The sequence below is a fragment of the Saimiri boliviensis genome, chromosome 6, assembly GCF_048565385.1.
Source record: "Saimiri boliviensis isolate mSaiBol1 chromosome 6, mSaiBol1.pri, whole genome shotgun sequence".
Taxonomy (NCBI): Eukaryota; Metazoa; Chordata; class Mammalia; order Primates; family Cebidae; genus Saimiri; species Saimiri boliviensis.
Window position 1 is genome coordinate 101,163,443 of NC_133454.1, and position 144,179 is coordinate 101,307,621.

Here is a 144,179-nt window from a genome sequence, read left to right on the forward strand (position 1 = left end):
CTATATTGTGTGTCTCCTCCAACTTTTTTTATTTTTTAAAAAATGTTTCTCTAACACCTCAACAGTTTAAGGTAATTCAGTACACATATGTCAGTATTTTCATTATCTGAAAACAGCAACCAATTTTAAAAATTCATCTTTTTCCTAAAACTTTATTATTTTTTATTTTAAGGGGTTTCCTGTCATATATACTTTTTACACATGAAAATAAACTTTATACCAAGCGAATATTTATTGTTTCATTTAAGAATTCTTCCTCATATACTGGCATATAATAAATTATGATATATTAATTAAATCTGAACAACACATTGTGCGTTTTTTAATATTTATAGCATGATATTGATGTGTATCTTTCACCCAATGGGGCTAGCATTCTATTTAAACAATTTAGTTGCAATATTTAATATATTGTTTGAGGCAAATATATTACTCCTTAAGACTAACGTTATTTTTGTGAGCTATATCTATACATAATTGAAAAAATCAGTAGCAATGTTACTAAATTATAAGAATAATATAGCAAGACTCCCAGCTTAAAAGAAGTAATTATAAATATAAGTGAACATTTATTATTATTCAGTATTACTTAATGTTAAACATTTAGACCACCTTAAAATTTTTTGGATCCAAATGAATTAGATGTAAATCTTAATATTTATACTCCCAGGCCGGGCGCGGTGGCTCAAGCCTGTAATCCCAGCACTTTGGGAGGCCGAGGCAGGTGGATCACGAGGTCGAGAGATCAAGACCATCCTGGTGAACATGGTGAAACCCCGCCTCTACTAAAAAAAAATATACAAAAAATTAGCTGGGCATGGTGGCACATGCCTGTAATCCCAGCTACTCAGGAGGCTGAGGCAGGAGAATTGCTTGAACCCAGGAGGCGGAGGTTGCGGTGAGCCGAGATCGCGCCATTGCACTCCAGCCTGGGTAACAAGAGCGAAACTCCGTCTCAAAAAAAAAAAAAAAAAAAAAAAAAAATTTATACTCCCTAAAATTACTTTTATCAAGAGAATAAAAAGACAAGTGACAGGCTGGGAGAAGATATTTGCAAAAGACATGTCGGATAAAATGTGTCCAAAAATAAACAAAGAACTCTCTTTTTTTTTTTTTTTTTTTTTGAGACGGAGTTTCGCTCTTAATACCCAGGCTGGAGTGCAATGGCGCGATCTCGGCTTGCCACAACCTCCGCCTCCTGGGTTCAGGCAATTCTCCTGTCTCAGCCTCCTGAGCAGCTTGGATTACAGGCACACACCACCATGCCCAGCTAATTTTTTGTATTTTTAGTAGAAACGGGGTTTCACGATGTTGACCAGGATGCTCAATCTCTTGACCTCGTGATCCACCCGCCTCAGCCTCCCAAAGTGCTGGGATTACAGGCATGAGCCACCTCACCCAGCTATAAACAAAGAACTCTTAAAACTCAACAACAAGAAAACAAGCCAAATTTAAAATGAGTAAAAGACTATGCACTTCACCAAAGAAGATATGCAGATGGCAAAAAAGCATATGAACTGATGTTTGACATCATGGGTTATTAGGGGATTACAAATGAAAGCAACAGTGAGATGTCACTACACACCTATTAGTATTCCCCAAATCTAAGACACTAACACCACAAAACATCCTGCTGGTGAGGATGTGGAACAACAGGAACAACTCTTGTCCATTGCTGGTGGGAATGCAAAATGGTATAGCCACTTTGGAAGACAGTGGTAGTTTCCTACAAAATTAAACATATTCTTACCAAATCATCCAGCAATCATGAGCCTTACTATTTACCCAATAGAGCTGAAAACTCATGTCCACACAAAAACACACAGGTGTTTGTAAGCAGTTTTGATCATAATTGCCAAAACTCGGAAGCAACCAAGATGTTCTTCAGTAGGTGAATGGATAAACTGTGGCACATCCAGACAATGGAACAAAAAAGACTTTTTAATTGTTTTTTAGAGAGAAGGTCTTGCTCTGTTGCCCAGGCTGGGGTGCAGTGGTGCAATTATAGCTCACTGCAGCTCACTGCAGCCTCAAACTCCTGGACTCAAGTGATCTGCCCACCTCAGCCTCTGGAGTCTCTGGGATTACAAGTTTTAGGAGTATGACTTTTAGATTCCACATGTAAGTAAGATCATATGGGATTTGTCTTTCTGGGCAATGCAAGTTAACATGTGTTCAACACTAGACTAGTTTTCTATTGCTTCATAACAAAATACCACCAATTAGCAGCTTCAAACAACACACATACTACAGTTTCTATTAATCGGAGTCCAGGTACACCTTAGCAGAGTCCTCTACTTAAGCTTTGACAGGGTTGGAATAAAGGTGTTGGCCAAGGCTGGAGTCAAGATGTTTTCATCTGCAGGCTTTACTATAGAAAACTCCACTGTGAAAGCTCTCTCAGGTTATTGGCAGAATTCCTTCTGATGCATCTGCAAGACTCAAATCCTTTATGAGCAGGAGACAATAAGCCAACCGCAGCTCCAGAGCCCGCCTGCAGTTCCTAGAAGCTACCTGTAGTTCCTTGCCACATCGACTTCCTCATCATGCTCCTCACCCTGTCAAGCCAGCGAAGAGATCTCCAGATCTTATTTATTTATCTTTATTATATCCAGAGTATGCCTGCTGCAAAATGGAGCCTTATATAATATGACATCTTCACAAGAATGACATCTCATCACCTTCTATTGATTAGAAACAAGTCATGGGTTTTGTTAACTTATCAGAAGATTCTACAAAGGAGTAAATAGCAGAAGTGAGCGAGCCTTGAGAATTACTTTAGGTTCTGTCCACCAGAGGCCCTATGATGTGCTAGGCCTTCATGTGCCTTCCATGTGATGGAAGATTGGCCGGTGCCGTAGCTCATGCCTGTAATCCCTAGCACTTTGAGAGGCCAAGGCAGGTAGATTGCATGAGGTCAGGAGTTCAAGACCAGCCTACCCAACACAGTAAAACCCCATCTCAACTAAAAATACAAAATATTAGCCAGGCATGGTGGCAGGTGCCTGTAATCCCAACTATTTGGGAGGCTGAGGCAGGAGAATCACTTGAACCTAGGAGGCAGAGGTTGCAGTGAGCCAAGACTATACATACCATTGAACTCTGGCGTGGGCAACAGGAGTGAAACTCCATCTCAAAAAAAAAAAAAAATGAACTAAGATCAAATAAATACCTTAAGAAAATCTTGTTTTAATATAAGGGACCAATATTAGAAGGACTATTATGAATAATTCTTTTTAAATTGTAGCCAACTTAATCACATACAAAATTCCTTTTGTAAATGCCCCTTCACGAACCTTATCACAACTTATACACAACATCTATGATTTGCTTGGACATTCTGATTGTCCTACATTTTTTTTCTTTTCTGAATAATCAGTCATATTACTTTATTTATTTGTTTATTTTTGAGATGGAGTTTCACTCTTATTGCCCAGCCTGGAGTGCAATGGTGCAATCTCGGCTCACTGCAACCTCCCACTCCTGGGTTCAAGCGATTCTCCTGCCTCAGCCTCCTGAGTAGCTGGGATTACGGGCATGAGCCACTGTGCCAGGCTAATTCTGTATTTTTAGTAGAGATGGGGTTTCTCCATGTTGGTCAGGCTGGTCTCGAACTCCCAACCTCAGGTGATCTGCCCACCTTGACCTCCCAAAGTGCTGGGATTACAGAAGTAAGCCACCACGCCCAGCCCAGACATATTACTTTAAGATAAAAATTTACCATACAGGATCCTTTTTTGGTATACAGTTATTTTTTTCTTTATAACCTTTTCTATTAAAAAGAAACTTTTTCTTTTTTTTATGGGCCGGGCACAGTGGCCCACGCCTGTAATCCCAACACTTTGGAAGGCAGAGGTGGGCAGACCACGAGGTCAGGAGATTGAGCAATACCATCCTGGCCAACATGGTGAAACCTCGTCCCTACTAAAAATACAAAAATACTCTCGCGCTGTCACCAAGCGGGAGTACAGTGGTGTGATCTCAGCTTACTGCAAACTCTGCCTCCCAGGTTCAAGTGATTCTCATGCCCCATCCTCCCGAGTAGCTGGGACTGTAGTACCACTACACCCAGCTAATTTTTGTATTTTTAGTAGAGACACGGTTTCACTATTTTGGCCAGGCTTGTCTGGAACTTCTGGCCTCAAGTGATCTGCCTGCCTTGGTCTCCCAAAGTGCTGAGCCAACATATCCAGCCAAAAACAAATTTTAAAAAAAAATCATAACTTTTCTTATACCTTTTGCTCTTACTGTTTTCTTTCTACCTTAACTCATAAATAACTTTTAAATAAGCTTTAAATTACATAGAATTTTTTCTCTATTAGAACATAACTTACAAAATTATACATTAACTAGAATTTTTATTTTTAGTAATCTTAAATTTTAGTGAAAATCTAGGAAGCAAGAAATCCTGAATTGTTTATCAGAGAATAATATTTTATAAATGAAACTATGCTACAATTTTTGGAAACATGTTGCCCTATACCACAAAACTTTCTTAGTTGCTGGTGGACCAGACACCCAGTGAGCATTTGTTATTTAATTTAAAATAATTTTTTTTTTTTTTTGAGATGGAGTTTCGCTCTTGTTACCCAGGCTGAAGTGCAATGGCGCGATCTCGGCTCACTGCAACCTCCGCCTCCCGGGTTCAGGCAATTCTCCTGCCTCAGCCTCCTGAGTAGCTGGGACTACAGGCACGTGCCACCATGCCCAGCTAATTTTTTGCATTTTTAGTAGAGACGGAGTTTCACCATGTTGACCAGGATGGTCTCGATCTCTTGATCTCGTAATCCACCCGCCTCAGCCTCCCAAAGTGCTGGGATTACAGGCTTGAGCCACCGCGCCCAGCTAATTTAAAATAATTTTAAGACTTTAAATTACATAAAAAGTTCACCTACAAGCACTTATTACATTCACATGTACTCAGTTTTTTCATTTTTAACAGTTTATCTAGATTATTTCTAAAAACTGAGAAATCACAAAAACCTAGTCATTATTTAAGGTTATTTTCCTATTAACCATTTTTAAAGTCTGTGAACATCAAGTGTTCAGCTAAGTAAAAACCTTAAAGTGAAACACATGAGCATGTTGCTAATAACTCAGAAGACTCAGCTGTTTTCACTGAACCAACAATCCTAAATTAGTCTTACTTGTCAAAACACACACACACATGCACATACACACAAAGATTATTCTCATTTGGGCTTGGTTTATAATCTTATAATCTTTGTGTCAAACTCTGACACCTTAATATATCTAGAAGAGACAAATATAAAACTGGTCAATAAACCCAGACAAAAATGTATATTGATAATTCTGAAGACATTTTTATTTTTATCTTACCAATAATTTTAAAACCAGCTTATTAAAGATTTACTTAAGTCACATGAACTTGAAAAATACTTGGACTTATTTACTTAATTTATCAGTGCTCTTTTATTTATAATCCATTTTGGTACCATGTAGACACAACATATATCATAATATGTGTACAAGATACAAACACACCTAAACACATATATAAAGGTCCTATCCTTTTACCTTGGAAATCTGGCCATGAGATACAAAGAAAAACTAACCAGTTTACAAAAGATGGCTAGATCCAAATTATTTCTGACAAAATTGGGACCTGTTCACATGGTTAGAGTTTGTTTGCCTCAACTGGTAATTCAAGGAAGGCTGTAGGCCAAAATTTTGGGTAAAGCCATTTTTATGGCAGTTTATTTATTAACTTTTTTTGTATTTTGTATTCATCCTTTAATTTATCTTTTTTTTGTATTTTTTATTTATTCTTTCTGGCAGTTTATTTTTAAAACCCCCTTTACCCTTTTTTCCTTCAACTTCAAATGAGTTTCCAATGTTTACATTTTAGTTAGAACTGGCTGAACTGCATAAGAAAAACAAAATTTCCAGGTATCCTTGAATTAGTGAGTTTTATCTCAACACCAGTAGCTTAATAACAGCAGATTCAAAGTAGCCAGGAAAATAGCCAGGCACAGTGGCTTACACATATGATCCTAGCACTTTGGGAAGCTAAGGCAGGTAGATCACTGATCAAATTCCTGAGCTCAGGTATTTGAGACCCGCCTGGGCAACAGGGCAAAACCTCTACAAAAAAAGCAAAAATTAGCTGGTGTGGTGGCACAAACCTGTAGTCCTGGCTACTCAGGAGGCTGAGGTAGGAAGATTGCTTAAGCCCAGGAAGTTAAGGCTGTAGTGAGCTGAGATTGTTGCACTGCACTACAGCCTAGGCACCAGAGCAAGACCCCACCTCAAAAAAAAAAAAACCACAAACTCAAAGAAACTCCCAAAAGCTCAAAGAAGACAGAAAAGAAAAGAGAGAAATAGAGAACTCTAAAAGACTCTACCTAACTTTGTAGTTGCAGGTTAACCGTTTGAGCTCTGAATTTTTTGGCTGCAATTTGCCTATCAGTTTAAAATGTACACAAAAATAAGCCATAGTGTATAACAAGCTGGAGTCTCAGAAAAATCTAGCATGCCTTTGAACTTTTCTGTTTTTAATTTTTTATTATTATTATTTTTTTTTTTTGAGATACAGTCTTGCTCTGTCGCCAGGCTGGAGTGCAGTGGCCGACCTCAACCTCCGCCTCCCAGGTTCAAGTGATTCTCCTGCCTTAGCCTCCCCAGTAGCTGGGACTACAGGCATGAGCCACCACATCCAGCTAATTTTTGTATATTTTAATAGAGATGGGGTTTCACCATGTTGGCCAGGATGGTCTCAATCTCTTGACCTTGTGATCTGCCCTCCTCAGCCTCCCAAAGTGCTGGGATTATAGGCGTGAGCTGCTGCGCCCGGCCTTAAATAATTTTTAAAAAGAAGAAATGAAGGATGGGTGCAGTGGCTTATGCCTGTAAACCCAGCACTTTGGGAGGCCAAGATGGGCAGATTGCCTGAGCTCAAGAGTTTCTGACCAGCCTGGGCAACATGGTGAAACCCCATCTCTACTAAAAAAAAAATACAAAAAATTAGCCGGACATGGTGGCATGTGCCTGTAGTCCCAGCTACTTGGGAGGCTGAGGCAAGAGAATTGCTTGAACCCAGGAGGCAGAGGTTGCAGTGAGCTGACTGCACTCTAGCCTGGACTCCATCTCAAAAAAAAGAAGAAGGAGAAAAGAGAAGATCCAAATAAACACAATTAAAATGATGAAGGGAATGTTACCATTGACCCCAGAGAAATAAAAATAATCATCAGAAACTACTATGGACACATATACACACAAACTAGAAAACCTAAAATCTCCTAGAAGGGATGGATAAGTTCCTGGACATATACACCCTCCCAAGACTGAACCAGGAAGAAACTGATCCCCTGAACAGACCAATAATGAGCTCCTACATTGAATCAGGAATAAATTGCCTATCAACCAAAAAAAGTCCAGGAGTAGATGGATTCACAGCCTAATTCTATCAGATGTATAAAGAAGAGCTGGTACCATTCCTACTAAAACTATTCCAAAAACTTGAAAAGGAGGGACTCTTCCCCAATTCATTCTATGTGGCCAGCTTGATCCTGATATGAAAACCTGGCAGAGAAACACGTAAAAAAGAAAACTTCAGGCCAATATCCTTGATGAACATTGATTCAAAAATCCTCAACAAAATTCTTGCAAACCAAATTCAGCAGCACATCAAAAAGTTAATCCATTATGATCAAGTAGGCTTCATCCTCAGGAGGCAAATTTGGTTCAATATACACAAATCAATAAATGTGATTTAGCACGTAAACAGAACTAAAGACAAAAACCACACAATTATCTCAATAGATATAGAAAAGGCTTTTGATAACATTCAACATTGATTCACATTAAAAACTCTTGAGGAACTAGATATTGAAGGAACATACCTCAAAATAATAACAGCCATCTATGACAAACTCACAGCTGACATTATACTGAATGGGCAAAAGCTGGAAGTATTCCCCTTGAAAACTGGCACTCTCTCTTACCACTTCTATTCAACTTAGTATTGAAAGTCCTGGCCAGAGTAATCAGGCAAGAGAAAGAAATAAAGGGCATCCAAATAGGAAAACAGGAAGTTAAACTATCCCTGTTTGCAGATGACATGATTCTATATGCAGAAAGCCCCACAATGTTGCCTCAGAAGCTCCTTCAGCTGATAAACAACTTGAGCAAAGTTTCAGGATACAAAATCAATGTATAAAAATTATGGCCAGGTGAGTTGGCTCATGCCTGTAATCCCAGCACTTTGGGAGGCCTAGGCAGGTGGATTACGAAGTCAGGAGATTGAGACCATCCTGGCCAACATGGTAAAACACTGTCTTTACTAAAATACAAAAAATTAGCCAGGCATGTTGGCATGCGCCTGTAGTCCCAGCTAGTTGGGAGGCTAAGGCAAGGGAATCGCTTGAACCCAGGAGGTGGAGATTGCAGTGAGCCCAGATCACACCACTGTACTCCAGCCTGGCGACGGTGAGATTTATCTCATTAAAAAAAAAAAAAAAAAAATCACTGGCATTCCTATACACCAACAACAGCCAAGCTGAGAGCTAAATGAGGAAGGCAATCCTATTCCCAATTGCCACAAAAGGAATAAAATACCTAGGAATACAGCTAGCCAGGGAAGTGAAAGATGTGTACAATGAGAATTATAAAACACTGCTCAAAAAATCAAAGAATACACAAACAAATGGAAAACATTCCATGCTCACGGATAGAATCAATATCATTAAAATGGCCATACTGCCCAAAGCAATTTACAGATTGAGTGTTGTTCCTATCAAACTACCAACCACATTATTCACAGAACTAGAAAAAACTATTTTAAAATTCGTTCAGAATCAAAAAAGAGCCAAAGTAGCCAAGGCAATCCTAAGCAAAAAGAATGTTACCCAACTTCAACCTATACCATGGGGCTAGAGTAAGTAAAACAGCATGATACTGGTATAAAAGCAGGCACATAGACCCAGGGAACAGAATAGAGACCTCAGAAACAAGGCTGCACACTTATAACCATAAAAGATCTTTGACAACACTGACAAAAACGAGCAATGGGAAAAAAGTGTCCCTATTCAATAAATGATGCTAGAATAACTGGTTAGCCATATGCTGAAGTTTGAAGCTGGACTCCTTCCTTACACCATGTACAAAAATCAACTCAAGATGGATTAAAGACTTAAATGTAAAACCCAAAACTATACAAACCCTGGAAGGCAACCTAGGTGATACCATCCTGGACATAGGAATGGGAAAAGATTTCATGACAAAGACACCAAAAGCAACCACAACAAAAGCAAAAATTAACAAATGGGATATAATTAAACTTAAGAGCTTCTGCACAGCAAAGAAACTATCAGCAGAGTAAACAGACAACCTACGGAATGGGAGAATATATTTGCAAACTATGCATCTGACAAAGGTCTAATATCCAGCATCTATAAGGAATTTACATTTATAAGAGAAAAACAATCCCAGTAAAAAGTGGGCAAATGACATGAAGAGACACTTTTCAAAAAAAAGACATACATGTGCCCAACAAGCATGTTAAAAAAAAAAAATGACTGATCGTTAGAGAAATGTAAATGAAACCACAATGAGATACCATCTCACACCAGTCAGAATGGCTATTATTAAAAAGTCAAAATATAACAGATGCTGGCAAGCTTGCAAAGAAAAGGGAACACTTATATACTGTTGGTGAAAATGTAAATTAGAACAACCACGTGAAAAGCAGTACAGCAATTCCTCAAAGAACTAAGAACAAAACTACCATTCGACCCAGCAATCTCATTACTGGGCATATATACACCCAGAGGAATACAAATCATTCTACCACAAAGACATATGCATGTGAATGTTCATTGTAGCACTATTCACAACAGCAAAGACATGGAATCAACCTAAATGCCCATCAATGGTAGAACGGATAAAGAAAATGTGGTACTTACACACCGTGGAATACTATGCAGCCACAAAAAGGAACAAGATCATGTCTTTTGCAGGAACAAAAGACACTGGAGGTTACTGTCCTTAGCACACTAATGTAGGAACTGAAAACCAAATATCCCACGTTCTCACTTATAAGTGGAAGCTAAATGATAACTCATGAACACAAAGAAGGGAACAGCAGACACTGGGGTCTACTTGAGTGTGGCGGTTGGGAGGAAAGAGAAGAGCAGAAAAAATAACTATTGGGTACTAGGCTTAATACTTGAGTGATGAAATAATCTATACAACAAACCCCCATGACACAAGTGTACCTATATAACAAGACTTCACATGTACCCATGAATCTGAAAGTAAAAAAATAAAACAATGTAATGTGAGTAGAAATAAAGAGCTACTTGTGATAAAATAGTCCATCAATTTATGACTCAAAATTAAAGTTTGTTTTAAATATAATTTTAATGTAAACTATGTCTCAAGATAAACTGACCGAAATTCTTTTTAAAAATAATAATTAAAAACTAAGAAACACATAGAAAGTGAAACAAATGTAGCATTCCCAAACCAATTCCTGAAAAGGAACACAGGAAAAATGTCTTCAAGAGCCACACGGTGGCTCATGCCTATAATCCTAGCACTTTGGGAGGCTGAGATGGGTGGATCACCTGAGGTCAGGAGTTCAAGACCAGCCTGGCCATTATGGTGAAACCCCATCTTTAAAAAAAAAAAAAAAGAATTTTTATCTTACACCAAATGGGACACAAGCAACCATGCTAGGTCCAAATGACACAAAAGCTCAAATAGCATAGACAGAGGATTCTCAGTGTGTGCACTGGCTTGACTTAACCAGTCTTGGGGGCCATCAACTCCCTTGGATACCACTTTTTCTTGCACCACCAAAGTGTTACAGGCTGCTGATGCTATGAAGGAGACAGAGGGAGGGTCCCCAAGACAAAGAATTTCTCAGTTGCTGCTAGGACACCCCTGGAATCCCAGCCATGGGGGCAGCTAGCCATGAGCAACAACTGGCACTCACAAGCAGTTGTTGCTCTGCCCAATAACATGAATGGGTAAGCCCTGGTGCACTGCTACAGCCAATCGCTCCATCCATGGAAATGGGGCAGGCTAGACCACCAGAGGGCACACAGCCCTCAGCTGTACCTGGCTATGTTTTGCTGCTTGCGCCTCAAAAACCAGACACGAGAAATGACGGTTGGTGGGAGGAAAAGCAGATTTATTTGGAAAGAGCAAAACCAAAAAGATGGTGAACTTACGAGGCGGGTGGATCACGAGGTCAAGAGATCGAGACCATCCTGGTCAACATGGTGAAACCCCGTCTCTACTAAAAATACAAAAAATTAGCTGGGCATGGTGGCGCATGCCTGTAATCCCAGCTACTCAGGAGGCTGAGGCAGGAGAATTGCCTGAACCCAGGAAGCAGAGGTTGCGGTGAGCTGAGATCGCGCCATTGCACTCCAGCCTGGGTAACAAGGGCGAAATTCCGTCTCAAAAAAAAATAAAATTAAATTAAAATTAAAATTAAAACGTAATTTTCCAACTATTTCCAAGAGAATTCCAATTATCTTTCAAGAGAATTGAAAAACATACATTCACATAAAAACTTGTACACAAATGTTTATAGCATTATGCATAATAACCAAAAAGTGGAAGCACCCAAATGTTCATCAACCTATGAATGAATAAACAAAATGTAGTATATACATACAAGGGAATATTATTCAGTTATAAAAAGGAATAAAAGAATAAAAAGGAACCTTGAAAGCATTTCAATAAATGAAAAAAGCCTGACACAAAAGCCTACATATATTGGGTAATTCCATTTATATATGAAATGTCAGAATAAGCAAATCCAAAAACTGGAAAGTAGATTAGTCATTGACAGGAACTGTGGGGAGGGGGAAGTGATGAGCAAGTGCCAGTAGATAAGAGGCTTCTTTTCAGGGTGATGTAAATGCTCTAGAATTAGATGCTGGTGATGGTTACACAATTTTATGTACATATTAAAACCACTGTATTATATACTTTTAAATGGTGAGGATGAAGAATTTGGAGGAGAAGCCTAGAAAAAAAAAAAAAAAACCTGTACAGAGCATTAAGGGCAATTCTGGTGAAGGCTCAGATGAAGAGAATAGCTGTTAGGAAAGTCTGAAACTTCTTAAGAGATTACTCAAATGGTTGTGACCAGAATGTTGGTGGAAATATGGACAGTGAAGACTATTCTGATGAGTCTCAAATGAAAATGAGGAACAAGGTATTAGAAACTGGAAAAGGGGCTGGGCGCGGTGGCTCACGCCTGTAATCCCAGCACTTCGGGATTACCGAGGCGGGTGGATCACGAGGTCAAGAGATCGAGACCATCCTGGTCAACATGGTGAAACCCCGTCTCTACTAAAAATACAAAAATTTAGCTGGGCATGGTGGCACGTCCCTGTAATCCCAGCTACTCAGGAGGTTGAGGCAGGAGAATTGCCTGAACCCAGGAGGCGGAGCTTGCGGTGAGCCGAGATCGTGCCATTGCACACTCCAGCCTGGGTAACGAGTGAAACTCTACCCTTGTTATAAAGTGGCAAATAAGTTAGCTGAATTATATCCACGCCCAAGGGCTTTATGGAAGACAGAACTTAGAACCATGAACTAGAATACCTGGCTGAAGAAAAATCTAAGAAGCAAAGCATTATGAAGCTGTGTGGCTTCTCTTGACTATATGTGGCAAATTTAGAGAGGACACACTTGATTTAAAGATGGAATTTATAATTAAAAAGGAAGCAGAACAGAAAGACTTAAAAAATTTTCATCCTGGCTATGTAAAGAGTGAAAAGGCAAGTTTAGGAGAGCAAACCAAGGGTGTGGCAAAGCAACTGTTTACTAAAGAGCTTAGTAGGGATGGAGGGGAGTCAGATTTATCGACAATGGGAGCATGAAGCTGCCCCTCCCATCACTGGCGAGAGCAGGGTATTGAGGGTGATCTTTCCAGAGGAACACCAGCAAATATCATCTGCTCCCTGCTTTCCAACACAGCACTTCTTGGCCACCCCAGCCCTGCTCCAGTGTGGCCAGGTACAACATGTGCTGCTCCAGAGGGCACAAGCTCTAAATCTTCCCAGCATTCACATGGTGCCAACTCAGCCTGTCCAATACGGTGAAACCCTGTTGTACTAAAATGACAAAAATTAGCTGGGCGTGGTAGCACACGCCTGTAGTCCCAAGTACTCGGGAGGCTGAGGCAGGAGAATCGCTTGAACTCGGGAGGCAGAGGTTGCAGTGAGTCGAGATCGTGCTACTGCACGCCAGCCTGGGTAACAGAGTGAGACTCCGTCTCAAAAAATAAATAAATAGGCTGGGTGTGGTGGCTCACACCTGTAATCCAAGCACTTTGGAGGCCAAGGCGGGGGGATCACCTGAGGTTGGGAGTTCAAGACCAAGCTGACCAACATGGTGAAACCCCATCTTTTAAAAAATAATAATAAATAAATAAATAAATAAAAATAGGCTGGGCGTGGTGGCTCACTCCTGTAATCCTAGCACTTTAGGGGCCAAGGCACGTGGATCACGAGGGCAGGAGATCAAGACCATCTTGGTCAACATGATGAAACCCTGTCTCTGCTAAAATACAAAAAATTAGCCAGGTGTGGTGGTGCACACCTGTAGTCTCAGCTACTTGGGAGGCTAAGGCAGGGGAATTGCTGGAACCTGGGAGGCAGAGGTTGCAGTGAGCTAACATTGCACCACTGCACTCCAGCCTGGTGACAGAGTGAGACTCCATCTCAAAAAAAAAAAAAAAATATAAAAGTAAAAATTAAATAAATAAATAAATAAAAGCCAGGTACAGTGGCTCAGGCCTGTAATCTCAGCACTTTGGGAAGCTGAGGATAGCAAATCATTTAAGGCCAGGAGTTCCTGACTAGCCTGGGCAACTAAACCAGACCCCGTTTCTACCAAAAATAATAATATTAAAACAAATTAGCCAGGTATGGTGGTGCACACTTGTAGTCCCAGCTACTCCAGATGCTGAGACAAGAGGATCACTTAAGCCCAGGAATTCGAGGCTGCAGTGAGCTATGGTCACTGCACTCCAGCCTGGGGGACAAAGTGCAACCTTGTCTCTTAGAAGAAAAAAAAAAGGCTGGACATCATGGCTCATGCTTGTAATCCCAGCACTTTAGGAAGCAAAGGCAGGAGGATCTCTTGAGCCCAGGAGTTGGAGAGCAACCTGGACAACATAGGGAGATCCCTGTTTTGATGAAAAAAAAAATTAGCCAGACATGACAGCATGTGCCTTTAGTCCCAGCTACTTGGGAGGCTGAGGCAGGAGGATCCCTAAAGCTCAGGAGGGCAGGGCTACAGTAAGCTTTTTTTTGTTTTTTGAGACAGAGTCTTGCACTGTCACCAGGCTGTCCAGTGGCGCAATCTTGGCTCACTGCAATCTCCACCTTCCAGGTTCAAGCTATTCTCCTGCCTCAGCCTCCCAAGTACCTGGGACTACAGGTGTGTGACACCATGCCCAGCTAACTTTTTGTATTTTTATTAGAGACAAGGTTTCACCATGTTGGCCAGGATGGTATCAATTTCCTGATCCACCTGCCTCAGCCTCCCAAAGTGCTGGGATTACATGCGTGAGCAGTGAGCTTTGATTGAGCTGCTGCACTCTAGCGTGGGCAACAGAGTGATACACTATCTCAAAAAAAAAAAAAAAAGGAAAAAATTTTAAAAAAAAAAGAAGAATGTAGAAGGACACATGGCAGGGCCTTGAGGAAACATGCTGTGAGTGTAAAGTAGGTTTAGAACTGTCTCAGAATTGAGTCAGGGGATGTGATGTGGGCATTTGAAGGATCTGTTGCCACATGCCATGAGCAAAGCTCCTCTAAGTTTTTGAAGTTATGAGCAAGCAACCATATTCTATGAGCTGGAGCAAAATGAGTATACATAAATAGACTGATGGTATAATAAAATTAAACAGGTATAATGAATAGCCCAGTGTTTACTTTGTTACTTTCATAAATGTTCTATGTGAGTGTATTTTGGTGGTGGGGGAACTCTATGAAGAAGCTGAATTTCAATTTTTGAAATTCAGAACAGAGAAAGCACTCATGGAAGCAGAAAGTTGAAGACATATTGAACAAGAGACTGTAAGCCTCTCCAGAATTTGTAGATATTTGGGAGAGGGTTTTGGACTTCCACAAGAGCTTAAGCCCATTTTTCTGGATCTTAAGGAACAGAAAAATCCCTGTGACAAAATTTAATCTGATATAGAGTAATGACATGTTTAGTTAATTAGTATGTTTCAGACTGCTATAAAGGACTACATGAGAGTGAGTAATTTATCAAGAAGAGAGGTTTAATTGACTCACAGTTCTGCATGGCCGGTGAGGCTTCAGGAAAGTTACAATCATGGAATAAGGGGAAGGGGAAGCAAGGCACGTCTTACATGGCAGTAGGGGAGAGAGAGAGAGAGAGAGAGAGAGAGAGAGAGAGCAAGAGGGGAAGAGCAACACTTTTAAACCATTGGATCTCGTGAGAACTCACTATCATGAGAACAGCATGGGAGAAATCTACCCCCAGGATCCAATCATCTCCCACCAGGTCCCTCCTCTGACATATGGGAAATAAAATTCCACATGAGATTTGGGTGGGGACATAGAGCCAAACTATATCAGTTAGTATACATATACTAAAATTACCATACAGCCTGACCAACATGGTGAAACCTTGTCTCTACTAAAAATACAAAAATTAGCCAGGTGTGGTAGTGCATGCCTGTAATCCCAGCTACTTGGGAGGCTGAGGCATGAAAACCGCTTGAACCCAGGAGGTGGAGGTTGCAGCGAGCCAAGCTCATGCCACTAAACCAGCCTGGCCAAAAAAGAAAAAAAAAAAATTAACATGCAGAATAATTAAGTGAAGTCTGGATCTCTCCCAACCAGCTGCCTTTATCACCACTATATCTGGGGCTTTGTGATAAAGGGAACAGAGTAGTTATTAAGGAAAGGGGGAAGATATAAACCAGCTGTGCAGAGGGCAGAGTGTGCTTTGGTACCTTAGGCCAGGCTGTAGCAAAGAAAAGCTGAGGCTTGAGAATACATGCTCTACCACCCTTAGTTTGGGGCTTATTCCTCTGGAAGTAAACCTTCTGAAAAATATTTGCCTCAAGCTGTGTTTTCAAACAACTGAGACAACAGGTATACAGTGAGACTGTCCTAGGTAATGAAATGTTTTTCTATTAGCTGGATGTGGTGGCAAGCGCCTGTGGTCCCAGCTACTCAGGAGGCTGAGGCAGGAGAATTGCTTGAACCCAGGAAGCAGAGATTGCAGTGAGCCGAGATCACACCACTGCACTCCTGCCTGGGTGACAGAGTGATACTCCATCTCCAAAAAATAAAAAAAAAATGTTTTTCTTTTCTTGGTGTGTATGTGTGTTGTATGCGTGTATATATCTATGAAGGGTATGCAGTTCTTTTGTTGGCATACCAGTTCCATCCAGGCTGAAGATGTAGACTAGAGTAGGACATTAGGAAGGGCAAGAGAATGTTTTCCATAGCTTTGATCAAATTATCCTCCTGTTTAAAATGGTTTCATGGCTCCCATATGCCTGGATGATGGTCAAAATCTGAGACTATTTGAACATCAAAATAAACAAATGTGGTAATGGATTATAATCCTATGATTGGGGACCCCAAAGACCACCCTCAATTTCTGTGATTTGCTGCAAGAACTCAAAAAACTCAGAAACATTGTTATACTTGTGGTTATGATGCATTACGGTAAAAGGATGCAAATTAAAATCAACCACAGAAAAAGGCACATAGTGCAGCGTCCGAGAGAGACCAGATGCAGGCTTCCAGTGTTCTCTTTCAGTGGAGCTATATGAACATTAACACTGTGTGACAACACATGTGAAGTATGTCTATCAGAAGCTCACCTAAGCCTTGGTGTCCAAGGGTTTTTATTGGGGATCAGTCACATAGTTGTAGGAATTGCTCCTGTGGCTGACCTGAATTCTCCAGCCTCTCTGGAGGACAAGCTGATATTATGTGGCCCAAAGAGCCCACTATAAATCACACTGTTAGCATGAATGATCTGGTGTGGGCCAAGGTCTTAACTAAACAAAGATACTCTTTATTAACAGCCTTGAAACTAGGCAAGGGCCAAACCTTTCTTTGCAATATACAGGGTTTGAACAACCCACACCTGCTGAGTTAATCCTTTACAAATCTGTTGAATAAAGTAAAAATCCATGAGTACAATTGATGTAAAGAAGGAATGTTAAATTAAGTTTAGCCTAAAGCTGCCTCCTCACATATTTTAAGGTCAGCTTAAAAGTTTATCCGTACATGGTGAACTGTAACTTAACTGGATACATAAATAGACTGTACCTAGGCCGGGCGCGGTGGCTCAAGCCTGTAATCCCAGCACTTTGGGAGGCTGAGGCGGGTGGATCACGAGGTCGAGAGATCAAGACCATCCTGGTCAACATGGTGAAACCCAGTCTCTACTAAAAATACAAAAAATTAGCTGGGCATGGTGGTGTGTGCCTGTAATCCCAGCTACTCAGGAGGCTGAGGCAGGAGAATTGCCTGAACCCAGGAGGCGGAGGTTGCGGTGAGCCGAGATCACGCCATTGTACTCCAGCCTGGGTAACAAGAGCGAAACTCTGTCTCAAAAAAAAAAAAAAAAAAAATAGACTGTACCTATTCTTGTGTCAATCACTGAATTTTAGCCAATCAAGGGTGGCCAACTGTTCAAACCATGCTCAAATAAGGCAAACACTGAGCTGTAACCAATCAGCAGTTTGTATACCTGTATTAGTCCCATTCTCACACTGCTATAAAGAACTACCTGAGATTGGGTAATTTATAAAGAAAAGAGTTTAATTGACTCAGTTCCGCAGGCTGTATGGGAGGGATAGCTAGAGAGGCCTTAGGAAACTTAACAATCGTGGGAGAAGGCAAAGAAAAAGCAAGTAATTCTTCACATGGCAGCATGAGAGAGAGCACAAAGGGTGAAGTGCTACCCATTTTTAAACAACCAGATCTTGTCAAAACTCACTCACTATCACAAGAACAAGGGGAAAACCCACCCCCATGATCCAATCACCTACCACTAGATTCCTCCCCCAAAGCTAGGAATTACAATGCAACATGAGATTTGCATGGGGACACAGAGCCAAATGATATCAATACTCACTTCCATTTTCTGTATATCACCTTCCTTTTTCTGTCTGTAAATCTTCCACGACACGGGTATGCTAGAGCCTCTCTGAACCTATCCTGGTCCAAGGGCTGCCCAATCGGAGTCATTTTTGCTCAGTTAAACTCTATTAAATTTAATTTTGTCTAAGGCTTTTCTTTTAACAGGGATAAGGAACAATCCTTCTTGAAGAATGATGACTAATGATTGCAGAAGGAATGATGAAGTTCGAAAAATCACTACAGTTGGTCCTCTGTACGTGTATAGCAGAGCCTCTAGAGGGAGCATGGCCCTGCCAATCCTTGATTTCAGACTTACATGCTTCAAAACTGTGACACAATGATTTTCTATTGTTAGCTAGTTTGGGATCACTTGCTGCAGCAGCCACAGGAAACTAATTATATGAACAGGAGACAGGGAGACAGAGAAATACTGGATAGAAGAGGGTGGTTCCCTGGCAAAGGTCCCACCCTCAAGCCTAGAGACTCATGGCCCTTAACAGAGACAGGCATTCCTGTTTTCACCCCCAAAACATTGCCTATTGTTACCCCCTAACTTTTATCCACATAAACTTGGAACCTCAGGCTCCAGAAGCAGAGGAGCAGACAAGCAGATGAGGAGACGAGGAGACATGCAGATGAACGATGGCACAGCACAGCAGAGAAACAGAGAAGAGGAAGAACATCTAAACGCCAAGAGCTCGGCTGAGAGCAGTTGGAAAGGAGTTCAGTCGCTGGACAGCCAAACTCTAGAGGAAGATCATCTTCCCACTCCATCCTCCCTTCCAGCTTCCCATCCATTCTATTGACAGCCACCTCCAACACTCAATAAAAACCCTGCATTCATCCTTTAAGCCTGTGTGTGACCTGATTCTTCTGGGATGCTGGACAAGAGCTCAGAATACAGAAAGTTGTCACACTGGCTCTTTGCTCTTGCAGAAAGGCAGAGGGTCCATTGAGCTGGCTAACACTCAAGCTGTCTGCAGATGGCAAGGCTAAAAGGGCACACAGTAACACACACCCACTTGGACTCCTGTACCGGCCTGTCTGCATGCTCTCCCTCCCATCAGGGGTTTGAGCAGTGGTGACAACCAGATAGGCAAGCCACACCCCTGTTGCACACCCATCCTGCGAGGGGGGTCAGTGAACGCTTGTGTTTCACTAATACATATACTAAAACCAGAGGCGAAAGAACAATGCTTTAGGATTTTTTTTTTTTTTTTTTTTTTTTTTTTTTTTGAGGCAGAGGCTCACTCTTACTGCCCAGGCTTGAGTGCAATGGTGCAGTCATGGCTCACTGCAACCTCTGCCTCCTGGGTTCAAGCAATTCTCCTGTTCCAGCCTCCTGAGTAGCTGGGATTACAGGTGCCCGCCACCATGCCTGGCTAATTTTTGTATTTTTAGTAGAGATGGGGTTTCACCATGTTGGCCAGGCTGGTCTCGAACTCCTGACCTCAGGTGATCTGCCCGCCTCGACCTCCCAAAGTGAGGCTGCGCTGGCCTCAGGAATTTACACAGTAACCAAGTATCCGCAAAATACTTGATTACAAAGTAAAATGTAGTAACTCTTTAGAGGAAAAAATTTGGCTCCTTAACCAAGCTTACTTGGTTTGGAGTAAAACAGCTGATTTGAAGCTCCACCCACATCACTGATCACTGTCTTTGTTTTTTTTTTTGAGAGCATGTCACTCTTGTTGAGGCTGGAGTGCAATGGCAAGATCACAGTTCACTGTACCCTCTGCCTTCTCGGCTCAGGTAATCCTTCTGCCACAGCCTCCCAAGCAGCTGATACTACACGCAGGTGCCACCACACCACACCCGGCTATTTTTGTCTAGTTTTTGTAGAGACAGGATTTTTGTAGAGACAGGATTTTGCCTTGGCTGGTCTCAAACTCATGGGCTCAATCAATCCACCTGCCTGCGTCTCCCAAAGGGAGGGACTACAAGCGTGATCCACCAGGCCCTGCCTACATCATTGTCTTATAATAGCTTGTACAACGTTGGGAAAGTTACTTAATTTCACTAAGCTTCAATTTCCTGTAAAACAAGATTAACAATAATCAATACCTACATCTTAAGGATCTTATGAGGATTGTGACAATTCCATATAAAGCCCTTAGCACAGGTCAATTTGCATTGGTTATTCTTATGAGAATCACTCCATTTACAGAATAGATTTAAATCTCCTGTAATCTATTCAGGAAGATAAAATATCCTCTCAGTGAAAGACTTCATAAGGCCACAGCCCTGTCTTTCCAGCTCATACTTAAATAGTACTCCTTTCCCAGACCTCCGGGTTTCTAATCATTCAACCTTGCTTAGGGACCCCAAAGTCCCTCCGTATACATAGCTCAGAAAACTACTTCTCCATACAAAATTGATGATCAAGTATGTTTTCTGAAGCTCTTTCAGGGACACCCCCTAGTGAGGCTGCCGCTTCCAGAGAAGCAGGGTTAAACAGCAGCTTTCCTGATTCCATTGTTGTCTCCCTGGAGGGGTATGGCAGACAACAAAGAGAAGAGTCAAAGATGATTGATAGGGTCAAGCCTCAGAGGCAGAGAAAATGATAGTGGGACTTTGTTTCCTTTCAAATTTTTAAATTTTTCTTTAGAGACAGAGTCTCACTCTGTTGCCCAAGCTGGAGCATAGTGGCATGATCATTCCTTATCATAACCTTGAAATCTTGGGTCCAAGTGATCCTCCCTCCCGCCTCAGCCTAACCTGTAGCTAGGACTACAGGTGCGCCACCATGCCTGGCTAATTTTTACTTTGTTTCTGATGTTGACCTAAGAGATGGAAACCAGGGCTGTCCTGGCAGATAGAGCTTATAGTTTCCCTCAATGCCAGAAGAGAAGGGAAAAATTCAAAACCATACCATCTTCCCCTGTTCAACTCACTTCTCACACACATACTCCTTGTATTCTCAGTGAAACTGCAAACTTGACCTTCTTGGATCTTTCTACTGGATGGTTGGTCTATTTGTAACATAGGAATGTGTGGACTGACTGACTACATTTCTAGTTAGGCAACTCCAAATTGCATTTCTCAACAAGCAGTGGAGACAGGGTTTCCTGGCTTTCCCCCAACTGATTCCCTCCATCACCTTAAAGCAAGTCACTAAATGCCAGGCCTCAGTTTCCTCAATTACAAAAGGAAGGTAATGAACTATGTACTCAATAGAACTCCAATCTTCCTACCAGTTGAAATACTTATTGATTTCCTTTTTTTTTTTTTTTGAGACAAAGTTTTGATCTTGTCGCACAGGCTGGAGTGCAGAGTGCAATGGCTCACTGCAACTTCTGCCTCTTGGGTTCAGGTTCAAGCGATTTTCCTGCCTCAGCCTCCTGAGTAGGTGGGAATACGGCACATGCCACCACACCCAGCTAAATTTTTTGTATTTTTAGTAGAGATGGGGTTTCACCATGTTGGTCAGGCTAGTCTCAAACTCCTGAGCTCAGGAACTTCTGAATGGGCATTTTTAAAGTAGCATGTGTATTTATTCATTCAATAAATATGTATTTAGAGCCCAATATAGTGCCAAGAATAACACTAAATGCTGCAAATACAAAGGTAAATTTAATACAACCCCTGTCTTTATGGAACCCATGATTTATGAGGGAAAGAGACAGACACATAACTAATTGTAATGCAATAGGACAGTGTTAAATATAATAGAATTGGAATAAAGCACCAGAGGGCAATTGAAAAGGAAGCAATTGATTTTGCTGAAGGTAGTTGGGATAATGTCATGGTAGATGTGATATTTTATTTGGATCTTGAAGGATGAGTAGCAGTTCCACAGGAAAAGAAGAAAATAGACATATATATATATATATATATATATATTTTTAAGATGGGGTTTCACCATGATGGCCAGGCTGGTCTTGAACTCCTGACCTCAGGTGATCCACCAAAATGCTAGGATTACAGGCATGAGCCACAGCACCTGGCCGAAAATGGACATTTTTATTTAAAGTGAGACCAAGGTCTGGTTCAGTGGCTCACACCTGTAACTGAGGCAGGAGAATTGCTTGAACTCGGGAGGCGGAGGTTGCAGTGAGCTAAGATCACACCAATGCACTCAAGCCTGGGCGACAGAGTGAGGCTCTGTCTCAAAACAAAACAAAATGAGACCAACAATGCTCATTCTTAAGTTTGACACTACCTAGATCAGACTTGAAGCAGCTTGGTAGAGGATCATTTGAGAGACCCTGAAACGTTTACAGAGTTCGAGGTATATTTTCTTTTTTTTTTTTTGAGACGGAGTTTTGCTCTTGTTACCCAGGCTGGAGTGCAGTGGCGCAATCTCGGCTCACTGCAACCTCCGCCTCCTGGTTCAGGCAATTCTCCTGCCTCAGCCTCCTGAGTAGCTGGGATTATAGGCACGCGCCACCATGCCCAGCTAATGTTTTGTATTTTTAGAAGAGACAGAGTTTCACCATATTGACCAGGATGGTCTCGATCTCTTGACCTTGTGATCCACCTGCCTCGGCCTCCCAAAGTGCTGGGATTACAGGTGTGAGCCACCGAGCCCAGCCCAGAAGTATATTTTCAGTAGGGAAGAAGACATTCTTCAGATAGTATCATCAATTGTACAAATTTTTAAAAAGATTTATTTACATATATCAAAGCATCACATTATACCCTATAAATGTATGCAATTATGATTTGTCAATTAAAAATAGTATTAATAAACAATGTAATGATGCTATTTGTAGACCTATAACATTTGGAGATAAATACAATTGTACTGATTTAGGTTGAACTAAGGAAATTTCATTTAAATGGCAAAGGAACATATGGTGACAGAGTAATATTACTAAAAATACTCACTAGAATTTTCCCTTAATATCTCTGATTTATGTGACATAAACAAACTACATAATGGTGTGAGGGGCTATAAAGGTTTTATTGCCACTTGTTTGGTATTGCTTGCATAATTCACTCTGAGTGCCAGTTGTGGGTATCTCAAACTAAGTGCTATAAAAACATTTACAGCATGCCACTCCATTTCCTATACTTTTCATAGACACCAAACTTTAGCACTCACAAAGGTACTTATAATAGCTAGCTGTGAAAACTTTTTAATTTAGATTCCACATTTCCAGTTTGCAGGAAGAAAACTAAATGTAATGAAGATTTATATTACTTCTCTGCAGGATCTCAGATTAGTTGGCAAATTCCTTCTCCAAGAAAAACCACTTTTCAAAGATATCCTCAGTAAATGGATTTCGTAATTAACATAAAATTGGCAAGATTGCCTGTGCCTACACGTTTGAATTCATTTGTAAATAGCGACTACTCACTTCCTTGCCTCCCCACCCGGGGACCAGGCTCCAAGCATCACAGGTGCAGAAAGACTTGCAAAAAGAAATGAATAGGAACAAAAGGATGTAGGCGCCAAGAGGAAAACAGATCTCCCAGAACAAAATTAATCTCGGAAGGAACAGCAGATCCAACACCACGTATTACCAAAGTTTAAACTTTTTCAATGGTCATCAGAGATAGTGTATCAAGTTTATTAGGTCTTTTACTACGCCTGTCTGATTTGCTTAAACCTTTATGTTAGGCTTATCTTGAGGGATAGATTTCTGTGCTAAGCCCCTAATAGGTGTTAAACCAATATTGATTTTTAAAAGAAGGTGATCATTAAATAGCAACTTTACTGTTATTTTAACCTTTAAACTTATGGCTTAAGGGCCAAACGATGATTTGTACAATTCCCTAGTTTCACTCTTTGAGTTATTACAAGAAACACAACTCTGCTATGCAACAGAAGAACCGCAAATAGTCATGAAATTACCGCACACCAAACAGCTTGGAGATCAGATAGGAAATGTCTGGGAGAGAGTCCTGCTGAAGTCCTAAGTCTCAAAACAAAAACCTTCAACATAAGAGTTCATAGTGAGTTTAAATTTATTGTAATTAAAGTCATCCAGATGGCAGTTGGATTAATCAATGATGAGGCGGTTGTCTATCTTGGGATAGAAGATTCTGAAATCCAGAGTGAGAAAAATCCCCAAGGTGGGGGTGGGGACAGTTAATAAGAGCCCCTGGGAAAGGCTCTTTCAGCGAGGACTGTAAAATAATACGTATGAACTTGAATCTCTTTGAATATAAATCTCCCCTAACAGCAGGAAAAGGGTCCGCTAGCCCAGCAAGCTTTGGGGAGGAAGGGAGTAAGCGGAACTGCGAAAGAGTCCGCTCAGCTGCTTCTGGATTGGGACGCAGAAAAAGAAATCGTGATCAGGGAACTGAGTATTGGAGTGCCTCAAAATAAACCGAAGGGTCAAATAGCGAACTCCAAGCAACGCGCTGAACAGGCTCCCCCAGCGCAGCGCCCTACGCTGGGTTCCGCTTCACTTCCCCTCCCCCGCGCGGGGCAAGCGCCAGGCGCGGTCTCTTCCCACGCGGGGCGCGGCAAGTGCGGACAGCTCCCTTCGGGGCTGCGGAGGGCGGGAAGTCAGCGGTTCGCGGGCTCCGGCCGACAGGCGCCCCTCGGGGTCCCTAGAGTCGGCCGGGCCAAGGGGGCCCCGCGCCTCGTCGGCCCCGGCAGTACCTAGCGAAGCGTCCGGCGGCTGCTGAGGCCTCACGGCAGTCCGCCGGCCCTCCCCGCGAGCGGCAAGCGCGGGGCTCTGAGGGGAGGCGGGGCGAGGCCGCGGGGCGGAGGGGGGACGGGAGGTGCATCCTGGGAAATCCACCAACATGGGGCGCCGCGGCCGCCGCCGCCGCCGCCGTCGCCGCGAGTCCCGGCCGCGGGTGCCTCCGCTTCCCTGACGCCCAGCTCGTGCCTCGTTGCCGGCCGCGGCCCGGGTCTCTGTGGCCCAGATTAGCCAACGCGCCCTTCTCCCGCCTGCCCGCTGGGGCCATGTGAGGGGGCAGCTCCCTCCGCCGCCGCCGCCTCCTCTTCCTCCCCCGCCCCCTGTCCCTGCCCGCCCCCCTCACACCGAGCTCTGGAGGAGCCCCCGCTGCTACCCGCCCTCCCTACGCCACCCCCACGATGGACAGGAACTACTCGACCTCGGGCTTCACCGAGCCGCCGCCGCCGCCGCCGCCCGCGCCCCCCGCCGCCCCCGCCCCCGCGCCCGCCAGCGCCGCCGCGCAGCCCCCTGCCCCAGCCTGGGCCTACGAACCCCGATCCACCGCCGCCAGCAGCAGCTGCAGCAGCGGCAGCAGCCCCAGCCTCAAGGCCAGGTAGGGAGGGTGGGCGGCGGGGTCGCAGTGGACCAGGAAAGGCCGGGGATGCGTTTGGGGCCTTTGCTCCGGTGCAGCGCCGCCCAGGGGTCTGGGCCGGGCGGGGAGCCCTCGGTTTGCCCTCGCGCAGCTCGGGGGAGGCGACTGATGACTCCTACGGGGTGGTCTTGGGTGGGTGGGGGCGCCCGGTGCACGATTCGTGCCTGGGGACGGCGGGTGAAGGGAGAGCTGGGCGGGAGTCGTGGGGCTCCGTCACCTCTCAGGTCCTGGGCTCTCACATGGTGAAGTTTGGGCTCGTGGCTGAACTCGGGATCAGGGAGACCCAGGACTGGCGTCGGGGGTCCGAAGGGGACGCCGGAGAGTTTGGGGCAGTGGCGATCCATTGTATTAGAACCTGGGTGGTCGACAATGCGGTGTTGGGGACCGCGGCGTGTGAGGGTTGAGGAGGCGGGAGAGGAAGAGTCGCGGAGCCGAATCCCAGAGACACTGAGGGACCCAGGAGCGCTGGGCTACGGGAGAATCCCCGGGGAGCGGGGCGGGAGAGGGGGCTCGGCAGGGCGCGAACGCGGCACCAGGACCGGGTGACATATGTTTGCTCTGGTGGCCAAGATTTAGGCGATTTCTCTTCCACGCGTTCAAAGTTGTTCTTGGATTTCCTCCCCTTTTAACAACAGCAGGAAGTAAGGAATCTCTCTTTGCCTTCTGTTCCTCGGGGTGACGGAGAGTTGGGAAGAAATGGGGTGGGGGTTGGGTGGAGGTTGGGTTGGGGTAGTGAAGGCCATAAAGGTTGGAGAACCAAAGCATGTTTCTCCATCTCGGCCTCTAAAGCCCGGGTGCATTAGGTAGCGCGGGGTTCAAGAGTTCATCTTTCCTGCAGCATGACCAAGGGAATCTAAAATGTTGACTCCTGCTTGATATTTAAGCTCTCGGGAAATGTGTAGTAGTGCCACACCGTGAAACGGTCCCATTTGAATGATAACTGGAAGGCGTGGTCTTGTTTGGAGGTTTGGTAAGCGGGTTGTTTTAAAGCCACCTCTCCCGAACAATACAGAATCTGGTAGGTGCAGCTTCTGATTACATGGACCAGGGAATCCTGGGTTGCTAATGACTTCATCCTCAGCTACCAACAGGAAGCTTCGTGGCTTTATGATCTCATTATATTTCTTCATTATTTTTCACGACAGAAGTGAACTTTTTTTTCTTAACTTTATACATTACTGTGTTCCAGGTTATATTCTTCGTTTTGATGAAAGTTCTACGTTCATGATTGAGGAAATAAGTGTGAAGAGTAGCTGGTCTTTGTCTTAGATTGTCCATTGGGATGATTGTGAAAGAATGAGAAAAATTTGCTTCAAGAATAGGGATATAAGCTTTCTTAGAAAATTTCAGGCCCTTTGTTTGAAAGATCTGGGAGTTAGCAAAAATAATATGATGTACCAATTTGGAGCTAAGTAATTAAATGCTGAAACCTTTTAGAAATAGCCATTATTTTGTATTACATACAAGTAAGCCATTTTAAGGAGTTTTATGAAAGACGTTTGGCACTTCCACCCATTATTTATTTTTGATGGTAATTTGACTGTCCTTTTTCAAGTAGCTTTTTGCATTGACTAGGATAATTTACAAATTAAAATTACTTTCTCGTCATTGAATAGCATGATAGGTATTTGTGCCGCATTTTTTATCCTTTAAATGAAGAATGTTTTATGAGGTAAATGAAACTGAAATACCACCTAGTTACTTCTTTTAGTAGGATACTTCTGAGGCAAGAAACTAAAATCTACTTGTATTTTCCAAATGTTATTTATCAGAGTAACATGGAATGACTTCCCAAACACATTTGAAAATATTAAGTAGATTCATTTGGCACACATAATCTAAAGGAGATTTATTTTGTTTACTAGAAGTTATTGAATCTTAAATGTTACCCGCCCCCATGTCCTCTCCTGCTTTTTAAAAAAAATGGGGTGGGGTGGGGTGGGAATCAGCTAAATTATAGCATAGAAAATTCAGTTTTACCCACCCCCTGCCAACCCTGCTTTGTTAACATCTTGTGTTGGGATCAGGCCATCTGTACAGAGTTGCACACACTTATGAATTATATCTCATTTTATTCCTCAAATTGTGCAAATATTCCTCTTTGATTTCAGTTATATCAAAAATACCAAATCTGAAATATGCCTGTAAGTCTAAATATTCTACACTTCAGAAGCTTATTTATATTTTTGTAATATTTTAAAAAGCTTTTTTCATAATTCATGTATCAGTTGAATGTTTTTGTTCCCATTTGTGGCAGTTTCTTCTGAAGGTGCAAATGAGTACTAGTTGTGATGATGTAGGGATACTTATCCATAAAGAATTAGCCTGTCTGTCACCTTGTTTCCTGTAACCTATTCAGAAGCTGACAGATGGTAATGACATTCAGTTGTTGCCAACATGGATCCGACATCCTACTTTATGCTTTCTTGGTCTTGAAATACATCATTTTCATAAGTTGACTGGAAGGTACATGATAAACAGTTTTTCATGAGTTTGAAACAGTACATTTTTTAATACAACAGCTCTGTTAGTTATTAGGTAATTTTACTGTATTAAAAGTTGAAAAACAGTGGGAAACTCCAGCATTTTACCTTAAATAGGACATATAGAGATATTTTTGAATATTTCTCAGAGTACTTGCTAGATACATAGTGCATGGATAAGGACTGGCCATATAAATCTTCATTTTTGTGCTTTTTTCAGTTAATTTTAGGAACCAAGTGAACATGTCCTTTGCTCAACACCATGCATTTGGAAATACTTTTTGGGGTGCAGTTTTGGTTGTTGTAAATACCTTTGCTTGGCTTGGGAAATAAGAAGGTCATCAGGAACCTGCAGATCCACTGCCCTGTTCTGTGCTTGATACTTATATCTTGGTCATAGCAGCAAGAGCCAGGCTGTTTTACAGTGATAATTGATATGTTTGTATTTGAATGTACACCAGAAAGTAATAGAATGGAAATATTTTGTATTTAAATAGTTGTACATTTGTTTTTTGCCTTTCTAACTTGAAAGAATTTTTGGCACCAGTTTTTAGAATTCCTAATGCCTACTTTTTTTTTTTTTAGTATGTTGTATAGAGTATGATAAGTACTCTTCTGAAAAACCCAAGTAATGATTAGCTCTTTTAAAATCGGTCAGTTTCTATATGATGGATATTTGTTTGATACATTCCAAATCTAGAGTTTTCCTCAAGGTTTTTGGGAAAAGGCCTTGTAGATCCCAATTTGTAAGGAGTAAGAAAAATCTGAAGTTAATGAAAGGTTATTTCAGACAAACTTCCATTGTTAGAGTTCAGAAAGCTTTTTCCTATGGAAACCATATTGTAAGTAATAGTAGCTGTCATTTACCTCACGAGCAACTAATTTGTGCTAGCTGCTTGAAGTCACAAACGCATACACTCATTTATAAAACTTCATTATAAAAATCCTTTAGCCGGGCGCGGTGGCTCAAGCCTGTAATCCCAGCACTTTGGGAGGCTGAGGCGGGTGGATCACGAGGTCGAGAGATCGAGACCATCCTGGTCAACATGGTGAAACCCCATCTCTACTAAAAATACAAAAAATTAGCTGGGCATGGTGGCACGTGCCTGTAATCCCAGCTACTCAGGAGGCTGAGGCAGGAGAATTGCCTGAACCCAGGAGGCGGAGGTTGCGGTGAGCCGAGATCGCGCCATTGCACTCCAGCCTGGGTAACAAGAGTGAAACTCCGTCTCAAAAAAAAAAAAAAAAATCCTTTGAGGTAGGCATTCTTTTTAGCTTCCTTTTATGGATGAGGAAACTGAGGCATAGAGAAGTGAAGTAATTTATACCTACAGCTACAAAGCTAGTATAGTGGAGCTGGGATTGAAACCTGGGCATTATGGGTCTGGAGCCTAGGTGTTAACCAGTGTACTGCACTGCTTTATGGTAGGACAGTAGAATGCTGTAATCCACCTATATGTGAAATGAGCTTCTGCGAGTGGGCCTGGAAACTTAAGCATCATTATTATCCTTAATTCAGTGTTCTTTGTCACCGATGACCATTTTGTAGTTGAAATATATTCCTTTTCACTTCCGTAGCACTGCACTTGCCTGGCTTTCTCCTACTTTTCTGACCCACTGCTTTTTCCTGTTCTTCAAAATGTAGGTTCTTCTCTCTCATCTCTGCAAGTTACTGTTTCCTCAGGGCTTGGGATTGATAAAATTTCTTGTTCATTCCTTGCTTTTTCTTTAGGACTCACACCATGTCTATGCTTTTAAATACTATCTTGGTGGAGCTGCCCATATTTGAACAGACTCTTCTAAGGACCTGGTCGCATAACCAGCTACCTCTTTGACCTTTTACTTGAGCTTAATGATATGCTTTCCCCACCCATCACACCTCGGCTTCCCTAGTGAGGCCCATCTCAGTAAATCATACTTCTGTCCACCTAGTTGCCCAGGCCAGAAACCGGGGAGTTGTGTGTGCTCAGTAACTAAGCCCTACTGCTTTTGAATCTAATGCAGGTGTCCCCAAACTTTTTACACAGGGGGCCAGTTCACTGTCCCTCAGACCATTGGAGGGCCACCAAATACTGTGCTCCTCTCACTGACCACCAATGAAAGAGGTGCCCCTTCCTGAAATACGGCGGCGGGGAGGGATAAATGGCCTCAGGGAGCCGCATGCAAGGGCCACAGTTTGGAGACGCCTGATCTAATGTCTTAAAACTCTCTGCTTCTTTTGTATCCACTGCTCCAGCTGATCCAAGCCACCATTATTTTTTACTTGGACAACTGCAGTAGCTTCCTAACTTAGTCATCTTGGACCTTTTCTTTACTCCTTTCAATTCATTCTTACACCGTTGAGTGATTTTTAACAGATCTATCAGTTTGCTCCTGGTTGTTTGCCTAAACCCTTTCCATAGTTACTCCTACGTATCAGGGTCAAGTTTTTAAAAATATGTAATGTAGTCAGGCGTGGTGTCTCGCACCTGTAATCCCAGCACTTTAGGAGGCTGAGGTGGGAGGATTGCTTGAGCCCAGGAGTTTGAGAACAGCCTGGGCAATGTGGTTAAAAACCTATCTCTACAAAAAATAAATTTAAAAAATTAGCCGAGTATGGTGGCGTGCACCTGTGGTCCCAGCTACTCTGGAGTCTGAGGGAGGATGGCTTGACCCTGGGAGGTGGAGGTTGCAGTGAGTTGTGATGCTGCCACTGTACTCCAGCGTGAGTAACAGAGTGAGAGCCTGACACACACACACACACACACACACACACTCTCTCTCTCTCTCTCTCTCTCTCTCTCTCTCTCTCTCTCCCCCCGCCCCCCCGCTCTCTGTATGTGCCCTGTATGGCTCTGCATTTACTGACCTATTTTTTTTTCTTTTTCTTTTTTTTTTTTGACACAGTCTTGCTCTGTTGCCAGGCCAGAGCTCAGTGGTGCAATCTCAGCTCACTGCAACCTCTGCCTCCCAAGTTCAAGCAATTCTTCTGCCTCAGCCTCCTGAGTAGCTGGTACTACAGGCATGTGCCACCACGCCTGGCTAATTTTTGTATTTTTAGTAGAGACAGAGTTTCACTATGTTGTCCAGGATGGTCTTGATCTCTTGACCTCCCAAAGTACTGGGATTATAGGCGTGAGCTACTGTACCCGGCCCTGACCTATTTTTTTTTAATTAACTAACTTTTTTTATTTTACTTTAAGTTCTGGGGTACATGTGCAGTTCTTGCAGGATTGTTACATAGGTATACACATGCCACGGTGGTTTACTGCCTCCATCCCCCGGTCATCTACATTAGGTACTTCTCCTAACGTTATCCCTCCCCAGTCTCCCCACCCCCTGCTATCCCTCCCCTAGCCTCCCACCCCCCAACAGACCCCAGTGTGTGATGTTCTCCTCTCTGTGTCCATGTGTTCAACACCCACTTATGAGTGAGAACATGCAGTGTCTGGTTTTCTGTTCTTGTGTTAGTTTGCTGAGAATGATGGTTTCCAGATTCATCCATGTCCCTGCAAAGGACATGAGCTCTTCCTTTTTTATGCCTGCATAATATTCTATGGTGTATATGTGCCACATTTTCTTTATCCAGTCTATCTTTGATGGTCATTTGGGTTGGTTCCAAGTCTTTGCTATTGTAAACAGTGCTGCAGTGAATATATGTGTGCACATGTCTTTATAATAGATCGATTTATAATCCTTTGGGTGTATACCCAGTAATTGGATTGCTGGGTACTGACCTATTTTTTTAATTTATTTTCTTTTTTACTGTTTCTTGTGACAGGGTCTAACTCTGCTGCCCAGGGTGGAGTACAGTGGTGTGAACATAGCTTACTGCAGCCTCAACCTCCTGGACTCAAGTGATCCTCCCAAGTAGCTGGGACTACAGACATGTGCCACCACACCTGACTACTTTTTAAATTTTTTGTAGAGGTGGGGTCTTGCTATGTTGACCAGGCTGGTCCTGAACTCCTGGCATCAAGCAGTCTTCCTGCCTTGGCCTCCCAGGCATGAGCCACCATGCCTAGCACTGGCCCATATTAAATTCTTTGGATTACTCTAAATTCCTTCCTACTTGGTCTTACCTTCATCTAGATAACTCTCACCCTATCCCCACGTCCCAGCCTGACTTGTTAAGGTTATCTCATATAAGAAACCTGCAGTATTTTCAACCCCCACTCCTTGTTGCTTTGTGCAACAGTATATGTTTTCACAGAATATTTTATTTTACTTTCATATTCTTAGAAATAAGTATTTATGGCTGGGCGTGGTAGCTTACGCCTGCAATCCCAGCACTTCGGGAGGCCAAGGCAGGCAGATCATAAGGTCAAGAGATCGAGCCAGGCGCTGTGGCTCAAGCCTGTAAATCCCAGCACTTTGGGAGGCTGAGGTGGGTGGATCACGAGGTCGAGAGATCAAGACCATCCTGGTCAATATGGTGAAACCCCGTCTCTACTAAAAATACAAAAAAGTAGCTGGGCATGGTGGCACATGCCTGTAATCCGAGCTACTCAGGAGGCTGAGGCAGGAGAATTGCCTGAACCCAGGAGGCGGAGGTTGCGGTGAGCCGAGATCGCGCCATTGCACTCCAGCCTGGGTAACAAGAGCGAAACTCCGTCTCAAAAAAAAAAAAAAAAAAAAAAAAGAGATCGAGACCACTCTGGCCAACATGGTGAAACCCTGTCTCTTCTAAAAATACAAAAATTAGCTAGACGTGGTGGCGCACGCCTGTAATCACAGCCACTCGGGAGGCTGAGGCAGGAGAATCGCTTGCATCTAGGAGGTGGAGTTTCCAGTGAGCCAAGATTGCGCCGTTGCACTCCAGCCTGGCGACAGAGCGAGACTCTGTCTCAAAAAAAGGAAAAAAAAAAAAGAAGAAATATATACTTATGTGTTATTTATGTAATACATATCTTCTTCCTCAGAATGGAGGTTATTTGAAGAACCCTATCTTTTTTGCTGTTATATTTATAGTACTTAGTATTTACTTTAATTCATGGCATATAGTTGGTGCTTAATACATACTTATATCATGAAAGCCAGAACTCTGCTTCATTGTGGGAATTGGAAGCCCCTTTCTTCCTGTTGCAGCCTCTAGTGCCATTCCCCTTCTACCCTGTAATTGGGACCAAGATGAAGGGTAAGTTTGTGATTTTCACTGGTTAGCAGTGTGGGGGGATATAGGCTCTACTTGTTTCTTCCTTTCCTTGCTCTCTTCTCTGCAACAATGAGTACTAAAATATGTCTACCAAAACACAGTTTTCTTTCATTCATTAAACAAATGTTTAAGTGGCTACAATTGTGAAGCAGTGTTGCCTGTATCTCCTTGAGTTATTATATTTCTGCAGTGAAAGCTTGAGAAATCAAGTAACAAGCATGCATTCACTCATTAAAATGTACTGGCCATCTCTGAGTTTCTGTTTCTCAGCTAAGTTCTGCAGGGTGCCACAAAAATGAAGAAAACAGTGCCTTGCCTCATAAAGAACTTGTGATCTGGAAGGGTGACAGGGTAATATACTTTCTTCCTCTCTGCTTGGCTTCTAAGTGCTCAGAAACTTGAGGTTCTGTCCTTTTTTCTTCTCTCTCCACTGATCCTAGGTGTGGTTGCCATAAATATGAGATGACTTTCAAATTTGTATCTCTCGATTCATATCTAGCATCTGATATTTCCATTTGAATATTGAATACGTAGTTTCAGAGTGACACATCTGGCCTGGCACAGTGGCTCACGCCTGTAATCACAGCACTTGGGGAGGCCGAGACGGGCCAAGGCAGGCCAAGGCGGGTGGATCATGAGGTCAGGAGTTCAAGACCAGCCTGGCCAACGTGGTGAAACCCCATTTTCTACTAAAGATACAAAAAATTAGCTAGGCATGGCGGCAGCGCCTGTCATCTCAGCTCCTTCGGAGGCTGAGGCAGGAGAATCACTTGAACCCAGGAGGTGGAGGTTGCAGTGAGCCAAGATTGTGCCATCACACTCCAGCCTGGGCAACAGGGCAAGACTCCCTCTCAAAAAAAAAAAAAAAAAAAAAAGACACATCTAATACATGATTGTCACCCTCTCAACCTGGGCCTCCTCTATCTTCCCCACCTCAGTAATTAATATCACCATTTATTGCACTGTATATGTCAAGAAGGTTAGAGCCATCCATGATTCATTTCATTCCTTCCCATATAGAGTCCCTTAGCAAATCCTGTTGGTTCAATCTCCATATCCATAATTTCCTGCATAGACTATTGCAGTTGCCTCCTGTTGTTTTCCTTGCTTCCTTTTAGACCTTCTAGAATTTATTAAGTATGCAACAGCCAGAATTAACTTTTCAAAAACGTAAGTCAGGTCATGTCATTACCTTGCTTAGAACCTTCTGTTGTTAGTAAACTCCAATGACTTGGCTGGGTGCAGTGGCTCATGCCTGTAATCCCAGCACTTTGGGAGGCTGAGGCAGGTGGATCATTTGAGGTCAGGAGTTTGAAACCAGCCTGGCCAACATGGCAAAACTCTGTCTCTACTAAAAATACAAAAATCAGCCTAATGTGGCAGCGGGCACCTGTAGTCCCAGCTACTCAGGAGGCTGAGGCAGGAGAATAGCTTGAACCTAGGAGGCGGAGGTTGCAGTGAGCCAAGATGGCACCCTGCACTCCAGCCTGGGTGACAGAGCAAGACTCTGTCTCAAAAAAAAAAAAAAAAGAAAAGAAATCCAATGACTTAACGTGGCCTACAAAGCCCTGCATTATTGATGTAAGCCTCAGCTAATTTCTCCAACCTCATTTAATTCCCCTCCTACCACCATCTTTCAGCCATACTGGCTTTACTTCTGTTCCTGAAACATGCTAAGATTATTTGTGTCTTAGGACTTCACTGGCTATTCTCTTTACCTGAAGTTCTCTTTCCAGGTCTTTGCTTTGCTCTTCTGCTTTTCCTGATAGTTAGGACTTTTCCCACTTTACCTTCTCAGAAAGGCCTTCTCTGACTGCCCTGTCTAAAGTAACTGCACATCACTAATACATCACAGTTTTACTTCAGAGCATTCTCACTCTCTGGAGTAATTTTGTGGATTTACATGTATCATCTAACCACTCTTTCCCCATACCACTAACCATCACTGATGGAATGCATGTTCCATGAGAACAGGGCTCTTCGTCTTGTTCACATCTGTACAATCAGGTTAGAATAGTAGTTGATAGCATAAACTCTGGAGTCAGAATGTTTGGGTTTGTATTTTGACTCCACCACTTGCAGTATGATCTTTTACAAGTTTTTTAACCTCTCTTTGCCTCAGTTTCCTTATGTAAAATGAGGATACTTTTAGAATTCTTGAAGACTGAGAAAACCTAGAAAAGTATTTAGATTGATGTCTAGCATATAGAATAGCATATAGGTTATTAACTTTATTGTCAGCACTTAGAACAGTGTCTGATGCATTGTGCCATTAAACATTAAATGAATGAATGAAATAAGTATGCTTTTAATACCTGGTAGACTATTACTTTTTGAGAGGTACAAAAATACTTCAGGGACTTAGTGGGAAAAATTATTTTGAGTTCAAGGGGATCATGGTAGCATTTTTCAGGTAGATTTCATGGAAACTGATCTGAATTATTGCTAATGTTGCATAGTGGAATAAGGGATTAGTGCAAAGAAAGAACTTCTAAGAACAAGTGTTCCAAGAGGGAAGAAATGCTAGGCCAGTTAAGGGCTGGGCCTTGAGCTGGCACAGCATCACTTTTGCCATTCCGTTGGTCAGAGCAGTCCCTGGTCCAGTGCAGAATCATCATGGGAGGGAAACTACACAACGTATGGTTCATTGGGGAGCTCACCAGAGTAACACTATACCATAGAGCATTGGTACTAGATTTTAGAGGGCTTCTGATGACAGATCATGGAGTTTAGTCTCTACACTCTATAAAGAATAGGGAACAACCAGGTGTGGTGGCTCGTGCCCATTATCCCAGCACTTTGGGATGCCAAGAGGGGCTGATCACCTGAGCATAGGAGTTTGAGACCAGCCAAAGTAACATGGTGAAACCCTGTCTCCACAAAATAGAAAAATTAGCCTGGCATTGTTGCATGTGCCTGTGGTCCCAGCTATTCAGGAGGATGAGGTGGGAGGATCCCCTGCGCCTGGGAGGTGGAGGCTGCAGTCAGCCGTGATTGCACCACTGCACTCCAGCATGGACAAAGGGAGTGAGACCTGTCTCAAAACAAAAACAACGACAAAAAGATAAAAAATCTCTGTTCTTATGGAGTTTACATTCTTAGGTAAGGGAGTCAGGCAAGCATATAATTAAGAAAATTTTCTCCTAGAGGAAGTGCACGTCCCTGAGATCTGAGGAAGCAGCAAGTGCAAATGTCCTAAGGCAAGAACAAGCCTGGCAGTTCCCTTCCCTGGTAGGATCTTCCTGTAGCTCAGTGGTACTTCAGAACCACCCAGATGGCTTGTTGAAACACAGGTTTCTGGGCGCAACTCCAGAGTTTCTGAATCCATAGGACTTGAGTGGAGCTCAAGATTTTGCATTCCTAACAAGTTCCTAGGCGATTCTTATGCTGCTTGTCCAGCGAGGAGATTTTAAGAACCACTGACCTAGGTCTTGTCAGTGTTGGCTTCTTTTTTTTTTTTTTGAGACGGAGTTTCGCTGTTGTTACCCAGGCTGGAGTGCAATGGCGCGATCTTGGCTCACCGCAACCTCCGCCTCCTGGGTTCAGGCAGTTCTCCTGCCTCGGCCTCCTAAGTAGCTGGGATTACAGGCACGCGCCACCATGCCCAGCTAATTTTTTTGTATTTTTAGTAGAGACGGGGTTTCACCATGTTGACCAGGATGGTCTCGATCTCTCGACCTCGTGATCCACCCGCTTTGGCCTCCCAAAGTGCTGGTATTACAGGCTTGAGCCACCACGCCCGGCCCTAGACCATTTTATAGACAAGGAAACTCAAGCAGAGATAAATTTTACTTGTCCAACATCACTGCTAGTAAGTGGCAGAGGCAGGATTTGAACCCAAGTGGTGTAACTTCAGAGATTGTGCTATTAATCACAAGCTTTCAGGGAAAAATCCTTTTGGGAAGTTGAGGGTGTAGGATTAAATAGAATTGGCAAATGAAGTATGAAAGAGGGTTAGTGATAGAATACTTTGAAGAAGGATGTTAGCCCTTTGGGATTTAACATTTGTGCTTGGAGATTTAAAAAATGATTATCATTTTCCCCAAGCATACTTTTGCTAAAAGTTTTTGGAGAAAACTTGGGGACATAGGCTTATACCAGATTGAATAGTTTGCCATAGGGTATGGGTAGCAGAAATTTTAACTGAAGCACCTCTTACACTCTAGACACTGTTCTGGGGGCTTGGGATACATGAGAACAAAACCAAGATCCTGAGGGAAATGGGGTGAAACAGCTGATTAAAAAATGAATATAACTGTATATTATCTAGTATGTTGGGAGGTGATACCAGAAAAAGAAAAGCAGAATAAGGAAGAATGGGATGTAGATGAGGGAGGTGCTGCAGATTTACAAACAAGGTGGACTGGGCAGGCTCATTGAAATGATATTTGAATGATGACTTGAAAGTGCTAACTTTTGAAATTAGAAGAAAAAATGTTACATTGGGAAACAGTGCTTTAATAAGGTATTTATTTATTTAGAGACAGAGTCGTGCTCTCCCACCCAGGCTGGAGTGCAGTGGTGCGATCTCAGCTCCCTGGGTTCAAACAATTATCCTGGCTCAGCCTCCTGAGTAGCTGGGATTACAGATGGCCACCATCATGACCAGCTAATTTTTGTATTTTTAGTAGAGACGGTGTTTCACTGTGTTGAGCAGATTGGTCTGGAATGCCTGACCTCAAGTGATCCACCCACCTGCCTTGGCCTCCCAAAGTGCTGGGATTACAGGCATGAGCCACCACATCCGCCCCAGTAAGTTTCTTTTGCCGCTAATTCAAATGACACTACAAGTTTTGTAAAAAATAAAAAATTACCTGCTCCTTGGGTTAACTTGCTTACAGGAAATCTTATTTATTTGCTTAATGTTTATCCCTGTTGCTGCTTCTGGTGTTTTAATTTCAGCCACATGCTAGGTCACTTTCTGTTATTAGGCTGCTACTAACACCATTTCCTTACAATGATTCAGGCCGGTCTAGCCAGGGCTCTCCATTCTATGCCTTTCTGCAGTCTATGCCTTTCTGCAGATTACAGGTGTGAGCCACCACAACCAGCCAATAGTAAGCATTTCTTAAGCAGTGTGCTGGCAGTGAATATGAATATGTGTAAAGATGTTGTATAATATGAAGAGGTAAATGATAGGATGTGGGCCTGGTTTCAGCATATCCACTCATTTTGCTTTTTTTGTGTGAGTGTGCAGAATGATATTCTCTTTTTTTAATTATTTATTTATTTATTTATTTATTTTGAGATGGAGTTTCGCTCCTGTTACCCAGGCTGGAGTGCAATGGCACGATCTCGGCTCACCGCAACCTCTGCCTCCTGGGTTCAGGCAATTCTCCTGCCTCAGCCTCCCAAGTAGCTGGGATTACAGGCACGCGCCACCATGCCCAGCTAATTTTTTGTATTTTTAGTAGAGATGGGGTTTCACCATGTTGACCTGGATGGTCTTAATCTCTTGACCTCGTGATCCACCCACCTCGGCCTCCCAAAGTGCTGGGATTACAGGCTTGAGCCACCGCGCCCGGCTTCTCTTTTTTTAGACAGAGCTTTGCTCTTGTTGCCCACGCTGGAGTGCAGTGGCTTGATCTCGGCTCACTGCAACCTCTGCCTCCCAGGTTCAAATGATTCTCCTGCCTCATCCTCTGGAAGTAGCTGGGATTATAGTTACCTGCTACAATGCCCAGCTAATTTTTTTGTATTTTTAGTTGAGACAGGGTTTCACCATGTTGGCCAGGCTGGTCTTGAACTCCTGACCTCAGGTGATCCACCCACCTCAGCCTCCCAAAGTGCTGGGATTACAGGTGTGAGCCACTGCACTCTGCCTTCTCTTTTTTTATCTTTGAATGAAACACATTGTTTTTCACTGCTCCTTGAATGATGTTAAGAATGCTCTTATCTTAGGGTCTTTGGGCTGTTTCCTCTGCCAGGACCACTTTTCCCTGAGATAGTCTGCATGACTTCCTCCCTCATGTTGTTCAGTGGCCTCTCCTTAGTACCCTCAATAGAATTGCATGCACCGCCATCACTATCAAGCCCTGCTTAAAGTTTCTTCATAACATTTATCAAACCTTGATATAAATACTTCTCTGTTGTTGTTTATTGTAGTCTGTCCTTTAACTTGGGTGTTTTCTGACAGTAGAAGTTCAGCTGTTTTCCCCCACTTGCCTGGCATATAATAAGTGTTCAATAAATATTGATTTAATAAAGAATATGTTTAATGAGAGATATTCTGCTTTTACTTGTCTAATATTTCAGAGCTTAAATTTGGCCTCTGTAAGTTAAAGGCTATTTAGCGAACCTGACCATGTAGCTTGTCCTATGTTGCTAGGCATGTAGGGATTTATGGGGTGTAACTAAACATGAAATAATGAAATTTTCATCTGTCCTAATGCCATCATTCTCATTACTGTGTGATCACTGATCCTGTTTAAGTAACTCGAGACCAGATTTGTCTGATCCAGTGAAGCAAACACAAATATGTGGATGAGCTAAAATACTTTTGCTTGTATCTGCTTAAATTAGATGGCTTAACATTTTAAGTCATTTCTCATGTTGAGCAAAACTGCAAGATGAACATTATGCCGGTAAAGCAGCTGGTACTGTCCTCACTTAAATAGACATTAAACTACTTCAAGTCAGAGACTGATTTGGCCAGAGCCACATGGGACTGGTGGAATGATGCCGAAATAAAAGTGTGAACCATTTGGAAGGACTGGAATTAAGTAGAACTGTGCCTATGCCAAAAATCCCAACTCCTCAAGAAACCCAAAACCTAGAGATGGTCTTTTGCTATTTGTTAATAATACCTTTGCATTACTTTTGTTTAAATAGCAAGATTTTGGCTGAAATCTGATCCTCTAATATGGTATTGATTAGAATTGTTTCTAAGACTGATAAGTTGTGTTTTAGTAAGGCATAGGAGTTGAAGATTCCAAACTTGCTTTTAAAAGCTAATCTAGTATACCAGCTAATTAACCTCGATCTACTGTTCTACCTTTTAAGGTCATGTTAGCATCATTCTCATATATACCAAGCATACTTCACAGTATGTCTGCTGTTTGCGCTTAACAGATATGATTAGAGAAAATTTAAAAGATAGTAAACTTGTGTGTTTTGACATTTAATATGTTATAAAATCTTTTTTAGTGTGTAACTTGTTTCAAAATATATACTCCTAAAATTCATTACAATTTCTTTCTTTATATTAACCTTTGTTGTGAATTAATAATAATGCAGAACAAGAATTAGCCACCCTAAAGTTGATTTTCTCTATTATAAAGAAGACTTTTTTAGATTTTTTTTTTTAAGTTAAAAAAATTGGGGCTGGGTGTGGTGCCTCACACCTTATTATCCTAGCACTTTGGGAGGCTGAGGTGGGAGGATCACCTCAGGTCAGGAGTTCAAGACCTAGCCTGACCAACATGGTGAAACCCCATCTCTACTAAAAATACTTAATTAGCCGGGTATGTTCGCACATGCCTGTAGTCCCAGCTACTTGGGAGGCTGAGGCAGGAGAATCACTTGAACCCGGGAGGTGGAGGTTGCAGTGAGCCAAGACTGCACTGTTGCACTCCAGCCAGGGCAACAAGAGCAAAACTCCGTCTCATAGAAAAAGAATTTTTTTTTTAAAGACAGGGTCTTACTCTGTCATCCAGGCTAGAGTGCAGTGGCTCACTGTAACCTCAAACTCCTGGGCTCAAGCAATCCTCCTATCTCAGCCTCCCAAGTAGGTAGGACTACAGGCATGTACTACCATGCCTGCCTAAATTGGAGTTTATTTTTGTTTTTGTTTATTGTAGAGATGGGGTCTTGCTATTTTCCCAGGGTGGTCTCAAACTTCTGGCTTCAAGTGATCCTCCTGCCTGACCCTCCCAAAGTGCTGCGATTTTCTACATGAGCCACCACATCCAGCCAGTAACAACACTTTTACAGAAAATTTCAAACCAAACAAATTTAGAGAAAGGTATAATGAACCCCTGTGTATCCATTACCCAGCTTCAACAATTTTAGTACATGGTCATTCTTCTTTCATGTATATCCCTACATACTTTCTGTCCCTACTCCCATGTATCATTTCAAAGCAAATTTCTGGTTATGTATCCCTTTCAACCATAGTATGAGAGAGAACTCTGAAAGATAAAGACTTACTTTTTTTTTGACATGACTACAATAGGTAGGATATTTTAAGGTAATCTATAAATATTTTACTGGTTTTAGTACCTGAAGTCAGTCTTCTTATAGTACAATTAAAATAAGTAGTATAGTACAGTTACAGCAGGATAAAACACTACTGGTTTTATTAAAAGTCTGGCTAATTTTTTTATTTTTTTATTTTTTTAAAAAATTTGTGGAAATTTCCTTAGGAAAACAGAAGTATTAAACTTTTTAAGCTTCTAGATAATTCTAAAAATTTTTAAGGAAAGAAGAGCACATTGAGTAGAAAATAAATTGTACAACTTTGGATTTTGGTTCACCTGAAAATCTTCTTTTTTTCCCTAAAATGTTATTAAATTCTTGTATTAAACCAAAGATGTATATATGTTTGTCTGTAAATCTAGTTCATATCCACATGTGAATTGTGATAAATGTATTTTTAGACAGATTTCCTTCATCTAATGCCAGAAATCATACTGTGTTAATAATAATACATAAATTTGTGATATGAAAAACTGGCTCTACAAGTTTCTCAAACAAGGGAGAAAATTTAAATGAAAGACTAAGCCACAAACAAAAAGATATGTTGAAAAAGCTGAAAAAAAAAATATTTTGTAGTACCCATACATTTTAATCATGGAAATATGAGCTGTGTTATGTGTTGAAAAGGAAGCAGCTATATATTAGTTTAAGTAATTCCTTTGTAGCCAAAATAAGAGAAACCATCTAGGACCCATATAACCATTTTTGTCTGTCTCTTAAACAAACATGCTGGTCTTTACAGGTGGTTAGTATGTGAAAACACAAAATAATTTGCTTTGATGGATGTATTTCTCTCTTTTGTTTTTTTAGACAGAATCTCACTCTGTCACCTAGGCTGGAGTGCAATGGTACGATCTTGGCTCACTGCAGCCTCTGCCCCCTAGGTTCAAGTGATTCTCCTGCCTCCACCTCCTGAGTAGCTGATATTACAGGCATGCACCACCACACCTAGCTAATTTTTTGTATTTTTAATAGAGACGGGGCTTCACCATGCTGGCCAGGATGATCTTGATTTCTTGACCCGGTGATCTGCCCGCCTTGGCCTCCCAAAGTGCTGGGATTACAGGCATGAGCCACCACTCCTGGCCCTGTCTTTCTTTTAAAAGAAAAACATAGACTGTGCACGGTGGCCCATGCTTCTAGTTCCAGCACTTTGAGAGGCCAAGGCAGGCACAGATCTCTTGAACCCAGGGGTTTGAGACCAGCTTGAGCAACATAGGGAGATCCCTGTCTCTACAAAAAATACATAATTAGCTGAGCTTTGTGGCACACACCTGGAGTCCCAGCTACTGAAGTGGCTGAGGCAGCAGAATCACTTCAGCCCAGGAAGTCAACGTTGCAGTGAGCCATGATTACCACTCTACCTGGGCAACAGAATGAGACACTTTCTCAAAAGAAAAGAAAAACATTACAAAAAAAAATATTGGAAATGGGGAACACTTAGGACCTGAAAATGTTGTCTTTGTTCAGAAGAAAGATTGGTAATGCAAATGATAACAGAAATAGAAAAGGAAGATGATGAAGTGGCATTTTGGAGTAGTCCAATTGAGGCCTTGGTGGTTATTGTTATCGTGGATGTAGCCAAGCATATGCCATATCACCATCACATTTCATTATTTCCCTGTGAAACAGCAGACAGAAATTCTTAGCTGCCTTGATTTTGGCAGTGTTTTTCTTGGGCATCTGTTAGAAATGCCAACATCTGTCTCTTTTTGTTGTGAATACTGTGTGGAACTGATACTGTGTTTTTAATATACTCTGTCACCCCACTAGACAGGAAATTCCATACTACTCATTTTACCTTGCTTAGTGAAAACAGAAGCATCTTCTGTTTAACCAACTTGAGTGTATCATTTGTACAAAATAAAATAGGATTTTTTGGTAAAGATCATTAATGATGTATGTGGCTGAATAGTATTTCATTGTATAGACATAGCACATTTTGTTTATCTGAACTCTTTTGATGGACATTTGGGTTGTTTTCACTTTTTGGTTATTGCAAATAATGCCGCTATGGACATTTGCATGTAGGACTTTGTATGAACATGTTTCCTGGGTAGATATCTGGGAGTGGAATTGTTGCAAATTTATGTTTAACAGTTTGAGGAATTGCCCAATTTCTCTCTCCTAAAGTGGCTGTACCATTTCTATATTGCCATCAGAAGTATATGGGTCAGGTGTGGTGGCTCATGCCCAGAATCCCAGCACTTTGGGAGTCCAAGGCCGGCAGATCACGTAGAAGTTCAAGACTGACCTGGCCAACAAAGCGAAACCTTATCTCTACTAAAAATACAAAAATTAGCTAGGCGGGGTGGCAGACACCTATAGTCTCAGCTACTAGGGAGGCTGAGGCAGGGGAATTGCTTGAACCCAGGAGGCAGAGGTTAAAGTGAGCTGAGATTGCGCCACTGTACTCCAGCCTGGGCAGCAGAGCAAGACTCTCTCTCAAAAAATAAAAAGAAATATATGGATGCTCCAATTTCCCCATGTCTGTTCTACACTTGTGATTGCCTTTTTTATTATTGCTTATTCATTTCTTGAAAAGTTTACCATATTTGACTCATCTGTCTCTTCTACCATTATTTTCTGCAAAACTGGGTTCAAGGAAGGGAAGTATTCTTTATCAATAACAGCTTTATCCATTTGATATTTTCACTGATTTTTTTAAAACTAAAAGTGTGATATTATGCAGCAGTTGATAGCCAAGTTCATTATACTCTAGATTTTTTTTTCTTGAGACAGAGTTTCTTGTTGCCCAGGCTAGAGTGCAGTGGCACAATCTTGGCTCACTGCAACCTCTGCCTGCCGGGTTCAAGAGATTCTCCTGCGTCAGCCTCCCAAGTAGCTGGGACTACAGGTGCACACCATCATGCCCGGTTAATTTTTTTTGTATTTTTAGTAGAGACGGTTTTGCCACATTGGTCAGGCTGGTCTTGAACTGACCTCAGGTGATCCACCTGCCTCAGCCTTCCAAAGTGCTGGGATTACAGGCATGAGCCACTGCTCCTGGCCTAAATTCTAGATTCTTTAACATTTATTTTAAAAGCAATTTCTCGTGAAACTTGGAGCTACTTGGGTAGTCATGTGTATATGGGGGATGAGGTGTGGTCATGACATTATAAGGTATATTTTGATTTTATAATTCCCTTGGTGTCTATTTTAGTTTGGAAACTAAGATAAGTTGTGTAGCAGGTAGCTACATTTATAAAATGTAATTTAGACACTCCCATGCTTAAAAATCTGTTGGTTTTCCATTGCAGTTGAAATGAAATCCAGACTCATTGTGCCCAGGCGGCTTTCCATGTCCAACTCTTAACTACTACCATTCCACGGATCTCCTAGTGCTCACTCTCTTCCTTTAATACACTCATAATATGTTGGTCTTCTTTTAGCTTCTCTGTGTTCCAGACTCTTCCCACTTTAGGCCTTTTCCTAACTGTTCTTTCTTTTCCTTTGGTTTGGGGCAGAGCTTGCTTAAGATCCCTTATTCTGGGAGGCATTTGCTGATCACTGTGTCCTCCTTCTCCCATAATCTCTATATTTAGATTTTCTCCTTCTTTATTCATTTGACAGAGTTCATAATTATTTTATTAGTTGGTTTCCTTTTATCACCCTGTCTCACTACTAAACTGCAAGCTCTTCAAAGACTTATCCTGTCTTGTCTTGTGTCCCCAGCGCCTTACTCACTGCCTAGTACATAACATCTAATGTTTGTTGGATAAATAAATTAATTGTCCCTGCTCTGCTATATTTTTGTTTTGTTCTGTTTTGTAGAATTGGCTAGACACTTGTATGCTGTTTAATCTCCTGTGGTTACATAGGTCATGATGGCAGGAAATTTGTTATGTGTATGCTTTTCACTCATACCTTTTGCATGCGTATATTCAGTAAAGACATATAGACCTAAGTTGAAAATTTCTCTTGAAAATAATTGAAATGGATGTTAGAAATCTTCTGCAGCTACACTGCCAATATAATGAGAATTTTTAAACAAAAGCTTTAAGATCAAAGCTAAATAGAGTCAAAATCAGAATGGACATTTTAGATCTAGGTGATAAATTATTTACAATCACTTTATTCTTTCTGTTCCCTGCCTTTTCCTACCTCCTTCATGCCGTTTTTATAACTACTTTCTTGTTCCAGTTGGCTTTTTCTGTTTTGGTCCTAGCCTTCTGTTCCACAGAACTTTCCAGCCCAAGGGGTTGTGGGAGGAGATAGTATAATGTAAAACTTGTATAGGTAATGTATATGTAGTATGTGTGTTATAGCTATGCTTTATTTATTATTACTGTTTCCTCAAACAGTTTCTCTAGCTGTCTAATCTTACTGCAGCAGTTAGTCCTTTCTTGAAACTTATTCCTTTGATTTTTGGAGACATTCCTATTTTTTTCTCTCAAGTTTTTAGTTAAACTTTCTCATTCTCCCTTGTGGTTTCCCCTTCCTCTACCTGTCCCTTAAATATGCGTCTCAGGTAATTGATTTTATGACATGGACACAGAGAGGGGAACAAATAATGACAGAGAGGAACAAGTAATGACATGGACACAGAGAGAGGAAGAACACACACCAGGGCCTGTTGTGGGGTGGAGGGCGAGGGGAGGGAACTTAGAGAACGTGTCAGTAGGTGCAGCAAACCACCATGGCATATGTATACCTATGTAACAAACCTGTATGTTCTGCACATGTATCCTATGTTTTTAGAAATAAAAAAATCAAAAAGTACCAAGTTATGAATGATTACTCATTGTCTTTAAATAAGATAAAGTTGATCCCTATGATATGATTTGTCTCTGTGTCCCCACCCAAATCTCATCTCAAATGGTAATCCCCATGTGTTGAGGGAGGGACCTCATAGGAGGTGATTGGCTCATGGGGGCAGGGTTCCCCATGCTGTTCTCATAGTAGTGAGAGAGTTCTCCTGAGATCTAATGGTTTAAAAGTGACAGTTTCCCCTGTGCTTGCTCTTTCTCTACTGCTGCCTTGTGAAGACGTGCTTTCCCTTCCTCTTCTGCCATGATTGTAAGTTCCCTGAGGCCTCTTCAGCCATGCTGAGAGGCCCAGCAACACATGGAAGCCACCAATGCTTGGGTTTGAGTCAATTAAACTTCTTCCCTTTACAAATTACCCAGTCTTGGGTCATTCTTTATAGCAGTATGAAAATGCACTAATGTAGACCATTGATAATGGGAGTAGGGCAGTGCTATAAAGATAACTTGAAAATGTGGAAGTGACTTTGGAACTGGGTAATGGGCAGATATTGGAACAGTTTGGAGGGCTCAGAAGAAGACAGGAAGATGTGGGAAAGTTTGGAACTTCCTAGAGATTTGTTGAATGTTTTTGACCAAAATGCAGATAGTGATACGGACAATGAAGTCCAGGCTGAGGTGGTCTCAGATGGAGATGAGGAACTTATTGGGAACTGGAGCAAAGGTCACTATTGCTATACTTTAACAAAGAAACTGGCAGCATTTTGGCCTGCCCTAAAGATCTGTAAAACTTTAAACTTGAGAGAAATGATTTAGGGTATCTGGCAGAAGAAATTTCTAAGCAGCAGAACATTCAAGATGTGACCTAGCTGATCCTGTAAGTGTTCAGTCATTGCATTCACAAAGAGATTTTCTGAAATTGGAACTTTTATTTAAAAGGGAAGCAGAGCATTAAGTTTGGAAAATTTGCAGCCTATGTGGTAGAAAAGAAAAACTCATTTTCTAGGGAGAAATTCAACCCAGCTACACAAATTTGTATAAGTAATGAGGTGGTGAATGTTAATATCCAAGACAATGACGGAAATGTCTCCAGGGCATTTCAGAGATCTTCACAGCGCCCCTCCTATCACAAGCCTGGAGGCCTAGGAGGGAAAAATGGTTTCATAGGACCTGTCTGCTGCTCTGTGCAGCCTCAGGACAGGGCACTCTGTCCCAGCTGCTCCAGCTCCAGCCATGGCTAAAAAAAGCCAAGGTACAGCTCGCGTCATTGCTTCAGAGGGTGCAAGCCCAAGCATTGGCAGCTTCCACGTGTTGTTGGGCATGCAGGTGTGCAGAAGACAAGAGTTGTGTTTGGGAACCTCCACCTAGATTTCAGAGGATGTATGGAAATGCCTGGATGTCCAGGCAAAAGTCTGTTGCAGGGGCAGAACCCTCATGGTGAGAACCTCTGCTAGGGTAGTGCAGAAGAGAAATGTAGGTTTGGAGCCCCAACACAGACTTCCCACTGGGACGCTGTGAGAAGAGGGCCACAGTCCTCTAGACCACAGAAAGGTAGATCCACTGAAAGCTTGCAACACACACTTGGAAAAGCCACAGACACTCAATGCCAACCCATGAAAGCTGCAGTGGCTATATCCTGCAGAGCCACAGGGGTGAAGCCGCCCAAGGCTGTGGGAGCCTCCCCACCCCTTGCATCAGTGTGCCCTGGATGTGAGACATAGAGACAAAGGAAATTTTGGAGCTTTAAAATTTAATGACTGGGTTTCAGACCTGCATGGGGGCCCTGGCACCTTTGTTTTGGTGCATTTCTCCTATTTGGAATGGAAGCATTTACCCAATGCCTGTACCCCCACTGTATCTTGGAAGCAACTAACTTGCTTTGATTTTACAGGCTCATAGGTGGAAGGGACTTAACCTTGTCTCAGATGAGACTTTGGACTTGGACTTTAGAGTTAATGCTGCAATGAGTTAAGACTTTGGGGGACTGTTGGGAAGGCATGATTGGTTTTGAAAAGTGAAAAGGACATGGGGTTTGGGAGGGGTGAAGGACCCTCCCAAATGATATGGTTTGGCTCTGTGTCCCCACCGAAATCGCATCTCAAATTGCAATCCCCACATGTCAAGGGAAACCTCAGGGAAGGTGACTGGCTCATAGGGGTTTCCAGCATGCTGTTCTCTCTCCTGCCACCTTGTGAAGACATGCCTTGCTTCCCCTTCACCTTCTGCCATGATTGTAAGTTTCCTGAGGCCTCTCCAGCCATGCCGAACTGTGAGTCAATTAAACTTTTCTTTATAGATTACCTAGTTGCAGTTCATTCTTTATAGCAACGTGAAAATGGACTAATACATCCTATAATAGTATTATTAGTCATATATTTCTGTGATATCTTAAGTGTAAGAGAGAAGAGTGGTACTTCAGTTGAGTTGCAGGAATTTTGAATTCCAGATAAATAACATTGAGAAATGGGAATTAGTATTATTGGTCATATGTGTAAAGCAGTGTCCCTATAACCTCTCCTCAGCCCACTTCTGATGTGAGTTGCTCTTAGACATTTTCTTTCACTTCCACGACTTTAAAAAACACTCATTTTGTAATGATCCCCAATTTTTTATTTCCAGCTCACATTTCTCTTCTGAGTCCTAAGTAGGAATATTCATTAGCCCGTTTTTTATTATTTCTCACAATATATCTCTTGAACACTTCAAGTTCAGTGCTTTCAAAATTGAAACTGTCTGCATTTGTTCAGCCTTGTGGGTGTCTCAGTATCATTCATGATTTCTCTGTCTTCCCCACAATTCTTCTCAATTGTATTTTAAAAGAATTCTTAAGTATCTAGCTATTGCCACTGTTTTGTCCTCATGAGTTCTTACCTGGATTTCTGCTGTAGAATCTTGGCCTTCTGTCTTTAATTAAGGTTCCCTCTGTTCCACACAGTATTTATCAGATTATCTAAGATAGTGATTTGCTTGAACTTTTCAGAGTAAACTTGTTAGGATCCCATGTCACATGTCAGAACTACTCATCAATAATTTCTGAAAGGGAGATCTGGATGTATATTGTTTGAAAGAAACTAACCAGGTGATGCTGATGAGGACACCTGGTTACAAACCATTCTTTAGACCAGGTCAGGTGGCCCACACCTGTAATCCCTGCACGTTAAGGAGGCATTGATGGAAGAATTGCTTGAGCCCAGGAGTTCAAGATCAGCCTGGGCAACATAGGGAGACCTTGTCTCTATAAAAAGATAATTTAAAAACTGGCCAGGCATGGTGTCGCATGTCTGTGATTCCAGCTACTGAGGAGGCTGATGGGGGAGGATTGCTTGAGCCTGGAAGGTCATGCCTAGAGTGAGCTATGATCATACCACGGCACTCTAGCCTGGGCAACAAAGCAAGACACTGTCTCAAAAAAGTATAAATTTAACTCTAACTAAAATTCTTGGGAGGCTGTTGATACCCTTGAAGATAAAATGTGAGATCCTTATTTGGTAATATAATATTCCATAGTTTGGTTCCTGTCTACTTCATATTCCTATTCTCTGATATAAGCATGCTGAATTACTACATACAGTTCTAATGTGCCATCTTGGGGATATTTCTAGGTCTTTGTATATGGAATTTTATCTTCTTGGAACCTTCTTTTCTTTTTTCCTTCTTTGGATAATTTCTCCTTTTCAATACTCAGTTGTCATGTCCTAGAGGAAGTCTTCCCAGATTGTATACATTTATTTACTTGTGTTGTTTTGTTTCTCTAGTCCCTAGCATGACACTTGGTAGTCAATAAATGTCAGTTGTATAAATGCAGACCTTACCTTTAGGTGCAACAATAGCAGAATTGATTCAGCATTCATTATGCGCCAAGTGCTGGACTATGCTAGCTGCTGCTGACCGGTTTGTGCTTTATTGTTTACTCCTACAACAACCTGATGAGGGTAGGTGTTACTATTACTCATATTTTACTATTGAGGAAATGGAGACTTGGTTAAGTCTAACTAATTGTCTATGTGGCTAGCCTGTAAGTCACAGACTTTATATAGAACTATATTTGAATCCTGTAGCCTGTTTGTGGAGCGTGTGCCCTTGTACAGCTGTTACACAGTTGTTTCAAAGTTCCCTAGTTTATTTTTTCAAATTCATGATAAATAATTTCTTAACAAGAGCTGATTATTCTTAGGCTACATGTTTTTGCTTTTAAATTATCAAACTGTGGATTAGCTAAAACAAAATAAAGATTTAAAAATATTTGGCATTTAGTTATGAATGGGATAGGTATATGGTAGAGTTCCATGCAGAGTTAATTCAGTGGACTTAGTGTTTATTTCTGTTCAGATTTTATACCAAAGAATACTGTGTGCTAAATGAAGTAAAAATGTTCATCTTAACTGAGAATATTAGAACTGCAAAGAACATTAGGCTTTATAAGTAGGAAACGAGTATTCTACAAGACTGTGTACTTTGGTCAAAGTCTTGTAGCATTTATTTGCAGAATCAGGACTGGAATTTGTGGCTCCTAACTTCAAATCCAGAGTGTTTATTTTTCTCAACTATGAAAAGTTGATATATCTAAAATAATATTTTCAAAGCTTAAAGAGAATTCTGTTTTTATTATATTCTAGGTATTAGTGGCCAAATTATTCAACACAAAAAGAAGAATGTGATATGACTACTTAAGGTGAAATCATGTATTCAGTGCTTAAGTAACTTATTACTTGTGTGCAAGTACTGGCTTGTTTTCTCAGATTTAACATATTTCATGAAATTTTTGCTAATTGAGTTTTAAACCTGAAATGTGTTTTATTTCTTAAGCATTGTCGACATAAAAGTAGGCTATCCAAAGAGTAGGTTTATATGTTATTAATATCTGGATATAAATCATAAGAGCATAGTCTCAATAATATATTTAAAAGCATTTTATCTTACAATCTTATACCATATTCACTGCATGATTGGACATTTTAGATGATTTTTTGCCTCAGCTATATCTGCTTTAGAAATTAATTTTATTTGTTATAGTGAAGTTGACTAAAAAACTGTCACACTTAAACAGTTTAGAGCAGTAACCAAATAACTAATCTTTGTTGGTTTCTTTTAAATTTTTTTGTTTTTGTTTTGTTTTGCTTTTGAGATAGTCTTGCTCTTTTACCCAAGCTGAAGTGCAGTGGCCTGATCATGGCTCACTGCAGCCTTGACCTGCTGAGCTCAAGCAACCCTCCTACCCTAGCCCCCTGAGTAGCTGGGACCACAGGTGCCACTATGCCCAGCTAATTATTTTTTGTAGAGATAGGGTCTCACTATGTTGCCCAGGCTGATCTTGAATTCCTGGTCTCAAACAATCTTCCAGCCTTGGCCTCCCAAAGTGCTGGTGTTATAGGTGTTTTGTTTTTCTGAGGAAATTATTAGTGGTTGAAAGAAGGTACTTCCCTTTCCAAAATTCTAACCCTCCTTGTCCTCAGTTTCATACCTTACTCGTGAGTGTGTGGGGAGGAGATGGAAGATTTGTTTTATGCTAGGCTGGGAACATGAAGATTGAGACTTGGTTCATTTGTCTCTAGGATTTAGCTGAGGTAATACTTGGGAGTATGTAGGGTGATGGTAAAAGTTTCCTATTTCTTTCCCTACCGCGCCTATCCAGGGTTTGGGGATTAAGAAGGGCTATTCTGGGCCACAGTAGGTCCTATCTTACGTAAATGTACATATATTAAAAGAAGAGTCTATACTGCTCCAAACATAGGAATTAGAAATCAAGACCGTGTTTTGAGGCATGCTTTTCCCATTTAGGATTATAAAAAAGAAATTCTGGCTTTCATTTAGAAAATAAACAATCTCAACAGACCAGTGACTATCAGATTATCAGGGTTAATACCTTCTGAAATTGATTTTAAAACCATAAAGCATACAGATTTTTTAGAAACATTTTTATATGGTATATGGAGATGGACCAACCATAAGATATTGATTACATGCATGTCAGCAAGGCTTATCTAGAAACCACCTTCATATTTGATGGTGTTATGCAGTTCATGAAAAATTACCAATCATCACTAAGGTTGGATGAATATGATTTTGTTTTTTTTGAGATGAAGTTTTGCTCTTGTTGCCCAGGCTGGGTTGCAATGGTGCAATCTTGTCTCACCACAACCTCCGCTTCCTAGGTTTAAGCAATTCTCCTGCCTCAGCCTCCCGAGTAGCTGGGATTACAGGCATGCACCATCATGCCTGGCTAATTTGTATTTTTAGGAGAGATGGAGTTTCTCCATGTTGGTCATGCTGGTCTTGAACTCCTGACCTCGAGCGATCTGCCCACCTTGGCCTCCCTCCCAAAGTGCTGGGATTACAGGCATGAGCCACCATGCTCAGCTGTCTTACTTCTTTCTTTGTTTAAGATATAAATGATATAATATGTAGCAACTTGCTTTTTTCCCTTAACACTGTATGATGACCCTCTTTCCATGCTAACTAAATTATGTCATGAGAGAACTTGAACTTCTGTTAAAAACAGGAAAAGGTCTTTTATTATAAAAGAGAATAGCTTTAACAGCACAGGTGAGGTGAAATTTAAGCAGAGACCTAAAGGGAAATAAGGAAGTGAACCAGCCTTGTGAGTTTGAGGGATGAGGCAAGAGACCTATGTGGCTGAAGTGAAAAATAGGAGCTAAAGTCAGAGGTGTAAGGGAGCAGCAACTAGATCATGCAGTGCCTTGAGAACTTTATAAGAAGTTGTGGCTTTTACTTGTGAGGTAGGAAGCCACTGGAAAATTTTTCATGATTTGACTTTACCTTTTTCAGAGAACAACTCAGGCTGAGGATGAGGGGAAGGAGGGGCAAAAGCAGAGGCAAGGAAACGAGTTAGTTATGATAATTCCTTGCCTGTTCAAAAAGTGATTGGAGTTAGCAAAGATTTATAAGGAACACCCTCTTCCCCCTGAAAACCCCTGATATTTATAAATTAGATCAATAATTATTCTAACTCTTAGAAAGCTGTGTTTAGATTTAGCACAGCTTATATTTTTTAAAATTGGAGACTAAATTTTTGAGAACTGTTTTAGATTTACAGAAAAATCAGGAACATAGTATAGAGTTCCCATACACCCCCTCACCTAGTTTTCTGTATTATTACCATCTTACATTGGTATGGGACATTTGTTACACTTAATGAACGAATATTAATACTTTATTATTAACTAAAGCCTATGATTTATTCAGATTTCCATAGATTTACTTAATGTCTTTTTCTGTCTCCTCTTGTCTGTGACAGTTTCTCCAACTTAGTTTGTTGTTTTTGTTGTTGGATTTTTTGTTTATTTGTTTTTGTTTCTCTTTAAGAGACAGAGTCTTGTGCTGCCACCCAGGCTAGAGTTCATTGGCATGATCACCCATGAACTCCTGGGCCGAAATGTGTAGCTGGGACTACAGGCAAGCACCACCATGCCTGGCAAACTTTTACAAGTTTTTTAGAGACTAAGTATTGCTATGTTGCTCAGTCTGGTATCAAGCAATCCTCCTGCCTTAGCCTCCTTTTACTTGGCTTTTGATGACCTTCACAATTTTCAGAAGTACTGGACAAGTATTTTGTAGGATGCCCCTCTTTTGGAATTTGCCTAATGTTTTTTTCTTTTTGTGATTAGACTGGTGTTACCAGTTTAGGGGAGGGAGACCACAGGGGTAAAGTGTCACTTTCATCACATCGTATCAGTGGTACATAACTATCAACATGATTTATCACTACTGATATAGGCTTTTATCACCTGTTTGATACTTACTTTTCAGGTTTCTACATTGTAAAGTTACTCTTTTTTACCCCCTTTTCAATACTATACTCTTTGGAAAGGCATCATACCTGAGTGGGGAGTTATGGTCTCCCTCCCTCAGGGTAGAGAATCTACATAAATTATTGGGAATTCTTCAAGGGAGATTTGTCTCTTCCTCTCTACTTATTCAATCATTCAATTATCAGTATGGACCCATGGATATATATTTTATACCTTGGGTTACAATCCAGTACTATTTTGTTGCTCAAAATGTTCCTGCTTTGGTCATTGGGAACTCTTTGAATTAGCTTGTGTGTTCTTTTGACATAAAAGTCATTTCTCTATTTTTTTTTCCCTTCCTCCCTGCCCCCTTTCTTTTTAGCACTTTCTTACTTTCTGGTACTAGAAGATGCTCCAGACTCATCTTGTAATTTCCTGCCCCAGTACTAGAATCAGCCATTTCTCCAAGGAACCCTGGTTCCTTTTTCTTGGAGGATGGTATGAGAAACCAATCTGGGTACTAGGTATGTTTTCTGCTGCTGGAGTATCATTGCTTCTGGGCTGTGTCAGCCAGAGTAAGGAAATACACATGTAGCCTATTTTAATATAGAGAATGATTGCTGTGATAATTTGAAAATCATATATAAGCATAAGAGTATTTTGAAAATAACGGGCATTGGGTTTTTGTATTAAGGGATTTCACATTATAATTTAAGTGTGTAGCAAAAGAATTAAGCTGGACTCTTACCTCACACCATATAAAATAATTAATTTGAAATGGATCAACAGTCCTAAAGGTAAAATCTAAAACTAAAAAACTCTTAGAGAAAACGTGGACATAACTCTTCATGACCTTGAATTATAGGTTATTTCTTAGATAAGCTATCAAAAGCATGAGTGATAGAGGAAAAAATAAATTGGACTTCAAAATTAAACATTTTTGTGCTGTACATGATACCATCAGAAAGTGAAAAGATAACCAATGAATGGAAAACAGTGTTAAAAATCATAGATTTATCAAGGACTTGTACCCAACATATTTAAAGAACTCTTTTTTTTTTTTGAGACGGAGTTTCGCTTTTGTTACCCAGGCTGGAGTGCAATGGCGCGATCTCGGCTCACCGCAACCTCCGCCTCCTGGGTTCAAGCAATTCTCCTGCCTCAGCCTCCCGAGCTGGGATTACAGGCAGGTGCCACCACACCCAGCTAATTTTTTTTTTTTTTTTTTTTTTTTGAGACGGAGTTTCACTCTTGTTACCCAGGCTGGAGTGCAATGGCGCGATCTCGGCTCACCGCAACCTCCGCCTCCTGGGCTCAGGCAATTCTCCTGCCTCAGCCTCCTAAGTAGCTGGGATTACAGGCACGCGCCACCACGCCCAGCTAGTTTTTTGTATTTTTAGTAGAGACGGGGTTTCACCATGTTGACCAGGATGGCCTTGATCTCTCGACCTCGTGATCCACCCGCCTCGGCCTCCCAAAGTGCTGGGATTACAGGCTTGAGCCACCGCGCCCGGCCTAATTTTTGTATTTTTAGTAGAGACGGGGTTTCACCATGTTGACCAGGATGGTCTCCGTCTCTTGACCTCGTGATCCACCCGCCTCGGCCTCCCAAAGTGCTGGGATTACAGGCTTGAGCCACCGTGCCCAGCTGTTTAAAGAACTCTTATACTTTAATAATAAAAAGGTAGATAACCCAGTTAAAATATGAGCAAAGCATGTGAACAGACACTTGTCCAAAGAAGATGCAAGTGGTCAGTCAGTAAGCACATGCAAAGATGCTCTACATTATTAGTCATCATGAGGTAAATGCAAATCAGAAGCACTCCACACCTATTAGGATGTCTATTATAGATAATGAGAAATACAGATAATAAATATTGGTGAGGATGTTGAGAAATTATAACTTATACGTTGGTGGTGGAAATGTGAAATGGTACAGCTACTTTGGAAAACCGTTTGGCCATTTCTCAAAATGGTAAACATGGAGTTGTCATTTGACTCAGCAATTTCACTCCTGGGTATATATACCCAAGAGAAATTAAAATATACATCTACACAAACACTTGTATATGGATATTCATAGTATTGTCATAATAAGTAGAAGCAACCTAAATGTTCATTAGCTGATGAAGGGATAAACAAAATGTGGTATGTCTATACAATGGAATATTCAGCCCTAAAAAGGAATGAGGTACTGATATATCCATGTTGTAACAGGGGTGAACCTTGAAAACATACTTAGTGAAAGAAGCTAGTCATAAAAGGCCACATGTAGTATGATTCTGTTTTTATGAACTGTTCTGAATAGGCAAATCCATGGAGACAGAAGGTAGATCAGTGATTGTCAGGGGTTGAGGAGAGGTGGGAAATGGGACCAGTTGCTCATGGATACACATTTTATTTGGGGTGTGGTTAAAATATTCTAAAATTAGATTCTGACAGTTGTAGAAGTCTGAATATTCTAAAAACCACTCATTAGCATACTTTAAAAGGGTGACCTTTATGGTATGAGAATTGTATTCCAAATTTGTTATTTTTACAAAAACATTTAGAACATAATAGTAAAAGCTACTTAGGGATAAATTTAGCAAAATACATGTAAGAATTGTACACCAAATACTACAAAAGATTGTTGAGATAAAGAACAGAAACAGATAGCTATACCATATTCTTGGCTTAAAAGATTTAGTACTTTTAAGATGGTAATTTTTCCCAAATGCAGTTTTTTTGTTGTAGAAACCAACAAGCTAGCTCATATGTATGTGAAAATACTTAGCACAGCAAAACAATTTTGAAAAAGAACAAATTTGGGAGATTTGCATTACTGAATTGAAGACCCTAGAAATACACTTGTATAAAAATATAATTATTTGTAGATCGATTTACATGAACAGATATTGGTAAATATAACACTATAGTCAAGAAATAGAACCCCAAATATATGATTTATTGATTAACTCCAAATGGATTCTAGCCCTAAATGGAAAAGTGGATACTATAAAACTTCCAGAAGAAAACACAAGAGAAAATCTTTAAGATACTAAATTAGGCAAAGATTTCTTAGGTACAACACCTAAAGTACAATAGATAAATTAAAAACTGATCAAAATTTAGAACTTTTGCCCTTCCAAAGATACTGTTATGAAATGAAAGTCACTGGGTGGGAGAAAATATTTGCAAAACCTTTGGCCAAGAACTTGCTCCAGAATATATAAGCAACTCTCAAAACTCAATAATAGAAAACAACTCAATAAAAATGGACAAAAGATTTCAGTAGATACTTTTACTAAAGATTTCTATATGGCAGATGGTGAGATATTGCACATCAATTAGAATGGCTAATTAAAAAAAAGAAAAGAACTTACAAACTAACAATACCTAAGGCCCACATGGAGGCAGGATCACTAGTCATACATTATTGGGGGGAATGTAAAATGTTATAGCCACTCTGGAAAACATGCAGCCTATCAGAGTTAAACATCTGCTACTGTATAACTCAGCAATCTTCCTATAAAGCTTATGTTCACACAAAAGCTTATGCACATATGTATAGCAGCTATAGTCATGATTGCCCCAAATGTCTCTCAACTGGTAAGAAGGTTTAAAAAAACAAACCAACCTGTGGTATATCCATGCAATGGAATACTGCTCAGCAATAAAAAGGAATGAATCACTGATAGAAATAACAACATAGATGAATCTCAGAAGTGTTACACTAAGTAAAAAGCCAGATACAAAGACTACATATTAAATGATTCAATTTATATGGCATTTTGGAAAAGACAAAATCACAGAGGCAGAAAATAGATCTGGGGTCTTAATGGTAGGATGGATTCACTACAGAGAGGCAGGGGGAATCTTGTGGAGATGAAGATGTTCTCTCCCTTGATTTTGGTGGTGTTTATGCAGGTTATCAAAACACGCACTAGGGGTCTGGGCATGGTGGCTCATGCCTGTAATCCCGGCACTTTGGGAGGCCGGGATTCAAGACCAGCCTGGCCAATATGGCAAAACCCCATCTCTACTAAAATACAAAAGAAGTTAGTTGAGCGCAGTGGCACACGGCTGCAATCCCAGTTACTCGCCTGCTAGGTACAAGCTTGTACCTAGCAGGCGGAGGTTATGGTGAGCTGAGATTGCCGCCACTACATTACAGCTTAGGGGACAGAGTAAGACTTCATCTCAAAGAAAAAGACTGGGTGCAGTGGCTCACGCCTGTAATCCCAGCACTTTGGGAGGCCAAGGTGGGCAGATCACGAGGTTAGGAGTTCAAGACCATCCTGGACAATGTGGTGAAACACTGTCTCTACTAAAATACTAAAAATTAGCTGGATGTGATGGTGTAAGCCTGTAGTTCCAGCTGCTTGGGAGGCTGAGGCAGGAGAATCACTTGAACCCAGAAGGTGGAGATTGCAGTAAGCTGAGATCATGCCACTGCACTCCAGCCTAAACGACAGAGTCAGACTCTGTCTCAAAAAAAAACAAAAAACAAAAAAGCACTAGAAAAGGTGAATTCTGGCCAGTTGCAGTGCCTCATACCTGTAATCCTAGCACTTTGGAAGGCCAAGGCAGGCGGATCATGAGGTCAAGAATTAGAGACCAGCCTAGCCAATATGGTGAAACCCTGTCTCTACTAAAAATAAAAAAATTAGCCAGGCGTGGTGGCGCACACCTGTCTTCCTAGCTACTCAGGAGGTAGAAGCAGAAGAATTACTTGAACTGGGGAGGCAGAGGTTGCAGTGAGCCAAGATTACGCCACTGCACTCTAGTCTGGGCAACAGAGCAAGACTCCGTCTCAGTTTAAAAAAAAAAAGAAAGAAAGAAAAACAGTACAATTTAAAAAAAGGAAAAAAGAGGGCCGGGCGCGGTGGCTCACGCCTGTAATCCCAGCACTTTGGGAGGCCAAGGCGGGTGGATCACGAGGTCAAGAGATCGAGACCATCCTGGTCAACATGGTGAAACCCCGTCTCTACTAAAAATACAAAACATTAGCTGGGCATGGTGGTGTGTGCCTGTAATCCCAGCTACTCAGGAGGCTGAGGCAGAAGAATTGCCTGAACCCAGGAGTCGGAGGTTGCAGTGAGCCAAGATTGCACCATTGCACTCCAGCCTGGGTAACAAGAGTGAAACTCCATCTCAAAAAAAAAAAAAAAAAGGAAAAAAGAAAAGGTGAATTCTACCTGTGCAAATTATACCTAATTTTTTAAAAGCAAAAAGATTTAAAATTTGAACCTTGAACTTTACCACACCATACACGCAGACACATCTCAAAATTAGTCATAGACCTAAACATAAAAGCAAAAATATTAAAACTTATAAAAGAAAACAGTATATTAGTGACTTTGGGTTGGTGAAGATTTCTTTGGACACCAAAAGCACTAACTATAAAACAAAAAATGTTGATAATTCACAATGAGCAAAATTAAAACCTTATTATTTAAAGACACAGGAGGCTGGATGTGGTGGCTCACACCTGTAATCCCAGCACTTTGGGAGGCCAAGGTGGGCAGATTGCTTGCTTGAGTCCAGGAGTTCCAAACCAGCCTGGGCAACATGGACAAACCTTGTCCCTACAAAAAGTTCACCAGTGGTAGCGGCGCATGTCTATAGTCCCAGCTACTTAAGAGGCTGAGGTGAGAGAATCACCTGAACCCGGGAAGTTGAGGCTACAGTGAGCCGTAATCATGCCACTGCACTCCAGGTTGGGCGGCCAGTTGTCTCAAAAAAAAAAAAAAAAAAAAAAGTAATAAATAAATAAAGACACCGGAAAATGAAAGAGAATGAAAAGACAAGCCAATAGACTGGGAGAAAATACTACCAATATACATATTTGACAATGAATGTAGATCCAGGATATGTAAAGGAGGGAAACAATCAGGTTTGGTTTTTATTTTCAACTTTTATTTTAGATTCAGGGGTACATGTGCAGGTTTGTTACCTGGGTATACTGCATGATGCTGAAGTTTGGAATACAAAAGATCCTGTCACCTGGGTACTAAGCATAGTACCTGATGGTTCATTTTCCAGTCCTTATCCCCTTTCTTCCTCCTGCAGTAGCCCCAGTTTCTTTTTGGTTTTTGTTTCTGTTTTTGTTTTGCCATCTTTATGTCCGAGTACCCAGTGTTTAGCTCCCACTTTTATAGTGAGAACATGTGGTATTTGGTTTTCTGTTCCTGCATTAATTTGATTAGGATTACAGCCTCCAGCAGTATCCATATTGCTGCAAAGGACATGATTTTGTTTTTTTTAATGGTTGTGTGGTATTCTAAGATGTTTGTAGGCCGGGCGCGGTGGCTCAAGCCTGTAATCCCAGCACTTTGGGAGGCCGAGGCAGGTGGATCACGAGGTCGAAAGATCGAGACCATCCAGGTCAACATGGTGAAACCCCGTCTCTACTAAAAATACAAAAAAATTATCTGGGCATGGTGGCGCGTGCCTGTAATCCCAGCTACTCAGGAGGCTGAGGCAGGAGAATTGCCTGAGCCCAGGAGGCGGAGGTTGCGGTGAGCCGAGATCGCGCCATTGCACTCCAGCCTGGGTAACAAGAGCGAAACTCCGTCTCAAAAAAAAAAAAAAAAAAAAAAAAAGATGTTTGTGTACCACATTTTCTTTATCCAGTCAACTGTGGTGGGCATGATTCTATGTCTTTGTTATTGTGAATAATGCTGCAATGAACATGCAAGTAAATGTCTTTTTGGTAGAATGACTTGTTTCCTTTTGGATATATACCCAGTAATGAAATTGATGACAACCTAGATCTTTTTTTTCTTTCAAGACAGAGTCTCACTTTGTTGCCCAGGCTGGAGTACAGTGTGGTATGATCTCAGCTCACTACAACCTCTGCCTCCTGGGTTCAAGTGATTCTCCTGTTCAGCCTCCCAAGTAGCTGGGATTAAATGCTTGTGCCACCACGCCTGGCTAATTTTTTGTATTTTCAGTAGAGACAGAGTTTTAACCTTGTTAGCCAGTATGGTCTCAATCTCCTGAGCTCGTGATCCACCTGCCTCAGCCTTCCAAAGTACTGGGATTATAGGTGTGAGCCACTGTGCCTGGCCTGACAACCTAGATTTTTTAAAAGGGCTAAAGATTTGAATAAACTTCATAAGAGAAGCTAAAAGAATAGCCTTACAAGCATAGAGAAAGATGCACCTCCTCATATGTTATCAAAGAAATGCGTATTAAGCCACAATGGGACTCCACTGAACCCACCTAGAACGACTAAAATTAAGAACACTGAAAAGATCAAGTATTGACAAAGATGTAAAACTGCTGGAATGTTGATACAGTGCTGATTTTAAAATTTTTTTAAAGACAGAGTCTCACTCTGTCACCCAGGCTGGAGTGCAATGGTGCAATCTCAGTTCACTGCAACCTCTGCCCCCTGGGTTCAAGCGATTCTCATGCCTCAGCCTCCAGAGTAGCTGGAAATTACAGGCTTGTGCCACCATGCCCAGCTAATTTTTGTATTTTTAGTAGAGGCAGCGTTTTGCCATGTTGGCCAGGCTGGTCTTGAAATTCTGACATCAAGTGATCCGCCTGCCTCAGCCTCCCAAAGTTCTGGGATTACAGGCATGAGCCACCACACCTGGCTGGCTATGTTGCTCATGTTAATAAGGATACACTACCTTAACCACTTCAAGCTCAGGATCATCAGTAATGAGACAGACTGACATTGTGTGCCTCCTCATGTGATACAGTAAGTAGTATACAGTAGGCCAGGTGTGGTGGCTCATGCCTGTAGTTCCAGCTACTCTGGAGGCTGAGGCAGGATGATTGCTTTAGTCCAGAAGTTGGAGGTACAACAAGCTATGATCCTGCTGCTGCACTGCAGTCTGGGCAACAGAGGCTCTGTCTTTTAAAAAAACAAACAAACAAACAAAAAAAACCACCAATCTAGAATTTGGGATATCTTATGATTCAGCTGTCCTGGATTCTTCAAAAAGTCAAGGAATTTGAGATTAGGGATTGGGTGAAGGCACTGATACTAAGTTAGAGACATAACCAAATGAAATTATTGAATTTTGATTGGATCCTAGTTAAAAAGAGCTTAAAACTTTTACACATTTGGCAACAACTGGGAAAACTGGAACATGACCTATAAATTACATGGTTATTTAACTAATGCTAAATGTGTTTAAGTCTAATAATAATATCTAGTTTTATAAGAATGTCCTTACTCCTATGAGATGCAACTGGTATCTCTAAGTTATTTTCAAGTTGTTTAGCAAAAAAAGAAAAGTGGTATGTGGGTATAGAGAAAAATGAAGTTACAAAATCTTAATAGTTGTTGAATCTTAAGGGACAGGTATATGGGTGTTCATTGTACTTTCGGTTGTTTCCTGTGGGTTTAAAATATTCCAAATAAAAACATGGCCTTTCCTTTCCAAGGAGATGGGGAGAAAAGCTTGTTTTGGACTACTCTCCAAATGTTTGAGCTTGAAATTTTCTCAATGAGTTATTGAGAAATGATATTAATTATTTTATTTGAATTATCTGTTATTCCATAGGATATTAGAATTAGAAAGGTTGTGGAGGTTATTTCATCTGGTCCTTTTTCTTTTTCTTTTCTTTTCTCTTTTTTTTTTTTTTTTTTTTTTTTTTTTGAGACAGAGTCTCATTCTGTTGCTAGGCTGGAGTGTAGTCGTGCGATCTTGGCTTACTGCAACCTCTGCCTGGTGGGTTCGAGCAATTCTCCTGCCTCAGCCTCCAGAGTAGGTGGGATTACAGGCAGCTGATTTTTGTATTTTTAGTAGAGATGGAGTTTCACCATCTTGGCCAGGGCTGGTCTTGAACTCCTGACCTTGTGATCCACCCGCCTTGGCCTCCCAAAGTGCTGGAATTACAGGCGTGAGCCACCGCACCTGGCCTCATCTGATCCTTTTTTTATACAGATGAAAGTAGTCCAACAATAATTGAGTCACTTATTTAAATTACACTGTAAGCTAGAAGTAGAGCCTGGACAATGAATTCAGCTCTGTCTTGTCCAGGATATTGCTTTTTCTGCTGTACTACGTTCCCTCTCCCAGTAAAAAGACTCTTGCCTGAGTTAGAGTTGAATTAAGGAAAATACTGTGTATTATTTTTCTTCCTAATGCATCTTAAATATATTTTCTCCATTGTGACAGTATTGTCAGACTGTGTTTAATCCACTGATCTATAGGTCAGGAGGTTGGTCAAAGGTTTCTACTACTTTTATAGTTGTTCTTCTAGAAGTTTTTTTATCACATGGTTTGGACTGTGTATTTTGGTCACACTGATTTTCAATGTTCTCTAGTTTAAGCTATGAAGAAGGACATCCCTCACACTCTGAAACAGATCTCCTTCAGAGACAGAGTTTTGCAGCCTCTCACCAGCTTCCTGGATATGCTCCCACACCTCAACCTACTGGTAACAATTCTCCTGTGAAATACATTATGAATCTGGGTACATTTAGTGAATAAGAAGAAAAACCAATTTTCATGTGTTGGGTTCTGAATGTGTAGGACATAATTATGTCATGGGAAATGTTAAAATGAAAATGAGAGTAAAAGCTTTGGTTTTGTTTTATTTTGTTTTTGAGATGGAGTCTTGCTCTGTTGCCCAGGCTGGAGTGCAGTGGAATCTCAGCTCACTGCAACCTCTGCCTCTTGGGTTCAAGTGATTCTCCTGCTTCAGCCTCCTGAGTAGCTGGGACTATAGGCGCCCTACCACACCTGGCTAATTTTTGTATTTTTTGATAGAGACAGGGTTCACCATATTGGCCAGGCTGGTTTCGAATTCCTGACCTTGTGATCCACCCACCTCAGCCTCTCCAAGTGCTGGGATTACAGGCATGAGCCACCGCACCCAGCCAAAGCTTTGTTTTTTACCAACAGGGAGTATTTATATAATTAATGAATTAAAAGATCTTTCATGCATCTTTGGAGATTTTAAATTATAAATATGCTTGGTTAAATTGTGTTTACTATTTCAAAATAAAGCCATTTAGGATTGTAGAATGTTTTGGCCTCAATTTTCAGAAATTTTAGAGTCAGGAATATAATTGTATATAAGTACATATATATATGTATATGTATTTTTTACTTCAGGATATATTTTATCTTCAAATGTAGGTGTTTCTGGAATATTTGATACTAGTGTAAACAGTGCCAGCAGTAACACTAAAGAGTCTTCAGTGATGAATTTTCTGTCTACTGCTGAATCTCGAACTGCTCAGGCTGCTGCTTCAGGAACTACTCTTTTACCACAATTCAGGGCTCCATCCTGGCAAACAGGTGATTCTTTGTTTTTAGAATTTTTAAGTCCTATAAAAATACTGATGAAAAATATACATTTGGTAGTCTTATCATTGTGGCTGGGAGTTTTGTTACTTATTGATTTTCCACTGAATTTCAAGACCTGGGATATTTCAGAATTTTAAGGTGGTTAAAATTCAAGAATTTGCTACTGGAGGAAATTTAGTTTTAGCATTCTGATGAAAACTAATAAGTTGACATTGAGGGATAGATAATGATTAAAGAAAGTCTGATATAAAGCTTATATCTGGCAATTTAATTACTTGTCTACTTTAAAGAAGCAAATATTAAAATTTGTTTTAGTGACTTCAGAGTGTGTAGGTGGTATAGTAAAAAAAATCTTGGGACTCATTTCACTGTTAGTGTTATATAAAGTTATCCTGAATTGGATAGATTAAATCACTAATAAGAGCCATTACAAGTTGATATTATAATGTACCCATTTTCCAGCAACAATTACAAGGTCTATAATGTGCTTTTCTATTTCATTGTTCTTATTTTACTTTTCAGCCATTTCTCATAAAAAATTATCTATATAGGCCGGGCGCGGTGGCTCAAGCCTGTAATCCCAGCACTTTGGGAGGCCGAGGCGGGTGGATCACAAGGTCAAGAGATCAAGACCATCCTGGTCAACATGGTGAAACCCCGTCTCTACTAAAAATACAAAAAATTAGCTGGGCATGGTGGCACATGCCTGTAATCCCAGCTACTCAGGAGGCTGAGGCAGGAGAATTGCCTGAACCCAGGAGGCGGAGGTTGTGGTGAGCCAAGATCGTGCCATTGCACTCCAGCCTGGGTAACGAGCAAAACTCCGTCTCAAAAAAAAAAAAAAAAATTATCTATACATATTTCTATTTTTTTGTAGTATGACTGGAATTTTTGTTTGGAGTTTTGTTTTAAAGAAGAAATGTCATAGTGTATTTGAGGATATATTTTTAAGGGATAGCTATAGGAAATAGTATTTTAACATTCTGATGTAAATTCCACTAATGGAATTTTCTCAATATGCCTTAGCAACATTTTTTTTCTGCTTCTAAGGGGATAATAACAAAACAAAAAAAAATCTTTTAATATTTCTGTAAAGTGTTTTTACCCTTGTATAGTTTGTTTTTAAAGTTTTTGTGAATTTTTACATTTCAGGTTTTTTGGGGGGGTTTGTTTTTTGAGACAGAGTCTCACTCTGTTTCCCAGGCTGGAGTACAGTGGCACAATCTTGGCTCACTGCAACCTCTGCATCCCGGGTTCAAGTGATTCTTGTGTCCCAGCCTCTTGAGTAGCTGGATTACAAGTGTGCGCTACCATGCCTGGCTAATCTTTATGTTTTTAGTAGAGACGGTGTTCCACCAGCTTGGCTAGGCTGGTCTCAAACTCCTGACTTCATGTGATCTGCCTGCCTTGGCCTCTCAAAAGCTTGAGCCCAGCCTAGGTTTCAATTTTTAACAATTCATTTTTGCAGTTTGTATCTGGTCCCGTAATTGAATTGCATTCAGAAGGGCTTGGAATCTCAGGTTAGTGAGGTAGAAGGTTTTTTATTTTTATTTTTTCTCAGCGCATGAGTGATTTTACTATCATTTGGCCACTTAAAATAAATTAAGTGGATTTTTGAGCACATTAAACTGGACCTAAACTATGAATGGGAAATAAAAATGAAATTGAGACAAGAATATACACAACATATAAATACACCATTAGTTGGAAGAAGGTATTAGTGTATTATGATAAGAAACATCTTCTGTTGGCATGTTTGAGATTACAGTATGAGCATTAGACGCATTTCAAAGTATCTTCTTGGGCATACTGTGGTGAATTTGCTAGCCTCTGTGACTCTCTTCTACATTAATCTAGTAAATCATGCAGAAGTAAGTCAAGTGAGAAAGATCCTTTATCATTGTACTGGATAGAAGAATTTCAAGAAATTCTCCTTACTACCACTTTAAGCCTCAGATAGTCTGTCCTTTCTAACTAGCCTCTTCCTCATTCTAGGCGTAACTGTGATAGTGTCCATCACCATGTAATTACAATTGGTTCTTTAGATAGGATTTGACATATGTGATAATAAAACATGTTCTTTCCTTAGAATGACCATTAAAACTGAATCCATTATTTGTAACCTTACATTTAGTTAAATGTCAATTCTTTATTACTGTCTACTTCTTATGTTTCGCCACCCCACCTCCAACCCCAACACATACAAAAGAATAGGAGATCTCTGGTAAAGAGCAGTAGAGTCAATTGATTAGAGTTTCATGAATACCACTTGGCCCTCAGCAAATCACATCACCAGTCAACCCCAGTTTCCTAATTGCTAGAGCAAAGGAGTTGAACTATATTATCTCAAAAGTCTATTCTAGTTCATATGAGTGTATTACTTCAAACATTTCTAAGTATTATTTATTCTTTAAAGTGTCACTAGATATTTTCTATCTTTGTAGTAGTAATTCTTTTTGGATATTTAATGGAAAGTAGGAAAATGTTTTTCAAAGAGCCAGAGAATCGTTTTCCCCATTTTCCAAAAACGAAAAAGTAAAATTTAATAGAGGTTCACCATAAAACATTTAAACAGTTAAAAGATATATAAGGTGGAAAGTGATAGTTCCTAACTTTTTAGAGAGTAACTAACAGTTTGTGACTTATTTTTATTGGATATCCTTCTATGTCAAAACATATATATCCACCTTAATTAATGTTTGTGGCAATAGTATTATTATGATATGTCATAATTATTTGATTGATCCCTTGTTTATGGTCATTTTTGTTTTTTCTAGTTACTGTAAACAATAACTATAATGAATATCTGGTACAAATATTTCTGCATGCACTTATTTCTATAGAATAAATTTCTATAGAACTTTCAGATCACAGTATACCCATTTTTACTTTTGCTCTATGTGGCTCAAATGCTGTCCTGAAATGTTAACAGTCCCTTTCTGACAGTACTTTATTAATTTCTGATTAACTTTTCATGATAAACATTCATCTGTTGTTATTGGGAAGCTGTTCATAGGAAGTCAAAACTTAAAATGCAAGAGATTTTTAAAGTAAATATATTTTGGTAAAAGAAACTGCAGTTCACTGTTTTTTTAGATTTATTTATCATGTTAGATATAGGCAAGTTAGTGGGGTTTTTTCCTCTATTTTAATGTTATGTACATTTTAGTTTGTCCATTGGTATTTTGTATAGGGACTTTGGGATAATCACTAAAGATATGTACATTTTTTACTGGGTTCTTCATTTTCCTCTGACCTTATCAAACTATATATAAATTGACTTATATAACAATTACAGATATGAGTTGCTGATGCCTTTGTAACTTCATTTTTACTCTAAGGAAGCTAGCTAATCCAGGCATGGTGGCTTGCACCTATGATCCCAGCACTTTGGGAGACAGAGGTAGGAGAATCACTTGAGCCCAGGAGTTCAAGATAGCCTGAGCAACATTGCAAGACCCCATGTCTACAAAAATTTAAAAATTAGCCAGGTGTATATGGGGCATGCACCAGCTACTTGGGACACTATGGCTGCAGTGAACTATGATCGCAACACTATGCTCTAACCTGGGCAACACAGTAAAATAAGTAAATAAAAAAGAGGGTGGGGGAAAGCTAGGTATTTTGAAATGTAATTTTCAAAATCTACATGCAGAATTAATTGGTCAGGCTTTTCAGTCTTAAGACATTTTGATGGTTTAAGGGCTATGCAAATCACTACTATGAAAACATACATTAAAGTAATTGTGCCATAATTGCATAAAAATTTTTGTGCCTTTTCTTTATAGGCATGCATTCCTCAGCAGCAACTGAGCTGTTTGCTACTGGACCTTTGCCAAGCACTGGAACACTTCTACCATCTGCTCTCTCTGCTTACCAGCATCCTACCACCTTCGGCAATAGAAACTTTGCCACCACCTCACCTTTGGTGCTTCAGGATTCAACTTTTAACACTACATCAAATGGAATTTTAAGTCATCATGACCCTTTGCTACAAATCAAGACTTCCCAGGGAACTGTTCCAACTGCTTTGGCATTTGAGCGCCTGGGCAGTTCTGCATTAAGTAACAGCATACCACCTCAGTCTTCAACATACCGCTCAGCTCAAGAGTCTGCACCCCATCTTTTACAACCTCAATTTAGTTTGTTGCCTTCAGCACTTGGGGGAGCCCAGCAGACTCCTCAAGCCTACAGTTCAACTCTCTTTACTAGTTCTACTGCTTCCATTGAAAGAGCTCTTCTTCGAGAATGTAGTGTTATTAAACACCATCAGCGGCCTTCAGGTACCCAGTCTATTCAGGCACAACTGACTGGTTCACAGCACTCCTTACATAGTTATCTATCAAATTCAAGTGTAGCTAATTTTCAGGAAACAACCAGGCAGTCATCTTTATCCTGTAGCCCAATTGGAGATTCCACTCAGGTGAGCAATGGAGGATTGCAACAGAAGGCCTCCCAGGTCTCAGTGGAACTTGCTCAGTCTTATTCATCTGCAATTCCATCATCAGGGTATCCTACTACAAAAGTAAAAAGCTGTTCTACAGAACAACCACTAACATCAACCAAGACCCCTAAACCTCAAAGTATAATTCCTCCTGTCCAAACACTAAGCTATTCCAAACCTTTACATAACCAGAGTTCTGTAGTATCGGGCCAAGCACAAATTTATTCTACAGCGCAGCTACCAAGCCTTTTATCAGTTAGTCAGTCCCAAAATTACGGTTTAGTGCAGCCACATAATGTGCCATCTATTGTTCATTCACAGGTTTATAGGTCCAGCAAGGTTGAGAAATTGCCACCCTTGTATAAAACACTGACTTTTTCGGGGTCATCTCAGACTATAACTTCTGAAAATCAGACACTTAGTTATTCATCTAATCAGCAAGAGGTATTGTCTTCGGTTACAAATGAAAATTACCCTGCTCAAACAAGAGATCTATCCTCAGTCAGTCAGTCTCAAAGTTACTCATCTGGTCACTCTCAGGGTTTATCACCAGTTAGCCAGACACAGGTTAGCTATTCATCTCAATCACAAGTTTTATCAGTTGTTAGTCCTTCAGAAAGCTATGCTTCAGGGGAGTCCCTAACATTAACAGCCCCTTCTCTTTCTTATTCTTCTGCCTCTCGGGCTCAGAATTTGCCAGACTCTAGTACAAGCCAGAATTATATTTCTATGCATTCTTCCCAAAATGTTCAGACTCAAGAGTCATCATCTCCCCAGTCCCAGAAGTTTTTGCCTGCTGTCCAGTCATCATCTTTTGCATCATCTACTCATTGTCAGACATTACAAAATAACATACCTTCCCCTGACCCAAAATCTTATACTGAAAGAAAGCTTGACTCAGATGTGTATACATCTTCAAAGCAAGAAGATGGTTTTCCAATGCAAGAGTTACAGGTATTGCAGCCACAAGCATCTCTTGAGTCATCAACCCAAAGGCTATCTGATGGGGAAATTAATGCTCAAGAATCAACTTACAAGGTGTCAAAGGCAGATGACAGATATTCTCAGAGTGTAATCAGAAGTAATTCCCGTCTTGAAGATCAAGTTATTGGGGTTGCTCTACAAGCATCAAAAAAAGAAGAAAGTGTTGTTGGTTCAGTGACACAACTTAACCAACAAATTGGCCAAGTCAATAATGCAGCTACCCTTGATCTTAAGAAGGCAACTAATTTAATACAGACTCCACAAATAAGGTTGAATACTAAAGACCTAAAGCACCAGCATCCTCTTGTACTTAAGGTGCATGAGTCCAAGGTCCAGGAACAGCATGATCAAATAATTAATGCTTCGTCTCAGATTCAAATTCCAAATCATGCTTTAGGGCATGGCCATCAGGCATCTCTTCCTAATACACAGGTCCTTCTAGATTCTGCATGCGATTTACAAATTCTTCAGCAGTCAATACTGCAGGCAGGTTTAGGTCAAGTAAAGGCATCTTTACAAGCACAGCGTGTTCAAAGCCCTCAACAAATAGTACATCCTTTCCTTCAGATGGAAGGTCATGTTATTCAAAGCAATGGCGATCATTCTCAGCAGCAACTCCATCCTCAAAATTCTGAAGTTATGAAAATGGACCTCTCTGAGTCTTCAAAACCATTACAACAACATCTAACAACAAAGGACCATTTTAGTGAAACAAATCAACATGATTCAAAGAATCAGTTTGTTTCTCTTGGATCAATGTGTTTTCCAGAGGCAATGCTTCTCAGTGATGAAAGAAATATTTTATCAAATGTAGATGATATCTTAGCAGCTACAGCAGCAGCTTGTGGGGTTACACCTTCTGATTTTTCCAAGTCAACTTCAAATGAAACCATGCAGGCTGTTGAAGATGGTGATTCTAAATCTCATTTTCAGCATTCATTAGATGTCAGGCATGTGACTTCAGATTTTAACTCTGTAACAGCTACAGTAGGAAAGTCACAGAATATAAATGATATTTCCTTAAATGGAAATCAGGTTACTGTGAACCTTTCACCAGTACCTGCCCTTCAGTCAAAAATGACTCTTGATCAACAGCACATTGAAACACCTGGTCAAAATATACCAACTAAAGTAACTTCAGCAGTGGTTGGACCAAGTCGTGAAGTCCAGGAGCAAAGTTCTGGCCCATTCAAGAAACAGTCTGCTACCAATCATGAATCTGAAGAAGACAGCGAAGTTCCTGTTGATAGTACATTAAATAATAACCGAAACCAAGAGTTTGTTTCTAGCAGTAGAAGTATAAGTGGAGAGAGTGCGACATCAGAGAGTGAATTTACTTTAGCGGGTGATGACAGTGGTGTATCAGTGAACCCAGCTAGGAGTGCACTTGCGCTGTTGGCCATGGCCCAATCTGGGGATGCAATCAGTGTCAAGACTGAAGAAGAAAACCAAGATTTAATGCATTTTAACCTTCAAAAGAAAAGAGCTAAAGGAAAAGGGCAAGTTAAAGAGGAAGACCACAGTAATCAGAAACAGCTGAAAAGACCTGCCCAAGGCAAACGCCAGAATCCAAGGGGAACAGATATATATTTACCATACACTCCTCCTTCCTCAGAAAGCTGCCACGATGGTTATCAGCATCAAGAAAAAATGAGACAGAAGATCAAAGAGGTAGAGGAAAAACAACCAGAAGTCAAAACAGGATTTATTGCTTCTTTCTTAGATTTTCTGAAATCTGGGCCCAAGCAGCAGTTTTCCACTCTTGCTGTACGAATGCCTAACAGGACTAGACGACCAGGGACCCAGATGGTTCGTACATTTTGTCCCCCACCACTTCCAAAGCCTTCATCTACAGCACCCACACCTTTCATGTCTGAAACTGGCAGTAACAGTCCATCAGATAAAGTTGATAACGAACTTAAAAACTTGGAACATTTATCTTCATTTTCTTCTGATGAAGATGATCCTGGATGTGGTCAAGATGCTTATAAAAGCATCTCTACTCCCCTAACTACTTTGGATACTACTTCTGATAAAAAGAAGAAAACAGGTAAAGTTTTAAAATTTAGATTCATAGTTATTACTTCTATTCTTATTTCAGCCATAGCCCATATTTTAAGCTTTTTTTTTTTTTTTTTCCCACTTAAAGCAGGTCTGCAAGTACATGTTCAGGACAAAAATGTATAGGGACTTATTTTTTAAATTTTTCTTGCCTATAGGAAAGATCTGGGTTTTAGGTTAAGTAGTTCCAGTTTTTCTTGGCTTTTTGACAAAGGCAGCATAATCTGTACAGTATGCCATCCAGACTTCTCTAATCTGAGACATCTTGAGGTAATTGAGGCACTGTATTATGGGCATTGCTGTAGTATAGACCTGGTGCATTTTCTCAGTTTGCCAGTCTTATCTGAAGATTAACATTTTAGTATTAAATATGGTTATGTGCAGGATGCACATTAATAAAGATAAAATTTAAAAATTTTGTGCCGGCTCCAGATTATATACCCAAATCTTTGTGTATTGTTTCACTTTACCCTGTGGCTAAGGGAGCTTAAAGGAAATATTCTAAGACGCACTGACATATAAACAATTGATAGTAAGTATGGAATTTTCTATTTTAAGAAACATGCCAAGGAAAAATTTATTTGTAATGATAATATAATATAACTGCCATGTCTGTGCTAGGAACTAGTAGCACTGTTGTGAGATATACATGTTTTCTCCAATATACAGATGATAACTTAGAATAAATAAATAATGTGGGTCCATAGAGTTAGTAAGTGACAGAGCTGGAATCTGAACCCAGGTTTGTCTGGTTCTAGAGCCTACCTTCTTTCTGAGTTCTTTAGGATAAATAGGGTGGTGCTTTAAGACTTAAACCTTGTTTTGTAACATACTTCCCTGCTTCTCTCTGGACTCAACTACCTTTAAGTACTAAAGTGTTACGTGAAAACTGGTATCCAGATAATCTGTTAGCATAAATATCTGATAATACATTTCTAAAGAATTCTCGGCCAGGCGTGGTGGCTCAAGCCTGTAATCCCAGCACTTTGGGAGGCCAAGGCAGGTGGATAACGAGGTCAAGAGATCGAGACCATCCTGGTCAACATGGTGAAACCCCGTCTCTACTAAAAATACAAAACATTAGCTGGGCATGGTGGTGTGTGCCTGTAATCCCAGCTACTCAGGAGGCTGAGGCAGGAGAATTGCCTGAACCCAGGAGGCGGAGGTTGCCGTGAGCTGAGATCGCGCCATTGCACTCCAGCCTGGGTAACAAGAGTGAAACTCCGTCTCAAAAAAAAAAAAAAAAAAAGAATTCTCATTTCATTACATAGGGAAATTAACATGATGGAAAGTCAGTCAGATTCCAAGACATTAATACTATGGATGTGTCTAATCCTAGTACAGTTTTATACCATCTCCCCCAAGTCAGAGTGCTTTGCAATCACTATTATATTCCCTCCTACACTCCCAGAATAAACCTTTTGTTATCTCTGTTATAAAATATGAGCCCAAAACTAGTTTCTTCCAGACATCTGTTATCTCATTTTTAGTTAAAATCGTCACCTTCAACTCAATCCTTACTTTTAGGTCTTTGAGGTCTCTTACCACCATCCCTGTTGCCCTGTTGCTTCATCTGAAAAAAACTATCATTTGTCATTTGGATTATTGCAACTGACAACTCATTACAATTTTTTTTTTTTCTTTTTTAAAAGAGTTTTGCTCTGTCACACAGGTTGGAGTATAGTGGTATGATCTTGGCTCACTGAAGCCTCAAACTCCTGGGCCCAAGCAATTTTCCTTCCTGAGCCTCCTGCGCAACTAGGACTATAGGCACATGCCACCATGTCTGGCTAATTTTTTTTAATCCTTTGTAGAGATGGGATCTTGCTGTGTTGCCTAGGCTTGTCTAGAACTGCTGGCCTCAAGCATTCCTCCTGCCTTGGCCTCCCAAAGTGCTGGGAATATAGGCATGAGCCACTGCGCCTGGCCTAGAATTCTTTCTCACCAGTCTCTACTCCAGTCTATCCTCCACGTCGTCAACAGATTCATCTTTATAAAAAAGGAAGGCTGATTGTTACATTTCAGAACACCTCCATGCTTCATGGGAAAAATAAAGATTATATGTAAAAATTCCTTTTTCTGTGTTTTACTCTCTTTCCACCATCCCTCTTCTGTGACAGTTGAATTTTTCATTGTTTCTTGGATGTCTGTTCCGCTTCCACAATTGTGAACCTTTGAACACATTTTTCTCTGTGTAGTTTTCTTCACCAGTTTTTAGTCTAGAATATATTTATTGATCTTTAAAAACTATTTTCAAAGTCATATTAGACACATCCATGTTGTAGACATTTTTCCAGACAGAATGAGTGCTCCTGTCCTTTGAATTCTCACTGCCCTTAAATGTCAATGAAAGCATTTACTTTTATGTTTTAATGTGTTCATTTACATTTGTATATTTCAATAGAAAGTGAGTTCCTTCAAGCTAGTGAAGATTTATGGTTGAGAATTTAGGTTTTAGAGTTAATTTGCCTTGGGTTCAAATTCTACAATCATAGCTCTGTGAGTTTAGGGTATGTTCCTCATCTGTAAAATGGGACAGTGATACAGTCAGTATATAGTAACCTCTAGGGTTTTTTTTAGAGGACTCAGGGACATAAATAATGTAATGCACCACTTGAGTCATTAATTTTAGTTGTTATACTGCATTCATCTTTGTATCTGCAAGACCTGAAATGTAGCAGGTACTCAAATGATCCTTGACAGAGTGAAGGTATCTAAAAGAACGTAGAGGTAGGGTGTAGGGGCTCACGCCTATAATCCTAGCACTTTGGGATGCTGAGGCGGGTGAATCATGAGGTCAAGATATCAAGACCATCCTGGCTAACATGATGAAACCCCGTCTCTACTAAAAATACAAAAAAAAAAAAAAAAAAAAAAAAAAAAAAAAAAATTATTAGCCGGGTGTGGTGGGAGGCTGAGGAAGGAGAATCCTTTAAACCAGGAGGCAGAGGTTGCAGTGAGCCGAGATTGCATCACTGCACTCCAGCCTGGGCAACAGAGCGAGACTCCATCTCAAAAACAAAAGAAGATTGAGGTGACTAAGAGTTAAAATTAAGTAGCCTAGCCAGGTTTTGCTTTTAATTTTGTGAGTAGAATTCTGAGTTTTGCACATACATTGTATAGTACCAGACAGTTTAAATGAAGTCACAAAGATATGGGCCTGTGGTACTCCATATTTCACAGTTCCATGGTAAATAACTTAAAAGTGAGCGTATCTTCCATTGATGCCTGTTTCCAAATACATCTAATATTTTCCGGAACATAGGCTTGCTGTTAGTTTTTGTGGACTACTGTAGCCATTCTGAGCATTTGAAGGTGTCTTTAGTTGCAGCTGTTTCCTCCTGTTTTTTGTACTTTAAATTATTCAGATGCCTAAAGGGCATATTCCTTGTTCTAAAATAATAAAGTTTTCTAGTAAAGTTTGTGATGAAATATCTATAAAGAATTATTTACATATTTATTTCCATTATAAGAGTTGGATTAAGAAAAAAAGAAAAAAAAAAAAAACAATGGAACTGCATCTGGTATCAACATAAACTAAGTCCTGGGCTCTTTAGGCAAGATGGTGCACAATTGTCTAATACTCTCAACTCTATATTTGCATTAAAAAGACCAATGGAATATAAACACTCATTCCTAGTTTTGAATCCTGAAACTAGGGATGGGTACTGTTTTCACCATTCCTTACTCCTTTCAGATTGAATTAAAGTGGAGTGTAAAACTAGTTTTTGCATTACTGAAATGTTTCTGAATCTGATTATCAAGTAACTTACTATTTATCAAGTCAGTAGAAGCAGAATGTTAAAGTTATACAGTCTAGTTACAATTTGATTTCATTCAAAGTGAGTGATACATTTTTTCAAAATGAAGGCAAGCTGACAAACAACACTCAGCCTTCACTTCTTACAGAGCCATAGCTATGCAGAGCCAACTATTAAGGACACAAATGACAGGCACCCAGATCTCAAGAATGTAATGAAACCAAAATTGGTGTTTCCCTTCAGTTTTGTTGCATCTCTCTGGATAAAATGGACTTGGCTGAAATGTGTTGAAAGCTTAAAAAAAAAACATATAACACCACCGCCTCTTTTCTGGGCTTCTTGAAGCTCTTTTAAAACTTAAAGCTTGTGTTTCAGTTTTGTTTTAAGGTTTCTTTTAGTTACTTGTCTCTGAAATTTATTTGGCATTAAGGATGTGCTGGGTCTTTGTGTACTGAGTAATTTTGGATTGTATCTTGGACATTTTGAGTACTGTATTGTAAAACTCTAGGTTCTATTAACATCCTTTGGAAAAACTGATTTGTTTTGTTCTGTTTTAGCAGGCAGTCAGACCATGAGTTCCGTTTTACTTTCTGTGAATGGTGTTTCCTGTGTCAGTTCTGTTTTCAAGGTTTTTGCTTTGCTGCTGTAGATCTGTTTTAGCAGTTAGCTTGGAACTTGTAGATTGTGTGGTAGTTCAGATCTCAAAGCCTTCTTTTGCTAGTCTTGGTTTATCTCACGCTCGTGCATCCTAGGTATGAAACTCGGATTTGTGTGGGTCCATACATGGAATGAGAGGATCCCATTCTCCAGCTCCCTTTTCCTTGGGATTTTCCCCACACTGCCCAGATCCCAGGGCCCCTTTTCCTAGTCATTTGTGTAGAAGACTGGGATTATTTTTTATTTTTTATTTTTTTTAAGATTTATCTGCCCATGCTTTGACACAATTCTCTGCAGCTGGGACTGCCTTTGGTGCAATGCAGTGAGAGAAAAGAAGGAACAGGAATTCTCCCTATGCTTTTTTTTTTCTTTTCTGTTGCATTTTAGGTTTTGGGGTACATGTGAAGAACATGCAAGATTGTTGCATAGGTACACACATGGCAGTGTGATTTGCTGCCTTCCTCCCCTTCACCTATATCTGGCATTTCTCCCCATGCTATCTCTCCCCAACTCCCCACCCCACACTGTCACTCCCCCATTTCCCCCCAACAGACCCCAGTGTGTAGTGCTCCCCTCCCTGTGTCCATGTGTTCTCATTGTTCAACACCCACCTATGAGTGAGAACATGCAGTGTTTTATTTTCTGCTCTTGTGTCAGTTTGCTGAGAATGATGGTTTCCAGGTTCATCCATGTCCCTACACAAAGGACACAAACTCGTCGTTTTTGATGGCTGCATCATATTCCATGGTGTATATGTGCCACATTTTCCCTGTCCAGTCTATCATCGATGGGCATTAGGGGCCTTGTTTCTAGGTTCCTTTTGCCAAAAAGACAAGTGTTCTGTTAGGGTTTAAGATTTCTGATTCATTGTCACTGCATTTCAGCTCTGTGACTTGGGCTCCTCTCTGGACAGAGTTGGGAGCGAAAAAGAGAAAAAAGAAACAGGTTTTCCCTTTTACCCTTAGCCTTGCACAAGGCTTCTTTACCCATTTCTCTGGCCAGAAAGAGGGTTTTTCTTGAAGTTTTGTTGCTGTAGTTCTGCTTAGGGACTATCATGATCCCTGCTTGGTCATGACAAATTATTTTAATCTATTGGAAGATTTAACTTGCTAGTATTTTATTTGAGATTTTTACACTTAGATTCATAAGTGAGATTAGCTTATAGTATTTTTTTGTCTTAATCTGACTCACTTTTGTATTCAGGATTATGTTGGTGTTACAAATTATACTGGAAAATTTTTTATGTTCATCTAAGCTTTGAAACTTTATCATACAAATAGGGATTTGATAAAACTTTCCAAGAATAGATCTAACTAACCATCTTTCCAGTTTTTCCTGAGATCGTTTGGTCTGTCTAGGTCAATTTAAGAAAGTTACATTTTCCAGGAAAATCATTCATTTAGATTTTAAAATTTGTTTTATAAAGTTGTTCATAGAATTCCCTAAGTTTTAGTCTCTTCTGTCTCTGTAGTTATACCCTCTTTATTCCTCTAAATAATTCTTTGTGTTATTCCTTGTCAATCTGTGAAGGGTTTTGCCTACTAAATGGTTCTTTTTGAAGAATAAACTACTTTTATTTTTTTGCTCCTGTTATTTTTTACTCTTTCTTTATGTCTGTTTTTATCTTAATTCTTTTGCTCTGTCTGTATTCCTGGGGTGTAATTTGATAATTTCTTCCTGGCTTCTTGAGTTTAATAGTTTATTTTTGTATTTTCTGTCTAATGAATGGCATTTAAGCTGTAAGTTTTCTTCTTTGCACCACACTTTGACCATATCTCATAGGATTCAGTTTATAATGCTCTCACTTTGTTTCCTAACTGGTTTATTATTTCAGTTTTGATTTCCTTTTTACCCCAGGAGTTATGAAGAATGGTTAGGGGTTCCTTGTCTGTTTCCTAGTAGTTTTTGTTTTAATTATTAATTTGACTACTTTATGTTCAGAGAATATGTCCACATTTTGAAATATATGGAAATTTTGTTAGCTTGGTAAATGGTCCATTTTTATAAATATTCCAATTTTTATAAATACTAAGTGCTAACAGATTTTATTTTTTATAAATACTAAGTGCCAATAGATTTTATTAATAGTGTTCAAATCCTTTACATTTTTTAAATTTAATACATGACAGTGGGTTAAGAAAATGTTTACATATATGTATATTTTAAAAGTAAATGACATGTAAGGAATTTGGCTTAAAATATCCCAACAAATATAAAAGGGAGTGATGAATGGATTAAACAGATAAACCAAAATGTTTATGCCTCTTACAGCTGGGTTATAGTAGGGTTTGTATTCTCTACTTTTGTATAGTCTAAAATTTTATAATAATAAAAAGTTTTTAAAACTCCTCTCTATCCTTATTTGTTTTTAGATTGCTTGATCTGTTGATTCCTCAGAAAGGTGTGTTAAAGCTTCCCATTATATTATTTTTCTAACACTGTTTACTTGATATTTTGAACCCATGTAATTCAGTGCAAAAATTTTAATACCGTTAAATTTCCTTTTACCATAATAAAATCTCTTTTTGCCCACTTAATGATTTCTGTTTTTAATATTCTCATACTAATTTTGCTGTTGTTAGCATTTTTAGTATAGTTTCCATATCTATGTTTGTTTTTTTCACAAGAAAAAAACTTTTTTTTCTTGTGAAATATGACCCACATATAAAAATTAAACATGCATAAAGAAAAATACAAAATAAAACTTCCACAAATTTGAAAATGCAGACATTATACAAGCCATATTCCCTGGGTACAGTGCAGCCATTTCAAGAAAGAAAAAAGGAACAAAGAAAAACTCACCCTTCTAAATAACTCTTCTCTTAAAAAGGAAACCAAACAGAAACGACAAACTAATTGGAATGGACAGTGGAGCATTATGTACTCAAACTAATAGGATGTGGCAAGAGTGTGGTACAAAGAAGCAAATTGATAGTGTTAAATGTTATTCATTGGAAAGCAAGAAAGTATCAAAATTAATTGAGTATTAAATCAAACCCACTCATAACCTCTAGAGCAAATCACTGACTTGGATGGTAATTACTTCCTTACTTTTCTTAATATAATTTTACCATCTATGTATGCCTCTCTAAAGACCACAGTTTTTAGCTGGGGAAACATAGTGATATCCTATGTCTACAAAACAAAACAACAACAACGAAAACAGCTGGGCATGGTGGCATGTGCCTGTCATCCTAGCTACTGGGGAGCCTGAGGCAGGAATATTGCATGAGCCCAGGAGTTTGAGGCTGCAGTGAGCTATAATCACATCATGCACTCCAGCCTGGGTGACAGGGTTAGACGCTCTCTCTTAAAAAAAAAAAAAAAAGACAATACTTTGGTTTGTTTTAAAACTTCCTATAAAGGGCATATAAATAAAGTATTGATGAACTTTCTCTCTACTAATTAGGAAGTTATACATTTTTTTTAATTGCTTTTTTTATGGAAATTTTGAAACATACAAAAGTATAAAGATTGGCATAATGAAACCCAATTCAGGGGCATCATCTATTTCAATAATCATTACATGATCAATCTTGCTTTATTCATACCTTTATCTTGCTGCACATCCCCTGATTATTTTGGTGAAATAGTTCTGTTCTTTTCTTGGTTACAATAGAAATTACAACATGCACTTACAGCTTCTCCAAATCTGTCAATATCTTACTCTTTCTGGATAATACAAAGTTTTGAACACCGGAGCTCCACTTAATCCCCTCCTGACATAAATGTTATTGTTACTACCTATTTAATTCTATCATCATTAATAGTATTTTAAATAGTCATTTGTTTACATTTACTTATATATTTCCCAGTACCCTTCATTGATTCTTGTACTTCATAGCTTCTCCTTGGGATTATTTTGCATCCGACTAAAGCATATCCTTTAGTATTTCCTTTTTTCAGAGTCTGCTGCAGCATCTCTGTTTTTGTTCACAGATAGCTATGTGATTTGTTTTGCCATATAACTTACAAAGTATTTGCAGAAGTCAATGACATTGCTATAACAAAGTCACTTTTATTTCTTAATTTAGCCATTATTTATATGAACATGGTTTTTCAGTTCTTATAAAGTGAAGGACAAATAAAATCGATTGTAAAATCTATCTCAATATCTATGGATCCATAAATGAATAATTTTAAAGTGTCATATGCAACAGAAGCATGATTTTTACATTTAATACTTGTCAAAATGTGAAAAGATTAATTTGGATCAACTGTCCAATTATATAATGTTAGAAATGTTTTAGTATTTTGAGCCTTCAGTTACAAATCAGTTTCCAGTTACATACATATTTTCGTGACAGAAAAGTATAATAGTGTAAGTATAGCATTATAGAAATATATTACATTAGGATAAAATAATATAGTATGGGCTCCTACCATGATTAGAATATTCATCTGTATTTCCTCAACAGGCCTTTTCCCTTGATTAGGAAGTGTATAAATGTATAAGGATAGCTTTAACTTGGTACAAGAACAGGTAGTCTGGCTGGTAGTAATACAGAGGTCTTTACTCTAGCTGTCAAGCACTTTAGTGGATTTCCCCTGCCAGTCTGCATTTCCACTTCTGTGTTGGAGGTCTGGATTTGCCTCAGGTTCTGCTTTGGTTTTCTCTTAGCTCCACCACTCTAGGCAAGTAGAATTCACCTTCTTCAGAATACAGTTTTTGCATTTTAGCCTATGGCCAAACACCCCTTCTGCCTACGTCTTAGTACAAGTAAGGAGATCACTGACCTTCCCCCCACCTCCTTTTTTTTTTTTTTTTTTTTTTTTTTTGAGAAGGAGTCTTGCTCTATTGCCCAGGCTGGAGTGCAGTGGCTCAGTCTTGGCTCACTACTACCTCCGCCTCCCAGGTTCAAGTGACTCTCCTGCTTCAGCCTCCCGAGTAGCTGAGATAACTGTTGCCTGCCACCATGCCTGGCTAATTTTTGTATTTTAGTAGACAAGGGGTTTTACCATGTTGGCTAGCCTGGTTTCGAACTTCTGACCTCAAGTTATCTGCCTGCCTTGGCCTACCAAAGTGCTGGGATTACAGACATGAGCCATTGCACCTGGCCTGGACTTCCCATTTTTATTTACTTATTGTTGTATATGTGATTATTTTAGTTCATCAGTATTATTCAGACTTACCACTGGAATGCTACATGTTCTTTATATTTGTTACTCAACCCAGAGTTCCTCTATCAGCTCTGGTATTCAAAATATTTTTAGTAGTTTTATTGAATTATAATTCACATACCATAAGATTACCCATTTAAAGTGTACAATTCAATGGTTCATAGACTTGTGCAGCATTTCCATCATTCAAAAACAAACCCTGTATCCATTAAGGAGTTAATTCCCATACCCATACCCAGCTATAGGCAACCACAAATCTTTCTTTGGATTTGACTATTTGGGATGTTTCACTGACTGTAGGATGTTTCATCCTATAATATGTGACCTTCTGTAACTGGCTTCTTTCATTTAGCATAATGTTTTCGGGGTTTATCCATGTGGTAGCATGTATCAGTATCTAATTCCTTTTTATTCCCTAATAATATGGATATACTACATTTTGTATATTGAGTTATCCATTAATAGAATTTGTGGCTATTATGAATAAATCTGTATACATCTGTGTACAAATTTTTGTATGGATGTTTATCTCTAGAGTATACATTCAGAAGTGGAATTCCTCAATCATATATCTGTATGCTTCATAGAGGAATGGCCAAACTATTTCTAATGTGGCTGTACCATTTTACATTTTCATCAGTGATATATGAGGATTCCATTCATTCCACATTTTTGCTAACATTTGTTATTGTCTGTATTTTTAACTATTCTTTCTCTATTGAATGGTTCTGGCACCTTTTTTGAAAATTATTTGCTTATAAGTATAGATGTTTATTTCTGAACTTACATTCTATTCCACTGATCTCTATCTATGTATGTCCATGTCAGTATCAGTCTGTAATTCTATAGCTTTACAGTAAGTTTTGAAATTGAGAAATACCAGTCTTCCCACTTTGTTCTTTTTTCAAGATTTTGACTATTCTGGATCTCTTTCATTTCCATATGAATTTTAGGAAAAATTTGTCAATTTTTGTAAAAATGAAGCGCAGATTTTTATAGGAATTGGGTTGATTTGATAGATCAGTTTGGGGAACATTGCCATGTTAACAGTGTTGCCATCTTCTCATCCATGAATATGGGATGTTTTTCCAGTTACATTCGTCTATAATTTCTTTGAAGTGTTTTTATAGTTTTCACAGTGTAAGTTTTACAGTTCTTTTGTTAAATTTATTCCTAAATATTACTTTTGATGCTATTGTAAATGGCATTGTGTTCTCACTCTGTCACCCAGGCTGGAGTGCAGTGGCTTGATCTCGGCTCACTGCAACCTTTGCCTCCTGGGTTCAAGCGATTTTTCTGCCTCAGCCTCCCAAGTAGCTGGGACTACAGGCGTGCACCACCACGCCAGGCTAATTTTTGTATTTTTAGTAGAGACGGGGTTCCACCATATTGGCCAGGCTGGTCTGAAACTCCTGACCTCATGATCTGCCTGCCTCAGCCACCCATAGTGCTGGGATTACAGGCATGAGCCACTGTGCCCGGCCTGGAATTGTGTTCTTAATTTTATTTTTGGGTTGTTTACTGCAAGTGTATAGAAATACATTTGATTTTTATATATTGATCTTGTACCCTACAATATTGCTGAACTCATTTATTAGTTCTAATAGTTTTTCAGTATATTCTTTGGGATTTTCTTTTTTTTCTTTTTTTTTTTTTTTTTTTTTTTTTTTTGAGACGGAGTCTTGCTCTGCCGCCCAGGCTGCAGTGTAGTAGGGTGATCTCAGCTCACTGCAACCTCCGCTTCCTGGGTTTAAGTGATTCTCCCTCCTCAACCTCCCAAGTAGCTGGGATTACAAGCACGTGTCACCACGCCCACTAATTTTTGTATTTTTAGTAGAGATGGCGTTTCACCATGTTAGCCAGGATGGTCTCTGTCTCCTGATCTCATGACCACCTGCCTCGGCCTCCCAAAGTGCTGGGATTACAGGCTTGAGCCATGGCCCCCGGCCTTTTATTATTATTAATTTTGAGACAGAGTTTTTGCTCTTGTTGCTGCCCAGGCTGGAGTGTAGTGGTGTGATCTTGGCTCACTGCAACTTCTGCCACCCGGGTTCAAGCGATTCTCCTGCCTCATCCTCCCAAGTAGCTGAGGTTACAGGCACGTGCCACCAACTCTGGCTAATTTTTTTTTGTATTTTTTAGTAGAGATGGGGTTTCACCATGTTGGCCAGACTGGTCTCAAACTCCTGACCTCAGGTGATCCACCACCTTGGTCTCCCAAAGTACTGGGATTACAGGCATGAGCCACTATACCTAGCCCTTGGGATTTTCGATATATAAGATCATGTCATCTGCAAATATAGCTTTGCTTCCTAAGACTTCCTTCTTAGGGGGAAAGCATGCAGTTTTCACTACTAAGTATAATGTTAGTTACTGATTTTTTCTAAATGTGCTCTATAAGGTTGAGGAAGTTCCAGGTTGTTGAATGTTTTTATCATGAAAGGATGTTACATTTTGTCAGATGCTTTTTCTGTACCTGTTGAGATGATCCTGTGCTCTTATGCTGTTTTCTATTAACATAGCATATTACATTGATTTTCGGGTGTTAAACTAACTTTGCATTCCTAAGATAAAACCCACGTAGTCATACTGTATGATTCTTTTTGTATGTTGGATTTGCCAGTATTTCATTATGTGTTTTTGCATTTATATACTAAGGGATATTGGTCTATAGTTTTCTCATGCTGTTTTTGTCTGGTTTGGGTATTGGAATAATACTGGCCTCACTGAATGAGTTGGGAAGTGTTTCCTCCTATCGTTTGGAGTGCATAAAAGATCGACATTTTCCTTTAATTGTTGATAGAATTCTCCAGTGAAGCCATATGGGCCTGTGCTTTCCTTTGTGAGATGTTTTAAAATTACTTTTATTCTCTTTAGTTCACATTGGGGTAATCAAATTTTCTATTTTTTCCAGTCTTTTTTAGTAGTTTGTGTCTTTCTAGAAATTTGTCCATTTCATCTACGTTATTTAATTTGTAGGCATACGGTTTTTCATAGCATTACTTTATAATCATTTTAGTTTTGATAGCCTCTAGTGCTGTTTCAGAATGTTTTGGGGGTGGTTTTGTTTTCCCACAGGTAATTGGTTTTTCATCTTCTATGAAGAGTCACAGTTTTTGTTGGCTGACCCTTCCTTATCATCTACTTATTTTTTTAGGTTGGGTCTTGCTTTGTCACCCAGGCTGGAGTGCAGTGACACCATCATAGCTCACTGTAACCCTTGAACTCTTGGCCTCAAGCAATTTTTGTGCCTCATCCTCCTGATTATGCTCAGCTAATTTTTTTTTTAATAAGGCTGGGACTACAGGCATAAGCCACTGCACCCAGCCCCTTCTTCTAAAAATAGTTTTGCTCTACTTACATGGAATTGGCAGCGGGAGGGTAGGAGATAGTTGCAGGTTTCCACTCTACTTGTCATCCAGACTCAATTCTCACATCTTTCTTAGAAATTAACATCTCTTGTCTAATTTCTTCCTGTGGTTTTGTTTCATTAAAAAATAATCATGTCTTTCTTTTAAAACTGTTTGAATTTTACACAAAACAAATAAGTGTTTAAATATTTGTAATACTGATTTGCATTTGCTTGGTTTCGTTTCAGAAGCCCTACAGGTGGCAACTACTAGCCCAACTGCCAATACTACTGGTACTGCTACTACTTCCTCCACCACTGTGGGTGCAGTTAAGCAAGAACCTCTCCACTCTACTTCATATGCAGTAAACATTCTGGAAAATATAAGCTCTTCAGAATCCTCAAAGCCCACTGAACTTGATGGTCTTCCTTCAGACCAGTTTGCAAAAGGACAGGACACTGTTGCCATAGAAGGTTTTACAGATGAGGAGAATGAAGAAAGTGGAGGAGAAGGCCAATACAGAGAGCGTGATGAATTTGTGGTAAAGATAGAAGACATAGAGACTTTTAAGGTGATGTCAATGTTCACCAGTGTAAAGGTCATAGTTTGGTTGGTGTGCCTGTGATAGCCTTCATTATGACTTCAATAGCTTGATCTACTTTGAATTATAGACAGTTTTATCCTAAGTTATAAGTGTTCGATAAAATGAAACTATTAAGAGAGTAGATTTGAGATATTTTTAAAAAGGAAATCTTTGGAGATAATTTTAACTTTAACTTAGTTTTATGTATTTCTGTACAAATGTAGTCAGTTGCATTTCAATACTACTCATTACGGTAGTTTTAAAATGTTGATTTTTTTTTAAAGGTTCCCAACTCATTATTAGTAGTTTGGAGAAAAACATTATTTATATAATTTAAAAGTTTAAACCAAAATAACAGAGGACTATCACATAAAAGTAGAATTTGATTTAATTTAATTTAATAATTTCAAGTAATAGAAGAACCATGAATAGAACGTAATAATTTTATGTAAGAAAGTTTTAGCTGTGTTTAAAATAACATATCTTGGGGTTTGTTTGCTTGTTTTGCATTTGCCTTTTTATGTATTTTAAAAAATAGAGATGGGGTATTGCTGTATTGGCCAGGCTGGTCTCAAACTCTTGGCCTCACGCAATTCTCCCATCTTTGCCTCCCAAAGTGCTGGAATTACAGGGATGAGCCACTGCATCCAGCCACTTTTGCCTTTTTAGAAAACATTGGAATGGCAGTGAAGAACATAACATTCAAGTATCTGTATTCCTGCCATTCACAATTAACTACTTTTAATATTTTAATGTTTGTTTATGGTCTTTTAATATATGTGTGTGTGTGTATATATATATATATATATACACATATATATATATGGTTATCAAATTGCATACATAACATAGGACAGTGTCATTAGCAGAAAACTTTCCAATAGTTTTAGCTGTACAAATGGGTAATGGGTTACTTTGTGTGTTAGTGAACTCCGTACTTCTGAAATAATTTAAGCAGACACTGAATAACCTAACCAGCTTTTAATAATTATTGCAGAATAGCAGGTGCAGGTTAGACAAAAGGTTGAGCTAGGGTAGACTTTCAGATTCCTTTTATCTCTAAAATTCAAATATCTAAAACATGTTGCTGTGTTTTATAAATATCATTAATTCTGGTTAATACAGGAGGCTTTAAAAACAGGAAAAGAACCTCCAGCTATTTGGAAAGTACAAAAAGCTTTATTACAGAAATTTGTTCCTGAAATTCGTGATGGTCAAAGAGAATTTGCTGCTACAAATAGTGTAAGTAAAATGCATGTTTACATTAGCCTTATTTTGACAGTGGTCCTGGAAAAAACAGAATGATTTAAATTTAGAAGTATTTTATATTCACTATTTTTTATATAACATAGCATATAAAAAAGAACAAAAAAATAGCATGCAATTTGAACTGGAATATTGATGCTCTTTGATAGTCTGATATAAAAATAAACTCATTTGTTAAATATCAGCTATTTAAAATTAAATGACCTTGTACCATTGATTAACTTTTTTTTAATAAAGGAAAGCGGTTAATGTTAGCCTATGAAGGGTTCAGACAGACTCAGAGACTCCCTTATATTGATTATTCTACTAGTCAAATATCCTGATTTACCAGAAGACTGATGGAAGTTACTCTGTCATGCTTATGTAGCTGGAAGTAAGAATCTGCCAAATGAGATTGCTTGTACATATGGGCTTGTGCATATGAAATCAATGAGCCTGGGATCAGTTTTTTAGAGGGTGAAATTAGCCTGGCCAGAGCTGCATTTTGGAAAACTTGAAGGTTGGCTATGCAATAGTCAATCAAACCAACAAAATAGCATTTATATGTAGATTGTACAATCATGTAACTCAAAGTGTTTCTCTCCTCAGTACCTTGGATATTTTGGAGATGCAAAGAGTAAATACAAAAGAATATATGTGAAGTTCATCGAAAATGCAAACAAGAAGGAATATGTCAGGGTGTGTTCTAAAAAGCCAAGAAACAAACCTTCACAAGCTATCAGGTATTTGTTTTCTTAGGTGATACCTTCGTGCATATATGTTGGTGTATTTTTTATTATACCAATGTATAAAGGAGTATATTGATTAAAGAGATTTCTTTTTTATTATACACAAGTCAAAAAATTCAGTGTCTGATGAAATAAGTGATTCTTTTCAGAGTGTGAGATGGGCGCTGTAAGCTCATGGTTACACCTGTGGTATAACCATGAGTTTTCTTTTCCTTGAGTCCTTTTGGTGTCACCCTAGTATAGTGGAAAAAAAAAACGTAGAGGCAAAAAGTTTGAGCCCAGTTTTTTGTGACCTAGAGAAGACAACATTCCTGAAGTCCCCTTTTTCATCTATAAAATTAAAATAATAATGAAGTGAATTAAATTTAAAATAATTTTTGAGAAAAAAATACTATGAGAACTCTACATTACTGGACAAGTGTACACAGTAGAATTGTTATTATATGTTAATGTGACTCTGGGTTGTCTGGAGCATGAATCTGGAAGGTAACAGACTTAACCCTGTGGTCTGTATGAGAAAGCAGGTATGATCGTAGATATTCTTAATCTAGTGCCAAGCAGGTGCAGTTCCATTAACATTTCCATCTACTGGAAGCAGCTCACCTTATTTTTATGATGGAATTTTATCCACTCAAATCTTCAGACCTGGCAGAGAGCAAGTCTTTTTTATTTGAGACAGGGTCTCGCTCTGTCACTAAGGCTGTAGTATAGTGGTGTGATCACAGCACTATAGCCTCGACCTCCCAGGCTAGCAGATGATCCTCCTGCTTCCACCTCCCAGGTAGCTGGGACTACAAGTGTGCACCACTGTGCCCAGCTAATTTTTATAGGGATGGGATTTTACCATGTTGCCCAGGCTGGTCTTGAACTCTTGAGCTCAAGTGATTTGCCCGCCTTGGTCTCCCAAAGTGCTGGGATTACAGGCTTGAGCCACCATACTCAGCTGGCATAGAGCAAATCTTAAGGGCCTGCCTCTAGGACAGACGCATTTGGGATTTTTTTTTTTTTTTGAGACAGTTTGACTCTATTGCCCAGGCTGGAGTGCAGTGGCTTGCTGCAGCTTCCACCTCCCAAATTCAAGCAATTCTCCTGCCTTAGCCTCCTGAGTAGCTGGGACTATAGGCTCATGCCACCAAGCTTGGCTAATTTTTGTATTTTTAGTAGAGGTGGGGTTTCACTATGTTGGCCAGGCTGGTCTCAAACTTCTGAGCAGCTGATCCGCCCACCTTGGCCTCCCAAAGTGCTAGGATTACAGGCTTGAACCACTGTGCCTGGCCACATTTGGGTTTCTACATCAAAACCTGACACCACCAGAGCCTGTGAAGTTTCTTAGGGTCAGAGCTAGATGTGGTAGTTATAGGATATCATTTATTACCTTCCTAAGCCCATTGGTCAGCTGTTGTACAGCCTCATAGTCTCTGGGAAATAAATCCTTAAATCAAGGAGGGGAATGGAGAAGTAGAAATAAGGAACCTTAATAACTGAATATTGAATGCTATTGACAAAAAACAATGTATTTTAAGAAAATTTTATGGGAATCACTATTGAGATGTATAACACTTGGGCTGTATATTTTGGAGGTATTGGTGAGGATAATTAGATAAACTTTTTCTGTGATTCTCTTCTGTTTTTGTATTTCATTTTAGTAACAAGATTTCAGTGTGTTAACGAAGTTTGTTTATAACATTGCAGAACTGTTCAAGCTAAGCCAAGTAGTGGCAGTAAAACTTCTGATCCTCCAACATCAAAAACTACAACTACAAAAGCCCCTTCCATGAAACCCAAAGTTAAACAGCTAAAAGTAAAGGCTGAGCCACCACCAAAGAAACGTAAAAAATGGAAAGAAGAATTTTCATCATCCCAATCTGACTCATCTCCTGAGATCCATACTAGTAGTAGTGATGATGAGGGTGAGTTTTCCATGAAATGACTACCCTGATAACTTTAGATTGTCTACATGAGTGGCGAGGAGCAGTGATGCTGACGATTCAATATGTATTTATTTTTCAGGGAATTTATCTACCTAATAAATTCTGCTTAGATTTTTATGAAAGTAATTCGCATTCCCTGAACATACCATCTGAAGCACAATTGGCCCACACATGCAGCCTTGTAAATAGAAAAGGCAGAACTCACCTAGGTAATGCCAGTTATCTCAACTCTTTGAATGAAATGGAGGTTAGATCAGATGATTACTAAGAATCATCTAGTTCTAAATTTTTTTTTTGAGACAAGGTCTCTCTGTCACTCAGGCTGAAGTGCAGTGGCATAATCCTAGCTCACTGCAGCCTCAAACTCCTGGGCTCAAGCAATTTTCCTAGCTCAGCCTCCAAAAAGCTGAGACTATAGGTGTGTACCACTATGCCCAGCTAATTTTTTTTTAAGAGGTGGGTTCTTGCTTTGTTGCCCAGGATGGGCTCAAGCAGTCTTCTTGCATTAGCCTACCAAAGTGCTGTGATTAGGGGCACAAGCTACTGCACCCAGCCTAGTTCTAAACATTTGAGTCTAAGTTTATGCAAGAAGAAAAGAATAAGCCTAGGAAAGAGGAGCTCAAACTATAATATAGTAATAAATTTAATAATGTATACAACTATATTATTTAATATATAAAGTACATACTACTATGTATCTGCCACTAACTAACCATGTACCTATGACTAAGGTAGGCTATCCTCTCTTACTTTTCTTTTTTTATAAAATGTGAAGGTTGAAATCTGTTATCAAACTTATTGACCTTAGAACCATTTTACATTCTTAAAAATTATTGAAGATCTAAAAAGCATTTATGTAGGTATATCTATTGTTATTTACTATATTAGAAGTTAAAACTGAGATAGTTATAAAACATAAGAATGTACCAGCACACAAAGCATGGTGTGTGGTATATGTAAGAAATTTCGGTGAAGAGACGACGACTGAGTGGTTGTAGTCGCGTTGCCAACCTCAAGCAGCAGTCGGCTTCTCCACGTAGAACCTGGAAGTAGAAGACTCAGAATCGAATGTCTTCTTCCTACCCCTCCTGGTTACAAAACACTTGAAATATATGTTAGTGGAACTTTGCTTGAGTGAGTTTTTTTGATCTTCAGCTCCATTTTCAGCTTTGTGAGAAACCTTATCATCAAACACAGTGGCCAGCAATGTTACCAACAAGACAGATCCTCACTCCATGAACTCCCGTGTGTTCATTGGGAATCTCAACACTCTTGTGATCAAGAAATCTGATGTGGAGGCAATCTTTTCCAAGAATGGCAAAACTGTGGGCTGCTCTGTTCATAAGGGCTTTGCCTTCGTTCAGTATGTTAATGAGAGAAATGCCCAGGCTGCTGCAGCAGGAGAGGATGGCAGAATAATTGCTGGCCAGGTTTTAGGTATTAACCTGGCTGCAGAGCCAAAAGTGAACTGAGGAAAAGCAGGTGTGAAACAATCTGCAGTGGAGATGTATGGGTCAGTAACAGAACACGCTTCTCCATCCCTCTACTCAGCTCCTCTTTTGACTTGGACTATGACTTTCAATGGGATTATTATGGTAAGATGTACAGTTACCCAGCACGTGTACCTCCTTCTCCTCCTATTGCTCAGGATGTAGTGCCCTCGAAACATCAGCATATATCACGAAACACCTCACAAGGGGGCAAAAGTGACTTCAATTCCAAGAGTGGACAGCAGGGATCTTCCAAGTATGGAAAGTTGAAAGGAGATGACCTTCAGGCCATTAAAAAGGAGTTGACCCAGATAAAACAAAAAGTGGATTCTCTCCTGGAAAACCTGAAAAAAATGGAAAAGGAACAGAGCAAACAAGCAGTAGAGATGAAGAATGGTAAGTCAGAAGAGGAGCCGAGCAGCAGCTCTGTGAAGAAAGATGAGACTAATGTGAAGATGGAGTCTGAGGCAGGTGCAGATGACTCTGCTGAGGAGGGGGACCTACTGGATGATGATGATGATAATGAAGATGGGGGGTGACCAGCTGGAGTTGATCAAGGATGATGAAGAAGAGACTGAGGAAGGAGAGGATGACAGAGACAGCGCCAATGGCGAGGATGACCCTTAAGCACATAGTGGGAGTTTAGAAATCTTATCCCCTTATCCTGTGTCTAAGATCAAATTTTTCACCAGATCCTCACCTCTAGTATCTTCAGCATATGCTCACTGCTCTCTCCATCCTTGTCCTTCCCATCTACATTAATTCATATTTCCCCGTGCCTAGTCTCATTTTCACTTCCTTGGACACTCCTAGTAGTTTTGTTAAGTCTTACCCTGTAATTTTTGGTTTTAATTTTGATACCTCTTATGACTTAACAATAAAAAGGATGTATTGTTTTTATCAACTGTCTCTAAAATAATCTCTTGTTATGTAGGGAGTATAGTTCATTTCCTTCATACATAAGTTCAGTAGTTGCTTCCCTAACTGCAAAGGCAATCTTATTTAGTTGAGTAGCTCCTGAAAGCAGCTTTGAGTTAGAAATATGTGTGTTATACCCCAACATTAGTGTGCTGTATGGGGCAGTTCAACACAAATGTAACCATGTATTTTTGTGAATGAACGTTGGCATGTCAAATGCATCCTGTAGAAAAATAATTAGTGTTACAGTCTTGAAGATTTATTTTCTAAAGTTGATACTGTGGGTTATTTTTGTGAACAGTCTGATATTTGGGACCTTTTTTTCTCAAAATAAACAAGTCCTTATTAAACCAGGAATTTGGAGGAAAAATAAAGAAGAAATTTTAAGTTGTTCAGTAGTCTGTACAGAGGTTGCCAAATGGCTTGCAAACTGAATCTGACTCTCTGCCTGTTTTTATAGTTTTATTGGAACACAGCCACATTGGTTCATTTGCATATTTCCATACAGTTGCTTCCCCACTACAGTAGCAGATTTGAGTAGTTCAACAGAGACCATATGACAAGCAAAACCTAAAATATTTACCTATAGCCCTAAAAGGTTGCTGGCCCCTATTTTTCTAGAACATAAAGCTGACTATAAGAAAAGAGGAAGGGATGATGAAAGACCTTGTATGCCACAATAAAGCTAAAAAGCTTGGGATCCTATAAGCAAATGAGAGGGATTTGGTGAAATTTGAATTTGAATTACAAGACATAATCCAGGCATAAACTGAGTCTGAACCTAAGTAGTGGCAGCAGGGATGGAGATGAGGGGACAGTGTTCAGAAATTCAGGATGTAATCTTGGCAGAACTTGAATGAATTAGTTGTTGGGGCTGTGGTTGAAGTTGATGTCCAAGATGGTTTCTTTTTTTTTTTCCCGAGGCACAGTTTTGCTCTTGTTGCCCAGACTGGAGTACAATGGCACAATCCTGGCTCACCACAACCTCACCTCCCGGGTTCAAGCAATTCTCCTGTCTCAGTCTCCCGAGTAGCTGGGATTAAAGGCATGTGCCACCACACCCAGCTAATTTTTTATTTTTAGTAGAGACAGGATTTCTCCATGTTGCTCAAGCTGGTCTTGAACTATTAACTTAAGGTGATCTGCCTGCCTTGGCCTCCCAAAGTACTGGGATTACAGGCGTGAGCCCCCCGTGCCCAACCAATATGGTTTCTAACATTGCAAGTATCATTGCTTGAGAGATTATCTTAGAAATTATCTGATTAGAAATTATCTGAAAGAAATTATTCAGTGCTGAAGTCTACTTTAAAGTTACTGTTTTTATTTTTTATTTTTTAAATTTTTTGAGTTAAGGTCTTACTCTGTTGCCTAGGCTGGACTGCAGTGAGGTGCAGTTATGACTCACTGTAGCCTCAACGTCCCAGGCTGAAGTGATCCTCCCACCTCATCCTCTCTAGTAGCTGGGACTACAGGTGGGCACCACCACAGCCAGCTAATTTTGTTGTTGTTGGTATTTTTTTGTATTTTTTTTTTTTTGGAGACGGAGTTTTGCTCTTGTTACCCAGGCTGGAGTGCAATGGCGCAATCTCGGCTCACCGCAAACTCCGCCTCCCGGGTTCAGGCAATTCTCCTGCCTCAGCCTCATGAGTAGCTGGGATTACAGGCACACACCACCATGACGGGGTTTCACCATGTTGACCAGGATGGTCTCGGTCTCTTGACCTCGTGATCCACCCGCCTCGGCCTCCCAAAGTGCTAGGATTACAGGTGTGAGCCACTGCGCCCGGCCTCAACCAGCTAATTTTTAAATGTTTATCTTTGTAGACACAGGGTCTCACTGTGTTACCCAGGCTGGTCTCAAACTCCTGGGCTCAAGCAATCCTCCCACTTTGGACTTCCAAAGTACTGGTATTATAGGCATGAGCCACTGTGCCCAGTCTAAATGTATTATTTTTTAATGTTATTTGTGGGCAAGTGCAGTGGTACACACCTATACTCCCAGCTACTTGGGAGGCTCAGGAGGAAGGATTGCTTGATCCCAGGAGTTCAACACCAACCTAGACAACACAGCGAGACCCTGTCTCTTTAAAAAATAAATAAATAAACAAAGCTATTTGTGAATGGTTGTTTAGAAATATTTACATCAGGCTGGGCACAGTGGCTCATGCCTGTAATCCCAGCACTTTGGGAAGACAAGGCAGGTGGATTACCTGACGTCAGGAGTTTGAGACCAGCCTGGCCAACACAGTGAAACCCCGTCTTGACTGAAAATACAAAAAAATAGCCAGGTATGGTGGCAAGCGCCTGTAATCCCAGCTACTCAGGAGGCTGAGGTAGGAGAATTGCTTGAACCCAGGTGGCAAAAGTTGAAAAAAATAAATACATACATCACAATATATAAGGAAATTCAGTGCCTCTAATATGTATAGAAGGCATTATTCATAATTTTTGCAGTTAGCAGTCATGCCTACTGCTTAGAATAAAAATGTTTGGGTTCTGAATTTGCTCTCGATAATAGTTTCATCAAATGACAAGATAAAATTTTTTTCCATTGGTAATTTGAGTGACCACTAGGTGTCACCAAAAGTTAAGCAAACATTTTTAGTGCCCTTTTTCTTGGTTTTGCATTCTCGGGCTAGGAAGTCAGATGTTGATAATAAACATAAATGTATAGGCTAGTGATTTTCAGACCCTTTGTTTCAGGACTCCAATGGAATCTTCAAACATGTTGAGGGTTCCAGATACTTTGGTTTTTGTGTGCTGAATCTATTGATATTTACTAAATACCAATTCAAACAAAGTTTTAAAATATTTATTTAAAATTAACCCATTACTTATTAATGTGAGTTTTTTTAAGACAATTACACTTTCCAAAACATTATTTAGTAAGATGAGTGCATATCTGTTTCTTCGTTGTTTGTTATTATATGTTTTTTTTTTTTTTTTTTTTTTTTTTTGAGACGGAGTTTCGCTCTTGTTGCCCAGGCTGGAGTGCAATGGCGCGATCTCCGCTCACCGCAACCTCCGCCTCCTGGGTTCAGGCAATTCTCCTGCCTCAGCCTCCTGAGTAGCTGGGATTACAGGCACGCGCCACCATGCCCAGCTAATTTTTTGTATTTTTAGTAGAGACGGGGTTTCACCATGTTGACCAGGATGGTCTCGATCTCTCGACCTCGTGATCCACCCGCCTCGGCCTCCCAAAGTGCTGGGATTACAGGCTTGAGCCACCGCGCCCGGCCTGTTATTATATGTTAATTTGGCTAAAGTATCAAGAATGTTCATACTTAACTAAGAAGGCAATTGTATGTAATTAGGAAAGGGAGGAAGATTTCAATTGCCTTCTCAGATACTTATGAACACTCCTGATACTGACAATTAGTAGTTTCTTGAGTTTTCATGCTATTACATTAAAATCTATTGGTTTGTCTTAACTTTTATATATCTCTCATCCATGAGTGTTTATATAACATTGTTCACTAGTCATGTGAAAATATTAGTTAGCTCAGTGGTACAGATCTTTCAATAATTTATTTTTTTCACACTTTGAAACCCTGTGGTTAAATATAAATTTGCCTTTTAACCATTTTTAAGTATACAATTTATTAGCATTAATTAAATACACAGAGATGAGGGTTGTAAAATGAAATACACAGAGGTGAGGGTTGTAGGGTTTTACAACCCTCACCTCTATTTCAAAAACTTTTATCGTCTCAAACAGAAACTGTAACCATTAAGCAACAACTACTGCTACTCTTTCCTCCATCTATTGGGAACCTCTGATCTACTTTTTGTGTCTGTGATTTTGCCCATTCTAAATATCTCATATAAGTGGAATTACACAATATTTTTCCTTTTGTGTCTGGCTTCTTTCACTTAGCAAAATGTTTTCAAGGTTCATCCATGTTAAAGGAGATACTAGAACTTCATTCCTTTTTATAGCTAAATAATATTCTGTTGTGTGTTTATACATTTTATTGATGGACATTTGGGTTATTTTCTCCTTTTGGCTAACTGAACAATTGCTGTAATCAACATTGGCATGCAAGTATCTAAGTTCCTACTTTCAATTTTGGAGGCATATACCTGAAGCAGAATTATTACTATTGTCACATACTAATCCAATGTTTAGCCTTTAGAGGAACCAACAAACTGTTTCTACATGGTTACACCATTTCATATTCCCACCAGGAAAGCATGATGTTTCCAATTTTTCCACATCATTGCTAACACTTGTTATTTTCTGTAATGTGTGTTTTTTAAAAGTCATCCTAGCAAGTGTGAAGTGGTATCTCATTGTGGTTTCAGTTTGAATTTCAGTTGAACATTTTTCCCATGCCCTTATTGGCCATTTCTGTATCTTCTTTGGAGAAATGTCTATTCAGATCCATTGCCCATTTTTTAACTGGGTTATTTGTCTTTTTGTTGTTAAGTTGTAGAGTTTTAAAAAATATATTCTGGATATTAAACCCTTAATTAGATATATAATTTGAAAATGTTTCTTCCCATTTTGTAGGTTATCTTTTTCACTTTCTTGATAATGTCCTTTGATGCACAAAAGCTTTAAATTCTGATGAAGCCTAATTTACCTATTTTCTTTCTTTTGTTGCTCAGCTTTTGTTCACATAGAATCCACTGCCAAATCCAAGGACATAAAGATTTACTCATATATTTTTTTCTAAGAGTTTTATGGTTCTAGTTCTTATGTTAAGGTATTTCATTTTACACTATCAAAAAATAATACTCATCAGTTCTATGAATGATGTCATTAATGAAGTCTTTAAAAATTGGGAAGCTGTTAAACTCACAGAGGGGATAGAAGATGTCCAGAATTCTAATTTTCACTTGAAATCTCAAATTTTATCATTGGCAACAAATACCGTCAATTGTTTTCCTTGAATAAACAGATTCTCTTAATTTATTTTTAAGAAAATGTCTGCCAAATACCCAAGTCTGGATATGCATAGTCTATATGTCAAGTCATTCTTTCAAATAAAAATGGTGTTTCTTGGAAGAAAGAGTAACTAGTTCAACTTGTAATTCAAACAACTGTATGGGTGTTCCTCCTGGTCATTCCCATTATACTTATACAGAAGTGCTTTATCTGTACCTGCTATTTCATCACACAGAATATTAAAAAGATGTCTGTTCTAGAAATTTCATAAAATTAATCATTTTTATTGCTTCAGCGAGGGCTATTATTTTATCTTTTTTTGACACAAGGTCTTACTCTGTCACCCAGACTGGAGTGAAGTGGTACAATCATGGCTCACCGTAACCTCAGTCTCCCAAGCTCAGCTGATCCTTCCACCTCAGTGTCCTGGGTAGCTGAGACTACAGGTGCATGTGTGCCACCATACCTGGCTAAGTATATTTATATTTTTTAGTAGAGGTGAGGTTTTGTCATGTTGCCAAGCTCTTTTTAAATTTTTTATTTTTAGAAACAGGCCTCACTCTGTCACCCAGGCTGGAGTGCAGTGGCTCAATCACGACAACCTCAAACTTCTGGCAAAGCAATCTTCTCACCTCAGTCCCCCAAGTAGCTAGGACTACAGGTATACACCACCATGCCCAGCTAATTTTAAAATTTTTTGTAGAGACTGGGTCTCACTATGTTGCCCAGGTTAGTCTTAAAATCCTGGCCACAAGCCATTGTCCTGCATGAGTCACCGCACCTGGCCCTCAAACTATCTGGTTGTTGGGGTTGTTTTTAATTAAGAGATGGGGTCTTTTTCTATCACCAGCAGGAGCAGAATGGCACCTTTTTAGCTCACTGTAGCCTCAAACTCCTGGGCCCAAACAATGCTCCCACCTCAGGCTCCCAAGTAGCTAAGACTGCAGACACATGCCCTCACACCTAGCTGATTTTTTAAAAATTTTTGTAGAGATGAGATCTTGCCATATTGCCTAGGCTGGTCTTGAATTTCTGGCCTCAAGCGATCCTCCCACCTTGGCCTCCCAAAGTGCTGATATTATAGGCATAAGCCACCATTCCCAGCCCCTAGGACTATTCCTAAGTGAAACTGCCTTTTTCTCCCTTCAAATACATGGCAGTGACATGACAAAGTCATGCAGATGATATTACTGCTAGTACAGTTTGTTGTCACTGCCTCTATTCGTGGTAAGGCACCATCAGTTTTACCCAGTATTAGTTTTATAAATGGCAATGCAGTGAGGAAAGTACATAATATCTTAATATTATTATGAAAACAGTTTTGATATCAGAGACCACTGAGAGGGTCTCGGGGTCCCCCCTGGGGTCCATGGACCATACTTTAAGAACTGCTGTTTAAAATTCATACACCTACTATAGGCCAGGCATGGTGGCTTACAGCTGATCTCAGCAGTTTCAGAGGCAGAGACAGGAGGATCACTTGAGGCTTAGAGTTAAAGAACAGCTTGGGCAACATAGTGAAAACCCATCTCTAAGAAAAGGGAAAAAAATACATATATAAATATGTGTGTGTGTGTGTGTGTGTGTGTGTGTCTGTATATATATATAAACACACACAATCAATCTCTCTCTCCCTCTCCCCCCACCACTGTATACCCCCAACATTAAAAATACTTTAAAAACTGCTATTTAAGGGTGTGACTTGATTATATATTTGAATACAAAAAGTCAAAATTGAAATTGAAACAACCTTTTTTTTTGACATGAGTCTTGCTGTATTGACCAGGCTGGTCTTGAACTCCTAGGCTCAGTCTTCCACCTCAGCCTGCCAAGTAGCTGGGACTACGGGCGTGCACCACTGTACCCAACAAGTTAATCTCATAGTTCTTCCCATTGGATTAGAATGAAATTTCCTCTGTGCACAGGCTGTGTTTACATAAAGACAATTTTTTTCTTTTCTTTATGAGGTAGGGTCTTTACTCTGTTTCCCAGGCTTGAGTGCAGTGGCGCTATCACAGCTCACTGCAGTCTCAACCTCCTGGGCTCAAGCAGTCCTCACGCCTCAGCCTCTCAAGTAGCTAGGAATACTGGTACATGCCACCACATGTGGCTAATTTATTTTATTTTTTAGTTAAAACAGTGTCCCATTATGTTGCCCAAGCTGGTCTCGAACTCCTGGGCTCAAGCAGTCCTCCCACCTTGGCCTCCCAAAGTGTTGGGATTACAGGCACGTGCCACTGCATCTGGCATACTTTAAAAATTTTTAATATGTCACAGGCAAGAATTTTATAGTAATTTATGTGTAGGAATACAAAGGAAATCTATGTATTACTCATACATTGGATGTCATATGATTTCTTTACTATTCAACATAGAGAAACCATCAAGACTAGAGTAGCACCACCTGGCAGCAGATGTCTGTGATGGGATCTTGCAGAAAACAAATAGTTTCTTACCCAGTCTACTTTTTCTGGTGTTGGGCTTCAGAATCACCTAGGAAGGGCCAAGCACAGTGGCTCACGCCTGTAATCCTAGCATTTTGGGAGACTGAGGCTGGCAGATCACCTGAGGTCTGGAGTTTGAGACCAGCCTGGCCAACATGGTAAAATCCCACCTCTAATAAAACTACGAGAAAAAAAAAAAAAAAGCTGGCCATAGCAGTGTGTGCCTGTAATCCCAGCTACTTGGGAGACTGAGGCAGGAGAATGACTTGAACCTGGGAGATGGAGGTAGCAGTGAGCAAAGATTGCACCATTTCACTCCAGCCTAGACTACAAGAGCAAAACTCTCAAAGAACACACATGCACACACATCACCTAGGAAGCCTTTTAAGAGTATAATACTTAAGCTTCATCACCACTACTACTACCAAAGATTCTGTTTTAGGAAGTCCAGCAACCTGGTTTTTTGTTCTATGGTTAACAAAGCTCTGCAGTGATTGCGATGTGCAAACCAGCTTTGAGAATCTCTGACCTTTTAAAGGTAAGGTGAGAAAGCCTTGAATTTGAAGAAATTGTATCTGCAATCTGCTTCTAGGATCTCATTATAGGGAAAAGTGTTTTTAAAATTGTCGGGAAGGAAAATTTAATATTGAACCCTTTCTCCCTCCCAGAATTTGATCCTCCAGCTCCCTTTGTCACTCGCTTTTTGAACACAAGAGCAATGAAGGAAACCTTTAAGAGCTACATGGAATTGCTTGTTAGCATTGCCTTGGACCCTGACACAATGCAAGCCTTAGAGAAGAGCAATGGTACAGTCTTCTAAGTAGTTCTTTCTTGATAGTACTTTCTGGAATTAAATAAATCTTGTCTGTTATATGTTTGTATGTGGCTTGTGTAATATATACCTATAAACTGTGAGTTAAATACATAGCATCTTAATTCTATAAAATGGTTATATATTTTCATGCATTGTCTGAATATTTAAACTTTTATTGCTTTCTCCTCATGGGAAAATTGTAAAGCTACTAACCAGTTTCTTCCAATTCTAGAACCTAATCATCCTCATAGTTTACTAAGTACTGGTATTACATGGAAGGTCTGTATGTCAATATATTCTATTTTCCAGTAATTGGAAAGATGAACCAGATAAAAGTGGCATAAAGATTAAAATCATATACTTGTATCTTTATTAGAAGATACATCATAGCAATTATTTTCTAATCAGTTATTATTAAACCAGTAAATGCATCGGGTTATACCAATTAACATATTCCTTTTAGTTATTTGAGAACTCTACATACTATTTTCCATAGCAGTTGTACTAATTTACATTCTCACCAGCAGTCCCACTAATTTACATTCTCACCAGTAGTCCCACAACTGAGTATCTACATAAAGGAAAATAAATCATACCAAAAAGATACCTGCACATGTATTATTGCAGCACACTTCACAACTATAAAGATATGGAATCAACCTATTCCATACCCACTTGTAAAGTGCCCATCAGCCTATGAGTGGATAAAGAAAATGTATTATATATATACCACAGAATACTATTCAGCCATAAAAAAGAGAAAAGTAATGTCTTTTGCAGCAACTTGGGTAAAACTGGAGGCCATTATTCTAACTGAAGTAACTCAGGAATGGAGAACCAGATATCACATGTTCTCACTTATAAGTGGGAGCTAAGCTATGGGTACACAAAGGCAGAGTGGTACAATGAACATTGGAGACTCAGAAGGGGAGAGGGTGAGAAGGGGGTAAGGGATGAAAAACTACCTACTGGGGTACAATGTACACTACTCGGGTGATGGATGCACTAAAATCCCAGACTTCACCACTATATAGTTTATCTATGTAACCAAAACTACCAGTATCCCTAAAGCTGTTGAAATTTTTTAAAAGATTTTTTTAAAGAAAAAAATAGAAGGTATAGTAAGAATATGGCATTATATTCTTACAGAACTACCATTGTATCTTATGGAACTACCAATGGTCCATCATTGCTAAAAATGTCATTATGCAGTGCATGATTATATACTGTTTTATTATGTTCACAGACTTAAACACATATTCTATTTTTTTTCTTTTTTCTTTTTTTTTTTTTTTTCCTGAGATGGAGTTTCACTCGTGTTACCCAGGCTGGAGTGCAATGGCGGGTGCGATCTCGGCTCACTGCAACCTCCGTCTCCTGGGTTCAAGCAATTCTCCTGCCTCAGCCTCCCGAGTAGCTGGGATTACAGGCAGGCGTCACCATGCCCAGCTAATTTTTGTATTTTTTTTGTTTGTTTGTTTGTTTTTTTGAGACAGAGTTTCGCTCTTGTTACCCAGGCTGGAGTGCAAATGGCGCGATCTCGGCTCACCGCAACCTCCGCCTCCTGGGTTCAGGCAATTCTCCTGCCTCAGCCTCCTGAGTAGCTGGGATGACAGGCACGCGCCACCATGCCCAGCTAATTTTTTGTATTTTTAGTAGAGACGGGGTTTCACTATGTTGACCGGGATGGTCTCGATCTCTTGACCTCGTGATCCACCCGCCTCGGCCTCCCAAAGTGCTGGGATTACAGGCTTGAGCCACCGCGCCTGGCCCAATTTTTGTATTTTTAGTAGAGACGGGGTTTCACCATGTTGACCAGGATGGTCTCGATCTCTTGACCTCGTGATCCACCCGCCTCGGCCTCCCAAAGTGCTGGGATTACAAGGCGTGAGCCACCGTGCCCGGCCCTACACATATTCTATTTTAACCTTAAAGCAACTTAGCAATTTTGTGGATTAAGACAGGTTCAGAAAGGTTAAATGACTTGCTTAAGGGCCAAAAACTTGAAAATGGCAGAGAAATGATTAAAAGGAAAAGTCTTCTAATTTCTGGTCCAGTGCTTTTCTTACCACATAATCAGAGACAGTAACCTGTATATCAGTCATTTTGGAGTCATGTGGAGCTGGAAGGGATTTTAGATATTACCCAGTCTAAAACATTTATTTTTGTAAACTAAAGTTCAAAAGACATTAAAGTTAGGGAACAAATTAAAGGTTGAAGAACCATGATTAAAACTCAGTTAATCCCAGGTCAGCATTTTTGGTATTAAATGTTAAATTCCTTGCATCATAAAATATGCCTCTCTTTGTAATAGTCATTTCTGGTTATATGTTTTTTTTTTTAATTGTTTATCAGTATTCTCTGATTTTTCTCTTACATAAGGGGAGAAAAATATTTAAGGTTATTATTTTTAAGTTATAAATGTTTAAAACTTATTTTTGCAGAATGTAAATACAGTATTAGAACAGATTTAATTACTAATAGAAAGACTATGTAAACAATCATTTTACTTAGCTGTGAAGTTTGTGACCTGGATTCTGGGGATTTTTTTTTTCCAGAAATGTCATTAGAGGCAGTTAGTATTATAAAATATAATTAGTATGCTGACAAATTAAGAGTCTAATAATCTAAAATGTTTAATGCTGTACCAAAACTAATTATATTCTAAAAGTGCTTTTCTTAATGGGGCTCAAAATTCAGAGTGATAAAATTGAAAACCAAAAGCTTTGAATAGGAATCTTTGTCATAATTTTACTCTTCCCTTTTTTTCTAAAATAACTATTTATATTCATATTTTTGGTACCGAGTTTTGATCATTTTTCTTCCCCTGCTTTTTCTTTGCTTCAAATTAAAGTGACTTAATATCACTTTGTCGAGTTTTGTTAGATCAGTTAGTATTTTGTACTATGATTGTTCAGATTGTTCAGAGGGTAAATGAGGTCTCTAGAAATTAGGCAGTTTGCCCATTGGTCATATAGCTGCCACATATCAGTTGTATTCAGTTAAAATCCACTTCTGGGTTATCCAGCAGTTCTAGTTCAGCTAAAACCCAGGACTTTGGATCTTCATACAGTGCTCATGCCATCACCATACTGACCTGCCTCTTTCTCACTTGCTATTATAAATCTACTTTTCAAGTTAACCTTTGTTCAGAAAGCTTCATGTACAATGTTTTGCAATCAATATTTTACATATGCTAATGAATTTAGTGTCTTTTGATATATGTTTTGAGAAAAAGTTTCATTTTTAAAAAAGTATTGATAGTTTATCCTGTTAAATTATGATGTTGTTTCAGATGAGCTACTTTTACCTCATATGAAAAAAATAGATGGCATGCTAAATGATAACCGAAAGAGACTTCTTTTGAATCTTCATTTGGATCAATCATTCAAGGTATTTCCTTCTGATGACTTATTAGCAAAACTCAATGGCAATCATAGTCTTAAGTATAATAGGAAGGAAAATTTATGAAAATCATTCACTTACAAAATTTTTCACTAAGAATTTGATTTTTATTTATTGTAAGTCCATTTAGTTTGTCTTTTGTGTTAATCATTTGCTTTTCTCCACTTATATCCACTTTTTAGGCATTTACAGTTATCTATTATAGCATCTACAAAATAATTTCCAAATGTTCTCTGAAAGTATTTCCTTTAAACTACTGTATTTTAATCTTGTTTTTCTTGTAACACTTTTCAAAATTTTCATGTTTCATCTGTAATTAAAATTAGCTTTTCCTTAGCACAGTTATCAAAATCCCCCTTACTTCGTTTATTCAGTATCAGAGGAAACAGTGATTTTTATAATGAAGGAGGGAATTAAATAATGGCCATAATAGTAAAACAAAAGCTTACAATTTGTAGTTGCTATAAAATAAAGTAAATTTTGCTGTGTTGTGTGCTGTTTAATGTAATACCTCCCCAGCTCTGTCTAAGGCAGAATATTAACTGCCTCCCTGTAAACCATTTAAACTTATTCACCCCACAGTCTTAGCAAAGTTCTCAGGCATCTAAAAGTTCCTGTGTTTCTTGAACACCAGCTGCAAGGTAACAAAGCAAAGAGGCTCAAAACTGCAAAATGTGTTTCTCAAAATGCTGCTTTTCAAATGTAAAGTGAATCACAAAACAAGTCACAAGTTAATTAACTGTTCTTTGTTCTGGCTTCTGTAAAACCTGCCTCGCTTTGTCATCCAGTACCACCTAGATGCGTAAAAGGGCACCCCATTTTCTTTGTCCTTTGCTCAAAATTAAAAAGCAATTCTGCTAAGGCGGTAATCACATTAAATAAAATCCTCCTGCAACCCCTATCGGTTTCTCCAGATCTCTAATTTCTCGCTACAATGAGGGTAGGAAATATGTGTAATTCTGTTAATATATATCTTGTCAATATAAACTGGTTTTGGTGTTATCAGAAATATAGAAAAAAGCTAATCTAAACTTAGATAATTATCATAGAAGCTACTTAAAGTTTAAAAATGTTCTAGCCTCTTTTTTTTGAGATGGAGTCTCACTCTGTTACCCAGGCTGCAGTGCAGTGGCACGACCTTGGCTCGCTGCATCCTTTGCCTCCCGAGTTCAAGCGATTCTACACCTCAGCCTCCTAAGTAGCTGGGACTACAGGTGTCCGTCACCACGCCTGGCTAATTTTTGTATTTTTAGTAGAGACGGGATTTCACCATGCTGGCTAGTCTGGTCTTGAACTCCTGACCTCAGATAATCCATCCACCTCAGCCTCCCAAAGTGTTGAGATTACAGGCATGAGCCACCGTGCCCAACTGAGCTTTTTTTTTTTCAGTTGGAGAAAAAGCACGCAAATTTATTAACATGCACATGGTAGAGAATCACAGAGTGATTACTCCCTAGCTTTATTCAAAGTAGAATATCACATTGAGAACCATTTGATTATATCTACCTTGGGGAACATTTTTTAATTGATGGTAAAAATATTATACATTTGTTTAACTTTTTCACATCCCTATTTTATGTGAACTCCATGTAAAAGTAAATATTGACTTCAATTAGGTGAAAATGGAGACCATTAGATTGAGTTCAAAATTAAATGACACTAAGCTATCGTACTAGTCATCTATTCTTCACTGCCATGTACTTGCAGGAGGATAAAAAAAATTAGAAGCTAGTAAAAAATCCAGTACTAAGAATGTGGTCTCCTGACTTTTAGTCCAGTTTTTGTTTTTGAGATGGAGTATTGTTCTGTCCCCAAGGCTGAAGTGCAGTGGCGCGATCTTGGCTTACTGCAATCTCCACCTCCTAAATTCAAGAGTTTCTCCTGCCTCAGCCTCCCAAGTAGCTGGGACCACAAGCGTGCATCACCCACATCCAGCTAATTTTTGCATATTCAGTAGAGACGGGGTTTTACCATGTTGGTCAGGCTGGTCTCGAACTCCTGACTTCAAGTGATCTACCTGCTTCTGCCTTCCAAAATGCAGGGATTTACAGGTGTGAACCACGGCGCCTGGCCCTAGTCCAGTGTTTTCTACTTAACTGCTGCCTTCAAATAAATGGAATACCATATTTTGTGGAGACAAAGGAACACTTTTAGATAGGTATTTTCTAAAGGTTTACTAAATCTTAAAAATTACTAGGTTTGGCTAGTCACTATAGAAATGTCAAACCAGTTCTCTAACAAGATTCCTAATTCTGTTATTAGTTATTAATTCTGATAATTGTCACATAAAGCAATTTGCTTTTTTTTTCTTTTTCTTTTTTTTTTTTGAGACAGAGTCTCACTCTGTCTCCCAGGCTGGAGTGCTGGGGCACGATCTCTGCCCACTGCAACCTCTGCCTCTCCTACCACAGTCTCCGGAGTGGCTAGGATTACAGGTGCCGGCCACCACACCTGGCTAATTTTTTATAATTTAATAGAGATGGGGTTTCACCATGTTGGCCAGGCTGGTCTTGAACTCCTGACTTCAAGTGATCTGCCTTCCTCTGCTTCCCAAAGTGCTGGGATTACAGGTGTGAACCACCATGCCCAGCCTTAGCAATTTGCATTTTAAAGTCAGATTATATAATATTAAAAGTTAGAATGATTTGAAGTAAAACATTACAAATACTAGATTAAGAAAGATTTTCTGTTCTTTATAAATAATTAGTGTGCTTTATCTTGGTGATGTGAGGAGTCCTGAAGCCTTTTCAAGGTAATGATGTGTTCTACCTTTTTCTGAAATCAGTGTACTTCAGATTATTTTAGGCATCTGTGGTAGTTGGAAAGATTTTGATTTTCTTCTTTCATCTCCACTGACTTAATGTGTGTTGTTTCCAAATTTAGAATCTTTAGTCTTACTTCTATTTGTTGCAAATAGTAATTCTGGATCCAAAAACTGTCAAGTCTGTGCATGTTTTAAATTGAAAACACCAGAGTATATGATAAGAGCACAAATAATCTGAGAAAGGAATGAAGCTAGAATGTGATGTTAGCTCCCTCTGGTAGAAAATGCCAAAAGTGTTATTGTTTCTATCAAATGAAATTTAGTTCCCTCCTACACTTATACCAAGAAAAATTTTGGTTGCCTATTTTTAAAAAAGGTACCATTTTCAGGGCCCCAATACCAGGTACTCGGAAACAATAGAAGAGTTTGGAGAAGAGTGGCTTTAAAGGTTGTAACTGTTTATAAAACAGTTGAGCTTATCGAACGAGGACTGCATTCTGAATCATAAATATAATTGGAGGACTTCAACATTTTTAGTGTCAAAATAAATGATTAGGAGCTCAATTTAATTTTTATAAAGTCGGCCGGGCGCGGTGGCTCAAGCCTGTAATCCCAGCACTTTGGGAGGCCGAGGCGGGTGTATCACAAGGTCAAGAGATCGAGACCATCCTGGTCAACATGGTGAAACCCCGTCTCTACTAAAAATACAAAAAATTAGCTGGGCATGATGGTGCGTGCCTGTAATCCCAGCTACTCAGGAGGCTGAGTCAGGAGAATTGCCTGAACCCAGGAGGCAGAGGTTGCGGTGAGCCGAGATCGCCCCATTGCACTCCAGCCTGGGTAACAAGAGCGAAACTCCGTCTCAAAAAAAAAAAAAAAAATTTATAAAGTCATAATCAAACTAGTTAAATGTAGCTACAAGTATCATTCAGTTATTGTTTGTAGCTTTTCAGTCAGGCAGGATGATTTGCCAAGTAGGTAAGGCCATAGATATGCCAATGGCTTTTATTTTTTTGTTTTTATTTTTTTTGAGACAGAGTCTTACTCTGTCACCCAGGCTGGAGTGCAGTGGTATGATATTGGCTCGTTGCAACCTCTGCCTCCTGGGTTCAAGCAATTTTCTTACCTCAGCCTCCTGAGTAGTTGGGATTACAGGTATGTACCACCACACCCATCTAATTTTTGTATTTTTAGTAGAGATGAGGTTTCACCATGTTGGCCAGGCTAATCTTGAACTCCTGGCATCAAGCAATTTACCCACCTTGGCCTCCCAGAGTGCTGGGATTATAGGTATGAGCCACTATGCCTGGCCACCAATGACTTTTAAAGGATGGAGTGGAATTGGTTTTGCCACAGGACCACTATCAGAAACCCATCATGCTCTGTTTTAGGATCTTATCTTGCAGGTACTTGTCAGGCAGTCAAAATAAGCAAGAGAAATAGTGAAGCCAGAGAAGCACTACAGTGCCACTTCTCTTCTGTCCTCATTTTCACCAGAGGCAGATGATTTCTTTACAGCAAGGCCCAGCCACATTTCAGGGGGCAAGCAGTGGTTTCAGTGGTAGGGCTTTGGTGAAACATACAGGTCTCTCTTTGTCCTTCCTTGAAGCCAGAGACACATTACTAAAAAGAACTCTGCCCTGTTCAGGGTTCTTAGTGTGGTGTGGTGTGCTATAGCTTAAATAAGCAGGTCATAGAGTTGGGTCACATTCAAGGAATGGGGAAATATATTCCATATCCAATAGGAAGAGCTGCAAACAACTTGTGACCATATTTAACTCCCCTGTGTATGTATATGTATGTATATGTGTATATAAATATTTACCACATCCCATCAGTATACACACACCCCTCTGCAAACAGAGGTTTGTCCACACACACACGTCTAAATTTTAGATAGCTGGAAGTAGTTTAGGTTAGTTTTCTTTTGGTGTCAGTTATTTTGCTTCATTGTTTTACAGAATGCTTTGGAAAGTTTTCCTGAACTAACAATAATTACTCGAGATTCTAAAGCAAAGAGTGGAGGAACTTCTATTTCTAAAATCAAAATGAATGGCAAAGCTTATAATAAGAAAACTCTAAGGACTTCTAAAACAACCACTAAATCTGCACAAGTAAGTGTAATTGATTATTAATGTAACTACCTTTTCCAATTGTGAATACAATTTGCAACGTAAAACATTGAAACAAGCAAATGTTTTACTATGTTGTCATTAAGTGTGAAGGTTTTTCAGGTAAGAATAAGCAGCTCTGGCCTGAGGAACAGGGATGCAGTGTTACTTATTTTTTTCTGTAGCATAGCATCAGGCATATAATATGTGCTCACAAATTTATTAAATTAACTAATATGGAAGAAATCATCTCATGCTTGTGTTTATATATTTGTAGGTATTTTAAATTTTTTTAACCCATTGGATCTCATGTAGTTTTTTTATTTTTTAAATTGTATATATTTATTATGTACAAAATGTTTTGAAATGTGGATACATTGTGAAATGGTTAATTCGAACCCATTAACATATCTAATACCTGTAATACAAGTATATTTGTAATTGGATATGCAGGCACAGAGATAAGTGAGTGTGCACAACACATTTTGTAAAAAGATGAAATGTTTATTTCATATCTGCAAAGTCATTAAAATTGGAATTTGCTCATCTTCAAACAGTATAAATTGTTATAATGTTTTCAGAAAACAGTTTGTCAGCATACCAACTTCACAGCAAAAATGTATTCAGAGCTGAGCACAGTGGCTCCCAGCACTTTGGGAGGCTGAGACTGGAGGATCACTTGAGCCCAGGTGTTCAAGACCAGCCTTGGCAACAAAGCAAGGCCCCATGTCTACCCTGGAGGGAGAAAAAAAAATTAGCCAGGCATGTTGCCGTGTACCTGTAGTCCTAGCTACTTGTGAAGCTGAGCGGGAAAGATCGCTTGAGCCAAGGAAGTTGAGACTGCAGTGAGCCATGATTGCACCCCTGCACTCCAGCCTGGGTGACAGAATGAGATACTGTCACGAAAAAAAAAAAAAATTGCACCCCTGCAGTCCAGTCCAGATGACAGAATGAGACACTGCCTAAAAATATATGTATATATATATATTCCATAGAAACAGATTCACAAATGCATAAAAATACATGCCTTCGCTCATTGTAGAATTGTTTATAAGAGCAGTCCAATTATTGCTGTTTGTTAAATAGCCACCAGTGTGAGGTTGGTTAAATAAAGAGCCACCTAATGTCATTCTATGTGCTTTTTATAAAGAGATAGATTTGTTCATTCTTTGAAAAAAAAAATTTGAGTGCCAACAGTATGCCAAATACAGCTATAAGTACTAGAGATACAACAGTGAAAACTGGTTAAAAGTCCCTACCCTCATATAGTTTATATTTGGGGAGGTTGGGGAGAGACAGCTATATGTACTAAATGAAAAAATAGCCAATTTTTAGTTAGGTCAAAAAACAAGTTGGAAGAAAGAAGAAAAGTTGCTGTACAATATGTATAGTATGATTCCCTTCTCATTGCAAAAGTAGTGTCATTAACGTACATGATATACCTAGGGGGCAAACATTAAAAAATACCTAACATGCTATTAACCTTGTTTAGCTCTGAAGCAGATTGTAAGGAGCTTTTATTTTATAAATCATCTCATATGTTTATTGTTTAAATTTTCCTTTAATGCTTAAGTTTCAATAATATATATTTATATTCAGGATAAATAAGATTTTTAAATATAATTTAAGTTCGTATTTTGAATAAGTCTCACCATATTAACACAAGTTAATACCTACCCATATAAGTCATTTTTAACATTGCCATTGAGACTTTATTTTCCTCAAAGTGTTCTTACTCAGATACTCCATGAAATCTATCTATAAACTTTTTTCTTTTTATAGGAGTTTGCTGTCGATCCAGAGAAAATACAGTTGTATTCTTTATATCATTCACTCCATCATTATAAATATCATGTTTATCTGATATGTAAGGATGAGGTAATTTCTTCTCATTTATTTAAAAATGAAATGTATGTTTTTCAGAATATTAAGGAGATTCTACCTATAGTATTTTTGAATGTTTTAAAGAGAATTTTGAAATACATGTGTGTATATATTTTGCCTATGTATTCTGTAAATAGTGACTTGATGATCTGTAGTTCTGAATCTCTCTGCTATGTTTTGTGCTCAGATTTACCTGAGACTCACCACCTCTTAATAGGAGCTATAGTTGGTAATGTTTTGAAGCTGCTGGTGCTTGCTTTACATCGCCATAATAAATGATGTGTTATTGCATTTTGTTCTCTCACAGTGTATAATGATGTTGCTTTAATTCACTTCAGTCATTGCTTTGATATCTCGCTGCCTTACTTATTATTTAGAATGGCCTTATCCCACTTAGTTGCAGAGAAATGGGGTTTTATGCCTTGGCATGAAAAACTAAAAGTTAAAATTTAATTATAGCTTTTACATTGTTCAGAAATTATACATGACAAAATATCACCTCATGGATGGGATATAAACATTAATTTCCACAGACAGGTTAAAGGGTTGTAGACAATACTACCTTATTTGACCAGCACTGTCCTTCTTTTAATTAAAAAGGGTTAAGTTGGCCCAAGGCTTTATCTAATGTGTTTGACAGTACTCTGGTATGGAAAGATGCTCATAAATCTAACGTTTATATAGCAAAGGAGAAAGCAAAGATGGTGATGCAAAATAGGTTGACTAATTTGCAATGCTCTAAAATGCAGAACCAGCTCCAAAATTTGTCATTTGGCTTCTAACATAATTGGAAGAAATAGAGAAAGTTCAAGGTACTTTTTCTAGCCTTCCTTTCTGCCCCCTTGAAGCCAAAGATGAAAGGATTAGATCTCACCCAAATTTATGTGAAATAATCATTCTCCATGGATGGGATTAAGAAAAAATAAAGTATCAGTACTGCAGGTGAACTTAAGTATGAAGTGATAAGTACAAGCTAATGTGGCAATTTTCTTTTTTTTAGATTTCTTCGGTGCAGAAAAAAAATGAAGATTTAGGACAGGAGGAAATTGTTCAACTTTGTATGAAAAATGTAAAATGGGTAGAGGACCTCTTTGAAAAATTTGGAGAACTTCTAAATCATGTACAGCAGAAGTGTTCCTAACTTTTCCACAAAAGTCCCATCTTTTTTATAGCACTAATGAAATGGCAGATACGGGGTGGTCAAAGATAATCAGCTATCAAGTAGTGGTCTTCTGCAGGCCGGCCACTTCCATCATGGAACTGTCATCGCCACCTCTGCTGAAGGACAGTGGTGCTGCCTTTAGGAAGGAAGTCAGTCGTCTGGAAATGGACCTAAGTCCCACCACATTTTTACCTAATGAATGATTTTTCTATTTTGTAAACCATTGGGTAACTTGAGTTTTATTTTCAGAAACATTTTTTGACAAATGATGAAGCATGCACTAAGTATAATTTTTCTTTATTGCTAAAGAAATAACACTTAAAGTAACGAGTATTATTTTTTGTTCTGACTCTGGCTAAATACCAGAATGACAGAGAAGTGGCAGAAAGCATATATCTGTACTCACATCTGGCCACAAAACCAGAAATATTGTACATTATGTAAACAGGTCTGCTGTGATGTGACATCCTGTATAAGAATATCATCAATTTAAAATATAAAATTTGGAAACTATTCTGCTTTACAGACTTCTTTTACTCTTAACATGTTCAGGAAACTGGATGTGGAATTGGTGCAATTCTCTGACTGCTTTTTGTGTCAAATTATATTGTGATAAAAAAAACAATGACATACTATTTTCCCTATTACAAAGAAAAGTATTTTCATTTATACTGTGTTTTTTTCCTTTGGAAATTTTCAATTGTACATTTTATTTCACTAATAGTTGTATTTTTCACAAGGAAAATGTTGTGGTTATAATTATGTTGGATATATCTCTACAACACCTTTTGTTACTTTCAGTAAATCTTATTTAGTTATATGTTGAATTTCTATTGTGAATTCTATCTTGAGGTAACCATTTTTGTTCATACAGATTTGCTTCAGTGTTATCCAGAATATGCATTCAGTGCTAGAATTAGTTTAGCTTTATAAATAGTGCTGCGTTTAACACTGCAGTAATTTTCTAATTCATAAAATAAACTTCTTACTAAACTAGCACTTGATTAACTTGTCAAGGTAAAAATCTAACTACATTTACATTTTGAAGAATAAAACTGATAATTAGACTGTTTGCAGTGTTAAACACAGCTTCCTTAACTCTTAAAACTGGAAGTTGTACAGCTCTCTTTTTGGTGCCTTTCCAACCTTTATACACACTATTGTAGCTTTCTTAGGTTTGATAGGTAGCATTTCAAGTAGTTTAGCTGAGACAGTGAATGTATTAGGTTCAACATGACCTTATGTTTTATTTGCGTTTGCCAACAGGATGCCTTATTTGTTTGAGAAAAAGATTTACTAGTGTCATTCTAAACTATCTCCTTTTTTAGGATTCTAAAGAAGTTAATCATCGTCCTTTTGTTTATTTTACCACCATTTAGTGCCTTAAATCCTATCAAGAAAGCAGTGTTACTGCTCAATGCCCAAATAAGACACATGGCTATTGCTATTGTCTTGATTTTGAATTAACAGGCCAACTTTTTATACTTAAAACCTCAGTAAACTGGCAAAGAATTGAAAATAATGTGACTTGATTTGAGAATACACATTGTAGCGTTGGGTGAAAAATGAGGATTTGAGTTAAGCTTACATATTTATTTCTGATGGTTATCTTACTAAAAGCAATAATCCTTAATACTGTACTTGCCATTAGACTAGGTACTCAGTAATGGAAGTTTCTCTCAAGGGTTAAATGTTCTATTTTTGAAAGTTTTAAAAAACCTGTTTGGGTGGTTTATTTTGAAAAAAAAGTAACCTATTAGATTCATTTTGCCTAACTCATATGAGAGACGCAGAGTGTCAACGGTGGGAACATCATAAAATGAATTTTCCAAGTGAAAAAGAGTAGGAAGCAGTTGTATTTCTTTCTGATAGTATTGACTCTGGATAGAACTGATGTCTTTCATTTCCAAAGTGCAGAGTAGGGAACTACATCTCCTAATGTAGCATTGTAAATATATATCTTTATATTACTCTTCCAGCTTACGTTCCTGAGTCATTGATAATTTAAGTATTTTTAAAAGCCACCTTACATTTAGGTAGCTCTTGGAGTGAATGTTTGAATTCACTAGCCACATTTTCTTCATGATATGCCTCATGGCAAACAAAGATATCTCTTTAAGGTTAATCTTATGTTTCCCATAGAAAATAACCCATTTCCTTTTGCACTGCAGTTGCCCTCAAACTGCTTACAGTTGTATTCATTTTAGTACAATGAAGGTTTTTATAATATGGGAGGCTAGGTCTATTGATAATGCCTCAAAGAAACCCTATTTTTTAGCTGCATCATGTTCTCTCATTTGATCCATAGAGCATAGGCAAAGACATCAACCTCAGGCCTTAGAGAAAAATGGAAATGTTATTATGACAACCATTCATGAGTGATCACTTTGTATGAATTTAATACAGTCATGCATTGCTTAACAACGAGGATACATTCTGAGAAATGCATTGTTAGGCAATTCCGTTGTGCAAACATCATAGTGCACAAACCTAGATGGCATAGCCTACAAGACCCAGGCTATATAGTAAACCTGTACAGCATGTTACTATACTGAATACTGTAGGCCAGGCATCCCCAAACTGTTTACACAGGGGCCTAGTTCACTGTCCCTCAGACCATTGGAGGGCCGCTACATACTGTGCTCCTCTCACTGACCACCAATGAAAGAGGTGCCCCTTCCTGAAGTGCGGCTGGGGGCCGGATAAATGGCCTCAGGGGGCCGCAATAGTTTGGGGACGCCTGCTGTAGGCAGTTGTAACACAATGGTATCTGTGTATTTAGACATAGAAAAGGGACAGTAAGAATATGGTATTATAATCTTACGGGACCACTGTCAAATATGTGGTCTTTGACTAAAAGGTTGTTCTGCAGCGCATGACTATAAATACCTAGCTGGTTAGCATTTACATTCCTTGCCAGGGAGTTTGAAATTTATAATAGAGAAATAATTTTAGGTTTTAGGTAGAGTTGAAGAGGTAAAGCACATGTTGCCACAACCCAGGAAAGTATTTTTAAGAAAGATTGGATTTTCCTACCTTTAGATATCTAAAAATAATTTAATATAAAAAATCAGTTTGTGTTGGTGTTTATTACTAGTTCAGATGAGTGGCTGCTGAGGTCATGAATGTATAATGATTGATCAATTAGCACAGTAAGTTGACACCAGAAACTGCCCATTTCTGTATCACACTATCAAATAGGAAACATTGGTAAGATGGGGGGAACAAAATCTTATTTTAAAATGGCTTATAAAGTTTTCAGATTACTTTGAAAATTCTAAATTTCTGTTTCTAAAACTTGAAAATATATAGATGGACTCATGGATTAAGATTGTTTTCAAAGCTTTCCTCACTTTTTTTTTTTTTTTTTTTTTGAGACGGAGTTTCGCTTTTGTTACCCAGGCTGGAGTGCAATGGCGCGATCTCGGCTCACCACAACCTCTGCCTCCTGGGTTCAGGCAATTCTCCTGTCTCAGCGTCCTGAGTAGCTGGGATTACAGACACGCGCCACCATGCCCAGCTAATTTTTTGTATTTTTAGTAGAGATGGGGTTTCACCTTGTTGACCAAGATGGTCTCGATCTCTTGACCTCATGATCCACCCACCTCTGCCTCCCAAAGTGCTGGGATTACAGGCTTGAGCCACCGCACCTGGCCTTTTCCTCACATTTTTAAAGTGTAATTTTCCTTTTAATATACATATTTATTTTCTTTAAAGCAGCTATATCCCAACCCATGACTTTGGAGATACACCTATAAAACCAGTATAACAGCAGGGTTATTGAAGCAGCTTTCTCAAATGTTGCTTCAGATGTGCCAGTTGCAACTTTTATTTTATTTATAGAATACAATTTTTGTTTTAAACTGTATTTCAATCAGTTTCTCCAAGATGCTTTTCATATAGAGTGAAATATCCCAGGATAACTGCTCCTGTGTCAGTTGCATTTGACGCATAACTGCACAAATGAACAGTGTATACTCTTGGTTGTGCATTAACTTACATGTACAAGTTTTGGCATCTATGTTCACAAATGCATGTGTTAGCAAATCACCTTTATTTATAAGTGACAATAATTGAAGTTAAGGCTATAAAGAAACCTGCATTTGTAGTCCAGCGTTTTCATTTGGTCCATAACACAATGTATGGAAATGTGAAAGACAATTTTGTACATTTGTTTGTTACTAACTCAGATCATTAAAATGAAAACAACTTTTTAAACAAGAAAATCAGAATGTTTGGGTTTTTTGTTTGTTTTTAAGAATTGAAAACAGGTATCATATAGCCAAAATCATCTTGTTACAGATTCCTCACACAACCTAAACAAAGTTATTAGTTACAAATGTTATAGGGCCCATCCATTTTCTCAGATTATTTTAAGTATTTGATGAATTATACAACCTTAGCTGACAATTGCAGAATATAAAATTTAAGAGTTGCTGTTTTAAGGTACAACTCTTTTAGTCCTTTCCACCTATAAAGAGTCATAAATTGCCAGATACAGTGGCTCACGCCTGGAATCCCAGCCCTTTGGGAGGCCAAGGTGGGCAGATCACAAGGTCAGGAGATCAACACTATCCTGGCCAACATGGCGAAACCCCATCTCTACTAAAAATATAAAAATTGGCTGGGCATGGTGGCTCGTGCCTGTAGTCCCAGCTACACGGGAGGCTGTGGCAGGAGAATCACTTGAACCAGGGAGTTGGAGGTTGCAGTGAGCTGAGATCTTGCCACTGCACTTCAGCCTGCCTGGCAACAGAACAAGAATCCATCTCAAAAAAAAAAAAAAGTTATAAATCCATTAACTTGTAAATCCATTAACTTATCCTAGTTTTATTTGAAAACAGTGCACAGCTAGAAGTAATTGATAATATCAAGGTATTCTGTCATCTCTATAAACTATTAGTAGGTTAAAATAAAGAGTGTCCGGACTGGTGAGTTGATTTTCTGAATAAGATTCTGCCTTAATCTTCATATAATATTTTCAGCATATTAAGTATTTCAAGTGAAGATACTGTTTCTTTTTTTTTTTAATGGCCCTGTTCTTATGCCTTATAATTCACAAGCCCCATGCCCACGGTGGTTTTGGAAAGTGGGAGGAGGTCAGCTAAGGTAGGTGGGAGCTGAGGATTGTGATTCCTTAGTGGTGAAAGGGAAGCCTTGCACTTCGCTGTCCAGCACTTGTCACCATACTTAGCTGTGTTTCAGGCAAAAAAAGGTTTTTGTGGGATGGAGCTTTGTGCTGTAGAAAGATCCCTGACCCAACTAGCTGTGAGTGTTAGAGTAAGCCCTTTAAACCATTAACACCTGCTTCAGCTCAGGATCTCACAGGTGGTTTTCTCTAAGGCTGAAACACAATAATTCATAAACACATATAGCATAATGTCTCATAATGGCAGATTCTATTACTTGCGTTTTGATTGAAGGTTTTCAATTTTCTCTCTTTTCTAAAGGAATTATTCTTTTTTTTTTTGTTTGTTTTTTAGAAAAAGAATAATAAGAAAAAGAATAAAGAAGAGGAAGAAAGAGAAAGAGGAAGAGGGAGAGAGAATGGGGGTATTGCTTTGCTGCCCGGGCTAGAATGCAGTCTAAATATGGGTATGCCTATAATTGTCCTTAATAATGGAGACATGAAAGAAAATGAGGGAAGAGAGTAACAAACAAGGAGCCAACCAACATTTCGTTTAAACTTCTAAGTTGATATGATGTGGTACTGATAAGAGTGTATATTTTATGTAAAGTGGAGAGTTCTATAAATGTTAATTATGTTTACTTGTTCCAGATCTGAGTTCAAGTCCTGGATATCATTAATTTTCTGTCTCATTGATCTAATATTAATGTTGAAGTCTCCCACTATTATTGTGTGGGAGTCTAAGTCTCTTTATAAGTCTTGTATGTCTGGGTATTCCTGTACTGGGTGCGTGTATATTTAGGACCTTTAACTCTTCTTGTTGTTGCATTGATTCTTTTATCATTATATAATGCCCTTCTTTGCTTCTTTTGATCTTTGTTGCTTTAAATACTATTTTATCAGAGGCAAAAATTGTAACTTCTGCTTTTTATTTATTTATTTTTGCTCTCTGGTTGGTTGGTAAGTCTCTCCATCCTTTGTTTCGAGTCTTTGTTTATCCTTGAATGTGAGATGGGTCTGGATGCAGCATACAGTTTTAGTTTTTTGTCCAAATTGCCTGTCTTTGCATTGAGGAATTTAGTCAATTTAAATTTAGAATTAATAATGATATATGTGAGTTTAATACTGTCATTTAATATTAGCTGGCTATTTTGCCCATTAGTTGATGTAAATTCTTCATTGTATTGATGTTCTTTACTTTTTGGTATTTTTTAGAAAGGCTGATACTGTTTGTTCCTTTCTATGTGTAGTGGTTCTTTCAGAAGCTCTTGTAAAGCAGGCCTGGTGGTGATGAAATCTCTGAGTGCTTGCTTGTTCACAAAAAAAACTTTATTTTTCCTTCACTTATGAAGCTTAGTTTGGCTGGATGTGAAATTCTTGGTTGAAAGTTCTTTTCTTTAAGGATGTTGAATATTGGTCCCCACTCTCTTCTGGCTTGTAGGGTTTCTGCTGAGAGATCTGCTGTAAGTCTGACAGGCTTCCCTTTGTGGGTAACCTGACCTTTCTCTCTGGCTGCCCTTAGTATTTTCTCCATTTCAACCCTGGTGAATCTGACGATTATGTGCCTTGGAGTTGCTCTTCTTGAGGAATATCTTTGTGGTGTTCTCTGTATTACCTGGAGTTGAATATTATCCTGCCTTACTAAGTTGGGAAAATTTTCCTGAATAATATCCTGAAGCATATTTTCCAGCTTGGATTCATTCTCTTCGTCACATTCAGGTACACCTATCAAGCGTAGATTAGGTCTTTTCACATAGTCCCATATTTCTTGGAGACTTTGCTCATTCCTTTTTATCCTTTTTTCTCTAATCTTGTCTTCTTGTTTTATTTCATTGAGTTGGTCTTCGACCTCTGATATCCTTTCTTCTGCTTGATCAATTCGGCTGTTAAAACTTGTGCATACTTCACGTAGTTCTCGTATTGTGTTTTTCAGTTCCATCAATTCACTTATTTTCCTCTCTAAATTTTGTATTCTTGTTGACATTTCGTCAAACCTTTTTTCAAAGTTCTTAGTTTCTTTAGTTTGTGTTAGAACAAGTTCTTTTAATTCACAGAAGTTTCTTATTATCCACGTTTTGAAGCCTGCTTCTGTAATTGGAACACACTCGTTCTCCATCAGGCCTTGTTTCGTTGCTGATGAGGAACTGTGATCCCCTGCTGAGGGAGAGGCGTTCTGATCTTGGGTATTCTCAGCCTTTTTTGGCTGTTTTCTTCCCTTCGTTGTAGATTTATCCATCTGTGGTCTTTATAATTACCGTCTTTGTAACTGGGTTTCTGAGTGGACGTCCAACTTATTGATTTTCAGCACCGAAATCTGAGCAACCCACTGCGCCGACCAAATCAGCGGCGTTAAGATTGAACCAACCCAAATGCCCAACGATGATAGACTGGATAGGGAAAATGTGGTACATATACACCATGGAATATTATGCAGCCATCAAAAATGATGAGTTCACGTCCTTTGTAGGGACATGGATGAACCTGGAAACCATCATTCTCAGCAAACTGACACAAGAGCAGAAAATCAAACACCGTATATTCTCGCTCATAGGCGAGTGTTGAACATTGAGAACACATGGACACAGGGAGGGGAGCACTACACACTGGGGTCCGTTGGGGGGAAATGGGGGAGGGGCGGGGGGTGGGGAGGGGGGAAGAGATAGCATGGGGAGAAATGACAGATACAGGTGAGGGGACGGAAGGCAGCAAAGCACACTGCCATGTGTGTACCTATGCAACAATCTTGCATGTTCATCACATGTACCCCAAAACCTAAAATGCAATAAAATAAAAATAAAAATAAAAAATAAAAAAAATAAAAAAATAAAAAAAGATTGATGGTGCCTTTCTGACTCTGCACCAAGAACCGACGCTCCGAGGCACCGGCAAAACCGCCTCGCCGGTCACAAGAGTCGCGCTGGCGACCCGTGGGGCTCCTCCACTGGGAATCTCCTGGTGCGTGAGCAACAAGAATTCATGTGAAGGTGTGGCGTCCTCTCATTCTTTGTGTTTTCAGTGGGAGCTACAATCCCGAGCTGCTAGTGATCAGCCATCTTGGATCTCTCCCCCAGGAAGGAAGGAATTATTCTTTTTTTTTTTTTTTTTTTTTTGAGACGGAGTTTCACTCTTGTTACCCAGGCTGGAGTGCAATGGCGCGATCTCGGCTCACCGCAACCTCCGCCTCCTGGGTTCAGGCAATTCTCGTGCCTCAGCCTCCTGAGTAGCTGGGATTACAGGCACGCGCCACCATGCCCAGCTAATTTTTTTTGTATTTTTAGTAGAGACGGGGTTTCACCATGTTGACCAGGTTGGTCTCGATCTCTCGACCTTGTGATCCACCCGCCTCGGCCTCCCAAAGTGCTGGGATTACAGGCTTGAGCCACCGCGCCCGGCAGGAATTATTCTTAACATAAGGGAGGTTTAGTTTTCCGTCTTTGTTTTTGTACCTGAAAGTAAAAATGTTAAATATCCTCAGTGTCAATGAAGGAAAAAAAAAAAAAACCTCTGGAGTGAGCTTCTTACATTCTTCATCTCCTCCTCATTAAGGTCAGAGGGACAGGGTGGATGATTGCTGACCTGTCTCAAGTGAAGATACTGTTAACGTGCTTGCTATCTTGTAGTATGTACTGTAAAAGCACTGAATCTTCATGCCTTTATACAGTTAGAAAATAAATCTTTAATGTAATAAATGATCTGTATCAAATATTTCTCATCTCAGTAAGGTCTGAAAAAATTTTTTTTCTATGACATCTCTGTTTTATCCTCTATTGGTTGTTGAAATTGCTGTTCATTTTAGTATTTTCCACAAAATATTTTTTAAAAATAGTCATTATTCAAGTGATTTATATAAACCTGAATGACAGCACATATACTACACTGCTCTGTTAATGTTCTGTTACTATCTTTTTTTTTTTTTAAAGAAAGAAAGAAAGAGGGGGAGAGAGAACAGGAGTCTTGCTCTATTGCCCAGGCTGGAATGCAATCTAAAAATAGGTATTAAAAACCTCTTTTATGCCGATAGTTGTGCTTAACAGCGGAGACAGGAAGGAATAAGGGAATAAAATAACGAACAGCCAACCAATATTTCATTTAAGTCTGGGAAATACTATGGAAATGCTGAAGAGTGATTTACTTCCAATTATGTGGTCACTTTCAAAATAGGTGTAATGTGGTACTGAGAAAAATGTATGTTCTGTGGACCTGGGGTGAAGAATTCTATAAATATTCACTGGGTTTACTTGTTCCAGGTCTGAGTTCAAATCATAGATGTCCCTGTTAATTTTCTATCTCGTTGATCTGTCGAATATTAACAATGTGGTGTCAAAGTCTCCCACTATTATTGTGCGGGAGTCGAAGTCTCTTAATAAGTCATGAAGAACTTGTTTTATGTATCTGGGTGTTCCTATATTGGGTGCATATATATTTATGATCATTGACTTCTGTTGTTGCATTCATCTTTTTACCATTATGTAATGTCCTTCTTTGTTTCTTTTAGTCTTTGTTACTATTAAAGTCTATTTTGTCAAAGATGAAAGTTACAACTTCTGTTTTCTCTCTTTTTTTTTTTCTCTCCATTTGATTGGTAAGTCTTCCACCAACCTTTTGTTTTGAGTCTTTGTGTGTCTTTGCTTATGAGATGGATCTGGATACAGCAAACTGATGAGTTTTGACTTTTTATTCAATTTGCCTGTCTGTGTCTTTGATTGGGGCATTTAATCCATTTAAATTTAGGATTAATATTGATATTCGTGAGTTGAATATTGTCATTTAATACTAGCTGGCTATTTTGCCCATTAGTTGATACAGATTCTTCATTATGGAGATACTCTTTACCTTTTGATAAGTTTTTGGGATGACTGATACTGGTTGTTCCTCTGTATATAGTGCTTCTTTCAGAAGCTCTTGTAAAGCAGGCCTGGTGGTGATGAAATCTCTGAGTGCTTGCTTGTTCATGAAAAATTTTATTTTTCCTTCATTTATGAAGCTTAATTTGGCTGGATATGAGATTCTGGGTTGAAAATTCTTTTCATTGAGGATATTGAATATTGACCCCCACTCTCTTCTAGTTTGTAGGGTTTCAGCTGAGAGATCTGCTGGGAGTCTGATGGGCTTCCCTTTATGGGTAACCTGACCTTTCTCTCTAGCTGCACTTATAATTTTCTCCTTTATTTCAACCCTGGTGAATCTAACGATTATGTGTCTTGGGGTTGCTCTACTTGAGGAATATCTTTGTGGTGTTCTCTGTATTACCTGCAGTTGAGTATTTTCCTGCCTTACTAGGTTAGGAAAGTTTTCCTGAATAAAATCCTGAGGAATATTTTCCAGCTTGGATTCATTCTCTTCATGACATTCAGGTACATCTATCAAACGTAAATTAGGTCTTTTCACATAGTCCTATATTTCTTGGAGACTTTGCTCATTCCTTTTTACTTTCTTCTCTAATCTTGTCTTCTCGTTTCATTTCATTAAGTTGGTCTTCAACCTCTGAAATCCTTTCTTCTGCTTGATCAATTCGACTGTTAAAACCTGTGCATACTTCGTGGAGTTCTCCTATTGTATTCTTCAGTTCCATTAATTCACTTATATTCCTCTCTAGATTGTCTATTCTCGTTAGGATTTCATCAAATCTTTTTTCAAGGTTCTTAGTTTCTTTACATTCAAGGTTTTTAGTTTCTAGAACATGTTCTTTTAACTCACAGAAGTTTCTTATTATCCACCTTCTGAAGCCTAAATCTGTTAATGGAACGCACTCATTCTCCATCAGGCCGTGTTCCCTTGTTGATGAGGAACTATGATCCCCTGTAGAGGGAGAGGCATTCTGATTTTGGGTATTCTCAGCCTTTTTAGGACTGTCTATCTTTTTGCTTTGTTTTTGAGACAGATTCTTGCTCTGTTGCCGAGGCTGGAGTACAGTGGCATGATCTCAGCTCACTGCAGCCTCAGCCTCTCAAGTAGCTAGGATTATAGGTGGGAGCCACAATGCCCAGTTAACTTTTTGTATTTTTGGTAGAGATAGGGTTTTGCCATGTTGCCCAGGCTAGTCTTGAACTTCTGGCTTCAAGGGATCCACCTGCCTTAGCCTCCCAAAGTCCTGGGATTACAGGCATAAGCCACCTCACCCAGCCTACGGTCTGGTTTTGTTTGTTTTACTGTACTTTGTCTCAGACACATGCTATAAACTCAACTCATCCTGAACCTTCTCTAGGAAGATGTGAAAGAGGTTACTTCTACTCTTTGGTTTTCCAAATAGAAATATTTTCTTACACAAAAAATAGCAAAACTACTCATGGCTTGTTTTTTAAAAAGACAAACCATGGAAACATGTAAAGAAAGAGATACAAACTACTCTCCACTGTGCCTTTTTTTTTAAGGCGGTCTGGGATCTCCATTGCCCAGGCTGGAGTGCAGTGGCACCATCACTGCTTACTGCAGCCTCCACTTCCTGGGCTCCAAGGATCCTACCACCTCAGACTCAAGAGTAGCTGGGACTACAGGCACGCACCACCACACCAGGCTAATTTTTGTCATTTTTGTAGAGATGCAGTTTCACCACATTGCCTGGGCTGGAAACTCCTGGACTCCAGTGATCCACCCACCTGGGCCTCCAAAGTGCTGGGATTACAGGTGTGAGCCACCGCACCTGGCCATACTAAGTCTTGATACTGGCCTAAAACATGCTTTCAGTTCAATATGGGATGGGTTACAAGATTTGGAACTATGGGTTGCTCCTTTTCTGTGGTGTAGCTTTAAGTATATTCCTAAATTTGGTATACCAATGTTTAAATTAAAAAGCAGATTCTAAAGTGAAATCAAAATTATCTAGGTTGTTGATCATTTTAGGTCATATATATATATATATATATATATATATATATATATATATATCTGTTCTTCAGATAGGATGAATAATTTAGAGCTGACTGGTTTCAAATTAAAGGAAGATACATTACTGATTGGTCTATTGTTAAACCTTATCTATTTTATGATTTAATCAGGAGTCAACATATTGCTTTACAAAAATAACAGGTCTTGCATATAATTTACCTGTGGGTAAAGTTTACTGTTTTCATCCAAAGTATAGATTTTCTTTAATTTTATTCCTTAAGGTATTTACAATGAGGCAATGACAAAAATCGTTTAAGACATAGAATGAAAAATGAAAGGCATAGTAGAAATGTTTTTCTAAAACCGCATCCAGGATTATCTTTTACCCACCTGCCTTCCCGCATTGTGGCCCAAGCCTGACAGCCATCCAAATTCCTTAAAGTGTGGGTTTTTTCTTGCCTCCACTCCTTCCTGTTCCCCCTTTTGAATTAGTCTTCTTTACATCTCAGTCTGCAGATTGCACTTTAACTTCACTTCAGCTGAACCAGATTAGGGTTTTTTTTTGTTTGTTCCCTTGTTTTGAGATAGGGTCTCAGCTCTGTCACCCAGGTTGGAGTGTAGTGGCACCTACAGCTCACTGCAGCCTTGAACTCCTGAGCTCAAGCAATCCTCCTGCCTAGCTTACTGAGTAGCTGGGACTACAAGCATATGCCACTGCGCCCAGCTAATTTTAATTTTTTTGTAGAGACAAGGCTCTTTGTGGCCCAGGCTGGTCTCGAACTCTTGACTTCAAGAGATCTTCCTGCCTTGACCTCCCAAAGTGCTGGGATTACAGGCGTGAACCACTGTGCCCAGCCAGATTAGGTTTTAATCCTCCGGACCAGATTAAGTGCCCTTGGTTCCTCTAGCATAGCATTTATAACGCTTTGTTGTGGTTATATGATTGCTGGACTTTCTTTGCTGCTGGTTTCTGTCATCTGATAATAGGACTCATGAGTTTTGTTTTGTTCATTTGACAAAAATCATCTAAGACATAGAATAAAAAATAAAGGGCATAGTAGAAATGTTTTTTTAAAACCACATCCAGGATTATCTTTCACCTGCCTGCCTTCCTCCATTGTGGCCCAGGCCTGAGGGCCATCTAAATTCCTTGAAGTATATGGGAATTTGGCATCCCGTGCACTGTCTGAAACATAGTATATTCTCATTAAACATTCGGCAAATAACTGGATATATGAAAAAAAGGGAATATTAAAAAGGTTAAAAACAGGAAAGTATTCATTGGATTGTGTAATAAAGAACTTGAGGAGAATTGCAACTTCAGAAGAATGACTACACAAAAATTTGTATAATATCAAAAACTGATATTTTATGAAAAAGTGAAATGCAGTAGCCATCATATTTTACATTTTGTCCTCACATGCAGAAAGAGCTCATATATTCCTCGATCTGGGGCTTGAGATTCTCCAATAGAATAATTGGGGAAGAAAGTACTATCGAAAGAATTCTTTAAAGCCTGATGTGGTGGTACACCTATAGTCTTAGCTACTCAGGAGGCTGAGGCAGGAGGATTACTTTAGCCCAGGAGTTCAAGGTTGCAGAGAGCTATGATTGTACCACTGCACTCAAGCTGGGTAACAGCCTTAAAAAAAAATTAAGTTTCTGGCTGGGCACAGTGGCTCATGCCTGTAATCCCAGCACTGTGTTCCTGCTGGGAGTCTGACCAAGACAGCCCTACAGAAGGAGGCCACTCCGGAACACAGATGCCACAGCAGGGCCCCTGGAGACTGCTGAGAGTGAGCAGCAAGGAGAACCAGGCGTTCTTAGCAAGGATCCACAGGGGAGCCTTTCCAGAAGAACCCAGGGCACATCGGCCGAGGCGGGGCCGGGATAAGGAACTGCACGTAAGCTCTTGACTGTCTCTTTAAGAAGCCATGACATGCAGGACTCGGGGGTAGTAACTGCCTGCTCCACACTCACGTCCAGCATGCAACTCATCCGACTGGATGAAAAGCCAAGATTTAAAAAAAAAAAAAAAAAAAAAAAAAAAAAAAAAAAGGCAGGTTGACTGCACACGGTCAGAAGTTCAAAATCAACCTGGCCAACATGGTGAAACCTGGTCTCTACTTAAAAAAAAAAAAAAAATAGCTGGGTGTGGTGGCAGGTGCCTGTAAACCCAGCTACTTGGGAGGCAGAGGCAGGAGAACTGCTTGAACCCAGGTGGTGGAGGTTGCAGTGAGCCAAGATCACACCATTGCCCTCCAGACTAGGCGACAGAGTGAAACTCCGTCTAAATAAATAAATAAAAATTGGCCAGGTGCAGTGGCTCATGTCTGTAATCCCAGCACTTTGGGTGGCCAAGGTGGGCAGATCAGGTCAGGAGTCCAAGACCAGACTGGCCAACATGGTGAAACCCTGTCTCAACTCAAAAATACAAAAATTAGCTAGGCATGGTGGCTCGTGCCTGTAATCCCAGCTACTTAGGAGGCTGAGGTAAGAGAATTGCTTGAACCAGGACCCGGGAAGCAGAGATTGCAGTGAGCCGAGATCATGCCACTGCATCCAGCCTGGGCTACAGAGTGAGACTCCATCTCATTCATAAATAAATAAATAAATAAAATAAAGTTTCTGTGAAATGAACAAAACACTCTGGTCTGGGGAGTTTATCTCCTTGAGGAGGGTAAGGAAAGACTTCATGGAAACAATGATTCAGCTGAACCTCAAAGGTTACAAAAACTTAAGAGAGCTGGTGAGGAAAGAAGGCATAATGCTTAGTTTGTTTTCAGGACAATGGTTTCTGCTCCAGTTTTGCCACTAGCTCCATCCTCAGGCATACCATGTGAAAGCTAATCTGAATCCATTTTCTCATCCTGAAAGTGAAGTAAGAAACGCTTTTAAAGCTGTTAATATTAGTTGACTCTAGATCAGGCGTCCCCAAACTACGGCCTGAGGGCCGCATGCAGCCCCCTGAGGCCATTTATCCGGCCCCCTGCCACACTTCAGGAAGGGACACCTCTTTCATTGGTGGTCAGTGAGAGGAGCACAGTATGTGGCGGCCCTCCAACGGTCTGAGGGACAGTGAACTGGTCCCCTGTGTAAAAAGTTTGGGGATGCCTGCTAGATAGACCAGAATGTTGGTAGAAATGCAGAGTGGTTCGGTTAGCAGCACTAGAATAGTAAGAATGGAAAGGTCTTACTACATTTTTCACTATCTTGCAAGACTTATGTCAAAACCATTAAGCAGCTATTTTATACATATACACATACCTTAGCAATCTAGTTCACCTTGTGACACTAACCTAAAATTAATTAGAAACATTGTGTCACCAGTCAATTTTGAAATGCTTAGGGGCTGTATGCACAATCTTCATCTTTATATCTCCAACAGCGCTAAGTATTTCACTCCATAGGTACTTAATAGGTATGTGTTACGTAGATGGGTATCTAAATAAGTTTCTTTGGAATCAAAGTGTTTTCAAGCTGGCCTCTTAAAATAATTCAAAATACCCTATTGTCAGTGGTACATTTCCTGCATTCCTTCTCTGTCTTCAAGAAAAAGCACCTGTCTTACAGTACGAATTATTTTCATATCACTCTTTTTTTCTTTTTTTGAGACAGAGTCTTGCTCTGTCACTCAGGCTGGAGTGCAATGGTGCAGTCTAGGGTCACTGCAACCTCCGCCTCCCGACTTCAAGCGATTCTCCTGCCTCAGCCTCCCGAGTAAGCTGGGATTACAGGTGTCCACCACCATGCCTGGCTAATTTTTGTATTTGTAGTAGAGACAGGGTTTCACCATGTTGGTCAGGCTGGTCTCGAACTCCTGACCTTGCGATCCCCTGCTTCGGCCTCCCAAAGTGCTGCATTACAGGTGTGAGCCACCCCACCCGGCCCTCTTTCTTTTTTTTTTTTTTTCGGCGCTCTTTCATATCACTCTTAATTCTCCTCATTCTGCTTACTTCACAACACACCAGAGTCCATTCTCCCAATTTGTGTTTTGAATTGCTATTTAATTTGTGGAAGTGAATGGGCTATCATCAGAGAGGAGGTATCTTGGAGCAGTGAAGCAAGAGAATTCAAAACATTAGCAACAGGCTAACAGAAAGAACCTGGTTTTAGAATGAAGTTTTAAAATTAGCCTTGTTTACTTAGACTTTATCAATCAATGACTTAAGAACTGTTTAAGGGCCACTTAGTGGGTCTTTATAATGTCAGTCCTCCATTGAGTTTATTATAAGATAATGTTATTTGATTTAAGTAGAAGTCAGGAAGTTAGGGTTTTTCCTAGCTGACGATAATGTTAATGCATTAACATTGTCACAGGAGTTTGCAAACAATCCACTATCAAAAAGATTACACAGTAAAACACCATTTAAAGGCACTACAAAACAAAAACTTGCCTTCTTTTAACTGTGCCTGTATGTTCATGAACAATATTCTGCAATCCAAATGAGAAATACAAGAAGTCCACTAGCATGGTGGCTCAAATGTGTAATTCCAGCACTTTGGGAGGCCAAGGTGAACAGATTGCTTGAGCCCAGGAGTTCAAGACCAGTCTGGTAACAGAGTGAGACCTTGTCTCTACTAAAAATTTTAAAAATTGGCTGGGCACAGTGGCTCACACCCAGCACTTTGGGTGGCCGAGACAGGTGGATCAAGAGGTCAGGAGTTCAAGACCAGCCTGGCCAAGATAGTGAAACCCTGTCTCTACTAAAAATACAAAAAAACTAACTGGGCATGGTGGTAGGCATCTTTAATCCCAGCTACTTGGGAAGCTGAGGCAGAGAATTGCTTGAACCCAGGAGGTGGAGGTTGCAGTGAACTGAGATTGCACCACTGCACTCCAGCCTGGGAGGCAGAGTGAAACTGCATCTCAAAAAGAAAAAAAAAAATTTTTAATTAGCTGGGTGTGGTGGTGTGTACCTGTAGTCCCAGCTACTTGGGAGGCTGGGGCAAGAGAATTGCTTGAACCCGGGAGACAGAGGTTGCCCTGAGCTGAGATGGTGCCATTGCACTCCAGCCTGGGTGACACAGCAAGACTCAGTCTCAAAAAAACAAAAACAAAACAAAACAAAACAAAACAAACTCAATGAATACTACCACACTGGGGGTTAGGGCTTCAATATAAGAATTGCAGGAGTACGAAAACATCCAGTCCATAACAACCACTGACCTAGGTGTCAACCACAGCACAGAAAAGGTGAAAGCCTTGCAGTCATCACTGATTGTCTTAAAATTCCCTCTAGTCTATCCAGAAGCAAGAACATCATTTATTTACACTTTTCTTTCTGCTGTAGGATTTTCAGATGTTCACAGATAACTCCCTTAGCACAGACAATACAGATCAGTAGTAAAGACCTTTGCTACTGAGTCATATTCTTTGAACTTTACGAAGGGAAACATATGCTGTCAGTTCCTAAATAAATCTTACCTTTCCCCGTCTCTCTCCTCTGTCTTCTTTTTGGTCCAAACCACCATCATCTCATGGCAGGACTACTATAGTAATCCCTGAACTGCTGCCTTTCCCTTCCCGTCTGGTTTCTTCTGTCCATTCTCCATGAAGCAGTCTGATTTTCAAACTCTGATTACGTGAGTCCCATTGGAAAGCTATCAGTACTGCCTATTGTTGTAAGGATTAGGGCCAAAACGCTAATGTTTGAGCCATCTAACAGGGCCAGATGTATCTTTCTGCTTTATGTAAAAGGGAGGACAAAAGAAGCAAAAATTGTTTTCAAACACTGAACAATGTGCAGCACAGGACAGTAACCTTGAGAGAAGGGAAACAAATCAGTAGTAAGAAAACAACTCAATTCTTTTTTTTTTTTTTTTTTTGAGACAGAGTCTTGCTCTGTCCCCAGGCTGGAGTGTAGTGGCACAATCTCAGCTCACTGCAACCTCTGCCTCCTGGGTTTAAGCTATTCTTCCGCCTCAGCCTCCCGAGTAGCTGAGACCACAGGTGTGTGCCACCACGCCTGGCTAGTTTTTTGTATTTTTAGTAGAGACGGGGTTTCACTGTGTTGGCCAGGATGGTCTCGAGCTCTTGACCTCGTGATTCGCCCGCCTCGGCCTCCCAAAGTGCTGGGATTACAGGCATGAGCCACTGCACCCAGCCAACAACTCAATTGTTAAAAAGAACAAAGGACCTAAGTAAACATTTCTCTGAAGACATACAAATGACCAGCAGGTACACAGAAAAATGATCAGCATCGGCCAAGCACGGTGGCTCACACCTGTAATCCCAGCACTTTGGGAGGCTAAGATTGGATCATCTGAGGTTAGGAGTTCAAGACCAGCCTGGCCAACATGGTGAACCCTAGTCTCTACTAAAAACACAAAATTAGCTGGGCTTGGTGGCCTGCACCTATAATCCCAGTTACTTGGGAGGCTGGAGGCAGGATAATCACTTGAACTTGTGATTGGGAGGCAGAGGTTGCAGTGAGCCAAGATGGTGCCACTGCACTCCAATCTGGGCAAAAAAAGCGAAACTCTGTCTCAAAAAACAAAAAAGGAACCCTTATTCACTGTTAGTAAGAATATAAATTAGTACAGCAATTATGGAAAACAATATGGAAGTTTTTCAAAAAATCAAAAATGCAGGCCAAGCACAGTGGCACACATCTGTAATCCCAACACTTTGGAAGGCCAAGGCTGGCAGATCACCCAAGTTCAGAAGTTTGAGACCAGCCTGGCCTCAAACCAGCCTGGTAAAACCCTGTCTCTACCAAAAAACACAAAAATTAGCCGGATGTGGTGGTGTGCACCTGTAGCCCCAGCTACATGGGAGGCTAAGGCATGAGAATCGCTTGAACTCAGATGGCAGAGGTTGCAGTGAATTGAGAGCACAACACTGCACTCCAGCCTGAGTGACAAAGCAAGACTCAGTCTCAAAACAAAAAAAAAAGGCTGGGCACGGTGGCTCATGCCTGTAATCCCAGCACTTTGGGAGGCCGAGGTGGGCGGATCACGAGGTCAGAAGATCGACACCATCCTGGCCAACATGGTGAAATCCCATTTCTACTAAAAATACAAAAATTAGCTGGGCATAGTGGCACATGCCTGTATTTCTAGCTACTCAGGAGGGTGAGGCAGGAGAATCACCTGAACCCAGGAGGTAGAGGTTGCAGTGAGCTGAGATCACACCACTGCACTCCAGCCTGGCAAAAGAGCAAGACTCTATAAAAAATAAAAATAAAAATACAACTACCATATGATCCAGCAATCCTACTATTGGATATATATCCAAAGGAAATTAAATCAGTACGTTGAGGAGTTATCCGCATTTCTATGTTCATTGCAGCATTATTCACAGTAGCCAAGATATAGAATCAACCTAAGTGTCTGTCAACAGATGAATAAAGAAAATGTGGCATACATAGTGGAATGCTATTTACCCTTAAAAAAAGAAGTCTTGGCTGGGCACGGTGGCTCATGCCTGTAATCCCAGTACTTTGGGAGACTGAGGCAGGCGGATCACCTGAGGTCAGGAGTTCAAGACCAGTCTGGTCAACATGATGAAATCCCATCTGCACTAAAAACACAAAAATTAGCCGGGCATGGTGGCACATGCCTATAATCCAAGCTACTTGGGAGGCTGAGGCGGAAGAATTGCTTGAGCCCGGGAGACAGAGGTTGCTGAGATTGCACCACTGCACTCCAGCCTGGTGGACAGAGCAAGACTGTCTCAAAAAAACAAAAACAAAAAACAAAGGAAGTCTTGTCATTTTTGACAACAAAGACAAATCTGAAGGACATTATGTTGCATGAAATAAGCAGGCACAGAAAGATAATTACTGCATGATCTTACTAATAAGTGGAATCTGAAAAAGCTAAACTCATAGACATAGAGAGTAAAATGGTGATTGCTACAGCCTGGGAGTGAAGGGATTGGGGAGATTTTGGTCAGAGGACATAAAATTTCAGTGAAACAGGAGAAATAAGTTCAAGAGAGCTATTGTAATCATGGTGACTATAGTTATTAACAATATATACTAAAAATTGGTCAGGTTGCAGTGGCTCAAGCCTGTAATCCCAGCACTTTGGGAGGCTAAGGCAGACAGATTGCTTGATTCCAGGGGTTCGAGACCAGCCTGGGCAGCATGGTGAAACCTTGTTTCTACCAAAAATACAAAAAATTTGCCAGGCATGGTGGCACATGCCTGTAGTTCCAACTACTTGGGAGGCTGAAGTGGGAGAATCACCTAAACCCAGGAATTTGAGGCTACAGTGAGTCAAGATTGTGCCACTGCACTCCAGCCTGAGCAACCAGGTGAGATTGTGACCAAAAAAAAAAAAAAAGAAAAGAAAGAAAGAAAAAGAAAAAGAAAGAAAGATTTTAAGTGTTCTCATCAGGAAAAATGGTATTTGAGGCAATGCATATGTTAAATAGCTTGATTTAGCCACAATGTATACATATATCAAAACATCATGTTGTGTATCTTAAATATATACAGTGTTTACTTTTAAATTAAAAAAAGTTAAAGGCAGAGATTGTCAGATTAGATTTTGGTGGGTTTTTTTTTTTTTTTTTGAGACAGAGTTGCTCTGTAGCCCAAGCTGGAGTGCCGTGGCTTACTGCAACCTCTGCCTTCCAGGTTCAAGCGTTAACTCCTGACTCAGCCTCCGAAATAGCTGGGACTACAGGCATGTGCCACCACACTGGGCTAATTTTTGTATTTTTAGTAGAGACCAGGTTTCACCATGTTGGCCAGGCTGGTCTCGAACTCCTGACCTCAGGTGATGCGCCCACCTAGGCCTCCCAAAGTGTTGGGATTACATGCACAAGCCACTGTACCTAGACTTTGTCAAACTAGATTTAAAAAAAAACTTTGTACACCCTACGAGAAACCTACTTTACTAAAAAGATATAAATACTTAAAAGTAAAGAGATGAAAAAATATATACTATAAAATATATACTATACATAGTAGGTTGAATGGTGGCCCCCCACAAACATATGTCCACATCCTAATCCCCAGAATTTATAAATATGACTTTAGTTGGAAATAGGGTGCTTTTTTTTGTAGATGTAATTAAATTAAAAATTCTGAAATGAGATCATCCTCAATTATCCTAGTTAGTGGATCCTAACTCTAATGACAAGTGTCCTCATAAAAGATAGATGAGAAGAAATGCAGAGGAGAAGGTGATGTGAAAACACAGGCAGAGATCAGAGTTGTGCAGCCACAATCCAAAAAACACCTGGAGCCCCCAGAAACTGGAAGAAGCCAGGCAAGATTCTCTCCTAAAGCCGTTGGAAGGAATGTTGCACAGTGGACACCTTGATTTCAGACCTCCAGCCTCCAGAACTGTAAGAGAAGAAATTTCTGTGGTTTAAGTCACCACATCTGTGATGATTTGTTATAGTGGCCCCAGGAAACTAATATACCATGGAAATGCTAACCACAAGAAAACTGGATGGCCTATATTACTGCAAAAGTAGACTACAAAGCCCAGATTAAAGACAGTCATTTCATAATGACAATGGGGCCAATGTATCAAGAAAAATTAATAACAGAGCTCCAAAATACATGAACCAAAAACTGATATAAATGAAAGGAGAAAATAGCCGGGTGCGGTGGCTCATGCCTGTAATCCCAGCACTTTGGGAGGCTGAGGTGGGTGGATCACCTGAGGTCAGGAGTTTGAGACCAGCCTGACTAACATGGGAAAACCCCGTCTCTAGTAAAAGTACAAAACTTAGCCAGGCATAATGGCACATGCCTGTAATCCCAGCTACTTGGGAGGCTGAGGCAGGAGAACTGCTTGAACCCAGGAGGCAGAGGTTGCAGTGAGATGAGATCATGCCATTGCACGCCAGTCTGGGCAACAAAAGCGATACTCTATCTCAATAAATAAATAAATAAATAAATAAATAAATAAGAGAAAAATAACAAACCTACAACTATTGATGTTATTTCAACATCCCTCTCAATAACTGATAAAACAAGTAGGCTGAAATATCATTAATGATATAGATGACTTGAATACCACTATCAACTACCTTGACCAAATTGATATTTGTAATACGCTATGCCCAACAACAGCAGAAGACAATCTTTTCAAGTATATAAATAATGTTTTTCCAACATGGATCATATTCTGGGTCATAAAACAAGCAATAAATTTTAGTGGACTCAAATTATATACAAGGTATGTTCACTCTCTGACCACAATAAAATTAAATTATACAACAATACCAGAGGCTCACCGCAACCTCCACCTCCCAGGTTCAAGCAATTTTCCTGCCTCAGCCTTCTGAGTAGCTGGGATTACAGGCACATACTGATATGCCCAGCTAATTTTTGTATTTTTATTAGAGACAGGGTTTCAACACATTGGCCAGGCTGGTCTTGAACTCCTGACTTCAGGTGATATGCCTACTTTGCCCTCCCAAAGTCCTGGGATTACAGGCATGAGCTACCATGTCCAGTCCTATTTTTTGTCAGTTTTTGCTTCATATATTTTGGTGTTCTGTCATTAGGTACATATATAATTGTTATATATTCTTGGTGGATTGATTCTTTTATCATTATAAAATATCCCTCTTTATCTCTAGTAACATTTTTGTTTGTTTATTTTATTTTTAGAGACAGAGTCTTGCTGTGTCACCCAGGGCAGAATGCAATGGCATGATCATAACTAACTACAGCCTTGAACTCTTGGGCTCAAGCAATCCTTCTACCTCAGCCTCCCAAGTAACTGGGACTATAGACACATGCCACCATACCTGGCTAATTTTTTTTTTTTTTTTTTTCTGAGAGACAGGATTTCACTATGTTGCCCAGTCTGGTCTGGAACTCCTGACCTCAAGCAATCCTCCAGCCTTGGCCTCCCAAAGTTCTGGGATTACAGACATAAGCCGCCATGCCCAGCTGACATTTTTGGATTTAAAGTATATTTTTTCTTATAGCAGTAACTCCAGCTTTCTTGTGATTGCTGTTTCTATTATATTTGTCCATCTTTTTACTTTCAATACATTTATATTTTTAACCTCTCTAGTAGACAGAATATAGTTTGATCATTTTTATTCAATTTGACCACCTCTTTTTTTGAAATGTTGAATCTATTCACATTTAATGGTAATATTGATATATTTACTTCCTCCGTGTTTTTTGTTTTCCATAAATCTTGTCTCTTTTCCTTTATTCTTTATTATTTTCTTTTATGTTAAGTAAATATTTTCTAATGTAGCATTTAAATTTCTTTCATTTTTTTCACTATATTTTTTTGTGTTTAGTGATTGCACTAGAGTTTGTCGTATACCTCTTATTAGAATCAGCTTCAGATTTACACAAGCTTTATTCTGATGATACACAGAAATGTTACTATTACATAGCTCTATTCCTTTTCCCCACTTTCGTAATATTATTGTCACATATATATTACATCTCAATATAACCAGCCAACAATACATTTTTATAATTATTACTTTACCATCTGTAGTCATTTTCTTAGCCCAATGCACCTTTGCTCATACACCTTTTGCTATTAATGGCAAATATAATTCACATATATTACATTTCTGTATGTTATAGGCCCAATAATACATTATATACATATTACACAATTGCTGTTTAAATCACTTAACAGAAGAAAGGAAATATGCATGTATACTCTCTTTTTAACTTATATAATTACCTTTACAGGTGCTCTTTATTTTTTGGTGTGAATTTGAATTATCATCTGGGATCATTTAATGTCAGCCTGAATAACTTCCTTAAGTATTTCTTGTAAGGCAGTCTGCTAGCAACAATTTTTCTCAGTTTTTGTTTATGTGAGAAAGTCTTTATTTCACCTTCATTTGTGAAAGATGGCTTTTCTAGATACAGAATTCTCAACTGACCTTTTTTTTTTCCTTGCATACTTTGAATATGTTGTCCCACTGCCTTCTGGCCTCAATTGTTTCTGTTGTACATTCAGCTGTTAACCTTATTGAATTTTTCCTGGAAGTAACAAGTCATTTTCTCTTGCTGCTTTCAAAATTTTCTCCTCATCTAAGACTTTCAGCATATTTAATAGGATGTGTCTGTGGATCTATTTTTATTTATCCTACTTGGAGTTAATTGAGCTTCCTAGATGTGTAAGATATTTATTTTGGGAAATAAAATTAATTTTATTTTATTAATTATTAATTAATTTGGGAAGTTTTCTCTATTATTTTTTCAAATATGTTTTCTGTTCCTTTCCATTATATGTATGTTGCTGTGTTTAATAGTAGTATCTCATATTTCTCTGAGGCTTTTTTTTTTTTTTGAGACGGAGTTTCACTCTTGTTACCCAGGCTGGAGTGCAATGGCTCGATCTCGGCTCACCGCAACCTCGGCTCACCGCAACCTCTGCCTCCTGGGTTCAGGCAATTCTCCCGTCTCAGCCTCCTGAGTAGCTGGGATTACAGGCACGCACCGCCATGCCCAGCTAATGTTTTGTATTTTTAGTAGAGACGGGGTTTCACCATGTCAACCAGGATGGTCTCGATCTCTTGACCTCGTGATCCACCCACCTCGGCCTTCCAAAGTGCTGGGATTACAGGCTTGAGCCACTGCGCCTGGCCCGAGGCTTTCTTTTTTAAAATTCATTTTTCTCTGTTTTTCTTCATCCTGCATAATCACTATTGATCTATCTTCAAGTTCACTTATTCATTCTTCTATCAGTTCAAATGTAATGGTGAGCTCCTCTTGTTTTTTCTTTCAGTTATTGCATTTTTCAATTTCAGAATTCCATTTGGTTGTTTTAAAATAATTTCTAATTTCTATCTCCTTACTAATATTCTTTATTTGAAGAAACATTGTCATTATACCTTCCTTTGATTCTTTAATCATGGCTTCCTTTAGTTCTATGACCATATTTATGATAGCTTCTTTGATAAATCTGATAAATCTGACATTAAGTCATTATCATAGACAACTTCTGTTGCCTGCTTTTCCTCAAGGCACGAGTCATACTATTTTTGTTGTTTTTGTTTTTGCAGTCTTCAAAAGTTTTCATTTGAAATGAGATGTTTTAGACATTATTGTAACTATATATATAGTAGCTACATTATTATAGCCCTATATATGTGTTGTACACATGTATTGTATACATATTAGATATGTGTATATACATATATGTGTGTATATACATATATATAACTCTGGGTGTTGTCATTATTACTGGATTATTTGTTTAGTCATTGGCTGGATTATTTCAGTGAGGCCCTCTCTACCTTTACCTTCAGTATTGAGCCTCTGGAGTTGCTCCTCAGGGAAGTGCAGTTTCAAGTATGCTCACAGTAACTGTAGGATGACAGTTGCTTTGGCATGTCTCTCTGCCTCTCTTCCATTGACTACATCTGGGTGTTAGCTCCATTAATTACTGTCTAATTGCTCTATCAATGTCAGCAATGGTTTGGGGCATAAACTGTTCTATAAATTAATCCAGTCAAGGCTGATTTGAAGAAATAGTTTCTAAGAAATAGTTTCAGTGTTTGATATTTTTCTGACCCTAGGAGGGCTTCTCCCAGCTCTCTTCTTATTCTCTTCTAAAAACTAGGCAGTCCACAGTATAGCCTGTATCTTGAATCTCTTCCCAATTGCCTTTCACGACAACCTGCACTGTTCTCATGAATGCCCTTAGCCTTAATCTTCTCCATGCCCTGTTGCAAATGAAGACAGTTCCATTCTGAAAAGATTGATAGTCATCATTCTTATGAGCTGCCTGAGCCCAGACTGTAGAATCAGGTATGGGGATCACAGCAAACTTCTGAGTGACATCCCTCCTCTCTGGGCTAGGTGCTAGTTGAAAGAAGGAGGAAGCAGCAAGGGTCGTCTAAATTTGCCTCTCCTGTCATGGAACCACTGCTTTATAAGACAGGGAAAAGATGATCAGGGCCCCAATAATCTCAGTATGTTACACCCAAGAGTAGAGCCTCTGTTACATGAGTGGAAAGAAAGGAGTCCCTACACTACTCACCTAGGACTTTGCCTCACAACAGGCAGTTGAAGGCTGAATGAGAAATGTTGATAATCTGATCCCCCCAGGAATAAAGTTCTGCCAGTAGGAGCTTGTGGGTTAATGAGTCCTGTGTTCTTGGATGCATCAGTCTGGAGTAGAATCCCTGCCTTACTGAATTGGGAGGAGGAGGAAAGTAGTGGTCTGCTTCAATACCACAAACTCTCACCTTTCTCACCCAATTTTCAGACATTTTCTTTTCTTTTCTTTTTCTTTGCAAGACAGGTCTTGCTCTGCTGCTCAGCCTGGAGTGCAGTGGTGCAATAATGGCTCACTGCAATTGCCTTTCACGAGCCCAGCCTCAACTTCCTGGGCTTAAGAGATCTTCCCAACTCAGTCCCACAAATAGCTGGGACTACAGGCACACACCACCATACCTGGCTATTTTTTAAAAAATTATTTTTTGTAGAGACAAGGTCTCCCTGTGTTGCCCAGGCTGGTCTTGAACTCCTGGGCTCAAGCAATTCTCAGCCTCCCAAAGTCCTGGGATTATAGTTGTGAGCCACCATGCTTAGCCCAGACATTTTCTTGAACAGATGTTTACTTGTTGTTTGTCCTTAGGACCATTTTCAGAGGCTTTACATAGCTGTCATTTAGAAAATTTCTGGAGCATAGCGGTGCATTCCTGTGGTCCCAGCTACTCAGCAGGCTGAGACAGAAGGATCACTGGAACCCATAAGGTTGAGGCTGCAGTGAGCCATAGTTGTGTTATTGCACTACAGCCTGGGCAACAGAGGGAGACCCTATCTCAAATAAATAAATAGCAAAAATAATTGTTGCCAGTTCCACTGAAGAGTGGGTCAGTGGTGCTCCTCTCAGTGTCATGATGATACTCAATCTCCAGCTGCTATGGATTTTTTCTTTCTTTTTTTTTTCTTGAGACAGAGTCTTGCTCTGACACCTAGGCTGGAGTGCAATGGCACATTCTCAGCTCACCGCAACCTCTGCCTCCCTGGTTCAAACGATTCTCCTGCCTCAGCCTCCCGAGTAAGTAGGATTACAGGTGCCTGCCTTTTTGTATTTTTTAGTAGAGACAGGGTTTTACCATGTTGGTCAGCCTGGACTTGAACTCTTTTTGTATTTTTTAGTAGAGACAGGGTTTTACCATGTTGGTCAGCCTGGACTTGAACTCCTGACCTCGTGATCCGCCTACCTCAGCCTCCCAAAGTGCTGAGATTACAGATGTGAGCCACTGCACCTGGCTTCCAGCTGCTATGGTTTTAAAATGTATGTTATTATGCAGAAATTGAAATGGTGTATAGTTTATATAACTGTAAGGGTCTTTGTACCATGTTTGCATGTGATAAAAATATATAATAATTATATAAATAAATTAATATGGGTATAGTTTGTGTATGCAATAAAAAAATAATTAAAATTTATATTATGTTTTTTGGTAGCATTGTATACAAAATAGTAGAAAATACACTTTTGCTTTTCCTTTCTATTGTCCCTTGGTCCTTCTTTTCAGTTCTGTTTTTTTTCTTATTACATATAGTATTTGTCAATATTAATAGAAACAGTATCTGCTTTTATTTTAAATCAGAAAACAGCTGGGTGCAGTGGCTCATGCCTATAATCCCAACACTTTGGGAGGCTGAGGCGAATGAATCACTTGTGGTCTGGAGTTCAAGATCAGTCTGGAAAACATGGTGAAACCCTGTCTCTATTAAAAACACAAAATTTAGCTGGGCATGGTGGCACACACCTGTAATCCCATGTACTTGAGAGGTTGAGACATGAGAATTGCTTGAACCCAGGAGGTGGAGGCTGCAGTGAGCTGAGATCACATCACTGCTCTCCAGCCTTGGCAACAGAGCAAGACTGTCTAAAAAAAAAAAAAAAAAAAAAAAAAAAATCAGAAAACAACAAAACCTCCTTACTTCAATTAAAAATTAAGCACTAAACATGTTGGCATGATTAGGTTTTTATTTTATATTGAGACCACAGAAAAGTGATTTACTAATTACAATGCATCCAATTCTTTAAAAAAAGATTTTGTCATTGGGTTGAGAACTACCTATTCTGAACTTTGCAGTCACAACTTGACAACCTACTCACTGTTTATATAGTTATATATGTTATTAATGCTTAGGCCCTAAGTGATGTGTATATGTGTTTATTTAAGAAAGTAGATGATTAGCTAAGTCAGTGTAATTTACTGTTTCTTAATTGTCTATAAATACATTAGCTCTTAAATTAGTCATAAACAATTTTATTTTTTTGCTAACTGGAAAAGGATATTTATAATTCATTACCTAGTGATATCAAGCATCCACTATGTATGAGGTGCTTTGCTTTTGAGATGCAGCAATAAAAACTAAGATGAAGATAAACCAAGACTGATTATTAACCGGCAGGAGAAGTATAAATTATTCATTCTGGATACTAAGGCTATCTTTTCCTGTGGGTAAAAGAGGCCACCATCCTGGGCCTTTTTAATTAATGGGGATCTAAGATACAACAGAAAGAAGCACATACTATGTGCTAAATAATTAATCTGATAAACATACCTTGATAATTCCTAAATATTTAATATCTTAATTTTCACAACAGACTTATGAGATAGGCATTATCATTATTATTATTATTGAGACAGAGTTTCACTCTTGTTACCCAGGCTGGAGTGCAATGGCACAATCTTGGCTCACCACAACCTTTGCCTCCCAGGTTCAAGTGATTCTCCTGCCTCAGCCTCCCGAGTAGCTGGGATTACAGGCATGTGCCACCACGCCTGGCTAATTTTGTATTTTTAGTAGAGACAGGGTTTATCCATGTTGGTCAAGTTGGTCTTGAACTCCCAACCTCAGGTGATCTGCCCACCTTGACCTCCCAAAGTGCTGGGACTACAGGTGTGAGCCACCATGCCCAGCCAAGATAGATATTATTATTATCCAACTTTACAGATGAAGAAACTAGGGAAATTAAGTAAATAACCTAAAGCTATGTGGTGGGGCTAGGATTTGAGCCCAAGTCTTATGATCCAGGTTCATGGTCTTAACAATGATAAATTCAAGACGCTTAATTCAATGGTAGACAAAATTGGACAAATTCTATGAACAACATTTCTTCAGTTTTCTGTTTGTTTGTTTGATACGGGGTCTTGCTCTGTCTTCCAGGCTGGAGTGCAATGGGCTGAACATGGTTCATTGCAGCTCAACCTGGGCTCAAGTGATCCACTCACTGATGCCTCCCAAGTAGCTGGGACTACAGGTGCATGCCACCATGCTTGACTAACTTTCCAATTTTTTGTAGAGATGGGTCTCACCATGCTGTCTAGGCTGGTCTAGAACTCCTGAACTCAAGCAATCCTCCTGCTTTGGCCTCCCAGAGTGCTAGGATTACAGGCGTGAGCCACCATGCCCAGCCCGTTCCTTCAAATTTTAAGTACACAGCATTGAGTGAGTTTGATAATCTATGACAGGAAATGTTAGTGGTAATAACACAGACATATCTTTGGAGATATGTTTCATATATAATATATATATTATATAATTACAAAACTTCATATTAGAAATCTTATTTAACAAAATAAAGATGATCAAAATTTTGTAAAAAATAATTATGTCCCATAGTCATCACTCAAATGTCACTATACTAAGCACATATTTCAAAGTTTTCACTACACATTGTTATGATATGCTTTTAAGACGAGTCTCACAAATTATTGCTTTTTATTAAGACATAATTCATATATCATGAAATTCACCTTTAAAGTATAGAATTCAGGCCCAGCACGGTGACTCAAGCTTACAATCTCAGCACTTTAGAAGGCTGACACAGGCAGATTGCTTGAGGCCAGGAATTCCAGACCAGGCTGGGCAACATGGTGAAATTCTGCCTCTACAAAAAATACAAAAATTAGCTGGATATGGTCTACTGTGCCTGTAGACCCAGTTACTTGGGAAGCTAAGGTGGGAGGATTACTTGAGTGTGGGAGGTTGAGGTTGCAGTGAGCCATGATCATGCCACTGCACCCCAGCCTGGGTGACAAAGAGAGAACCTATCTCAAAAAATAAAATAAAGCATACAATTCAGTTGTTTTTAGCAAGATTATATAACCATCACCACTAATTCCAGAACATTTGCATCATCCCCAGAAGAAATCCCATATCCATTAGTAGTTATTACCCATTTCCCTCTACCCAGAGTCTACTTTCTATCTTTATGGATTTGTCTGTTCATATAAGTGGAATCACAATATATGTTGTCTTTTATGTCTGGGTTCTTTTACTTAGCATAATATTTTCAGAATTCACCTATCTTTTTTTTTTTTTTTAATAGAGATGGGGTTTCACCATGTTGGCCAGGCTGGTCTCAAACCCCTGACCTCAAGCAGTCCACCCACCTTGGCCTCCCAAAGTGATGGGATTACAGGCATGAGCCATCACGCTTGGCCCAGAATTCACCTATCTTATAACCTATATCAGTACTTCATTTCTTTGTCTGGCTAAATAATATTCCATTGTATAGATATATCACATTTTGTTTATACATTCATCAGTTCATGAACATCTGGGTTGCTTCTACCTTTTAGATATTATTTAAAAGGCTGCTAGGAACAATTGTGTATCAGGTTCTCACAGACCTTTTCTTTCAATTCTCTTGAATATATACCTTGGCCTAGAATTGCTGAGTCATATACTGTGTTTAACTTTTGGAGGAACTGCCAAACTGTTTTCCAAAATGACTACACTATTTTACGTTCCCACCAGCAATGTATGAGGGTTCTTATTTCTCCACGTTTGCCCAGCAAGTATTATTTCAAAATATATTTTAAGTTAGCTTTTTTTTTTGGTCCAGTGCAGTGGCTCATGCCTGTAATCCCATTGCTTTGGGAGATCAGGAGTTCGAGACCAGCCTGATCAACATGGAGATACCCCATCTCTACTAAAAATATAAAAATTAGTTGGGTATGGTGGCAGGCACCTGTAATCCCAGCCACTCAGGAAGCTGAGGTAGGAGAATCTCTTGAACCTGGGAGGCAGAGGTTGCAGTGAGCCAAGATCATGCCATTGCACTCCAGCCTGGGCGATAGAGTGAGACTCCATCTCAAAAAAAAAAAAAGTTAGCTTTTTTGTTTTTTTTGAGACAGTCTCTCTCTCTGTCCCCTTGGCTAGAACGTATTGTGGTATGATTCCAGCTCACTGCAACCTCCACCTCTGAGGTTCAAGCGAGTCTCCTGTCTCAGCCTCCCAAGTAGCTGCGATTACAGGTATCTGACACCAGGTCTGGCTAAACTTTGTATTTTTAGTAGAGATGGAGTTTCACCATGTTGGCCAGACTGATCTCAAACTCCTGACCTCAAGTGATCCACCACCTTGGCCTCCCAAAGTGGTGGGATTACAAGCATGAGCAAATGTACCCAGCTGTTAACTTATTTTTCTAAACATGAGGAGAAATATTAGTTCAATATCAGGGGTCCCTAACCCACTCAGGTTGTGAATCAGTACCATTGTGTAGCCTGTTAGGAACCAGGCCACACAGTAAGAGGTGAGTAGCTGGCAAACAAGTGAAACTTCACCTCTATTTACAGTCACTCCCCATTGCTCACATTATTGCCTGAGCTCCACCTCCTGTCAGATTAGCAGTGGCATTAGATTCTCATAGGAGCAGGAACCCTATGCTCTTTATGAGAATCTAACCAATGCCTGATGATCTGAGGTAAAACAGTTTCATCCTGAAACCATCACCCCATTCCTGGTCCATGGAAAAACTGTCTTCCATAAAATGGGTCCCTGGCACCAAAAAGGTTGGGGACTTCTGCTATAAATGATAGCAGGACCCCAGATGAATTTCTATTAAATCATCCACTAAATACCAGAAGCAATGACCCTGTCAAAATTGCAGTTTGTTCAAAGCACATTACAATGCTGTAGTAATTAAAACAGTGTGGTCCTGACATAAAGACAGATGTATAGGCCAATGGAACAAAATAGAATGCCTGGAAATAATCCTTCATGTATATAGTCAACTGATTTGTTTTTCTTTTTTTGCTCAAATAATTTTTGACAAGAGTGCCACGACCACACTATATGGAAAGTACAGTGTCTTCAACAAATGGTGCTGATAAAACAATATCCACCCATGAAAGTTTGAAGTTGGAACCTCACCTTACACTATATATTTTATCTCAAAATGGATTAAAGAGCTAAATATAAGACATAAAATTATAAAACTCTCAGAAGAAGAAAATATAGGAGGAAAGTTTTATGACATTGTATTTGGTAATGATTTCTTGGATAGACACCAAAGGCACAGGCAATAGTGAAAATAGATACCTGGGACTACATCAAACTTTACAACTCCTGCATACCAAAGGAAAGAACAAAGTGCAAGGCAACCTAAAGAATTAGAGAAAATAATTACAAATTATATATCTAATAAAAGGTTAATATCCAGAATATGTAAAGAATTCCTACAACTCAAAAACAAATAAACAAGTAGCCCATTTAAAAAACAGGTAAAGCACCTGAACGCGTATTTCTCTGAAAAAGATATATAAATACAAACAACCATATGAAGCAATGCTCAACATCACCAACAATTAAAGAAATGCAATTCAAAATCACAAGATATCACCTCACATCAATTAGGATGGCCATTATCAAAAAAAGAAAAGAGAAGAGAAAAAAGAAAAGAAAAATAAAAAGAAAAGATGGATGTGGTGGCTGATGTCTGTAATTCCAGCACTTGGGAGGCCAAGGCAGGAGGATCACTTGAGCCCAGGAGTTTGAGTCCAGCCTGGGAAACACAGTGAGACTATATATATATATATATATATATATATATATATATATATATATACACACATATATATACATATATATATATATATATATATATATATATATTTTTTTTTTTTTTTTTTTTTTAAGACAGAGTTTTGCTCTTGTTACCCAGGCTGGAGTGCAATGGCTCAATCTCGGCTCACTATGCCCAGCTAATTTTTGTATTTTTAGTAGAGATGGGGTTTTTCTATGATGTCCAGGCTGGTCTAAAACTCCTGACCTCAGGTGATCCACCTGCCTCAGCCTCTCAAAATGCTGGGATTACAGGCATGAGCCACTGCGCCTGGCCCCAGCTCTATTTTATAATTTCCATTTCTTGATATTCTGTATTATGTAAGATATTGTTCTCATACATTCCTTTAATTCTTTAAATATTTTCTTTTACTTCCATGAATATATTTATAATGGGTGATTTGAAATCTTTGTCTAATAAATTGAAGTCCTTGAGCTTTCTCAGGGTCAGTTTCTACCAATAATTTTTATCCTGTACATTTGTTCTCCTATTTCTCTGCATGTTTTACTTTTTGGTTCATAGTTAAATATTTTAAGCACTATAATGTGGTAAGCCTGAATATATACCCACCCCAAGCCAGGTTTTGTTATAGTTTGTGTCTGTTATGGTTGCTGCTGCTATTTGTTTAGTAATTCTCCTAGTATAATTCTATAAAGTTTGTAGTATTTACCATGCATGGCCACTGAAGTATCTGCTTAGTTAGCTTAGTGACCAGCTAATGATTGCAGACATTTCCTTAAATGCCTTGAACCAGTGAGTCTTCTACCCCTTTACGAAGAATCT

General features: G+C 39.5%; 1 protein-coding gene and 1 pseudogene across 2 annotated transcripts; both read left to right on the plus strand.

Moving 5' to 3' along the window:
- The first annotated feature begins 24,809 nt into the window (after nt 1–24,809).
- Nucleotides 24,810–114,882, plus strand: QSER1 (glutamine and serine rich 1). 2 transcript variants are annotated; one of them, XM_074401286.1, is made up of 13 exons: nt 24,810–25,319; nt 62,900–63,012; nt 63,717–63,878; nt 67,676–71,365; nt 84,514–84,836; nt 85,974–86,090; nt 86,703–86,836; nt 88,535–88,752; nt 99,185–99,322; nt 102,626–102,723; nt 107,461–107,613; nt 109,393–109,488; nt 110,495–114,882. In XM_074401286.1, the coding sequence occupies exons 1-13, from the start codon at nt 25,126–25,128 to the stop codon at nt 110,633–110,635; spliced, it is 5,577 nt and encodes a 1,858-aa protein (XP_074257387.1). In that variant the 5' UTR covers nt 24,810–25,125; the 3' UTR covers nt 110,636–114,882. The 2 variants fall into 2 exon arrangements, with proteins under 2 accessions (XP_074257387.1, XP_010331475.2); XM_010333173.3 differs by lacking the exon at nt 24,810–25,319 and adding an exon at nt 30,724–50,549.
- Nucleotides 88,759–91,163, plus strand: LOC104650484 (heterogeneous nuclear ribonucleoproteins C1/C2 pseudogene; annotated as a pseudogene).
- Nucleotides 114,883–144,179: the final 29,297 nt, after the last annotated feature.

Coding starts and splice junctions, on each gene's coding strand:
- QSER1 (XM_074401286.1), top strand. CDS start 25,126: ATGGACAGGAACTACTCGACCTCGGGCTTCACCGAGCCGCCGCCGCCG. Junction 86,837..88,534: donor AAACCTTCACAAGCTATCAG/GTATTTGTTTTC, acceptor ATAACATTGCAG/AACTGTTCAAGCTAAGCCAA. Junction 107,614..109,392: donor CAACCACTAAATCTGCACAA/GTAAGTGTAATT, acceptor TTCTTTTTATAG/GAGTTTGCTGTCGATCCAGA.